This window comes from Charadrius vociferus, unplaced genomic scaffold (genome assembly GCF_000708025.1).
Source record: "Charadrius vociferus isolate BGI_N301 unplaced genomic scaffold, ASM70802v2 scaffold611, whole genome shotgun sequence".
Lineage (NCBI taxonomy): Eukaryota > Metazoa > Chordata > Aves > Charadriiformes > Charadriidae > Charadrius > Charadrius vociferus.
Window position 1 is genome coordinate 2486914 of NW_009646844.1, and position 144179 is coordinate 2631092.

The window sequence follows — 144179 nt, forward strand, 5'->3', positions numbered from 1 at the left end:
CAGTAACTCCCAGCATTGTCTCCTGAAGGGCTATTCTGTATCCTGTGTCTGCGTAGACACCATTCTTGCACTTCTACCCGTTGAACTGCTAAATCTGCCGTACCAGTAAAATTGCACACTTTTGGGGGAGGCTTTCTGTCATTCATCCAGTTCATTTGGAATTTGGAAAAAAAAAAAACCCAAACCAATACTGAGCAGTACCAGACCCAGGACAGATTGCTGAGGAACTCCAGTCAGTACACCCGTCCTCTTTCAGTTGGCCACTTAAAACTATTCCCTGAATACAGTCTTCAAGCCACTCGCATACCACAACTAGCTGCTCTTACTAACGAAGTCCCCTCACAAAACATGAAATGCAGCAGGGAGCCTCTGATTTATGCTTATACGCAATGGCAGATCTGCTGGAGCTGCCTCTACTTCTGCCAGTTTAAGTCTATGCCAATAGCCCATGGCGCAGTTTACCTGTACGATGTTAAGGAGTGGAAGAAATGCGGCAGTCTGGGAAGAGCACACTCCGTCTCTACCAGGCAGAACACTTTTACAGCTTCAGTAATTGATTGCCTATGCAACAATCACACACCGCCAGCTTCATTTTTCAGAAAAAAAACATGAGATTGGAGCAGATGGGAACAGATCAAAACAGATTGCACAGAGCAGCCACAGTCTAATGGTGAATTGGGAATACTGAGCAAATATAAGAAGCCTGTGTGCCTCGTGTCCGAATTGGAAACAGAGCTCTTTCATCGGAGCTTTGAAGTGCTGGTGTAAATGCTCTTATATCTGTTCTGACAGCTAATGGCAAACTATCACCTATGCAATAGCTTTACTTGCTGGGTGAACGCTTCAGTTAGGACCCGGACTGCAGATTTGCACAAAACAGCAGAAGTTGCGCAAAGACGGGTGCAGACGACTTTGTTTGCATCTCCTTGCTTTCTGTGAGCAGAGAGGGTCTCCTCGAGCCACAGCTGCTCCAGCAGCCCACAGCTCGTCCCTCACATGGTCATCAACATTGTGCACCCACAAAGTCAACCATGCTCAGCAATGCCATTCCATCCATAACCATCTTTTCATGAACGTGGAATGAATTTTCTACTTGGGAGCAGATGATACAGAAAGCAGTTTCAGTAAAGAAAAATTAAACATCTTAAATGAAGCTTTCAAGGTAGACCAAAATGTTTTCTGGTACCGTGAGGCAAAACAGGAATCAGGATAAAAACTGTGAAGTAGTCAGCCCATTCAGAGTCTATCATTTCTATTCTTTCCACTGCATTTTTGTCAGACACTGGCTCTACACCCTTTGCCTTGTATTTCTAAGGAGTGAAAATTTCCATATTAAATCTTCATTTTTAGTTTAATTATATTGATGGAGCATTGCAGTGAAAATAGCAATGAGTATAAATCAAGTTGTTCTGTATTTTCACTCTGAATGATCTTATTTAGGGTTGGGGCGGAGGCAGTGGGGTTGCACTTGTAGCACTGACTTTAGTGATTAAATCTAATCAATCAATTCTTTACATGGCAGGCTAAACATACTGTTTTCATCTCTAATTTTATACAGCTAAAACAAATTAATGGTTCTTTGCCACAAAATTATACCAGCTGGAACATTTGGACCTGCCCTTTTTAAGAAGGGATGCACTAAGGATCTGCAATTTCATCAATAGAAATTATCCATTTCCTAGCAAAAAGCAACAAAAACCTTCAAGAAACCCACAGGGGAAAAAAAAAAAGTTACAACAACAGGTTATCACCGAATGTCCCAAGCAGAAATAATTAACACTTTTTTCTCTTTGTGAATAAGGCATAGCTGTAATAAGAGTTATGCTTTCAAACAATCGCTACATTGTGCGGCCAGGAGATACATCCCGATAGTAAAGTGCATTATAGAAAATGCCCCTCCTCGCCCTGCTCTTCCCAAAAGGATTGAATTAGGCACTGAAGCAAACACAAGACTAAGGGGAGGAACACCTCCTCTCAGTCCTTCCCATGGGTTTCTTATGCTCTCTTCAAGCCAGTGCACAAGAATCCCTCATGTGGCATTTCATCATGAAAAGGAAGCTTCCACTCATATGAAATGTATTTTTATTGTTTTGCTTCCACTGACTTGGGGTGGTTTTTTTACGCTTTTCATTGCGCTGTGAGTGCCTCTGCCAAGTATGCAATATAGCTTGTTAATAGAAAACTTGAGGCTAAACCAAGCTCCACTGAACTGGTTTTCCTCATGCTGTTGCCGTTTCTGTTCTCATTTCTTTGTCATACTTCCAAGTCACCACAATCAGCTAGGAGGAACTAGGAGGAGTATTAAATATCAGTTGGGAATGGTGACCCTTACAGAAGTCCAGATGGTAGTTCCTGGCCTCAGTGCATACATCAGGGTTTACTACTTCCACTCTAATTATTTATTTGGACCTACTAAATTTATACAAAAAGTCTGCCAGGCGAATAAGCCTGGGACACTACTGGTGCTCCGACACATTACTTGTCGTCTTACAACAAGCAGTGAAAATCCCAGTCCTATGTTGAAGGTAAGTAACAGTCACCTACAAACCTACCTACCCAAGAGCTACAGCTGCTGCCACCTTTCACGTGCTGCAGGGACAGAGACCTTCCAGATCGGGGCCAACACTTCCAGGCAAGCTCTAGCACCATCCTCCCTTGCCCCCCCAGGGGCAGATGGAAGCCTAAGATGCACCTGTCCTACAGGCAAACATCTTCAGAGGATTTCCAGCATCAGGAAGCCACCAGGTTTCCTTCTACGACCACCTGTCTCGGAACTGGCCCAGAGACCTCCCTACCAGCAGGCACTAGAGAGAGGCAGCTATTTTGGCTCCATGTCCATACATCCATCCTGGTGGTCAGGGAGCGGACAGAGCCAGCGCCACCCCTGCGCCACCCCTGCTCTCTGGCCGGAGGAGCAGAACAGGCTCCCGCAGCAGTACTGCTGCTACAGCGGAGAGCGGCAGAGACCACGCTCACATAGCAGAGCCGTGAGGCTGTGCACAAGAAGCATTAGCTATCCCGCAGCTAGTTTTGTCTTTGAAGAAGAGAACCTTCATATAAAAAGGTAAAAGAAATCCCACAAAATTTGTTTGTTTTGTTTCTAGGGCACGCTATTAAAAAAAGTACAGCGATACCTCCAACTGAATGTTTGAATCCAAACATGTTCAAAGAACTAGGCTAACAGCACTTCTTTCATTCTTTTTCATTTAAATTGAACAAAATGGTTTGCTGCCTACATGCTGTTCACTTCAAAAGACCATTCTTAATCCATTAATAAATAGCAGCCTAAAAGGAATCATACACAAGTAAATTTTTAATGCATTAGCCAAAACAGCAACCAGCAGATGGGCAAGACTGAATTAACTGTGTGAATCCTTCCCACTGGTATCTTTGCAAAGTGTGAAAATTAATAGCAGAAGACTACTATTGGAAGGCAGAAAGTTTTGGGAGGTTTTTTGTTTGGAATAAATGAAGTAAGTTTTGTTGCACTCCAAATATGGTGTTATAAAATATGATTTTTTTTAAAAAAAAAATCACATTGCAGCTGTACAATAAAAATCAAACTGTATCTGTTAGTATTGACTGTATCAAAAGGGTAATGATGATATCTTAATGATAATATAAGGGAAGAAAAAAACCTCTATCTTCACATCATTCCTCTGGTTTCTGGCAGATTTGAATTAGACTATTTTGAGTATCATACCACATTATAAGATGAAGTAAAATGTCTGTATGAAGACTGGCTTAGCAGGTTCATAAATTGATAATTACCTGGAAATGTAGTTTCCACTTTTGGTAAAACTCCTCCCAGCTTTTTGCATCGTCTTCATGGTCTCCCATCACCCATGCAATAGACAGCTAAAATCTGAGTTGGAAAGGAAGGTTCTAATAAAGACAACCGCCTGCAGGAAAACATCCTCACCCACACTTTAGCATGCTTATTTACAAGAAGCTCATTAACTTTCCAGCATAGACCAGCTTCTATCCTAATCACTAATAGCCCTGGCAATTAAGTCTTTGATAGCTATCAAACTCCAGCCACCCTCTGGAGTGCAATTGTAAGAGTTATGGAATGACTCCTTTCAATCCCCTTCTTCTGAAGTATCAGCTTTCCAGAAGATCCCCCATTACCCATAAATCCTTATCCTGAAGGAAAGGAAGTCCGAGATGTGACCCCTCACCCTCTGAATTTTGAGAGCTATGGTGACCTTCAGCAAGTTTGGGTTTTATAACAAAACCAAACAATTCCATTAGCCTAATTTCTGTTACAGAAGTATCACAGATCTGCAATACCCTATTCCACGTGTCGTGCTCTGATTTCATGCAAAAAAAGAGATGTTGCTCTAACTGGGTACATAATCCCCTGAGTCATTACTGCCTGTGCCCAAGAGGCCGCAAACATCAGTTCAACTCTCACTGTTGGTCAAAATAATAATAACCAAAAAAAAGTGCGAGCTTGCGAGTTAGAAGACAAATAGAAAAACAAAACAAATCAGCACATCAACCCTTCGCTCAACCCTCCTCACATACCACACATAGATCCGGCCTCCCTTTCTGAGAGTAAGTGTACTGTGTATTTAGGAAAGTAGAAAGGTAGAGTGGGTGATTGGGGGTACTTCTGTGCAAAGAACAATTAGGTACATCAAGGCTGTCATCTGGAAGAATCATGACATAGCTGCCCTGTAACCAGGTCTGTCAACTTAAGAATGACACAGAAAGATTAAAGACTTAATTGTCTCATGTTATATACAAGAAATAGGCAACACCAAATGAAGTTATCTGATGAAGATATCCGAGTCAAACCAAGGAAAGAGAAAGATTTCAGAGAAGTGACTGAACTGGGGAACTCACCACCCAGGCTGCTGCAGATGCTAACATTTCAATGAGGTCAGTAAGCAATCAGTTAAATAAATAGATTTAAAAAAAAAAAAAATCCATTTAGCCCTAAGTGCAAAGGTGCTATCACCTCTGCCTGAAGACATCTCTGATCCATTCCAGGAAACTGGTAATTTTCTGAAGCATCATTCCTATTCATTTTCTCTGTTTCCTCAGGCACCCGCTACCAGCCACCACCAGACACAACCACTCTTCAGTCTTGGTACATGTGTTCTTAAAAATAGTATGTAACAAAACCTGAAGCAAGTGCTGATGCAATCACACTGATGCCCGTGAGCCTTGTGATCCATGGACCAGAAAGATTCCACCTTTGCGTTAGGGTGTTGCCTTTTCACTCTAAAATTGCAATGATTTTATTCCCCCCCTCTTTTCCTATAGTACAGTACCAAGACCTCTCCCTTATCCTTAAAGGCTTGAGACACAAAGGGGTTTCTCACATGCACTACAGCAGTTTGCATTACCCTCCAAGGTGTGAGGATCTGGACATGCCTTCCCCTAGGAACGGGCCACAACAAGGCAGGACGGCTCAGTGGCCATGTCTGCCCTCCCACCAGAGGCAGCTGCCCCACACCACCTCGCTCTTAGTGGGGGAAACCACGACCACCCCGCAAGAAGCTTCAAAAGGCTCAGCCAGCTAAGCAGCAGAAGTGCCAGGCAAGTCCAGCTGCCAGCCTTGGCCCGGAGGCAGGACAAGGAGCACTCCTATTGTGCAGAGGGGACAATACTATTTAAGAGGACTGCAGCCACTGCTAAATAAAACACGTCTTGACACCAAGAATCTATCCCTTAGACCGCTAAGAAAACACTGCTCCACAGAGATAGCCTACTTAAGTATTAAGTAGCAACTTTCACCTTAATCTTTGTTGTGGTTTAGGCCAAATCAGCTACTGGGGACCCGGGGGACCCCAGATGGGACCGACAGATGCTCCCCTCTACCCCTCTTCAAAGAGAGGAACAGAGGAGGGCAAAGAGACTTAAGAGTTTAGAAGGCACTAAACTACTTTAATGAAATATTGATAGTAAAATAAAAAAGAAATAATGAAATATATCCAAAAGCGTATCGAGCTCCCAAGATGACAATCACGACACCGGCTGGCACTGGGGCAGTCCCAGGCTGGATGGGAACTGGATTCCAGATCTCCGTTCAGGATCGGGATTGCAGCCAGACGAACAGAGTCCTCCTCAGACATTGGCCATTGAAGGAAGAGCCCCCTGACCCTTTGATCCCTCAGCCTTTATACCGAGCATGAGGCAGATAGGATGCAATCCCCTCGTTGGTCAGTTTTGGGTCACCTGTCCTGTCCGCTCCTCCTTGCGGGTGGGACCCCACTATATTTTTCCCCTTCCGGAAACCTCAGACCAGGACAATCCTTAAGGACCACCAGTTTAGAAGGTGAACAGGAACCTTAACTAATTTATTACCAAAGTTGGGCTTTTTTTTCCTCCTTCAAACAGACAACCAGGATCTGTCATAAAACTGAAGTGAATCCCTGGCCCCTCAGCCAAAACCTTTACTGGGCTCTTGCTTCCCTCCTGCTCGTTCTCAGGACTTCACTGATGCAAAACTGTCACCTTCATGACTTTGCTGTGCTTAAGCCCGGTCACTCCCACCCCAGGGCAGACACAGCCGACCTACAGCACTTCCCCGCACCGGGGCTGGAGCTGCCAGTGCCCTGCGAGGGGCTGCGGGAACCCCCCTTCTGCCACTCTGCACAAGACGCGGTTTTGCTTCAGGCAGGCAACTTCATCTGATATATTTTCTTCTTCACAGAATAATTAAAATGTTAATCTAGCCAAAAATCTTACTGTACATACAAAAGCTGTTTGGCTGTCACTGATTGTATTTATTTCTCCTCCAGCCCAATAAGCAAAGTACTTACCCTCTTTTCTTTGTGATCATTATTTGAACTGCATTCCGTTTCAATATAGCTTGAATTTAATTTAGATTTTGCTTAACTGATTTTTATTCTATTATCTTTTGTTCTCTGGGCAAGTATATATTTAATCTTGAGAGTAAAATTGTTATAATTAAATCTGTGTTTTTAAAGGTAGTATAAATTAGAGGGTAGAGATGGAGTAATAGGTAGCAGCTTGCATGGAATTATATAGATGGAATAATAACTCACTTGTATGAGCAGTGCACCATGACAGAGATTAGTTGTTACCAAAAAAAGGTATTTGTTATTCAGATTTTAGTACCCACTGAAGTAGTACATGATGCTTAAACACATTACAAAGGCCTCTGCAGAAATACAAGTCTCATTCAGACTCATATAAGACTCATTCAGAAACGTCAGCTTTTCCACTCGAACTGAAGAAACGTGGGCAGTTCTGAGCACTCATCTCCCTCCCTAAATCCCCGAGATGATGCCTGTGACACAAAGACAGAGAAAGTCCTATAGCCTCTTTTTACCTCACTGTGACACACAAACAAGTTTAATAAACAAAAAACACGGCTTCAGGGAGGGAGGATAGAAATCTCAATAAAATCACCATGACCCATAATTCCCTGTGTCTTGCATTTGGGGCATAAGCTCTTAATAGCTTCAGTTTGGCCTGGAATCCAAAAGGCCACATTTTTACTTTTAAAATCTGCACCTATTTATCTCCTAGGTACAATTATGCAAAGATCTTTGCAGCATAAGAAGATGAACAAACGCCTAATAGATTCACTTCCCCTTTTTAATACAAATGATGTTTACATTTTTAATTCCTTTTTGCATTCTTGACAAGCCAATGAGACAAGTGCACAGGGGCCTGGGAGTACAATGACTGGCAATTTAGCTTCTGAAATGCATAAATCTTACAGCAGTCACACGTGTTTTTCTTTATATAGCACATGTGAATTCCATGTGATTTGTATATTTCACAAGTTAAATTATGTCCCTAATTGGTACTTCATAATAAAATGCCTGAAGGAGATCAGGCTGTTCTGATATGCAAGCAATTTTAGATTTAAATTAAGTTAGGGACTGATTTCCATTTCAAAAGTGGTTTTGAAATTTAACAAGTGAAATAGAGCTGTTTTCAAAGAGGGACACAAAAGATGGGAATGCAAACTTTTTGATCAGGCAGTTGGTATTTAGACAGCAGAAGTACTACATACGTGAAAACGTTTTTCATTTGTGTTGTTGTCCACTTGATTTAAGAGAAAAGAATAGATGGACATTTTAAACACCTCTGCTATCAGAGCACATCAGAGCTCCAACCTCAAAAAGAAAATTAGCTTATAAAAAAAACCCAAACAGTGCTCCTTTTTAATAAAAACTACTAGCACTTCTTCGCAGGGTACTGGAATAAGAGCCCAAGCCATTTTTCTACAGGCAGTAATTGTAATGTCCACTTCTGTTATTTCTTTGGATATTTTAAACAGGTGGGTGGAGTTTCATTTTCTACTATTTTATTTATCTCCAATACTTCTTATTTTATAACCTAAAGCTATATTCTTTCTAAAAATATGAAAGTTGTAAGTTGTGAAATAAAGACTGTAAGGTGGTTTTGCAGTTCTTTGTAGGACATATTGTAATAACCATGAGGTTGAGAAATAACGTTACTCCAAAATTAAATGGAAAACCCTGGTTTCCTTTGAAGGCTATTGTTGCTAGGCAGGGCCATCTCCCTTTTCCCAATCTATACTGGTATAAATTCCCTAGCACAATTGCTCTCTTCACAAATAAAGAACGTTTTAGACCCACAAACTTGGCATGAGAATCAAGCTGGATTTCTTTTATTTTCAAGCTCAAGTCGTTCCTAAAAATACTGAAGAAATCTTAAGGCATCTTACATCTAATGCTGCTGAGAATGAAAAGGCTTAAGAATGGAAGAGTGAAGAAGGATTTGGCCTATCTTGTTCCATTCTGGAAGAATAATAAGAAAAAAAGTCAGCAAGGTTAACTTTTTGAAGGAAAAAAAAAATGTTTTATTGGTAAATAAACTACCTGCCTTCAGATTCTGCCTGCCACAGGAACTTCACAATGGCTGTTTCTTCCAAGGCCCCTTCCAGGATAGAGGTTTACAATTACTGATCTTTTCTGGCCCCTCCATTCTTCTCGGGAAGATCTCATTTCTTTTCATTTACACGACTTTGCTCTGAGCTGCTGCTGCCTCCACCACTATCTCTAACCTAAGCTCAAGAATTTTCCATTCTGTAAAGTATCTCTGATGAAAGCTGCAAAAAGGCACAAATGTGTTCACTGGGGAAATACCACAAAGTCAAGGATGTCTGATCTCCGCTTACAATAGCTGTATAAGAGCAACGCCGCTCAGCCGAGAGACATCTGGATTAAAAAGATAGGGGAGCGAGGGGATAGGAAGGACAGATGGACAGACCTGCCTAGGATAAGATTTACAGAGACTAAAGGATCTGCGGTATAATACAAAGCAAACAAATTCAATTTAATAAAACATCCTGCATGTAAGGTATCACCTAGCGCTTTACAGAGAGATAAAAGACCAAGATAATGCTTCAGAGAATTGGATACTGTGACTCATAAAAGCAAAACAGGAAAATACACAAATAAAGTTGAAGTAGTTCAGATAAAGGAAAACTGCTGAATTTAAAAGCATCTAGAGTACAAGCATATGTTCTTATAGAACAGCTACAACTAGAGAAAAAATGAACCTCAAACGATTAAAGGCTCATTTAAGCATCTAAAGCCCCAGTGTTTATCAAAGCATCTCTGTGCTAGGAGTCTTAGGCTGATAGAAACTCGTTTTAACCTGGTGGAACTGGAACTGCAGGAAAATCTCACCTTTTCAAGGTTTCCCACCCTCCCAATACCTCATTCTGCCTTAGGCAAAACTTGAACTAGAGATTTTAAAAAAAAGATGGACAAGTTTTTCTGAAACATAAAAAATTCCCCGAGTTTGAATCAAATAAGTATTGAATTACATTTCTTCTTATTTAGAGACAATTTTCTCAATTTTATGTTAAAATAAGGGAGAGCAAAGAACAAAAAGCATGAATCAATAAAGTAAACAACAAACATAAGAAGAGATCTGAAGGCACAAACAACTCATGATTTCTGGATGCATGCAAGTAATAGCTCCATCTACCTGCAAAATTTAAGCTAGAAACTGTGACCACACCACAATTCTCATAATAACTACTAGTTACTAGGAACTGAAGTGGTGGAGGGGGCAGGGAGTGCCACAATGCTGCCCTGGGCACAGTACATCAGTACTGGTGTGTGGCGAGTAAGTATTTGGGGAGTCTGTTAAATAGGAACGCAGAGGCCCTAGACATTGGGCATCACAAAAGTGCCAGCAGAAAGAAGCTGATGGACACCTCAGCACACCAGTCGGAAGGGCAGATGGATGACCCTTCAGGGCAGGGAAACGCAGGTGACACAACGGACACAGCCTTGGCTACCTATACTTTCTGCTGGTGACAGTAAAGGGACAGCTGAGGGGAAACAGTGGCAGGATCATAAATACAGGGTAAACGACCAGTTCTTTCTTCCAGATGGGAGATTTTATACTGGAAACAAAGTATGGGGCAGTCATGTAGCTCAGAGTCTGGACGGACAGATCAGTGACTACAAGGTAGCTAAGGCAGTGACGGATGGCAGCACAGCAGGGTGTCACCTGAACAAGCCCTATTATCACTTCTAAAACTAAACCCATGAGAGATGCCAGAAGAGACAGAAGTGTGGCACAAGTCACTGCGATTCTGGAAACTCAACTTCAAGCTAAGGCTCCCAAAAGGCGAGGATGGGGCTGCTCCCATGCCCCAGTGACAACGGTCCCTAGCCTGCCCGTACCCATACCCCTCCCTGGCACGGAGGGCCCAGCCCTGCTGCACCTCGCAAAGGGCCACACGTGCCCCGCTCCTGAGCTACATCACACATACGGCAGCCACTGCCTGGATTGTCATCTCTGCCTCGCCTAAGGCTTCTCACTCGCCCCTTTTCTCTCCCCAGCACACACCTATGTCAAAACCCAATCCAAACAGACGTCCCCCCAAGGCCGGAGTGCCCATGCGTTTATTTTCCTATGATGCTTTTCTTGCTCTAACTCACAGGAACACAGTACGGTAATCAGTTCTGAGTTTCTTCAGAAAACAAGCTCTACGTCAACATAAACTACATCTGCTGAAAAAGGCCATCTCGCACCAGACCCTCTTGCCTTTCTACAGAAACTGCCAGCAGGTATCCCCAGGGGCCCTCTCCTTTCACGTACAAGCCCTTGTCCTGCCTGCTTCGAAGCAACAAGAGATACAGCTGCAGGAACCACAACTCCCAAGCAATTTATGGCCAATTGTTTGTTTTTAAGCTATTTCAATCCAGAAATCAATTTAAAGGTTCAGAATAAATTAAGGGATCTTTCCAGGATCCTTTTCCATGTGAGTATTTCACTTCAACATATGTCTTCTGAATGAGAAGTCAGAATACATTAGATGCCTGATGGAGGAACACTATAGATATTCCTTTCACAAGCACAATATATAGCCACTGTTTCCATCAAAAAGAAGATGACAGGAAAATTAAGGTGTTTCAGATCTTACAGAACTGCTACAGCACAGATTCTGCTATAAGCACCTTCAGGAATATTTTTTGTTATTGAATCTTGAAAAAAAAAAAAACCCACAACACAGCTTCGGAGAAAATGTATGCAACAGATCTATTTTTCTTCTAAGCGGGATAAAAAAATTGCTCATACTTTGCAAGCACAATAGCCTCATGAAACTAAACATACTTTGCATCAGCTCAAGCTGTTGCATATACTAAAATGATCAATGTTGAAAGCTTTTGAAATTATTTCCACAGCTAGATACAGCATGGCTTTTTTAAGGCTTAAAACAATTTCCTCTTACGTTTTTATAGATCAGGAATTATCCATTAAGATTAATATGTTCAAAATACTAAGTGCTTTTCTGGCATTTTCATTTCTAGAATACACAAAAATATTCTGAAGATGCAATTAATTCAAGGACCTAATTAGCTCCAAATAAACAGGAAATTCCTTAAGACATTGCACCATAAGAATTTAAAACATTTGAGAGGCTAGACTGCAGATCCAATTAATTTGGTATTCCATAAAAAACATGAGAACCATATTTATTGAGCAACACCTCCAGCTGTAAAATAATTTTATTTGAGTAAAATAGATATGGTAGATAATCTACAAAGCACACAATAAAGGGGTAACATCCATAATACAGCTAAGCAAACATTTAAATAACAGGAAACCTCAGCGTCAATGAAAGTTAAAATCTTTTAATGTGAAAAGGGGCAAAATAAGAAGGTGAATATTTATAAGAGGTACAAATCAGGAAAATTCACAATTAAACTTCAAAATCACAGCAGGTAATGCTGTCTAATTCAGACAGAAAACCACACAGCTGGTCCACAAATAATGAGAACAGGTAGGTGTTGTAATGCTTCAGCACCTGATCTGAATGATTAACAGCCTGAAAACTAGCTTGCTTTTACATTTTTCTACTCCAGAAATGGAGACTTTCCCAGGATAATTATTAATTCTGATAGATAAGTTTTGGAAGTGAAAGAACGGCCATTACTTTCTACATAAAAATATAGGTTTCAGAGCCCCAAATCTCAGTTATAAAGACTGCAAATTAGCTATGCTGAAATGAAAGCTCCTGCTATACTCTTATGTTTGTACTGAGCTAGTTTGCTCCCTTATGTATGCATGTATACATAAAATTGCATCCTAATGTAAATACTCTGATCTGTGCCCAAAGGTGTGGCGCACTCTCCCAGAACAATTTCACAAGCCTCATGTCCCAAGGCACTCCCAAGCGCAGGAGTAGGAGGTTCCGTCCAGCTTTGGCCAGCCCACAAAATGGGCAGAGGGGATGAAATCAGATCACCTGAGCACACTCCTCAAGGTTCCTCCTTCTTGCTGAGGTGCTCCCCCCTTCCTTCCAAAACATACCTCTGTCACCACCAGCTGCCTGGCGTCACCCAGCCCTGGGACCCCTCGACAGAAGAGCATAGCATCTGCCACAATGGCAGACACATGACAAATATAGGTTGATAAAAGCAGAAGTCCAAACATCATTTTCTAACTCAGGCCAAACTATTACAGCACACTTAGAGAAGGATGATTAGTGAATTTTCTGCTAGGAGGAGACATCTGAAGTGATACTCAAAAGAATCAAGCACGACAAGTTCCCTTGAAGTCAGTGAAAGGGGGCTGGAAACTGTGCCAACAGAGCTGGATTTCAGAATACAGCACATACTTATCTAGGTGCAAAGCAGCACAAGAAATCCAAATTAAATTACAAGAGCAAGAAAATTTAGAGTTAATTGGGGACTGTTGAACATCTTCCTGATGTATTGTAACAGCTCATATGAGATCCTTATTTTTGGTGCAAGGTTTAACAGTACTTCTATTAACCTACTGCAGCCGTTAGTTTTATTCCATTAATTCAAAATAACTGATGTGGGCTTGATTACTGATTGAAAATATTTTTGAAAAGTAGAAGTCATGCTGCAGTACTCACTTTTCCAACAATAAGATAAATTGTTATTCAAATTTTGTATATGGAGCAAAAGATAATCAGTCAATACTCAAGAATGGACTACTTAAATGACTTCAAAATTAAATTACATTGCAGCTCAATGCAATTTTAAATGTCAAAGAAATCAGAGGCTCTCACAGATTTTAATTAAAGCAATCTCCTCTATATTCAGTCCTTCCCTCTTTCCCATCCTGCTTCTACTTACTCCTTTAATGTTTATTCACTGCTCTGCATAAAACAATAAGAACAACCAAATTTACTTCCCCTTTTTATTTATAGTAGCACAGTTCTTAAAAATACAAGGACAACATTCCCTATCCTAAATAAATGACTGGTTTGGACAATATTTCAGAAACCCTGGCATGCCCATAGTGTAATTTTATGGATAAATTGTCACAGAAATAACCAGCTCAAATGCATGCAAAATCTCAGTCACAGAATAAAAAGCAGTTCAATATCCTTTAAACAGTCTCAGGAGAACAAAAAAAAAAAAAAAAAATCACAAAAAATGCAAATGAACTACTGGACAAAGGAGCAGATGAAAGTCAGATAAAAGAGAGGTTTTCCACTGCAGACCTCCATACAGCCATGGTTAAGTGTAATCACTTTTACTAGTCTTTGGCCAGTTTAACTAAGTCATTCAAGTCAAGAGACAGAGGGCATCTACAGAATTGTTGTCTCACAAGGCAGTACCCAAACATCCCCCCCCACCCCGAGTGGCACCCTATTCTAGATGACTCCAAGTGACGTGGTAGTGAACAATTCGAGTTCTTGCCCCCAGCCTCTGAGGGCAGAGCATCCTCAAAGCACGCTGCTAGGCCTGAAAGAGGTGGTGACTGGGCCAAACACGTCAGGAGAAGTGGTCTCCCCATCCAACCCCACACACTGGGTGCAGGGAACCAGAAGGCCCCTGTGGAGCTGTGCTGCACCCTGGAGCAGAGCAAACAGAATCACAGAATCATAGAACGGTTCAGGTTGGAAGGGACCTTGAAGATCATCGAGTTCCACCCCCCCTGCCATGGGCAGGGGCACCTCCCACCAGACCAGGTTGCCCAAGGCCACGTCCAGCCTGGCCTTGAACACCTCCAGGGATGGGGCCTCAACAGCCTCTCTGGGCAACCTGTTCCACTGCCTTACCACCCTTAAAGTGAAAAACTTCTGCCTAATGTTTAATCTAAACCTGCCCTCTTCCAGTTTATAGCCATTCCCCCTCGTCCTGTCACTACATGCCCCAGTAAAAAGTCCTTCCCCAGCTCTCCTGTAGGCCCCCTTTAGGTACTGGAAGGCCGCAATAAGATCTCCCCGGAGCCTTCTGTTCTCCAAAACCTCTGTGCTACCCAATAGTCACAGGGCCAGAAGCACCAGCCTGGCTACCTTCATCAAGATTTATACAACTCGCCTAAGCAGAGCCAGGATTTTGCCTCACTTCTATACCAACTTTTCTTTCCCAACAAAATATCTTTTGATTGCTATATCACAACAATCCTGCCAGCAAGAGAAAAAAAAAATATATATACACACACACATATATAAAAAAAGAAAAAACAATCCCCCTTTTTAAGGCTTCCTCTTACCTTATATCCCAGGAAACTTGAGGCACAGGGGCTAACCAAACCCCCAACGCAGGCAGGCCAAGGCTGAGGGAGAGCAGGAGAGGAACATTCCTCCAGCACACCCCAAACAGGAATAAGGGTCCTGCCCACGCTTAAATGGGACTGCTGGGCCCAGCTGAGGCTCATCAGGGCAATTAAGTGCAATCAGGGCCCCACCAGGAGCTTCCAGGCTTTTCTTTTCAGTTAACATTGGTTTCTCCTGTTGGAAATGTGCCAGCAGAATATTATATGGCTGCTGCTGCCCAAGTCTACTCCCCAGGGCCTGGATGGGTCAGAAGTAATGCATTCTCTGTGACAAATTTCACACCTTGTTCTGTTTACAGATTGCTCTGCCTTAAGAACTTCACAAATTAATTCATTATTCAGAATTATTCTGCTGACCATTTCTAGGGGGTTTTCTTCCTAACCTGTTCTAATTCCCCAGGTGACAGAGACACCTGGGGAATTAGATCAGAATTATGATCAGAAACTTCGTATCTGCACTCTGCAAATATATATTTTAACAGCTGTTGAAGAGAAACCGGATAGCAAGGAGGTCTATCACCAGGATCCTCGTAAACATAAAATTTAGCTCACGGTCAAAAAAATTATAATAAATCGAATTAGAAATTAAGTATTTTTCTATTTTTTTTATATAAAGTGGTCCAGACCACTTTACAGTACATGTAGCCTGCACCATTACCACATATTTGCAGAAAGTGCCCAATTGCATTGCTTCCTTAGTAAGTATTCAGATTTCTGCTGCAGTGTATTTACCTTTTTGACATTGCTGCCACATTCTGAATCCTTTAAAGTGGGAAGTAATCTTTTTTCTTCAATTTGGGAGGTTTTGTTGGTTACTGTTGGTTGAATTATAAGCATTTCTTTGTGTAGTAAAAATTTATGGGTTTTCAGTTTTTGGCTGAGGCGACTTATCTAATTAGGAGCTATCATGTGCCATAGCTTAATCAACCTCTCATTAACATTCCTATCATCATAATTTCACAAAAAGAATTCTTTTTCACATGGAATGATCCAAGGCAAAAAATCAGATGCAAGACTGCATTGCAGTGTTCTCCTCTTTTCACCTGGCACATTAAGAGGAAAGCATTACTAACAGTTGTTACAAAAAACCCTAACATTATTTACAGCCTTGAGCAGGATGCATCACCACCTTGAGATTATAACCACGTTTAAAACCTTTGATAATTTCTATTTTCATTCTGGGTGACTCCAGTCACGACAAGAGGAAGACACTAACTGAACAGACTCTTCCCCATTCATAAAGCCCTTTTTATTCTTTTTGGGCTATAGAAAGCCTGATAAAAAGAGGAGTTTCTACCACTGTTGCTGTAGGGAGCTCCCTTGCTTATCTCCATAGCAATTCTTTTGCAGCAGAAAGAGCTAGAAGACAGAAAAGGTCTCTGATAACAGCTTAATATCCCTTCACATGCAGTCCTCGCTGCTGTGAAATATACCCAGGTGGTTTCACCAACCCCAGAAGTCTGGAAAACAATCCCTGTCTAACAAAATACCAGTAGTGGCCTCCCCCCTGCTCGGCTGGTAGGTTCAGTTTCAGATTGTCCCCTTTTCCCCCGGTCCCCTTCCCCCTCCAGCCTCCCCTGCTGCCTCTGGCCCCCATCATTTGACAGAGGGACGCAGCCCCGTTCCCTGGCACCCTACCTGCTCAAAACAGGGCCTCAATTATAGAAGTGGACTCTCTCGAAGTGGACTAAAACCAAAGGAGTTTGGATAAACCCACAATCTGCTCCTACATTGCAACCTTTAAAAGGAGGGACAGGGCTCCAGGGGAAGGAGCCAAGTCACCGGTCAGAGCCCAGCCCTTCTGCTGCGGAGATGGCACCAGGAAAGCAAGAAAGAACGGATAAAATAAGGAGCTCTGAGTCCTTCTTCAAATATCTTATCTGATGTCCCCTCTAACCTAAACAACTGGAAGAGTGTCATGACCCAGGATCAAACAAAAATCTTCACCTCCACACTGCGTTATTCCCTCTCTTACTCAGCGATCCTTTGTTACCAGTTAGGGTCTGGGATATTTTTTCTAAGTGCAACAAGAGGTAAGTTCTTCAAAGCAAAGGCTTATACAGGGTACAAACATGAGAAAGGCATTTATTTACTCACAGTAGCATTCTGGGGAATGGAGGAAAAGTAAGAAAAAACCCTGAATAAGTAGTTATAAATGTGGCAAAGTTGTCCCCAAGTTTCAAAGGAACCTAATTTTCTTTTGTGGTCCTGAAATAAATCAGCTGACATTTCTTGCTATTACTGACTTTTGGTTAGACCTATGTCTTTATTTAAGCAGTGGATCAGCCAGACACCTGCATGCTGGAAAATCATATGCCAGTATTGATTTTCTTAGTAGTAATAATTCACCACCAGTAGCAGCAGTAACAATGCTTTGAAAGCTGGTTCCATAATGGCATTTTAACATTTCAGGACATTTTGTGCAAATAAAAATGCAGAAACTACAGTCATATGTTTACCTGCTTAACTAGAAGATTTGTCTAATTTCGTTTTAGTTATAAGGATAGTACACTGATATTTTGACTGAGAAGATCCTCCGCCACTGGTACAGAAGGAAAAACTCCATGACTTGAACAAGAGTGAGCAAAAATACTATGGGGAAGGCACACTCTTCTAATTTAATGCAGGAGGCCACAGCTCAAGTGAGAGCCCAGCTTGTGTGGGTTTCTGAACCACACAGCTTGCTCTCTTCAAATACTACCATCAAGAAAAGATGGTTTAAGAAAACAAAAAGTTTGACCTCTCATAGCTTCGAGCACTAGGCAGAATCAGGGCTAGAGTTCAAGGCTAGACTCGGCTCTCATCAAACTGTAGGAGAAGACAGCAAACATCCTGCAGGTTTCACTGGTCCTGCATAATTTCCATCACCTGCAGCTGAGTGCTGCTGAGCGCAATACTCCAACAGCTTCTGAGCTGCCCTGTGACATGGCTGCAAGTCACGCCGGGGTACATCTCAGTCCCGGGACTTGGATGCCGACCTTTCCTCCCCGTACAAAGCTGGACGTTGCCTCAGAACTTATCCTAGTCAAAAGCATTTAAGAAAAAGTAACTGTTCTGGAAAATAAGGTTTAGTGATTAACTTAAATAGGGGCATACTATAGTTTTAGCGTACGGGTTTGTATTTTAGTCCTAGCAAAAATTCAGTTTCAGTATTTACCGCAAATTACCAATTGGTTTTTCTTTTGTAAGTTTCCCCAGCAGTTTCAGGTGGATAAAATTTCCTTAGTTCATGCCTTCAAATATTATTTTCAAGTCATCACTAACAATTACTGTATTTTCTTAAGAAGCATCTTCATGTCAGAGCTGTGTGCAGCAATCTCTAGTAAATGAATATTGAATATGAGGGTAAGTCCATGAAGCCCTAGGGAAGAAACTTTAACACAGAACTCCATACAAAGAGAGGATATTTTCATTAGTATAATAGTAAACATACCATTCATGTGAAACTATAAGACACAGAAAATCTAAGGATTATGAGCAAGTTATTGTGAAATTATGTTTTTAAACACCACCTCCTTTTAAAAGCAGTACAGTCTTTCACAATTATGTGCACCTATTTCACAGAAGTTTATTTCCATGTATTAACTGAGTAGTAGACTTGAAACTATTTCGCTTTATTCATAAATGTAACAAGCAGTAGCCAATGGCTGGAGTTACCAGCCAGTCAAGAAAATAGCTAATCAGAGATATTTCAAATTCAGTAAAAATGAGGGTCCAGTGAACTAAGGGCATTGGTTCTAAGGACACTGGTTCTAAAAAGAGTCCAGTGACCTGAACAAGCTATTTACATTTCTGAAAACACATGTTTCAAACAGGCTGAGCCTTAAAGTTTTTTAATCAAAGCTGCGTTGATTTATTAGATAAACTGCCTCTCACATCTCTTTCTTATCAAGTAGAAAGACTGTATATAATTTATTGAAAGCATGCTAAATAGGAGACTTCCCTCAAAAGCTTTGGTCTGAAAAACATTTTGAAGATCTACCTTCGGTTACCACGCAATGGTACTTTGAAACAGTATCTTCTGAAAAATACAGGGATTAAAACTGACCAAAACTAATGCTCTTTAAAGACCTTACTCTTGTCTTGTCTTTATCTGAAGGGCCTTAATGTAGGTGAAACCTTTTAAAAGCAGCTAGCTTTATTCTCAAACATATATTTATCAAAATGCTTGCGCTGTAACTAATGAAGTTATTAATGACAGCCATGTGCTAATTGCCATAATTACTTAGTTAATAAAGAGCATGAAGAGCTTAGGTAAGTTATCATACAATGGAAACCAGTAGCCATTTTAAACAAAGAGCATTCTGTAAAGCTGCCATCTGTATACCCCGACCCCTGCAAACACGCTGCACTGCAATCTCACAATAGAAGGACTAGAACATATCTATTAGTCCAAAATATTTATTTTCAAAAGTGAATTTTTCCTTTACATCTCAGTAGTGAAGACAGGGGAAAAAAAAAGTAGGGCTGGGAAAATGAGACTGACAGTGAAATAGCGTAGCTGTGGATGAAAGGAACATGAGCTGCAGGGAAGATGTGCAGAACATCGTTTGTATTAGTGTGAGGCAAACACAGAGGATGAAGGAACATGGTAACACGGAAAGATGGAAAAAACCCAAGGGAATGTAAAGACAGACAATAGGGAAATGGAGATGAAACCTCAAGTTCTTTTTGCAGCTCTGGATGTTTCAAACACTAATAAAGCCATCTTAAATATGATCAAGAGGTTTTATACTTTTATACCCAAAATACAGCAGCCAGAATACACTGATCAATCTGACCAGAAAAGTCAAAGGAAAAAAACAACCACTATTTGATAATATTACGTGCTAATGCTTGCTTAGTTTTCATTACAATATTTTTATCTGACAGTAAACAAAGCCAGACCAAGGGAGTTTCCTGACAGAAGCTGGCTGATGACAGGGGTCTGGTTTGGAATTGCATTGTTGGTGCACCGTAAAGTGCCTTACCTTACTGTTGCAATTAGCCCCAATTTGAACATTAGATGTTAGATTTGAACTCATACTGAAAAGAAATCCATAGATATTCAAAGTGGGAATGCACAGTTAAGATGTGTATATATCCTTAATTATGGCATAAAGTGGCACAGTGAAGAGGAGGATGAAATTATCATCCAAGATGTATCTGTTTCTTTTTCCCTAGTGTGCAAACACAAATACTAAGATGCCTTAATTAGAGCCATATGGCTAGTGTATGGAGTCACTGCAGGGTATTGTTAATGCAGTTTGAGTGCCCAGTCTATACTCATTCAGATGTTTTTGAATTGCTCTGAGTAGTTATAGATAACAGTAATCAACTCTGAAAATACTGGTTGAAAAGATCATTGGTTTTTTGATGATAACACACTCTTGTACTGTGTCTAACCACAAATTATCAGCATACCAACTCCATATTTATGTAGACATGCATGCAAAGACTGGCTTTGATCTGGTTACCTCCACAAGAATAGGTCATTTTGGAGAGAAGCCCAGAAAAAAAACCAGCTGTACGTTAAATAACTGACCCAAGTCTGTGTCATTGTGCCATGGTACCATTTGGAGATAGTTCACAAGGGTACTCAGCATCTTATAAAATCAGTCCCTTCTATATTTCAGAAGAGTCACAAGTCAACAAATAATGATGTAAGCAGTACAATACATCCCAAAACAAATTAGAAAACTGATGGAGGGGTTCAGTGGAGAGCCCGTGCATGTAAACATTGATTTCAGATGCAAGGATGGATGAAAATAGGTTAGAGGTAACAAAACTTCATTTCTCAGACAATACTCTATTGGAAATCTTAAAACATGAAGTAGTTCAAATGTACTGAATTCTGCTTTGACTGTGTATTACCTCATCACTCGACACACCAGAAGATGTTTCTTTAGCTTACCGGTAATTAGGACAACAGGCAAACTTAACAAGGTGCTAAACTGAAGGTAGGAAAAATTCTGTGTTGTAAGGCAATGCTTAAAAGTAAATGGTGGTATTAGCGGATAAGAGGCAAATAAAACCAGAGAGTAAATGACTTGTTGACTATTAATCTATTGGTCATCTTGCCTCTTTCAACCTTTTTCTGTCTCAGTGACCATATCCATAACCGGGATCTTGCTGACACAACCACTCCTGCTCATTGCCACTGAAACCACTTGCAAGTCAATGAGGTATGGTCATTTCCATGATGTGATGAGCTGGCATGGGGCATGAAAATTAGGTCTCCGCCTGAACTCCTTGCATGTACTAAATATTAATAGCTGTTAATAACAGATTTCGGGTGTGGTGAGGGGGGAGCATACTTAGGAGCATTTTATAGTCTTTTTTTATTAAAAAAAAAGAAGAAAAAGAAAGAGGAAACATTTTTGTCACTGAAAAAACCAGGGAACAGTTTTTTTACAAAATTAAAATGTTTATAAAGGCCAAAGTGGTACCACGAGCAAAGAACGGTGTAAGCAGGTTCCTGATTCCATCACCTAGAATGTTAAAATATGGGGATAACACTGCAGATAGCAGAATTTTCTTGCTGCTCATTAAATTCAGAAAGATAGGGGAAAAAAAAAACCCAAAACAAACCAAAACAAGAGCACTATTTTCTTTGCATGTTTACTACAAGACACCACAATGAATCAAACACACTGCTGTATCTTCAGTGCCCCATTACTATCAAGAATTGTCTGTTACTTCTATCTTTGTCCTTTTTATTTCCCTTGTGTGTTTCAGATCTATCTCCCATTAACTAGAGTGAGCAAAAAGCTGAGAAGGGAGACAGCAGAAATAATGAAAAGAATGCTTTCTGCTCTGTGGCTGCCTGTAGACTCTGGTGGACTGCACCTGCTCATATCCCCGCTGTTACTGCAACTGCTGTCCAAACTCACTAGGCAGCATATTAAGGAGCTCCTCATATCTGCTTTAAAAAAAAAACAAAAAACAAACAAACCCAACTAAAATTAAGAGAAACTGGAAACTCATCAAAAGATTCCATTCAACAGAATTTCCCGTTTTACACCATTTTATTATCCCTATGCATAAATTCTGCAAACCAAAAGATCTTGTTAACACTCTGACATGCTCTAGAACAGTAAATACAGTGTCATTATAACACTGATTAAGTGAATTTACATTTACTTTCCTACTTCCTTGTTCAGCAATGAGCAATAATGCAGATGGCAGTGGAAAGACAAAGCAGGGGAGAAGCAGGTGTGGAGGAAGCATAGTACTGTCTGTAAAAAAAGATGGCTAATATCTTGATTAGATTAACAGTGTTGCTCCAGATCTGATATCTCTGAAATCTTATGAACCAATTGACATGAAGTTGGATACATGAGCCACCTGCACCAAGTAAAACTGAAGTCTACCAGTTCAGTCAAGCATCTGCTCTTTAGCAGTGGCCAACAGCAACTACCCAGGAAAAAGTAAAAGATGTTGGCGCAAGCCTGAAGTGATCCTTCCTCTGCTCCCCCAAACCTCTGCTGGACTTGAAAAGCTCATAAGCTCAGAGCTCTTCTTGCTGAGAGGAGGCGGCTCTACTTCAACAGCCAGTGATCAATTTTTCTTTCATTAATTTGTTCCAACGGGGCTTTTTATGTTCTATTTTGATCTAAAAGCATAATACTGCAGTATTTGTTACGGAAATTTCCCATTTGTTGATTGATGGAGCAATAATAAATAGGAGTATATCCAGGGAAAAGATAAAAAATAAAGAATATGAAGAATAAAACACTAACACTATTCATTCCAAAAAAAGGGGGTGGGTGGGGAATAGTTTATGAAGAAACACAGTGTTTCTGAAACCTCCTCCAAATCTCAAATATTTGTAAAAAAAATAGCAGACTTCATTCTCCATTAATTCTACATCCATGCACTGAACAACGTTTCTCCTATACAGAATTTCTCCCTACATATGTTTTTTATTATTATTTTTTCTATATATGTAAAATAAGTATCTAGAAACAGCATTAAAAGAACAAAAAGATCCGAAAGAGTGAAGGATAGCCATGGCCTTGATTCCTTAATATTGTGTATGTGAACAAAGCTGGCCTATTTTATTTACTTATTTATTTTTCGTTCCAACTATGCGCCTCCAACAATCTTCAAACCATTAGTCTTTTCCCAAATATTGCAGTCAGAGAAATAAAAGTGTTTCATAAAAACTCAGCGATGCAATTCAAGACTGCTGACTGACAAAACAAATTAATTAATTAATTAATTGCTGGAAGGCAGTATCTAATGATAAAGTAGAATTGCTGGACTTAAAGACAGAAATAAGACTCCAATGAATTCCATCTCCAGCCAATCTTGAGACTAAAAATAGACATAGGATTTCCTGAAATATGTTTCTTTCATAGGTTTAAAGAAATATATCATCACAGTGATATGCCAGTATGCAAAGCCCACAGTGGGCTTTAGTGGGAGAGTATGTTTGTAATCTGTAACTATAAATAAATGGACTTTCCCCAAATCTAGGATCACATCTGGCAAACACAGACCAGAAGACATGACCTGGGTCACCGCCCTGTCAGTACAGTTCAAAGGGCCCGACTCGTTATTCAATAAGGCCTCCCGAAAATTACCGTGTGTCAGAGGAAGACAGTGAGAAACACGCAGCGTGTTGTCGATATCTAGAGTGTTGGCAATATGAGGTAATGTGTTAGATTAAACGGTTCTTGTGCGTAGGAAGTGAACTCTCCAGTGTGCTACGTAGAAGAACGCCCCCGTCCACAGCAGCCTCTCCTCTCAGACAAAAAACTCAGCTGAATTAAAACTGATGATAATTAAGTAATCCAATTCCTCTGCTGGATGGTCAAACAAAACAACCTATCTACTTGTCTACTGAATTGGTTCTACAAGGTTATAAATCATTTTCAAAGCACTATTTCTTCTAAATATCTAAAATGTTTAAAGAGTCACTTGTAATTAAAACATTATAATAAACTATAAAACCGGTTTTTCTGTTCAGATTATTATAACTCAGTATGTAGGAAAAGGGTTTTGGTGGGAGCATCGCTGAACTTTTTTCTTGAATACCCATCTCCATTAAGAGGCTGAGTATCCAATAATAAACATCACCAAGAGACAACTAACAGGCAGAGTTTCCACCTTGGAGTACTTTGAACAATGTGTCAGAGGCATTGCTGCGACAATATAACTGTCAAGAAAACATTGCGACATGCAGGTCTAACTAAATTATATTCTTTTGAATTGATGTGCCATGATAAATGCTGCTGAGGAAAATCGTGGGGACACACACTCGGCAGAAGTTCGTTATAGTTACAAAAGAAATAAAGATCCAAATTCCTCTCAACCCCATCTTTAAATCAATTTTAAAACAAACAGAGCCTTTTTTTCCCTTTTTAGAATACAGCTGGCCTCAGAAAAGAACATGCCACCTTCCCTTGAGAATGCCTCTTTGACAGACTAGCAAAAAGCTAAACAGTATTTCACAGGAAGTTATGCAGAAAAAACCCTCATAAGAACAAAATAATAATGATAATTAAATTTCCCTAGAGTTCTGTAAGCACATTAGTAAAATGACATTAGCTGTGATTCCCATAACAGATATAGAATCACAGGTAGGTCTCCATGCAAGCATGGAGAGCAAAGTATTTTGCCTACAATCTACTCATAGATCCAAGAAGAACATATCAAAAACTTCAACAAGATGCAGGTACCTGGTGTGCAGCATTCCTTCCTTGGCATTGGAAGGCTGCCGTTGTACTTCTCCAGAGCACGCCCCAGGCACCAAAGGAAGCACAGCTGTGGCTTTGGTAGCACTCTGTCAGGTAAAATTAAATGTTCTAGCCCTAAGTTATAAAGAGGACTGTTCTGCAGCTTTACATAAGCAGATCTGCCATGCAAGTTTAATGGGCATGCCACACACCCCGGAAAACACAACCCAGAAAACAGAAGGGCTGGAACTGTGGTGTGGAGCAGGAACTGCCCTGCCGTGGGGAAGGACGCACAGGGACAGCCCGACTACCTGGCATGGCTCGCCTGCGCCCAGCAAACCCAGCTGGGCCAGCGTAAGGCTCAACCCCAGATAAAATAATGTTAGCAGGGTGAAAAGGGAAGCTGCATAATCAATTTGGCAGAAAAATAAATGCCATGCAGTATGCTGGATGTATTTAAGAAAGGCAAAGTTTTTCTCGTAGAGAAACACAACTGCTGCCAAACCAAATTGTTGCTCTTGTCAATGTTCTGAAAATGTGCTGTGCCATTCTGCATTGTGTAGTTGACGTGACAAAGCTCTCTAATTGGGCAAGTTAACATAAACCCCATATAAATGACATATTAACAACGTACAGACCTGATATCACACCTTTAAGTATGATGTTATTCTTCCAGAAAAATTTCTACACATCCCCCCTCCTCTTTTTGAGCACTGTAAGGACAGTCTACATGACAGAAATCCCCTTCTCTTGACCACATCATCATTTTGCTGCCAAAAGAAGTTAATTATCAGTAACACCACTCTTAAGAATTGCCAAAGTGGGAAAAGGCCTCGCTATTTTTAAACCATCACGCCTGTGTTAACTGAACAGAGCGTTTACCTTCTGCCGCATCTGTTGAGCTCTCCCATCTGCACGTGGCACACAGCTTCCACCAAGTTCAGTGAGCCAGTCTCACAACCACCACTCAATAAATTATTCACTTACCCAAAACCGAGCACATCAGGCAGAAACTGATTGTTGAAATGAGTTTCCCTCTGGCGGCAGGAAGTTTTCTGGCAGTTGTGAATTTTCAGGTGGCTCCATTCAGTGACACTGGTTATGTTCATTTAACTCATTAAACTCCACTCTCATTAACTTATTCTCTTCTTCCTGCTCTCTTAATTGTAGGTCTTGTGTTACCGATACCTGAAAACGAAGAGGAAAACAATAACAAGTCCAAAAATCAATGGAAGCATTGGCAGTGCTTCTGTGCATTTACCCTTAATCCTCCCTCTTTGGAGGGATAAAATGTCCTTGTTCAGCAACTGTCTTCCATGTTAATTATATTTTTTAAAACCTATTTTCAAGTTACATAGAAAGTAGTTATTCTCTCTTTGTATCACAGATCGAAAGGATACAAGCTGTGGGCCATTCCAGAGATTAAATTTGATCTACCACACTCTGCCAGGCCGGCAACATTTAAGACAAGAAAGAAGTACAAGGTCTGTTAGTAACAACACTTCAGATTTCGCAGTTTTATCAGCTTTTGCAATTCAAACTAGTTCCATTTAACACAACATCCAGTTTCCAAAAGTTTTCTAGGAGATTTCTTTGTTCAGATTGTTATTACTTTTCTTTTCTAACTACACAACCATCAGTATTTAAAGGCCAAACTCATACCTCTTTTCTATGTCTAGGTCTACAGATTTGCTGTATACGGGGACTTTTGACACAAACATTCGGGGGTTTTTAGTGTCTGTGGGAATATTTACTTCAATTAGTCAGGGCACAAGGTAACCTCTAAGATAGTTTCTATTTCTTGATAACCTAGTATTACTTAATGAAAAGAACTTCATTCTTAGCACAATAACTATATAAAAAGCATAAAATACAATTCAAGCACACAAAAAATGAAACCAATTTTCTATCATTTAGGTACTTCAGATAGGCTTATTTTCTTCTATGAACAGAAGCAGAGAATAGTAGAAGTCTCTCTCTTTATACAAAGACATGGATGGGATTTACAAACGCATGTTGCTTAACTTCTTGATCTCAATGAACTGGCTGAGGAAAGTGAAATTATACATTTACCATTACTGTTCTGTGTTGCAGAGCACTATATAAAGGACAGGCAGTCTTTCTGAATGCACACCTTGGGCTCTGAAACTCAGATCACACAAATCCTCTGGCACGAATGGAAGAACAGAATGGAAATGGCTTTTAAGTAAATTTTCCCAGTTCCGGAACTCTTTTCATTTTATGCCCTTGGAAGTTTGGGAGCAGAAATGATTAGTTTTGTTCAGATTCTGAAACTGGGAGTGGAGAGGGAAGAGGAAGAAACACAAAGTCAATTTGTGATTCAGCAAATGAATGGCTAACAAAACACCACACCCTTGACAGATGAGGCAACCAGACCATGACAGGAGTGATGTCCTGGTCAGACTCAAGCTGGAAGACATTGCTCAAGACTGGGACAAAGAATGACAGTGGACCATACTGATCATCACGTTCACTGCTGTTCAAGAAAGAAAAGCTGGAGCTATTTTAGAGTTTGAATAGCCCCCATTTCTAATATCCAAGCTCTAAACATTTGTGCAGACAGGCTAACTGGCTGGGGGACTGTAGGGAATCTCTACTCCTCTCTCCTTAATAAAAAGTGTCTCTGTTTGAGAAAAAAAACCTTTCCAAACAACACCTACATCCCTGAGAGCAGCTCAGAACAAGGACTGATTTAGATTATTTACAAAACATTCAAACATTGTCTTTTCTCTGTTGTAACAAGACATGAATGTTTTTACGACCCTTGTAATGAGGGAAGGGGCACAGACGGTGCATTCCTCTCTCATGTCCCTTGCTGCTTTCTGTTACAATGGGAGTAACTTTTTGTGAACTAGTGAAATTAAGCCCCTGCCCTATCAACCTAAAGAACATAGGCAGCATTGAGGTACTTTATAATCTCAAGCAGACACACTTCTTACACTTCACAGGTGAACTTAGTCCTATCCTATATACCCACCAAATTCTTAAACAAAACTTGTGGTGCTTCGAAAGAAGAAGTGTTGCCCTGTAACACCAAGATATGGATTATACTGAAGGGAGGGGGGAAGAAAAAAGCTATTTTCAGCAGTTACTACTGCCACGTTCACGTGACCAATGTTTAATTAGGTTGTCATGGTTCTAATCTGATAATTCATTATCTGACAATGCTACCTGTTTTTCTTTTAGAAAGACCAAAGAGCATTCATGTGTGAAAAAAGAACTTCATTACATAGTTTATTTGTCTCTTATTCAGCACTGGTTTTTGGCAGCCCGACTCAGTGTCAGCAACCCCAAGGGTGCTTGTATTTCTCCTTCACACTTTTTGCCTATGTCCGGTAATTCTGCAACTCAAATTTTCTTTCTGCAAGGAAAATACCACTCCTGGGCATGCTGCAAATCTCATGCCCCGGAACTGTACCTTCATGCACTGACAGACGAGGGCTGGCCTTGCTGAATAGCCAATTCAGCAGTACACACACAGTGAATTTCCCATGTCCTGACTCTGAGGGTCTTTAATATTTCATCACGGTTTTCCATTAACATAGAACTCAGACTGCAAGAGCCGCCCAAGGGAAAGGAACACCCACAATTCATATTTTCAGGGCACTTTAAATCCTTCTGGTAGCTTTGAAAACCTTGGGCTTTGTAGTTACTGTTTCTCTGTACTTACCCAAAATGAGAGATGAAATCTTGCTCCGAGTAAAAAGTCAGGGGAAGTTTTGCTATTGATTTCAGTGGCATCAAGATTTCACTCAAGAAATTCAACCAATAAGATTAATGAAGCACTGTCTGCCTTTGACCATAGGCTTCTAACCGCGGTACAGCACAGAAACCACTCGAGGCTGTAGTGCCTCTGCAGAGGGGTTGTGCTTTGAGCTCTGCTGAGACAGCCGCCCTTGCTGTCTGAGCGCTTATGCCATGTTCAAGTGCATCTCTATCTGCTTCCCACACAGGGGTCTGAACTGAGCATCTCCCATGGACAGAGATACCCTCTGTGGATGTGGAAACGGACTAATACACTGTCCAGTCTGCCTGTCACCTAACGCCAGATGACTTTGTTTTCAGCGTTGCTTGTTCTGAAACCCCTTTGCAGATTTCTCTGCTCTGTGCAATCTATGGCACCCACACACAGTATTCTGGATCTCACTCCAAAGTTGGATACCTTCTTCCGTAAATCCCAAAAGGCACCAGAATTTGCATATCTCTGCCTACATATCTTCATGCATATATTTTTAAGACATATGAAATACAGAAAAAACTGCAAATGTTAAAATAACTCCTTATGTTTTATAAAGCCTGAGAGTTCTTCAGCTGTTCTTTGTGACAAACTCTGAGCTGCAAAATTTTTGGATAAACACTGTTTATTTGGTTGCTAAATGCTTAAAAGATGCTCCGACCACTAGACACGCATCCGTGCTAGAGTCAGAAGCGCTGTGCCCTCTACTGCACGTGTCCTCAATGACACGGAGTGACCGTGACAGGGGATGTTCTTGAAGATCAGGCACCCTGTACATTTGCTCTTCATCCCTGAAGTGGTAGATACTTTCCGCTCTAAAGCCTTGATGAGAAGAGATGATCATCCATATATGGATTCCCAATTATCCCCTGCCTCCACGACGATACAACGTGGTCAGGCTCAGATGCCATGGGTAAGCAGGCTTCCTGACGCTCTTCATAGTACAAGTGCTCCTTCACAAAAGACAAACTGAAATACAGTTTTGTTGAGGGCCAAGTCAACCTTCCAACCTAACTACCGAGTGACAGGATGACTTCTGGCCACCCTGCTCAGACAGGGATTCACACACTGCCTCTTGGTTTTCTAGACAGGAAATCTGACGATTCAGATTTTTGCACTGAGAGCACCGTTAATTGAGCACAACTGCAGAAGACAGCTCACTGGATCTCTTCCTTACAGTTACTACCAAGCTAATAATTTTTTTCCCCATAATGAACCAGGAGACAAAACCACAAACTGAAATTCAGCATAATAACAAAACAAATCTCAACTTGATTTTCCTGCTTCTTAAAAATACCATCACTTGCAAATAATCTTACTGTACTTTAGAAGCTGCCAATTTACTTAGTATTTATTAATACAAACACTAACAAGACATAGATGTGTTTTTGAATCTACACTTGGAAAAGTAACAGGCCAAGAGCTTCTGAAATGACAAGAAACGACTGAACCAGTTTAAACAAAATAAGCACACCCTTGAGACAGTCCAGCTGAAACTTTCCATTAAAACGTCTGGGAGTGCTCAGTACCTGGTAATTTCCAGCCAAATTGCCAGAACGAATTAGCAGCTGTGCTTTCACTGTGCATCTCAAACCCATAAAATCCATACAAAAACAGGCACTAAGACAATGAGTAAAAACAACATGAAGAGTTGCACGAGGCAAAAAAAACCTTTAGAGCTAAGAATGTCTGCTATTTTAAGTAGTATTCAGAAAACCTGAGGTTTTAACAAACTGAATGTGATGCACTGGAAAAAATAATCAGGTAAAGCAATATAGGGAAATGTTCAGTATAGTCATCTTCACTTTCTGCCTTCCTGTATGAAGAACGAGCATGGGAAAGAGGACTTTGGAAGACAACGCATCAACCATCTGGAGATAAAAGAGCCCCAGCAACAGCCTTTAGGTCAATTCATCAGAATTGTCTTGCACAATCTATAAACCACAGAGGCAAACGTTTCTTGCAGCATAAACGTCAAAGCCAAACATGTACCAGTGCCAAAGCTCACTGGGTCTAAGATAAATGCAGATTTAGCCTTACTATGGGTCGAATCGCTCTCAGAAATACCCCATCTTGAACAAAATTCCTAGTTAGGGGTTAGAATGTGTGAGATTGCTGTCATTACTTTAGTTTCACAATGAGATGATAAAGTTTTATCCCCAGTTTCCTATTTTGGAAAGTGCCCATTGCCCATCCTTCTATTGGCAGAATAAATGTATGGTCTGTCATGTTAAATCTATTGCAGCTTGCTTTCATCTTGTGCATCCAGATCACCATACATAATTGCACACGTTATTTTACTGCCTTCAGTATTGTTTTATGTGGCCTAGGTGACATTTAACAAAGTCAGCTGCAATTTAAAACGTATGAAGATACCATTATTCATCAGAAACTTGTTTAGCCTTTACATTAAAGAAGAGGCTGAGCAAACTACAAATATGTTTTCTGTTATATACTCTGGGACAACTCCAGTCCACCGCTTTTACCTTTCTGAATTGCCTAACATACTCTTAAATATTCTAATATTCTTATGCATTTTATAGCAAAGGGAAAATTTCACAGACTCTAATACACTTAAATATTTATTCAGGTCACACATCATCCTGCCATTCATTGAACAGCAAGTAGCAATAAAAAACACCACTTACATTATTCATGAGGTGTAAAAAGGGGAGTGGAGCACATGAAACGTACCACCTTGCGCTAGTCTGGTGCCGGGAGTTATCACACAGCTCTCAGTTAAGCAGGTTTTTCTGCTAACAGGTGGTTGCGTATCAGACCTTCAGTTAACAAATGTCATTCCTGAGCGCACACCAACGCCTTGAATGACAACCCTGGTTTCCATCAGCAATATTTCAGGCTTCCTCAAATTCTTGATTGTTTTATGCTACTTTCTTCACAATCTTGGGGCTACAAAGAAACTTACTCAAAAAGCAAGAAGCAATGCCCCAGATCACTTGTCCTCCAATCTCCCCTGCCACACCTAGGCGGTATTTTACCCTGAAAACAAGGGAGGGTTAATACAACTCCCAACTTTGTTATGCAGGTGTTATCCGAAAGTGCTGCTTTTGTTCTTTATACCGAGGATCCACACAGAGTGTAAAGATCTTATTCTTACCATTTAGGAGTGGATATTAGAAGAGAGGTACCTCACCCAGAAGATTACTAGAAATAATGTGTAGGAAACAGAAAACTGCAAGGTAATGCCTCTAACAAAGCACTGGGGTGCAGGATTAACCCGCAGTTTAATGAAGAAACTAAGCGCCTCAAAAGTTCACCACCTCAAACGCCTAAGAAAGTTTTCGATTGCAGCAGTGAAATGAAACACCTTTTCTCTGTGGGTTACGTGTCGCACTATGAGTACAGTGTTCACACAGCAGTTGAGAGAAAGGAAGGAGGTGGTTTGAACATAAACGCAAGGCAAATGTGCTAGAACAGTCATTTCCAGACAAGTTTGGCTCATGTTTTTAATGCCAACATATGATGATAAAAAGATGGGATTATAAAAATTAACCTATTTCCTGAACAGTTACAAAAGACACATCCAGTTGCCCTGAAAGAAATTTGATTAATAGAACAACGTCCTTCAGCATTTCAAAAGCTAAAACTACAACTTAAGCAAGCACAAGCTAGTTGTCTTAACGAAACCAGGGCTACATTTGGGTTTTTTAATCTTTGTAGAGATAAAAGAAATTTCAAACTCCCATCCTATTCTTCTGCATGAGCATCCCAGCTTCTCCCTTGAGCTACTGATAATAAATTACGGTACTTAAGGCTTCCAGAAAGATGAAATGGGAAGTAAATTATCATGCATCATTTGCCTTTTTTAGAGAATCACCTTACAGAGACATAGCAATACCTCTGCAGGATCAGATCAACTTCGGTAAAGTCGACCATGCGGAATTATCTGTTGCTCTCGACTAGCACCGTGCATATCCCTCTCGGAGAGGAAATTCATCTCCTCGTATTTGCTTTTAAAAATGTTTCCAGTCAAAGGCTCTCATGCTGTGGACTGCTGAGCTCTCTACTAGCAAGGGAGAAGGAAGGCACAGTGATATTATATCAGTCTCGAAGCAAACAAACAAAAGCTAAAACCACTGCTGCCCACTGTAAGGCTGGCGAACGCCAATGCTCCACCTGTGATTACATTCGTACTTCACTCTTCCTGCACTTTGGAATGTCATTCTCCTCCAAAAATGGTGCCACTGAAGCCAGAGAAGTCTTGACAGTCAGGTACGAATCAACAAGAGCAAAAGGATTTGAATCTAATCCAAGAGCTCCATAAACCATTTTCAAAGTTTTGGGCCGAGCTTTTGTAGATTGTTTTTTGTTTGCTTTTCTTAGCTTGGTCAAAGAAGTGACAAATTAATTATTTGCATAACTGTTCCTATATAGCAGGCACGGTATTTTAGTTAACCTGACAAAAGGCACCATCTGGCCTGCAGGAATGATTTGTTTCATCACAAGCATTATGAGAATAGTTGAGAGCAAATCCTAATTAATACACAAGGCGAGTCCAATTTAAGAACCACTTCTCAAGACTTTATCAGATATTAATTTAAAGTAAGGATGGCACACTTGGTGCACTTGCTTGAATACCAATAGCCCGTGATGTTTTTCCAATTACACAGAAGTGCTATTAACCAAAGTTTAGGAATAAGTTTTACTAAAAAATTTGAGATAGGATTATTTCCTGTGGGATTTTAACATCATCTAATAGGAGATGCTACAAAACGAATCCCATCTTAATGCATTACCTTTATGTCACCTTTGTTTCAACTGAGTAAGTTTTTGAGGTCTCAAAATGGAAGGCTCATTCAGCATTTCAAAGGCAGGTATCAGTGGAGAATTTCTCCACAAGCAGGTCCTGATATCCAGCCTTGGGCTGACACCACTGTTGTCAGTAAAACCATCATAACTTGGGGAATTTTTACTTGATTTTATTTCTTGCTGATTAATACAAACGCATGATCAGTGACTCAGGTACTGAGACAAAAGAAAATGTAAGCCATTCAACTTATGGCATATGTATGACCAGGCGAAACACTAAAACTCAGCATTTTATGCCCAACACACACCACAAAATTCGTTAGCCTGCCTCAGTGTGTGCCACTTACACTATGGCATGTGGCTTCTTCCTTGAGAATGGCGACACTGTTTGGGATTGACTGAAATAAGGCCTTGAGAAAAAAAAAAGGGCGCTACAGCATGCCTGGCCAGGAGGCTGTTACCAGTTGGCTTTCCTTGCTCAGCATCCCCAGAGTGTTTGAACATAGCTGTCTTACGCTAATGTTAATGCATAGCAACACAGGAAAACTTGGGCTGGAAAGGGACCTCAGGAGGACTCTGGTCCCCCCAACCATAGGGTTGACCAGCTTGGTCAGGTCACACTAAGCTCTTACTGCTTTCCACCATCAAATCAGTATTGCAAAATACGCTGGTAACCAGCTAGTTGGCATTTTGTAACTTTTTGAATGCTGATTTTATTATGGAATGATGAGAAATCGAGCAGTACCAAATGAACAGGAAGATGGGAGGATTTCAATTCCACAACATACCGGAGAGTGAACAGTTTGGGTAATGATACTGAACACCGCGTTGTTCCTGACATTTCTTAAACAGCAACTGGTAAAGCTATTGCTCGGCTCTCATTGTTATTTTCAATCATTTACTTCTCTTAAAGTGTACCCAACATAGGTATTTCATGCAAATGCACATGCAGCACTTCACTTCCCCCTGCCAGTGGTTTTATTAAGCTACTCACGTAACTTATACATTAGTTAGCACTGTGTGCTAATAGACTTTTTCCTAAAATCATATCTGCCATTTCTTTCAGGATTCTTTCTAATAATTTTCAAACTGGCATTAATATTCCTTCCTGCTGCACAGTTATGCTATTTAAGTGAGATTTTAGTTTTATTCTTGGGATCAGTCTTCAGAAGGCAAAAGCTCTTACTAGGTTTTACTGTCAAACAATATGGAACTTAGTTTTCTTTCTTATTACAGGCTTTTAAGATGTAGGCACTTACTGTGCAGTTCACACTGAAATTTTTTGCCTCAAAAAATCAGACTTGAATAGTATGTATTAGTCACACCTCTCTGACACATTATTTCACATTTTTTCTTGATTCCAAAGAGGCTTGTACCTTTGAGAAACAAGCGAGGTTTGCTTATGATATAAGACATTGCAACTAAGTTCACTCTAGATGTAAAATGGGATGGCGAAATGCAGGCTGAACACTCTGAAGAAAAAGCTTAAGTTGGCGGAAGTGCCATTTCAAGCTATTTTTAATTTTACCTCTCCTTGCCTTCAACAAATGCAACATTAGCCCATATAATGGTGTGGGAGTACTTCACAGGAACACAGATCAAATGACAGTCTGCTTTGAACATCTGTTCTTCGGTAAGTCTCACAGAGATGCACTAAAGTCAGTGATTCTAGTTTTGCAGGATTTCAAAAGTTTGTGTGATAGTTCCCTACTGCTTATACAGTAATGCTCTGGTTTTGTGTATAGCAGTGATGTCACCCCTTAATTGCTGATCCAAAATTGAATCAGCATACAAGAAATAGAACACAGTTGCCCAAAGCTTCTATTGTCAGCTTCTTAGCTATATGAAACCATTGTATCTGTCCATATTTCACAGACTGGCTGTTACATCCCTGTGAGTTATTTCCTAGTTTATGCCTACAAAGAAAAATACACAAGACCTACCCTGAAACACCACCAAAATTCAGCCAAAAGTAAATAGTTTCTTCTTTGCTTCAGAAAAGTCCAGATTTTGTAATTTGTCAAGCTTGCACATGAGACAAGATAGTAAATCTGCAAAGAAGGAAGATGGGTCACTTGAAAGTCAGTCTGATTTGAAATGAGTGATGTTGACTTGCATAATATAAAAATAGAAATAGAAAGGCGAAGAGCTTAATCTGAAATTTCAAATGGAAATCCTGTAAATGATGAAATATTAGATATTGTAATGAATTTTCTTCTTCATAGGTATCTGTACAATTAACTTTTTTTTTTAAATTTGTCACTTGTTTTAAAGAAAATGACAGTCCTCTGTCAAAAATACGAAGACATATTCTTTGCTAGTAAGATTAATAGGACTATAGTGATATCCAGGAAGCTGGACAGTCTCTCTTCAACTTCAGGCATCTCACTGGCACTGTGAGGCCAGAGCACCTGCTTTTTTCCACGAAGAGCCCAGGCTCCTAAGTGTGTTCCTCTGAGCTGAGCCCAGTAAGGTGTCTCAGTTAAACCACAGCAATAGTCTCACGGAAGCTCTCAACAGGAAAATCCCCATACACACCGACATACGTAACATTCTGCCCTCCCTGGTCTTTCAGTAAGAGGAACCTTCAACTATAACTAATCCTCAGCTGAGGGGGAGTTTTTGAGGTTGCAATTTTCTAAGTTGCCTATAACAATGCCTATGTCATCTGTCTTAATATCTAATTATGTTCTCTGACACTCCATTAGTCTGTGGTTGGTGCTTTCTGCAGCTGCATTGCAAATCCCTCTCAGGACTACACAGCACTGGAAAACAAACAAAAACCTTACACCGTAAACTGGATTCCCAGATTCCAAAAAATAATTTAAAAAAAATAATAATTTTGCTTTAAAGGAAACTTGTCAAAGTGAAAAACGTGCTTGTGGCCTTTTGCGTCCACCTTCTTGTAAAACAAAGATTTAAAAGCCTTTTTTTTTTACCCACCGTAATTCACATTTAGGCTAACTGTTTTTGCTGGTGGGATGGGGAAGGACGGTGATTCTGAGACTGCCAGTAAAAATAAGCTGACATTTGAACAACTGAGTAGGAAAAAAATTTGAGGCAATCCACCTGGAATTCTTCGATTTCAGTCAACTATCAAGGTCTGCTTGGGGGAGAAGGGAGAAGATGGTTTTTCATCTGGTTCTGCAATCTCTCCTGTAAAAGTGGATGCTGCAGAACTGACTGTAGGCAGAACAAAGGCAGCACCTGCTGGGTAGAGCAGACTCCCAAGGCCACTGGAATGGCCACAAAAACTCCTCTGCCATCCAGAACATCGCAGTCTGAGGAAGCCATGATTGCTGCTGATTTTACTCATGTTTTACTAACAAAGGAAATAGGAGGTTCTGCCAGTGGTGACATTAATCTTACCCTTCCCCTCTGTCAGCCTGCTGTGATAGCACACTGCTGCAGAGGAGCATGTGAAAAATACAATGTACGGTGCGGTTAAGGAGAGACTGGTGGGAATCATCTGATGGTTCCCCTGCATGGGCACATAAAGCCTTGTTTGTCTGAGACCAGAGGGAAACAAAAATCATGTTAGTAAAAAGCATGCACAAGGAAATAAAGGCTGAAGGTTCATTCTCCCTGGAAAAATGGCTTTCCTCTACAGCAGCCTTAAAGGACAGATGTATTTATACCCTCAGCGATTTGTCAACTAGACTTTAAAAGTACTGCAGAATTGCATTCCCCCATACACAAAAATACTGTTCCGCAATAAGCCACTGTCATGATGTAATACGCATGTATGTATTCTGCCTCCTGTTTCTACAGGAGACAAATTTCACGACAGCTTATTTTCTGACTTTACCTAGAGGAAAGCTGATGTGAAAATGCCCTTCCTCTCCATTTCTCCTCTTGGGAGGGGGTGACTCATAGCATAACATTATCTCATTGGAATAATCTTGTTATCAAGAAGCAGCTGATGATATAACCCTTTATAAAGTAACAGAGTTGATCTTTCAGCGCTGTGAAGGATGGGGATGCCTGCCTTCTCCTTCTCTGAAAATTTCGCTTGGCATTCCTCTGCGATTTTCTGTCCCTGCTGTGTTTGGTAACAGTGTATGGGGTTTTTTTCTTTCTTTTTGAAAGAAGTGCAGGTCATCAAAATTATATGAGAGGCAAACAAATAAAACACAAGGCTGAGTCACTAAGACAAGAGGTGTGCTCACAGTCCTCAAGGTTTGGGGCCATATTTGTCACATGCAAAGGGCAGCACTGAAGTGAAAGGAAGTGCAATGCCAGAAAATAAAGACCTAACTTTTGGTTTAGCTTCAATTTATGCTTTGAGAATGGAAACCTCAGAAGTGCTCCACTTTAGAGAGCAATCATGCTGTAACCCTCCTACTGACCTCTGCATGGCGGAGCTGAATAATTCCATGGCTGAAAAGGATGTAATTAGTAATAATGATTAAGAACCATCCAATAATTAGTACTTAAGAAAACCACTTGTCCTTGAGAGCTTTCAGTTAAACAACAGAAAGAGATCGAAGTAAAAATGATCCAAATCAGGAATATGATACTTTGGGACAGAAATGGGCTCTGCTTTTGCATATGGAAAGTCAGGCATGCCCTAGGTTCTAACTGTAATTCCACTGCCTGAGAAGATTAAAGCCAAAGATAAGAGTAAGACTGGAGAACATTCCAGGCCAAGAAATAAATGAGCAAATATCAATTGAGAAGCAACCTTTTGAGGAGAAAACATCTGTATAGCATTTGGAGATGAGACGTAATATATTGTCAGTTCTAACAAAACTTCTTTACCACTTCGAGGTTATTCGAATAGGATAATATCATATTCTTAGGATACAATCTCCAGGCGATCTCGGTTTCCCACCTCTGAATTCTCATACCTAAAAGCCTCACTCATTTGTTTGACTCTTAGCTGTGTGCTACCAGGCACTGCCACAACTTTGGGTCACCAAAGGGAACGCTCACTAAACTAAAGCTCCAACAGAGACCTTCACGTCTGTTTTTCGTAACTCTAGCCTCTCTCCTCTGATCATTATACTGACTTCTTAGAGCTTGAGTTGCTCACTGGCTTCTACCTGCAATTTCTCTGTGGCTCTACTCTGCCCAATTTATTGACTTTCAGTGACTCCCAAGGCTTTCTGGAACTGTTCTTTTATTGGTTTATACCACATGCTATTGCTCCTTAGAAGACTGAGAATATCTTCCGAGCAACTCATAAAGGCATAAGGCTGCCCATCTTCCTATGCCCACTTTCTCAAGATGTCTTTTAATATAAAACTCTAAGGCAAAAATCAGAGCAGTGCAGGAATCTTTAGCACCGCTAAGGGTGCGAATCCCCCCTATTTCATTTTACAAGCATATTGTGAAAGCACTATCAAGCCCACTAGTTTTCAGTGCACTTTCTCTACAAATGTTTTTGTTCGCATAGTCCCCTTTTCAGTTAATGCACTCGGCAGGCCAAGGTCCATGTGCTCACCCAAGCGACATGCTCAGCACTGCCTGGTGCATTCAAAATTCACAGACCAGTGAGAGTCCTGTACACTTCATGTCTGAAGTGATTTCTGGAGTAAGTGCTTCACAAATTGTGCTGAAACTTTTTAATAAAACAGCCAGAGTATTCACATAATTAAGCCTGATGTCACTTCCAGAAGGTTTCCAAGCCAGAGAGATTGGTTTTATAGCAGGCGCTCACACAGTGTTCCCAACCTCATTCTCCCTTGTTCAGGATGTATGTTCATACCTGTCCAGAAACTCATTGCTTGCTTTTAACCTAAATGCATTTTTCTTCTTCACCATTTTCCAAGTCTGTAAATCTGTTCATTACCTTATACAATTTATTGCCTTCCTTAAACACTGCATTGTTTAGCAGCTCTCAGTACTATTGCTGGTTTCAGACCTCATTTTAATACTTCACCTCTGTCTCAGAGCTTCAGGGTCACTGCAGCCAAAACACAAACTCCCCCTTCATCCATGATGCATCACCCCACACTTCAGTCATCTTTACTGTTTCTGAGATGTTCCCTCCTAACCAACCATCTACTTTCATGGCTGAAAACAGGCCCCTAGTGCTGAGCACCATGGTTCCCATCTCAAGCGATTCACATTTTCTTTCCAGCTTTTAATTCCTTCTTGAAAGAAAAAGGAAAAAAGCCCTTCACCTTATTGCCTTTATTGGCAACATCATACATCTTCAACTGTCAACATAAATTACCTGACAAAATAAAATTCTTGTTTTATTTCCTCTGAGGAAAGCTGCGGCGTGTTCCAGGAGATGAACTGTACTTAGCTTCAAAGGCTGTCACATGTGAGACTCCCCTTCTTCGACAGCACAGGATGTTTCACGGATTACACTTGCTCCTCGTCAGTGCCAATTAGGAATCATTTTCCATGCATTTAGTTTTACATTGACGCAACTAACAGAATCAGGTGTGTTAGCAGGATCTCTGCATATATGGCTGACCAAAACCTACTTATTCAGTTTTCTATTCAGTTTATTCCTTTTATATTACTACTTGATTTTTTGGGGGGTGGGGATGGGGACACAGAGAAGGGAGGACAAAAGAACCTCCTGACCAGATTCACACCATCTTTTACGCCTAGTGTAATAAACAAGTTACTGGGGTCACCTAAGGGCAAAATTATGAACCATTAAATTGTAATTGATCTGTCCTGATTTTCATCAACGGATAGTTTTAACCTTAACAACCTTGATGATACAAACTTCAGGGACTACGAAGTTCCCCAGCCAGGCCCCACATGCAACCTTGCTTACCTCCACGCCACAAATAGTGTTACAGTTTCATCCTTCCTCCTGCCCTTATAAAATAAGTTGCTTCCAACTCAGCCATCGCCTGCCAACAGTAACTCGGCAGTGCCTTTTCTGCCTCTGTTAGGGAAGGTGCCATCCTTATGCGGGGCACACATGCAGACCAGATTCAGCACAGCAAGAGCACTCGAGGGGATATACACAATGTAGAAGGAACCACTCAAAGTAACAGTTGCGAAATGTGGGTCCTAATCCTGCAAAGGCGTGCAGGACTGTACGCACAGCAAAGGAGTGTTGGACAGACCCTTTCAATGGGGGCCTTGAGCAGCAAGTGAGCAAGAGAAAAGTGATGTTTAAGTGCCCACCTGCTAGTGCATGTGTTCAGTTGATTGATACAAGGCTTCCTTCACCACTGGAAGTGTGAAATCAATTTCATATAAATTGGAACACACACAAAAATCTTATCACTGCCTGAAGATATATTTCCATTAGTGCGTTCTCTGTTTTCTTCAATCAGCTTAGTATTTACGGGGTGGCTGAAAAAGGATCCTATATATTATTTATTAACATTGATTTTAAGCAAGTCATTCAATTCATAACCACGAATTACCTAAGAAAATAGAGTGTTTATCTTATTTTTTTCTCTCTAAAGAAAATTAAGCATTTAATTATTAATGGGTTTTTACTGTTGAATTCAGTAAACAGGTCCTTAAAAATAAGAAAGGGGGACAGAGATAACTACCATGCTACAGTTATACAATGGCATTAATAATTCCAGTTAATTTAAGGAAGTACTGCTTCCGATTTAGAAAGTAAGTTGCATCTGATAAAAGAAAATAGCTCTCTATTCCAATATTTTCTAAATTTACATTTGAAAAAGGCTCGTTTTCACCAGAGGCCTTTATCTCCTGTCTAGACCAGTTCTGCTCTGCTGACCACTCATTACAGTAACAGGCCGCAACGAAAAATCCTGTGGAGGACACAGATCAATTACTCAATGACATTCACTTACTGATATTGATGAGGCTGTGCGTTGTTTGACTTCCCCTTTGATTCCTTCTGTCGTGAGGAAATGGTTCCACCCCTCCTGTAGGGCAGAGGAAAATGGAATTAATGAAAATGAAATGACTTCGAGGTTTATAAAAATCCTATCTAACTTGAATGGAAAATGGCCAATTAAACACATTAAAGAGCAAACCCCAATAAAACAGCATGGGCTCTGATCGTTGCTCTCACCACGCAATCCTGTGCTGAGATGGTTTTGCGTTCTATCATACAAACTAATGGCCAGATCAACAACATCCAGGAATGCGACTCTGGAAAAGTACTAGCTTTCAAGCATCTTTTACATAATACTTTTTTCCTTCAATCTCTTACAAATTCACAGACACCCAATTCCAATTTCCTGGATTTTTGGTTACCCCCCAGTTTTTGTCTATCCTTGCTATCTTCTGATGATAGATCTGTTACACAGAGCCAAGAGTACACACAGCTGTTCTGCTAACGCATTCTTCTGATGAATATGTTGCTTTATCAGTCCTTAAAATGTCAGCTTTTTCATTACTGCAATATTTTTTTATTCCATTAAAAAACTTAGAACTATTAATTTTTTATGGGTTATCAGTTACGATCCATTTATATCCAGGCAAAGTGCAACAGTTTATAAAATTGTGTGTTGTGTGATATGTGACTGATGAGATGCTGTAACTTATTAAGCAAAAATATTTCCCTTAGTCCGCTCTTCAGAAATTATTCTTACAGCCGAGAAAGTCTTATTGTCAGGCCAAAGCCTAACTGCCTACATCTGCATCCTGGCTTGTTCTTATGGCTGTGGCTGAAAAAGCGACCAACAAGGAGATGTTGCCTGCCAGAAAGAGGATAGCTTGCAGTCTTAGCACTCCTGCTGACCTCCCAAGCCAAGGCAACTAGGAGCGCACACAGGGACTGGAGGCGCTTGCACGCCTCCAGGGCGACCCATATGCAGTTTTTCCTCATATTGTACATCACTAGCTCACAAACACAACTAGAGCCAAGAGGGGGTTTTAGATGTAGCCCGACTCTGCTGCACTTTTTACCTTAAAGCCTTTCACACGTGCCTGGAAATTTGTTTTTAAACAGCCAGTTTCTGGAGCTTAACTTACTCAGAAAATGTGGTAAGTATCATCACTGCAGTTATCTGCTCAGGTCTATCTGAGCCTGCTCTGTTTTCCTGCGCTGCCCTTTTTCATGCTGTGTTCTCCATCACAAAGCCCCACGCCCTACTAAGCACTCAGCACACTGTGCATCAGCACCCGCCTCTCACAAATGGCCCTAACGTCTGCTAGCTTCTGCAATAAAAAAATGCATCTCTAGAAACTACATGTTTTGAGTCAGTATACAGTTTATTCTTTAGTGTTGTTTCAATCAAACATATACCTGCTGAGAGTAGCAACAGAAGGACTGAAGAGTGCCAGTGGGAAAGATGTGTTTTGCCATCTGACTGTACAGCTATTAGGAACTGGCCGGACCATTGTAGTACAGGTAATACCTCTGGAAAGAAGGGATATGTGCCACTTTTGGAATGGTGTTGCGTTAAGGGGCAAAGTAGTTTTGGCAGAAAATAAACCCCCTTGCGTTCTAACACTCCTCACCGAGGTGGGAGGCTAGGGGCGGCTAGGTTTAAATTCTGAGTGACGCCCAATTCACCACTATCATCAGTCCAGGCGCATCTAATATATTAAACTGTCACGATTCTGGATACACTAATAGCGGACCGCACCTTCAGCCCAGTTGTGCTCATGAACTCGCACGGCCACTCTTTGGTCACGTTCAGTGAGAAACCCAAACGACTCGCTGCCTACGCAGTGCGGTTTGTTTAAGCAACAGATAGACAAGTTCTTTTGGACTGCCGGTGATTGATAGTGACTGCCTGCAAAGCACGCGCGAATACTAAAGAAGTTAGTAATATAGCTTGGCTACAAATGCGCTAAGTTATAAAACAACTCTATAGAGATTTCCAAGTTTCCCGGGGCAGTGCTTGGTATGGCCAAGTGTTCGAATCTTACCCACAAGAGTCCTTATGGAGGGGAGGAGAGGCTCAGCCCGGCGACTAATCCCAGAAGCCAAAGGCAGTCTTCGATGGAGTCCTCCTCGACTTGTTCACGATGGTGTCTTCCCTAATATTCCCCCTTTCTTGGGCTATTTTTATACTATTTTTTACCTTCAAGGTGGAGTTTGAGTGACTCTAGTCATAAATACGTTTATTATGATTGGTATAAAATTCTCTCGCCTTTCATTTAAAGGTATAGTTTACGAAAAATTCAGGCCACAGACTCAAGGAGGAGTGGTCGCACCTTGAAGGCGGGCAGCCTTTGGAATGGAGGTGTGTTTTGGTATTATAATGACATTATAATGAACAAAGTTCGCACAAAGGGCAGCATTTCGTCAAAATGTGACAAGCTGTTGGCTCAGGGTAGTAAGTATGCAGCTTACCAGTTCCATAGGACCATCTCATTCCCATGTTTGCTGGATTATCACAGGGTTTGGCCGTGGAATCTGCACCCCGCTCCACTCCCTGTGCTGCTTTGCAAGCAATATTGTACAGGGAATCGCAGATGTAGTGGATTCTTCACATACCAGCTGCGGCTGTATTCTACCCTTGAAACCTTTTGATTTTATACCCTTCTTTCATGTGTGAACAATGCTGTATTATTGATCATTTTAGTGATTACTCCACAAATGGCAGATATGCAAGGGGGAAATTACAACTAAATCCCAAAGACAGACCAGAATACAGAAGAAAACTCAGGGATTACTTTGAAGTTACTAATCTGGCGCTCTGGAGTTTCTAATTCGGGTCAAGGGTGTTTTTAGAAGGAGATGATGTAGCTCTGATTCCTTACCTAAGGGAGCATGGACACGGAAGAAATCACACATCTATCTTAGGGACCCATGGGTGCTCCTGGATTTAATCTAGAAATGGAAAATACCAAGAAATTTACCAACCTATTGAAGGTGGTCAAAACCATATCACATTGGCTGGTGCCCACTCTGTCTTCTTCTCAGGTCCATTTCATATTTTTGGGCCATCTATGACTCCACAGACTTCTAATTTAAAAAATAAGGCTGATTTTTGATTGTACGGTGAATGATTCACATAGAAATCCTTCTTCTGGAAAACTTCTTCTGAAGCAAACCCAAATTCTAGAGCCATTAGGTAAAGAAGCTGGTCCTTGCTGTCTCTGTCAATGAAATACAAAAATCAAAAAACAGGCGCATCAAAAAATCATTGCATCAATAATAAAATTTCTAAATCATTTTTCTTTCTATTAGCATCTTGTTAACTACCACACTTTGTCATTGCTTCTGAAAGCTACTGCATTGCAAATAATCCAGAGTATTCTTAACCAAACAAGAGAAAAAGAGAACAACGACAGTAAATTCATTTCATTTGTTTCCCACCCAGTTTCATCAACCAGTACTACATATTACCTGCAATTCTGTTGCTCTCATAAAACCCTTTTATTCATGACTTTGGGGATATATTTTAGAAGGTTAGTAAGTTTAGAAAATGACAGGTTGCGCATGTAATTTTTCTAACTTATCAATAATTCTCTTTTGTTCACACAGACAAAAAAAAAAAGTAAAAAAAATACAGTGAGTGTGTTACTGAACTCGAGAAATAATAGCCTGCAGATTTGAGCAACATTTTAATTTGCAGTGACAACAATCCCATCATTCTAAACAAGTAATTTGCAGTCCGATCACACCTCCTGCTGGCCTGGACAACACGTACCACAGATATTCTAGCATACAATGTCTTAAGCGTCCTAATCAGTCTATCTCTTTTACCCCTTCTTTCCCTGCAGAGCAACAAGCACTCTGCCTGGCCAAGAGCAGCAGCGAGCTCTGCCCTCCTTCCTGCCACGCACATAGCCACGCTCTGCCCATCGGAGAAACGCTCCAGCCTTTGCCTTGGGAAGCATCTCTTCTCTCCCTCTTTTCGCTGTCCACATCGTTACCTCACCTGCAGGGAGACCGTGTATGAGCCTTCCTGGACTTTATAAAGCCTGCCACTGGGAAAACAAGTGCCCCGTCTCCTCCCTAGCACCCGCAGCAAGTCTCTTAACAGAGGCAGGCCAGCGGCCCTTTCGGCGTCTGTGACCGCATGCCCCACACAGCCATTGGCGTAGGATGTTGGTTTAAAACGACATAGGATAACCCCAAGGAGAGGTAAATCTGTTCCGTACATTCCCTTCTCTTTCCACAGTAAATTTGCATTTGGGTACAACCGCCTTGATTAGAGGTGTGAAATGCATTTTAACACGTCCATTAATTAGTTTTCCATAACTTTTGTTTTTATGAAATTGTAGAGCACGGATGTTTTTTCCCAGCTAAATACGAAGATGCATACAAGTATTTTCATATAACACATGGACAGATTTACTTAATAGCCCTATAGATATGGGTTACAACGTACCTTAAATATCACTAAAAATATAACAGAACAGTACAGAAGTTTTACTGCTGAAGTGTTGCAGTGTCTCATGGGAACACTTCAAACGAGAACGAACTACAATATTCACACTTGGTATTCACAGCCTGTTCATTAAACATTTCTAGAAATGTGCCCCCCCCCTTAATTAAAAAGAAAGCTGAAAGAGTAGGAGGAACAAAAATGTTCTCGACTTCAATGACACTATTGGAAAATAATTATTTCAAAACTGCTTATCTGTTAAAAAGCTGGCAAGTTACCAGGATCTTGATTGCTGTAAGCAATTTTATAACTGCTCTACACAGATAAATTAAACAGAGAAATTAATTTCAGTCTCGTAATAAGTCTCATCTCATTACCAAAACGACGTCTGTGCTGCAACAGAGCCTTGTGCAAAGGACTGCTGGTAGAGGATTTTGTGTGCAGAAATTTAACAACTGCCTAGAAAAAGCCCACCTCAAAACTCTGAATGCCATTTAACACTTCTTTCCAAACGTAACTCTTCCTAATTGTGAAACAGGAAGTGAAACATTGTGAAATAAAGTTAAACTCTTCTCAGTTTTACTTGCATTTTATCCACTGGATTTGAGGAATGCTACCTGACTGCCCGGAGCCACCATTTATTCTGTTTGGTAGGAACACACCCCTGGGAGCAGTAGCAATAGTAGCGTTCCTTTGAAGAACCATCTTGACTATGCCACCTTCCCCCCCACCCCCAATCCAGTGCACCTAAAAACATGTTAATTATATGTCAGGCTTCTTTGTCTACAGACACGGTAACAATATTATTGAATAACGAAGATGGTCTGTGGGTAAAAAAAGTGGTCTCCTTCCTTTCTGCTACCATGCTGTCCTTTCTGGGACTCATCTTCCCACAGGATGTTTCTATTACATCCCTAACTCCTCCACCAAGTCTTTGAAAACACTGGAAAATACAACATGACCAAGATCCAAAATTAAAACTTGACAGTAGATTCAGCAATAAGCTCTGGATGCTTCGAGCCAATTTATGGCCACTGTGCTCTGCAAAAAAAAAAAGGCACAAAACAATAACAGAGTGCATAACAGCTCATAAATCCTACCGCGCCAGCACTCGTGCTTGTAGCTCTCAGATGGCACTGCTCGAGCAGCGGCATTATGAATAGCCTGATTTTTTTCTTCTACCATTCTTATTGGTGTTCTTGTTATGGCACATCAACCAGGGTATAAAAAAAATAAGAGCGTGATATATCCTGATGAAAATCCTGATACGGATTTCAGCTTCGCTAACGCATAACTTCGCTATACAGCATCTCATCTTTGGGAGCCACAATGCCATTTTCTGCTACTAGTCATCTCATCCAACAACTGCAGAGAGCAGATTTACTGGCACAGAAAGCATTTTTTCATGAGGTACTCCTCACACATTCGCTGGTGTACTTGACCACGCAAATCAATATCTCTTTACGGAGAACACGCTGTGAGCAGTAAGAAAACAGACCGTTTTCTTCAATCCAGCACATCCTTGCAACTGGAACTTCATTTCACTATTTTTCGCCAATTACAGAATTATTCTGACATCAATTTCGCTTCCTTGGCATAAAATCATCTACAGATTTACAGAAAGTGTATGCATTTAATACAGCTGATACTTTATTTATTCTTGAACTTTTCCACAGAAAATGAAGATAAAAATCCTCTCCTGAGATTTCTTTGGTTGTTATTAAATGTATCGGATTTTTGACCTACGTTTCTTGACCTATCTCATCAAAGATGTTTTTCATTGTTCCTCTTCTTGTTTCCACAGCAACCTTCCCATGACTCTCATTAAGTTTTTATCTTTTTTTCTTATAATCCTGTAAGGAAACAGGGATTTTGATTTTTTTTGTGGTTTGGTTGTGTTTTTTTTTTTTGGTGGGGGAGGTTTGGTTCTTTGTCGTTTGTTTTGGGGTTTTTTTGTTGTTTGTTTTTTTTTTTAACAAATGCAGAGGTACTTTTATATATGTCTTTTAAAACAAAGCAAGGGATTCTGGGACAATGGTCATCTCCATCCCTCTCACAGTAATTAGATGATTCTGCAAAATTTCATTGAAATCAGCAGTGCCTTTGTGAGTCTCAAACTTCACCAGGTTCCACAACACCACAAGCTTACTGCAGTCCAAGGTGGGGAAGGAATCTTTTCTGAACTCCATTTAAATACTTCATGTGGGAGCATCAGTCAACAGTACTGAAGGAAGGCACCCATTCCTTTTAAAATTTTTGAATAAACACTAAATAGAGCAAATATCTGTCTCCAGGGATTAATACAACCCAGTTCACACATAGGGAGAAACACTGAGGCATCACAGATGAAAATTTTAATGGTGATCCACCTAAAGAGTGCCCACCCACACCCAGGTTATAGAAGACATTATTTTAAAGGAAAAAGGAGACTAAAGCCATGAGCTAGGTCCCTTTCTGCTGTTATTGCCATCCATTTCTTCCCTTTCCTTGTTATTGCTTCCAGTGTATTTCATAAAATGCACTAGAAATTACTTTATATATCCATCCATATATGCTTAGATGTCTGTATGCTTTAACTGCCAGAAGTGCATCAAAATAATGGAATCTCTCATTTCAAACAGAATGGAAAAACCATATCAGGTTCTGTGCAACTGCTTCCAGAAGAGATGAAAATAGACCTTGCCCCCACCTGGGATTCCCACTGAGGTCAAAGAGAAGAATTGTGTTTAGGAGCTGTTGTAGTATATAAGTTAATGCAGAGTGCCAAGTTTTTATGTTTTTTCTTTCAGCAAAACACAAGTGAAGCCGAGATGTGCAATATTTTCTGAGGCCAATGGATAACAAACAAAATTTCAGTTAGACTTTACTGCAAAAGCTATTAGATTTAAAAGTCATGTTCCAGTTCATATAAATGAATATTAAAAGATAGGCAGTTTACACCCCCATTGTTTCTGTACATTGTTTATACTTAATTGTCTTCAATTCCGGTAATAGATTTTGAGCGGAGAAAGTGATGGTTCCCAACACTCTGCATTTTACACAGTGTGACTACTGGCTTTCAAAGCTCAGCTGAGTAGGAAAACACATCTGAGAGCATTAAGCTCCAGTTCCAGCCCAGACCTTTGCTAATAATAGTTTTTCTTTCTCTCCTTCACCAAAAGCGAATGCAGCATTCACTGTCTCCTTCTAATTTATTGGAAAACATATGCCTGAACCTTTTCAAAAAGATTCTTTTTAGGGCCTGGTTTTTTACTGAACAGGTTGTTAATGGGACCTGTTTGGGGTTTTCCTACTGGGTCTGCGACACCTCAAAGTAAAGTAACTTTTCAGTTTCCAGACCTCCTCATGTTTTATGCCGCTTGCATGAAGGGGTACATTTGCTATAGCAGCTGTTCTTTCCATATTCAATGGATTCTAAGCTTTTTAAATAGTTACCTGTAAAAACAGAACAAACCTTAAGGTACAACAGTCAAAGGACTATTAATTTCACCAGCTTGGAATATAAAAATCCTCATCTTAAAAAAACATCCTCCTACACTATATGCAACAGAAGTACAGCTGAATGAGAACTTTTCTTGAAAGGTTTTTTTTGCAAATGCACCAATTTATCTAAGCACTTTTCTAGTGAGGCATGACCTTTTAGAAAAGTTACCAATTTTAATAAAAAAAACTTGCACTGACAAAGATTTCTCAGCTCCAAATTGAGTTTTCAGTCCAAATCAGATAAAAAATGTGGCTGCACCCATTCAGAGCCCACGTTGACACTTCACTATACAACTGGACCAGGGAAGCGAGAGCTACACCTTATGCCAGGTGTGATGGGGCCCCGATTGGAACAGAGATTTAGTTTTTGGCAGGACGGGCTCATGCTTCCAGGTGGAGGTTAAATCAGCTCTGGCTTTCTGGCATGCAGCAAACCACACATTTTTTTCCTGTGGTCCTTACAAAGTTTTTTTTCTTTTGCACCTCTGAGGTTTGGCTAGGTCTGCTCTCTGCTCAATGCTGGTACTGCATAGGGCATGTCTATCTTAGAACTTGAGCTTTTAGTCTTACTTTAACATCAGATCTAGACCTTGTAGCTTAAGGCTAAATAAATGAGTCTTAAAACCATTATTGTCTTTCACTAGTGCCAGATCACATCAGTACAAGGCACTTAATTTGCTCTGGCTTTTAGTTTTAAATCAATCGTTCCAGAAGTTGATACGTATTATTCTTGTAACTTTTTTGAGTTAATAATGAAAGACACGATGACAATTGCATCTAAAATAAAAGAGCTTAAACATTCTAAAGCCATCTGATCTCATTATGCAAATGAGATAACATGTTAATAACAACACGTAACATTTCAGTAATATGACTTGACTTTGTACTGAAGTCATTTCAACTTCATTAATTATGTGGAAGGTGGAAGAGTCAATTTAGGTCATAGTCAGGTAGCACACCCATATGGAAATATGCCATATGGCATATCTGTGACAACAGCATTCAAATAAAATCTTAAACGTATGTATGAGCTGCCCTTGTAATTTCCAGTGTGAAGTGAAGGACGTACTTGGGAGTTCATCATCTGTGCCACTGTACGATTTTTTAAAAAATCAGCCAGCCTGGCCCCACATGCTCTGCTCGGGCAGATGAGCTGGTGCACAAAGGAGCTGCTCGCTCACAGCTGGAAGGAGAGACGGCCCTCCCGTCCCACTGTCCACTCAGCTCTCCAGCTTGCCTCAGCCAGGACACAGGAGTGAGAGTGATTTCTTGCTGAGCACGTACAAACCATGCCAGAGGCGCCTGTGGGCCTGCCCAGAACTTGCTGATGAGATAAAGCAGGCGGGGTATCCATGACCAATAACCCCTTGTCTGCTGGATTGTTCCTCATTCAAGAGACTGCAGGATAGCAGCTGAACTGCATCTTCAGTTCCGATGGTGTTGCCCTTCTTCCCTGCCATGCCTCACATTTGCTCAGCATTTACCTAGTTGTTACAGTATGCGCAGAGAACGCAATATGCTAAATGCATATCCTGAGACTGATAATTTTCATTCATAGGCAAGTCTGCCACTGTCATCTTAGACTTCTGACAAGACGACTTTACAGGGTCTGCTACTTAGCTTCTTCAAAGAAAACACTGAAGCTTACGGTTCTGGGTTACATCCCAAATATCTGTTAGCATCACAAGGCTTAGAGGCTTAGTAATAGATATGATACGGGCAAGCTACATTCTGACCAGTCAAGCATTAGGTCCCTTGCTTAGTAGCTGGCCTTTCACAGGCGCTAATTTTCTAACTTGGTCGAATGGCTTATGGGTAGGCAGAAGAAATGTGGTGATGAATCTGTGTTCAAAAAGGGCAGCGTTCTGTGACTGCAAAATACAGACCATCAAAGAGCCTGGCATACTTATACCTTCTCCACAGTGAGGCGGTATAGCTGAGCAATCATTATTTAGAATAAAAGTTGGGAAACAACTGAATGAGAACAAAACCAAGAATCTTGAAGTTTGGGGTGAAATGAGATCTGCTCTTTTTTCCAGAAGCAGGTTTGTGTCGTGAGGTTAAAGATGGCATATTGGCTGTGCACAACCATTTCTGCTTAGCTGTCCCTTCTTGCTCGAGGCAGGGTAAGTTTCTTATGGAATGTAAAAGCATATGGAACTGGTTTCCTCAAGATTTAGCAATTAATCATATGGGAAATCATTGGAAATCCACAAGAAGGAAGGAAAAATAATCACTAGACACTGGATTTAACTTAATTTGTTTCCATTGTAATAGTCTCAAATTAAGTTTTTCCTATAATCAAAACAAGAATTATGATGCAAGTTTTCTAAAAGCTTCCTTGAAAGAATATTCTCATATGTAAAATGAAAAAACATATTTTGATTTAAGGAAAAAAGTTCTCTATCTGCTTGTGTTCATACAAATCCCAAAATAGGCATTCAGATCAAAGTAGCATTTGAACTTTGACTTTAAAAAGCTGCAAGAGCTTTTCATAAGCAAGGGCTGAAACTCAAAAGTGTCAATCATTTTTGCAGTATTATGATAATTTTTTGGTTGAAATGCAGTAATAATTTCTTACACTACAGAAAAATATTTTCAATATAGATATAAGATTAAAATGTTAAAATATGGGGATAAATTTGGCTCTTGACTATACACGAGCAGCCTTTCTGAAGACTGCACAGATGCAAATCGGCTGAATTTTACCTTTGATCTCATTTTTCAGATAAGATTTCTGCCATATTTTGAAACACTAAAAGTAATGATGGAAGTCATGTGATGCACTCTGCATTCAACACAAATGCAGTTAAAAGCGAGAAACAAAATCAATGACTTGGATGATCAAAGACTGTACACACTGATCCTGTACCTTTGTGTCAGCACAAACAATTATAACCACAAATCCTGCTCTACTATGTATGTGTTTCCCATTAAAGTATATGCTCTCTGTGCAGAAATACACAGAACTGAATTCCCCACCAGCCTCTACTCATTCTGCTATAGTTGCACCTGGTTACGCCAGTGGTGAATTTGGTTTTTTGGTTCGTTATCTTTCAGAATGTTGTCAAAGGGAGAATTTTTGCTCTTAATGAAGTTGGGTCCTTCAGTCAGCTTTTCTTTGCCCAGGCTTTGTCTTTTTCCAGAGTCCCATACAAGATCAGCAAGAACGCTTCACCCAGCAGCGCTTGCTGGGATTACATGATGGCCTTGCCAATTTTTGTGACCTTTCTGAGAAAGTAGCAGATAGTTGCTACTCAAAGGACACGGGAATAACCTTCATGGGAATAACAGTGATAGGTAAGCTTTAAGAACTGTAAAGGCATGTTTGAGTGTGGCACCCTACCCAGGATAATACAACTTTTTTAAACATTAACGTTTTCTTTCTTAAGCACATTCCACATTGATCCCACAAAGTGGCTGATTGGAGCTGTCTCACAGTAAAATAGGAAATAAGGAAGAACATGGGTGTTTGCTCCACCTGGGCAACCTAAAAGCATAGTGAAAAATATCTTGGCTTACTTGCCTGAGAGATGGTATCGGTCAGTAGAAGTAACTACTTTCCAGGCCAGCATAATGGCAGCAGCATTAGCTCACCACTCTTTAAATGACACTAGGAAATTACAGCTGGATTGATGTCAGCAACAAATCACAAAACTGATGATGATGAGTCCAAGGCGGAGCTATCAATACCAGCTTTTCTGAGGCCTTCAGGGATTCACAGAAGGGAGAGACCCCAGGGCAAGCAGTAGGTACCCCCAACTTCCCTACTGACCTTGAAACAGCAGCTGCTGCAAAGCACTGCTCAGCCCTCAGCCGCAGCACACTTCTGCACTGGCGATGGGTGCATCGACCTCAGGGGTCCCTATTTGAGGGGCACTTGTTCTACACCAGGACTTCATCTCTAACTCCTGATGGAGGTGAGCTAACAAGCTGTGGGTCCCTCTTAGGTAAAGCTGAAGAATGCACATCGCACATGGCGCCACTACACATAGGAACTGAACAAAGAACAGGAGCACGCAGCTTCAGCACAGACTCTCAAAAGGTTTCATGTTGCCTAGGGTTGTAAAAGCCACAAGTTAGTCTCAAAAACAGTACCGTAACTAGCAGTTAGAAACTGATTGTTCACAGACAACAGCTGCTTCTGGGACCTTAATAACTAATTTGTTACCCCCCACCTTTTAGGAGCACAATTAAAAAGTTATGTCAACTTACAATGAAAAGCGTATTTCAGTATTCACCAGCTTTATTTGTCTTTTCAAAATATTCCTCTTCTAAAACAATTTTGATGTTACCTCAGGAGATTTCTGACTTACTTCCCATCTTATTTAGCATTTGCACTTTGGTACAACCTTAAAGTCATAGTCAGGATTAGGGCCCATTCCATGAAACACCACATGTGCTAATCCTTTTTTAAAGCTAGTTATTACTCAGTCTCTGTGGGAGACAGCCCTTGGCAAGCTTTTCAAGGACAAAGTACCTCCAACACGGAATTTAGAACTCTAACACTGATATTTCTTTTTTACATTGTTAGAATTACATGTTATAATTGTATACGATGCATAAATTCAATACGCATTGAGTCTTCATAAAACAGTTTCTCCTTTTTTTGCATTGATTACAGATTTATGCTATGAACCAATTCTGAACTGGTCCAGCTGAGACCAGTGTAAACATCTGTGCCTGTTGAATTTGCCTGTCATCAAACAGACAGACAATTAAAGTCGGCAATAATTTATGGAAGACAATACCTGCTTCATTTCTCAGCACAGGTGTAATTTGAATAGGGCAAGAACTCCTTTCCAACCAAATACAAATACTGAAGAATTACTGTAACTGCTGCTCTGTATGAGCAGTGAACAGGGCAGCAGTTGCGCAGGAATAATATGTGGGACTCTGTCACACAGAGGGGCACAATAAGAAATCACGGGCAGTCTTCTCTTCGCATTTCCAAGCACATCCTGTTTATCAAGCAACATCCTGGATTTTGCTTTTCCTGAATTATCTCATTGTTAGTCACAACTCAGGAGAAAATATCAAAACGCCACACTGAGTGATACAAAGCCAACTTGAAGTTTTAGTACAAGGATAAATAGCATCATCTACTAAGGAGAAAGCTGAGCAAAGAAGAATCAGTCACCAAAGCCTACGGGCAGAGCACACCACTGAACACAGCTGTTGTACCATGGCATAAATATTGCTCGACCTGACCAAAATACTTACATAAAGATGTAGAGCTGATGAGTCATAACTCAGACATCATTAAGAAAATGTATTTCAATTGTTACTTTTGTTGCACAATAAAAATCCCTCCTGGATGCCAGCATCTTAGTTACCGAGCTTACAGCTTCTGATGCAAGTGTGAAAGTTCCAAGTGAAGCTAGATTTACAGTATCACAAATGTTCTGACAAATAAAAACATCTTTTACACTGGTATAGAAACCTACTCAATAACTCTTAGGTTTCCCAGAGAAGATAGTCTCTTTACTACTGACTGTGAAAGAAAAAAAGTAGACACATTCTCAATAAAATCTTCCATGAGTTTGTATAATTTCTTACTGTGTCAGATTTCCAAAGAAAAAGCATTATGAAATGAAGTAAGTGTCCATAAACTTTTGTCTGCTAAACTGTTGTGCTACCACATGGTTTAGCCAGGCCACTTGAAATTCTTCATCTTCCTTCTCTCTCTTACTCTATATCCCAGAGCACACAAAACCAGAAATACATATTTAGCTTTAGAACGATCCAGAAATAACAGAATTAAAAGCTTTGGCATTTTGAGTAGGCAGAAAAACGTGGTTTAGGCCACTCTTAGAGTCCTCTCAAATTTCTGCGCAAGTCACTTATCTGTTAAAGTCAATAGGTAGTTCACAATTATTATTTGTGTAAGTTACATACATTCTGCTCCATGTTGTCCATGCTACAAAGCCACGGTGCCACCCCAGGAGAGCTTTGTTTCAACAAATATTTGACTGAGCTGGTGGAATAAATAGCCAAAGGGACAAAAGAGAGCAAATTCACATAAATTGTTAACAACATAAAAAAATAAATTCCAGTAGTTGTACCAACTGTTGATAAATTTTACAGGGCTGAACAATTCAACAAGATTTATAGCCCTTCGTTTAAGAGAATGTGCACAACTCATTTACAGCCTCACGACCTGTGGCGCTTCCCAAATTCATGCCACTAATAATGCCTACCCTGCAATGTGTGCAATAATATCACATACGTGTAAATATATTATAAACATATAGATAACACACGTCAGCTCTATCTCCTTTTATACTCTGTGATCAAGTCCTCAAATCACTATCTGGAGTACACAATGCAGAAAACTAGGCTTCTGTTCCTGTTTTGGTTTAGCACAATCTCCTTTCCCATCTCGCGCATAGGGCTGGATGGCCTCCTGCTGCCTGTCTGCGTTCCCTTGCTGCAGCTCAGTGCTGCGCCAAGTGCTACACTTCATCTCTTTGCTCCGATTTGTTAGGATTCCCTTTGGTGCTTTGGAGTTTGCAAGCTCCAGCAATAGCCCGGAGAAAGACTTACCAGCACCTGAAAAATATCTCCCTTTGGGGAAGGAGTTTTCAGCTTCGTCAGAGAGGAATCCCTCCTGCCAACAGGTGCTCCTGATGGAGCCCAGCAAGCGTACAATTTTTCTGACTGTGAACTGCAATCAGACTGACAATTACGTGTTTGCTCATGTCCTTGATAAAAGCTTATTTAGCCACAACATTAGGCTGATTGGTTTTTTCCCTGCTGTCTTCTTACATATAGTTTTAAGTTACACATTAAGACTTCCGCCCCAACAAAATATACGTAATAACCAGGTTTCAGAGCTCCTGAGAAGTTTGATGCATTTCTGAAAATACCAGTTCTCAGAAGGGATCTACTTGTTATCCGCTACACCCAGTGAAGTTTATAGAGTCCTGATGGGGTTTTGTAGTGGGAAAGGAGATCATTATCATTCTTCTCCACTGCATATATCTGCAGTATAGATATCTTCCGTAGGGGAAGCACCTAATGCACAGCATCAGGAATCACTGCCCTTCGGCAGCAGGCAATATTTACCTATCAGCAGGCACAGCGGCGGCAGCACATGTGCATTGACAAGACTGCTGCCTGCATCTGGCTACGCGGCTCTCCCAGAGACAGCAGCTAACCCTGCACAAGGCACAGCTCCAGCACACTTCCCAAAGGCTTCTCCCACATGCTGGCCCTGTTGGATGCAGCACGACTCCCCGCCAGAATTGGTCAGGAAAGACCTTGTCCCTGCACTTTTTTGAGCACACACATGACTATTAGAAGGAGCGTTACTGGGACATTTGGTCGGCCTCATGAGTTTCCACACCTCATTTGCTATGAGGGCGTCAGACGGTTTGTAGCCTCCCACGGGAAAACTGGCAATATTCTGTGCCACATGGGATTGAACTCCCCCATTTACTCTTCTGGGCTGCTGCTACCATCTCTTCCCTTCTCTGCTTTCCCCATGTTCCTGAAGCACCTGTGCCTTCTCTCCCGGGACTCCTCGTCCTTCCTCTGCTTCTGTGCTGTTTCTGTTGTCTCTTACCAAATAATGAGAACCTGCAACTACCTCTTCTTTTCTGCCCTCCTACCACCCCTCATTTTGCTGTCATTTGAGACTTTAGAGAAGGTAGCACTCAAATGACTCTCTGGCAGTGCCATATAAAATTTATTCAGTGTAGGCAGAAAAAGTGCATAAAGTATGCTGTAAAGATGCCCAGGGTAAAAATCATTCTTAGGATGCTAAAACATTATTAAAGCAAAGCAGGTATTTCTTGCAGGTCCTTTACCATTGGGATCTTACAGTGACAGTAAGTAAAGAGTTTAGAAAAAGAAACATTATAAAACCTTGCTACGGTTGCGTTAAATGCTAGACTCAGAAGGAAATAAATTTAAGAAAGTATGTAAGAAAAAAAAACCTCAAGTCCCAGAGCTCATATGCAAACATCACTCAGCACTGAGGGTTATATTGTTCAAATTTGTAGGTTCACTATTCTTGCTTCCTCTCCTGCCATACTAGCAAATCATCAGTAATCATTAGCAAATTATGGAAACTTATGGTCGGAGGGAAAACCAGAGATACGAAGTACAGATGTTTCTCCAGTGAATCCTATATATTTACACTACTCTTTGAACACGGCTGAGCACTAACAGCATACAGTCAGTGCCCTCTTTAGGGAACCTCTGCCAAAACACCACAAAAAAGCCCTAAACTCATACTACTTGCAACAGACCCTCCAAAAACAAACGAGTATCAAAACATTTCCTCCAAGACTTAACAAATCTCATATGCCAAGAAGGGGCACTCAAAAAAAAAGTCACGAAACAGTGCCATCTCACGAGTTACATCCAACATAAATATTACAGCAGGTCCCCAAGCCTCCACTCCACCATCCCCATTCAAATGAGAGCATCACCGCACCACAGTTATTCACTATATACTATAGTAATTAATCCGTTAGCATTCTACCCTGCCTATCTACTCGGAAAGTCATGGCAAATACAATTGCTAGTCCTCTGCGCTCACCAAAAAAACCTTTCACTTCTTGTTTATGAACTGGCTTTAAACAATACCAAAGTTTTATTTTTGTAAGTAAGTTTTACAGTCATTTTTACTCAGCTGAAGTCAAGCAATCCACAGGCTGAATTATAATTATGTAGAAGCAGGGGGTTAAAAACTACAGTTCAGGGTAAAAGCACTGCAGGTGTGCAGTTTAATGAGTTCTTAATTGAGTAGTGGGAGAGCATAAAAAGGAAGTGCAGAGGGTGATTACAGGGCTCTTTCAGAGAAGGGAGCAGAGCAAGCACTGAACTCTATAATCAAGAATAAAGAAAAATGAGTTCACCTCTAATTTTCTCTGTACTACAGCCTTTGTTATTCACGCTTAGAATGCAAGATTAGAATTTATACCATTGAATTAACTGACAAGATTAACGTTTTTTGAGATGTAGTTGTTTTAAGGCTAAGACCACGAAAAAATGAGGACGGACATAAAAAATAATTTGGATCTGAAAAATATATTGCCTGCGCTCCTGTTTTGCAAACCAGTCAGATTTCTCTCTGGTTCTGCCTGTTCTCTGCTATTGACTAGACTGCACAGGATAAATCTGCAGAGGAACAAACGGAAGGAGACACCACATGGGCAGCTAATGAATTTACTACCCTCTTTCCTCAATCCTCTTCCTCCACTCTCCAAGAACCAAACACCACAAAACCCCCCAAACCTCTTCTCTCTTCTCAGGGAAAGCCGCCTACAAAGGGGCAGTGCAGCAGTGCTGCTGCTTAGGTAGGCACTGCAGGAAAGCACTCGCGCACTACAGTGGGAATGCTCCTGAGAATGCTAAGGAGATGTAAATACATTAAGGAGACGTAATTTTATACATATGATGAGTTTTATAAATGCTAAGGAAAAATTGTATAGTGCACCCATCTGCACTATATAGTTGAGATCTCCTGGACATTCCCTTTGCTACCAAGCATAAATCTGACAAGCGATCAGAGCAGCTTCAACCTTCCGTTGGGCAGAAGACAGTTAGTGAAAACCCAGCACAGCATCCCTTAGCACAGCTCTAGACTTTAGTCACTTGACAGATGTTTGGGATTTTTTGAGAAATAAGAAAGTGAAGTAAAATCAGGCATCTAAGTAGTTCTATACAGTTCAAGTGCCACCTGAAATGTCCCTTTTTTTTTTTTTTTCTTCAAATTTAGTATTTAGAACTACGAAATTCATGAGAGAGAACAATCTGCCTCGATCTTTGGGGAAAAAAAAATTTTTTTATATAAAGATTTCTTCCCTATCAGCTCAGTTTGATGAGAAAACTCTTATAATTGCATAGCAACAGCAAGTTCTTGGAATCATTTTGTATACTACATTGGCTTTTTTTATCTAAGGATTTTATCTAAGGATTTTTCAAATTCTTTTACATCAAGCTTTAAGACTTCAGAGTTTGTTGCTGTTGTTGTTTTTCCGCATAAATGTACTTTTAACTGCACATTGCCGACAGGGAACAGTTAGCTACCTTTCACAAAGCCACAGAAGGCTTGAATTCACCAAGCTGGTTGCAAAGTTACTGAGATTTGTCCCCAGGATTGTGGTCTCTGCCTCCACACCAGTTTCTGACCCTGGAAGGTGACAGAGGGAAGAGGGATGACAAGACTAATAACCGTTGAGGCCCTCTGGAACAATTATCATCTTCTATTCCAATTTCCCTTATAACTTACATTACAGAATATCACCCATTATTTCCTACATCAAGCTTATAATGCTTAATTCAAATATCATTGCAAGAATCCAGCGCATTCATCTCCAAGAACCAGGAAATATAGCTGTTTAATGGCATGAAGCCTGATCTAGAGCCCACTTATGTCAAAAGGGAGACTTTCAGCACACTAATGGTCTTTGCTTAAGGGCCATCAGCTCAAATAAATCAGGAGGCAATTTTAGCTCTAATCAGACAGATCTCGAGAAGTTCATGTAAACACCCTCACCAAGTTCCCTTTGGCCATTCCTAAAAATTGGCAGCAGGGATGACCGTGCTGTCAGCACTTTATAGGTGAGTAACTTCCTCATAGCTGTGTAACGTGCAGGCAAGAAAACACGCTAAAACTTAGTGGCACGAAGCACCGCGCTACAAAGACATTGAGACTTACGTAATGCCAGAGAAGATCTGGGCAGTGCAGGTATGCTCACCGGTCCAAATTACCATAATACATCTGACACTCTCCTCTTGGGGCTAGGCAGAACACCTCATCCAAGTGCTGTAATTGAGCTGCTTTACATTATTTTATTGCATACAGAACACAGATGCTAATAAAGAATTTGCCTAACATAAGCAAGGAGTGTTATGCTGCAGTCATCAAACCACACATGCTAATTGGAATTCAATAGATTCATTTAGGAAGAGAGGGATTGATTCTTTCTAATGATTTAGGTTTGGTAGCTGCCAACTGGCCTTGCATTATCCAGATACCAAGTCTCTGGTAGCTGTTACTTCTCCTTTGCCCTATGCTACAGTACACTCAGCTTATGGCAGCATTCTACTTCCTTGCACAAACCTGCAAGTTCACAGAATCACAGAATGGTCAGGGTTGGAAGGAACCTCTGGAGATCATCTAGTCCAACCCCCCTGCCAGAGCAGGGTCACCTATAACAGGTTGCACAAGGACGGCGTCCAGGCAGGTGTTGAATGTCTCCAGAGTGGGAGACTCCACAACCTCTCTGGGCAGCCTGTTCCAGTGCTCCACTACCCTCAAAGTAAAGAAGTTCCTTCTCATGTTAAGATGGAACTTCCTATGTTTAAGTTTATGCCCATTACCCCTCGTCCTATCACTGGGCGCCACTGAAAAAAGACTGCTCCCATCCCCCTGGCATCCTCCCGTTAAGTATTTGTAAGTATTAATAAGATCCCCCCTCAATCTTCTTTTCTCTAGAATTTATTTATCTTCTTTTCTCTAGAATTCATTTATCTATATCCAAATGGCAAATATTTAAAGAAAGGTTTTACTCACATGTTGGAGAAGAACAAGGTGCAGGAGTCCTTCCCACGTTAGTCACAAGCAAACAAGCACATTTGTCCAAGAGGTGCCCGTTTGCACCAGAACTTCACCAGCTTCTGAACCTACCTCCAGTTTGTGCACATCGGTACTTTATTTTAACTGAAGGTCTGGTTCTTTAATCTATTATCTATCACCATTAGTGATCATTTTGCATGTGAAGCAACATGTATTCTTTTAAAATAATTTGCTGATGTTAAAATCTACAAGCCGTGGCGTTAAATGGAAACGGTAAGCTGTGTGTTTAAAAACTCTGAAGAGTAAAAAACCTTCACTCAAAGGGATCCTGTCACCCACATCAGGATTCTATTTAAACAGTACAGCCCAATGGAAGCTCATGAAACTACCAGGATGAAAACACATTGCTGACTTGATAAACAGCGCTCTCGGGAAGTATTTGCTTTACTTTATATTTGCATGTTCTACCCAAAATGCAGTTATAAACTCTGTCAGTTCCCCTTGCTTTTGGACCTTGCAAACGCAAGTACTCCTCACACCACACACCGTATCTACTCATTTAACATTTATCAACAGTAGTAATAATTACCACACTGTTTAAAGCCAAGATACATTTAAATCTCTCCACTGCATAATTTTTCCAGCCACCAAGACTTTAATGGTTACTTCGAAAACCCAGTACTCGCACATCATTTTTCCATTAAGCAACAAGCATTTTTCATAGCTTTGTGATCAAATTATTTTGTACAGCTACACTTTCAGGATCCTCCACAGTCCATTCTATTTTCTAACTGCAGATACAACAGTAAGAGAAAATTCCTTACCTATTTTTTGGGAGAGCTGCACTACTTTGCATATAGAGTGTATTCTTTAAAAAGAACAGTCAGTGGGATAAGTAAAATCCTGATAAGAAACACTATGCAGTCTTTTATAGAACTAGGAAACTAAAGTTGAAATCACATGGTCTTTGTAAGGAAGACCACGCTGTTGCTCAGAAGTGAAGTTACCACCTTTCTAGGAAAAAACTTGTATAGATCTCAATGTTACAAAAATCTATCATATTTACCCCAAACAGTAAACCTAACAAGTTCAAACACTTTTCAACCTGGAAGAGTTTTATTTCTTCTTCCTGGGCAGACAGATAAAACTATACAGCTTTCAAACCGTGCTGTTTGCTGTTCATTTTACCCAGATGTATAGTCTTATTAAATAAGACAGACACTAGAACAGTCGGCTCACAGATCAGTGAAATTATTACAATACAAACCACCCAGATAAAACTCATGGCAAGAAAAGACAACTCAAGGTAACTTTTCAGGAGGTGAAGGAAATGCATGAGGGTGTTTCATGTTAATTGCGTTTGCTGTTTTTTCTCTTGATACTTTGTAATTATTTCAACTTCAGCTCTGGCAAGTGAATTCTCACATCCTGGGAATACTGCTGCAACTACCTGCCAATAGCACCAGCAGACAAGATTTCTAAGGTTCTGCCTCCCAAAGTTATTTTCTTAAGGGAATTTTACTTCTTCATTTACTATGCAATTTCTGAAGCTTTATTAAACAAGATCTAAAAACTAATACTGTACGGTCTTTTTAGAGTATGAGTTTATATTTCATTATTAAATCAATACTAAGATTAAAATGAAGAGCCTCCAAGCTTTTTGGTTTTCTCACATCCAATTAATAGATTATAAACTCCAGGCTCAGAGTTCTGGTCTCAAAGGAAGAAAAAAAAAATAGATCTGCTATATATAGTTTATGGATCGTCGGTAAACTTCATCCTGCCCTTCCTTCCAGCTAAGTGCACACCCTCAACCTGTGTATCTCCAAACCCAGTACTTTTCAAATTGCTAATGTGCCAAGTTGATTTCAAAATGCATTGTTGACAATTGCTAAAAATTATGTTAAACTGTGAATTTGCAACATTTACAAACTTCAAATGACACCCATTCAGAGAAAAGAGAGAGTGAAATAAAGTGATTTTTTTTTTTTTTTAAGTGATAAAAAGCCCAAGGCCAAGGAAGGTTTAGAGGAATAAAGCACAACTTGCCGTGAAGATAATTACAGGTAACTGGCCAAAGTTTCAGATGGACCAGCTGGTTTCCATCCAGATTAGACATTTGGGATCCTCATTGATGGCTGAAAGAAACAAGCTGCCATAAGGTGACCTGTTATTACAGTTACTACACTAACAAAACCAAACCCAAACAAGCAACAAAAGAGAGAGATGGGCCTTTAAACATAAAACACTACTTAACAAAGGAGAGCCGTGCAAATGCTGAACCAAAACAATATCTAAGTGAAATCTACAAGTTGGTCTAACTGCAAGTTTGCCCTCAAAACTGATTAAACTGTTGGAATTAAGAGAACAAAATCACTGATCTACTGAATTTACAAGAATGAATCTGTAGAAACTGCAGTGTGTTTAGTTATAAATCCCAATTAAAAAATTCAATAAATTTAATCCTCACCGTGACAACAGCTAGTTATTTGGAAAATCAGTTATTACCTAGTGAATAAACCACAACTTTGGAGTCAAATATGGCTTACACATTCTCGTCTTAGACTGGTGAGTGAGCCTTTCTTTCTAAGTGCAGGAAAACATAGTATGCACTAAATCCACCCGGAGCAGCAGAAGTGTTTGAGATGTCTGTTACGTACACAAATATGCCTCCTACCATACTTCAAAACACGTGGTAATGCTTCCCTTTTATGAGATCACATTTAGGGCTTTCTACACTTGATGAGGCACTTTTTCTCTGGCAGCTACTTCATAAGCACATACAAGGAGAGGAACACATATCTCTACCTGCTAATACAGGCCAAGAAGGACTTGGCTCTTCCTCAGCTAATAGACCACAGGAGGGGACTGGTGGTATCCAGCCCTCCCAGGGCTCCATCACCCAGCTCTCTTGAGTAGGTAATGGGCACCAGCTGCCGCTCCAGGCCCAGCAGATCCCCAGGAGATGGGGAAAAGTAGAGAAAAGCTACTTGCCTGTGGTTCCTTGGTGCCACGACCACCTTGGCACGGCAAAGCCCACGGGGAGGTACGGGAACTTCACTTGAGCCAGAGTGAATAAGTAAGCTCATCCTTAGTAAGTGTTGGCTTGGAAAAAGCTACCTGAGCTTCAAAATTAAGAAAACAACGGGAGTTCAGCATTTTGTAAAGCTCGGAGGCTATAGGCTTGCAGCCTCTTCAGTATATCAGAAAGCTGAAATCATGTGATTGCTTCTGAAGGTGCTGGTATAACTTTGTCTCTGTGAAAGGTCATGAAATGACATTACATCTCCAGTTTATAGAAAGTTTGAGCCAAAATCCTATTAAAATAACTGACTGAGAAAGAATCAGCAATAGCTGGCCGCTCAATATCCATCCATCAGAAAAAATGAAGAAAACCCCACAAACCAAATCACCTTATGACTACACACCAGCACAACCTCTACAAAAAGACAAACTATATTTATATTTAGGAATTGAGTTGTAAATCAAATTGATCTCTCTGAGAAGATGAAATTTGGGAGAATAAGTTATTTTAAAATTCCTTTAGATGTAGCACACTTAAGAAATAAAAACCATAAGCAGAATTTAAGGTCCCTCTCCTTGTACATGCTGTCTTTCTTTCTCTGTGTCAGGTGGTGTATCTCGATGCTAAAAAAAACAATTCTACATAATACATCAGGTTTTATATAGCTTCTTTTCATTTTTGTCCTCGGATATTATCATTGCCTATTTCATTACGTCATATCAATGGAGTTCTTATGTGGCAAGGCCTGATGTAGAACACCATTTATCAGGTAAAAAATACAAATAAAGCCCCTTACCTGTAATTTAAAGGTAATACCAGTAAAGTTATATCATCTACTCTGATACTGGAAAACAGACACAATTTTGGTTTTGCTTTTGTTTCAGTTTATTATCTCACTATGTATAGACATATCTAAAAAGAGACAGAGAGAGATATCTACAGATATACAAAAAAGACAGATTTCTATCCTTCCATCCCTACAGGAGACTATGTAGAAGTTGCGCAGAAAATAGCTTCTTAAAGTAAATGGGAATTAACGTCCTTTACCTTATTTTGATTATGGCACATCTCGAAAAACCAACCTGCACCACAGACATTCCCATGGAAATTTTTATATTCAAAAACTAGCCGACGCGACAATGACTACACTTGCACACTTTTTACATTTCCACAAGTCAAACCAATTCGTATTACAAAAATAAAATCAACTAGTGCTGAATTTTCCATATTAACTCCAGTTTATAAAAAGGCTACTTTACATCTAGTTTTGTGCAGTTACAAAACAATTTTTTCGTTTATTTTTTTCAGACATGTTAATTAATTTTAGCCTTAGTGCTGTCACTTAAGATTTCATATTGCTGGGGTCTATATCTATTTTTTCAGTATCACATTCACAGGAGGAAAATTGACAAAACCCACAAAAACGTTAGAATGATAAAGGTTGTCAGGGTAACAAATTATGCACACAGGCAAAAGGGTAAAATATAATTATGCAGATGGCAAAATAAAAGAAGGTAATTTACAACTGATGCAGAAAATTACTGGCACAATAAGCATATCCCATAAATCAGTTAGTTAACAACCTAATTTATAACTTTCTGAAAAACTGCAAAGATAAAATAAGAGACCTAGAAAGGAATTTAAGTGCCTCGTGTCTTTTCTTTCAGTAGTGCACCTACTAAGGACAACATTAATAGATCAGCAACACATTAAATAATTGATGCCACATTATTACCCCCCTCCCCTCTGCACTAATGAGCAATTACTTCTTGTGATGACTGACTCTCTTCAACAGGGAAAATAGGAAAGTTTTTGCAGTACAGAAATGGCACAAGCTTATAGGTCTCAGATGATCAGCTGGAAAACCTATCCATTTTTAAAAACATCAACCTATCCATTTTTAAAAACATCAACAAACACTACTCAGGCCAGAATGAGAGAGGCACTTCAGTGCATTCTCACAAGTCCATTGGAAAGCACAAGGGGAACCGAGACCTCTCTTCTCCCCACAAACGAAAAGGCACATCTGAGTATGGGGTTTTTTTGAAAAGCTATACAAAATTAACTGTGGAGGACACCACCACCCCCCTTTTTTTTTAATAATGAGATACTTTGTGGGATAAAAATTCAAAAAAACGGCTAGCTCAGAAGGAATGAGAAAGGTCATGGTGGTTTCTGGGCCCCGAACGTCTCAAATTACTCCAGCACAACATAAAAAGTAAACATCTCTCCAAGTCCTACTGATTTAATGAGGACTCAGTCACAGGCCTAAATGTTTCTTCTATATTAAAGGGGAAAGGGAAAAGACATGGATGATTTTTATGAATAAGGTCCCATAACAAGGGGTGACATGTATTGGAGGAGGAGGACGACGAGGAGTAAAGGTACCGAGCTAAAGAACAAATGCAAGAACACACAGCGCACACGTCAAAGAGACTACATGACAGCAAGGTGTTCAGGAAAGATGTTTAAATTTCCAGAAAAAAAGCGATCATTTGTGGCACACTGATAACACGAAGAGCAGGTAGGCCTACTGCAGCAGTAGCTTTCTTAGGCAAAACCCCTCCTCCTCGTGGTACAGCTAGGGACTTGGGCATGCAGCAGTGTGACTAGGATGGTAAAGCTGTAGCGTCTGCTCTAAGTAGAGAAGCAGCAGCCTTAAGAGTCTGTATTAAGGTTTCAGAAACAGTCTTGACAGAAATGAATAACAGGTAACTGCAAGGTCATTTTATTTGTGACATTAAGTCATTAAACTGATGATGTGTCCATCTGCTCTGCTTTGCAAATTGGCCTTCTGTGTTTATCAGCAATCATAAACCGGGTTATATTATGACACAGGCTAGGAAATACATGTGCAAACAGTCATGAGCATGGACCTGAGAGCATTACAGCTACTCAGCATCATAAATGCTAATGACTTTGAATCATACAATTAGCCTACTGCAAATAAGCACCTTTTGAGCAAACAGGGTACAAGACCTACATCAAGAAAAACTGAATTTTCATTGTAAATCTACACAAAACCAAAAGGACTTTGATCTACCAAAACAGGGAGAGCTGCCAGTGAAGAGAGAGCTCGGTGTAGTAACTATTCATCACCACCACCACAGCATTACTTTCCACCTGCCCAGTGGATTTCGTTAAAGACAGAGATAGCAGTCATTTGGATCTGCTTCTCCTTCCTTCGCCAGGTCCTAACCGCACTCTTCTCTGTGCAGCAAAATGCAGCAATACAAAGGCGCTGCAAAGCACGCTCTTAGCCCGCTCCGGTACAGGATCCTCTACCAGGAGCTTCTCCGCTGCAGAGCCTACTCTCGCGCCCCAAACCACGCTCTGCTGAACTCCGGTCAGCATCACCTTTGTTTACGCAGATACAAAAGTGCTGGGATATGCTGGCACCGCGTCAGGAAGCCAAATCCATTCCTGATATCATTACAGGGATGAATTTGGTGCAGGTGCTTAAGATTAAAATGAATACAATGTTCAAGTAGCTAGAACTCTTCTGCACATTGAGGAAAGAGAAGCCCCCCAACAGCCATTTTACGGTTTGTAGGTTATGATACAATAGTTGAATTATTTACAAGTGAGCACTTGTACTGTAATGGTATTTTTGTTAGCTATGTATTCATGTCAAGGGAAGCAAAAATAGTATAGTCCTAATGGATACATTTCTATTCATACATTCTACGTTTTTCTTATTCTGCCCTCAGGCTATCATTATATATGGTAATGAAGGAAATTAAAATTATTCCTCTTGCCTCTCTTCTTTATTAATCTTTAATGATTTTTAATTTGAATGCTTTAATCAAATGCTTTCATAAAAAGGATAAAGCAGTAATTCTTAAAAAGTCTTTTGCCTGTTTTTTTCTCCAGTCATACAACAAGTTTAAAAAAAAAACCATATAGGAATTCTGTTTCTGGTGCACACTTTCCTATTTGATCAGTATTCAGAGAAGCAACTAAGGGCATAAACCTGCACTCATCACCAGCACAAGGCGTGATTCAATAGAGCACATATGCATGTTTCTCTATATGCAAATAATTATGTCGCTTCATGTTCAACAAAGCATTTAAGCAAAAGCTGTTTACTGTAAGCTCTGCTCACTGTCATGAGTAATCTTTTTTTTAATTTAAATGAGACTAATAAAGGTAGAAAAGACGCTGCTTAAGAGTGGTTTAGGAGGAGAACCCAAGCTTGAGGAGCTTTTCTTTGCAACGAGCCAAGAGAAAAGTGGAGGTAAAGATTAAGTTTGGAAGTCCGTCACCTGCAGCCGGCCTGGGAGAGGGCAGAAGAGCTTGGGAGTTCAGCGCAGGCTGAGTTAACCCTTCAACCCAGAAATCACTGCCTGCTGAAGTCATTGCTGGGCACCAGAAGCAAAGCCTTCCACAGTCACTCTAGACATCTGCTGTCACAATCCTCACAAACGGAACACCTACAATCCTCCAGCCCTGTACACTGAGGCCTGTCACCACTGTCCCTTCTCATACTAGTCTTTGGGGTGGGCATAAGCATCTGCCTTGGTTACTTCAGATCCATCTGGGAAGCAAACAATTGAAAAAGTAAACCACTCCCCACCGCCCCAGCTTAGGAGCTAAGGTACTTCCGAACATTCCACCTGTCTTCATTAAATACATAGCCCTGAACCATTCCTAGTACAGCCCAGGCGCCGACCGCAGTCACAGTGGCATATATACCCCAAGTTACTTCTTCTTCTGGAAAGGGTGACATCTGGGTGATGCACACAGAACATTAGAGCATAAAGACCATTAGGTACTTCTAGTGTGTCACGTACACTGCACTTCCTACTGGCACTTGGAACAAAACAATTACCCAGTCGTTTGGAATTTCTTTTTTTCAATATTTCAAAAATTTTGCATCAAGGCAAAATTTTTGAATGATTCTCATCCAGCCACAAATAAGCTAACTGCCCTTTGCCTGGACACAGGAGCCGTGAAGTGCGAGGGCAGCTCTTTGAGTCCAAATCAGAGCAGGCAGGGGGAGGGCACTCCATCTTCCAACTTCAAAGGAGGAGGTACCCATAACAGAGGGTGGTTTTAACCGGCAGATTAACTGCCTGCAACAAATCTCTGTCGAGATGTTTATTTACAAAAATTCAGATGTTCTGATTCATCCATCTTGTCAACTGGAACTGTTCCATTATGTATAAACATCCACATATTTGTTTATACACAGATCTGCAGAGAAAGAGAAATAGCCTGCAGGCTGGGTCTGTTTTCTGAAATAGAGGAAAGCAGGTTCAAGTCTGCACTCTGATAAACAGCAGGATTTTGACTCGTGGGTCACTTTCCGCACTGGACTGCTGGCTATTCCGATGTTGGCTAGGGTTACTCTCTTTGAACAGAAAAGCTATTAAAAGCCTCAAGTTCAATTAACTAGATTTCCTTTATTTACCTCGAATGAAAAAAATACCATTAAAAAACCCTGACCCAATTATTTCATACATAAAAGAAGCCTTTGTAGCAGGTGTAATATTCCTAAGAGGTGGTTAATGAGAAATATAAATCAGAGCGTAACTGGAATGAGTCTTTGATGTTGGTTAGCTTACCTGTTGTGACACTAAAGAAAAAGATCACAAGGGAGAGAGGGAGCATACACTGCATCTCTGCTGGGGGCTGTTACAATTGGATAAGCCGCGGTCTCCTGAGCTGTTATACTTCAGCTCACACTGAAGCTCTCCGAACCTCCCCCACAACCCCACACCAGGACACCCACAACCCACGGAGTCAGGTCCCCCCAGCACTGCCCACAAAGGACCCACCTCCTGTTGACTACGGGGAGCTTTGATTTCGGTAGGTTTACTTCAGCACAAACCCTGTCAGGTCACACACGCCTTACAGTAAGCTAAACAACACTCACAGCTGAGGTGGAAAAAAATACATTAAAAAGGAAGGTGTCTGAAAAATATAAAGTAGGTTTTTATTTTTTCCAGCTCACTGAACTCAACTGAACCAAGGAGACGTAAATAAATTCCTAACAAAAGTAACTTAATCACAAGAGTTGCTTTGATTAGACAGTCTTTAAAAATGCATAGTGGCAGAGGGGGGTTGTGTGTGAATGCCATTTGATTAGGATAAGCACAGCGCTATTGTACACCACCACCACAGTTAAGCGGAGATTCAAGGAAAGCTCCTTCTCCCCTGCAAAAAAGCAGAGGGAACTTCTCTTGCCTTGGGCTCTCCGACTTGCTTAAACTTCATTTTCCCTCCTCACATCTTTCTATTGCTTGACTGGCACAGTGAGAGTTCTCCCTCCCATTTCGATTTATTGTAGCCACAGGAACGGAGCCAAGTATAAATTCACATCTTTGTGCATATAGCAGGTAACCACAGCAGGAAATCTCATCTCCACAATAAAACCTTCCCAAACCCAAAATATAAAATGGCCAACTACTTCACATGCAACATCCTGGTAATGAGAGAAAGAGATAAATGACTGAAAATTGTAACAGACAAGAAATTGTACATCCTTTTTTCTTTTTTTTTTTCATTTTGATGTATTCGACGTATACCCATTTGGAAAGGTTATAAAAAACTGTCCAAAACATAGTTTCACATTGCTTTTTCAGAAGAACTATTTTTCAAATGCAAATGCATCAGAAATGCTAAAAGGGTTTTCTTGCTACTGGCTTAAAAGTGATTTTCATACCTGAGTACATTACTACTGTTTAACGAGGGAACAAATGCACTTTAGCGAGTGACTATCCAATTCCCTGTGTGACAGCAAGTAAAAACGAATCAAGCTGCCAGCCCCTAGGAGACCTGGTAGGGCTGCAGTGCTCCGAGAGAGTTCCTGAACATTGCCCATAAATTACCAACATTTGTGCCATGCCTTTATGCACCCACTGCAAAATCACTGAAATCTGTGCATTATTCCTATTTGGACTTGATCTTGACTGAAATTTAGCTGAGTTTGGGGGGGTCGTACTTGCTAAAAACATGAACATAATTTATTTGAATCTTACTAACACCCACAGGAGAACTGAGATTTAAATTTAAAAATAACAACAAAAATTGGCAGCAGGGGGTGGGTGGGGAGGGGTGGCAAGGGGCAGGAAGGGGAGAAAAAGGAGAATAAAGAAAAGAAAGGAGCTTCATAGTCCAGGTCATGAGGAAAAACTTGCCGTTGAAGTGTCTCTGCTTGCAACACCCACAACTCCCTTGTCCATACTCAGTTTAGGAGCTATACACAGAATTATCCCTTCAACACTGTACTGGGGCATCATAGCCAGTGCTATCCAACAAAAAGGGCTTATAAAAAGCATGTTTTCATTTTTCATTGCAACAGGAACGTGCTTTGATCTGTTTTCCAATGCATTCAAATGATTCTTGTACAGAGGTCTCTTTCCTGTGGTGCAACATAAGAAACAGCTGTTCGAAACAGAGAATAGCAGAATTAAAATCTCCCTTTATGTACAGGGTTTCCAGCAGTTTTGCAAGTTTCCAACACAGTTCAAGCTCAGTCTAGGCACCATTGCTCTGCAGAAGCAGGGAATGCCTATACCAGTTTAAGCTTTGATCCTCCTGCTGGATTTGATAACAAGAGTTGATTACTGCCTGACTGCTTTTATAGATAAAATCACAGAATCATAGAATCATTTAGATTGGAAGAGACCTTTAAGATCACCAAGTTCAACCGTTAACCTAGCACTGCCAAGTCCACCACTAAACCACGTCCCTCAGCACCACATCTACACGTCTTTTAAATACCTCCAGGGAGGTATTAGTCAACCACTCCCTGGGCAGCCTGTTCCACTGCTTGACAAACCTTTCAGTGAAGGAATCTTTCCTAATATCCCATCTAAACCTCCCCTGGCACAACTTGAGGCCATTTCTTCTTGTCCTATCGATTGTTACTTAGGAGAAGAGACCAACCCCCACCTCTCTCCAACCTCCTTTCAGGTAGTTGGAAAGAGCGATAAGGTCTCCCCCCAGCCTCCTTTTCTCCAGGCTGAACACCCCCAGTTCCCTCAGCCGCTCCTCATAACACTTGTGCTCCAGACCCCTCACCAGCTTCGGTGCCCTTCTCTGGACACACTCCAACACCTCAATGTCCTTCTTGTAGTGAGGGGCCCAAAACTGAATACAGTACTCAAGGTGGGGCCTCACCAGTGCTGAGTATAGCGGGACAATCTCTTCCCCAGTCCTGCTGGCCACACTATTCCTGATACAAGCCAGGATGCTGTTGGCCTTGTTGGCCACCTGGGCACACTGCTGGCTCATATTCAGCCGGCTGCCAACCAACACCCCCAGGTCCTTTTCTGCCAGGCAGCTTTCCAGCCACTCTTCCCCAGCCAGTAGCGCTGCATGGGGTTGTTGTCACCCAAGTGCAGGACCTGGCACTTGGCCTTGTTGAACTTCATACAAATGGGCCTCGGCCCATCGATCCAGCCTGTCTAGATCCCTCTGTAGAGGCATCCTTCCCTCAGGCAGATCAACACTCCCACCCAACTTGGTGTTGTCCGCAAACTTACTAAGGGTGTACTCGATCCCCTTGTCCAGATCATTTACAAAGATATCCGAGAGAACCAGCCCCAGTACCGAGCCCCGGGGAACACCACTTGTGACCGGCCGCCAACTGGATTTAACTCCTTCCACCACAACTCTTCGTGCCCGGCCATCCTGCCAGATTTTACCCAGCAAAGAGTACGCCCATCCAAGCCGTGAGCAGCCAGTTTCTCCAGGAGAATGATGTGGAAAATGGTGTCAAAGGCTTTACTAAAGTCTAAGCCGACAATATCCACAGCCTTTCCCTCATCAACTAAGCAGGTCACCTTGTCATAGAAGGAGATCAGGTTAGTGAAGCAGGACCTGCCTTTCATAAACCCATGCTGACTGGGCCTGATCACCAGGTTGTCCTCTACGTGTTGCGTGATGGTGCTCAAGATGATCTATTCTGTAACCTTCCCCAGCACTGAGGTCAGACTGAAAGGCCTGTAGTTCCCCGGATCCTGCTTCCGCACCTTCTTGCAGATGGGTGTCATGTTTGCTAACTTTCACATTTGTGAACTCCAATGGTTTATCCAATTTCAGCAACAAGAAAGGTGGTGCCAAGGCACCACAGTGTTTTCACTGGAAAAGAACAGGCTTTACCTCAGAGCCCCAGAAGAAACAGGGCTTTAACAATTTTCCAGCCTTGGCTAGACCCAAGCCTAAAATCGCATCCCTGGTAATACTTTGTACCAGATGAATTCAGAGACTGTATTAGTAATGGGAGACAAGGGACAACCTGCTCTCCACACCAGTTATAGATGAGATTTGTTTTAGATCGAAAGCCTGAAATTTTAATGCCACTTTCATAAAAACTAGCAACTTTTTGATGCAGCATATCAGCCGTTTCAAAAGAACGTAAAGGTGCAAAGCAGAACACTTTATGAATGACCAGGATCAAGCTTACACGCATAACGCCAGTTTCATCCTCTAGCACAGGTGATTTATGCTACAGTCTTGACAGATATAGTTGTGCCATCATGATTTTTGTGAAAATCTACTTCATCCTTTACATAGGTTAAACCAGATTCAACTAATGAGCACCTAGTCAATTTCCTGGTTTACTTCGTTTATTAATTCTGTACAATTTAAATCCTGCTCTAGAAGTCTTAGTTTCTTCTGGGTGCTTTTCATGGTAGGACTTAAGATAATCATCCAACGTAATTTTTGCAGAAACTACTCCTAAATGCAACTACTCTTCACCAGCTTCAATACAAAGTCATCTGGTTTAATTCATGGCTGTTTAACCTCAAGGCTGTTTCATTTGACCCAGCTGATTTTGCAACGAAGCAGAAAAGATCACTGCGTGATCCATTCCACTAGGATGAGATGACACAGCTTTCAGCATATGGAAAATAAGAAGCTGATAAGGAAATGAGGGAAAGGAAGGCAGTATCTTAAGTACTGCAGCTGTTCCTAAACTGTACAAATATATTCCATGCCGGTTGCACTCAAGCTTTCTGTTCCAACTGCTCCTCAAATTTATTCTACCTTCGCAGCAGCAGTCTCAAGAATGGGAATAATCTGGGACACCTACGACCATTCCCCCTAGCTCTCCCCAGAGTACCCATCATTCAAACCTTTATATTTTTAATGCAAACATGGCTCTGATTTATGCCACAACAAGTGTCCAGAAAGTGAGAGTGGTTTAGCAAAAGACTTATGAGAAAGCTGGGTTAAGCAACTAAACTCACCATTGTTGAAGAACTTCGCAGCAAAGGCCAGGCCAGGCAGGCATTTCCTTGTGCAGCATCCAGCTGGCTATGTGCTCACACACACCTCTTCCTGCATCTTCTCGCTCAGTAGCCGCTATTCCTTTCTGCAATAAATAAGGCAAACAAGCAAACACCTTATTTCAAAATTAAATTACAGCCTTACTGAACACACGTTCTTCGTTCCTCTGTTAACTGGTCAGAGCGCTATACACCAAACAAATCACAGATTCTCTGACAACTGTGGAAGCCACTACAACCTTAAACACTGTCTCAGGTAGTGTCCTCCTATTTACCTGCTCGCTCCCATCTGCCTAAACAAGGGAAAATGTAATTTACACAAATGGTTTAGCTGCAGCTTTTTTCAAAATTTTCGGTGCTTGACTTCACAACGTCAAAGGTGATTCTATTAACGCACATGTTTTTAAGGATGTGTCCACTTACACATAAAACATTCATTGTTAGGATGTTGCTATTAGTGCAATACCTAGCTCCAAATGTCTACAGATTACAACTTGTATTTTCAGGCCAACTCTTATAATAAAACAACATAATATTTTGTGAGGCACAATTAAAACTCAACACATTTAACAAATGTGATCACTCTATAATCACAATCTGATTATATAGAAATATTAATGACATATAAAAAATTAGATCCAGTATTTTTAATGCTCTCTAATAAATCAGTTGGCAACAGCTTTTTATTGTTGTCTAGTAAAGTTAGCATTTCTTTTTAAAAATGAAGGCTCCTGCTTTATTTTGTGTCCAATATACTTGAAATTAGAAACCACACACTGGGTAAACAGCAGAAACAAAAGGTGCGTCGGTGAGTGCAAAGCCCAAGGCTGCTGCCACACAGCTTTTTCTGAGCTGTGTTTGAAATGAGGGTCCTGCAGCTGCAGGGAGATGCTGCAGGAGCTCCTGGCGTACCAAAGCTGGTGCAGGAGGGCAGGAGGTGACATGGATGAGTGCCCAGAGGGAAGCAGTTGGCAGAAATCATCTTGAAGAGCGAGCCGCATCACCAATTACGGAATTACATTTTGGGTCAGTAATTACAGGATGCAAATTTTTGCTTTTAAGATTATTTCAGCTGAAAGCCAAGAAGGCCTTAGCACTGCTACACCTTTCATCTGATAATTAAGGTCATTCTGCTCCTGGACCTCATCTTCACTGCATGTTTTGAGTGGCGTGTTAACAGAGCTAAGTGAAGTGTCCTGATGAGGTTTTAGTCAACAGGCAATACTGTCCAGAGGCAGTATGGAATCCAGGCAAAGGCTCGCTATAACCAGAGGATTAGCAACAGCCAAAACAATGCATGGGTCATCCCGAACCCATCTGTTTTGGTGTCCGACAGACTGCTGAGACACCAAAGCAGCTTCCCTATCGCAGCAGTTTCCTGGTTCCACAGAGTCAGATGTGCACTCATGGATAACACTTGTTTATTTGCAGATGCACCTGAAGTACGTGAATTTCTCTGCTACAACGTTATTCCTTATTCTACCACACAAAGCTTCCAAGTGAACGTATTTCCCCGAGGCCACTGAAATAATTCTTTGAGGGTCTCCAAGTAAAACAAATTAAGTCATTGAGAAATTCAGTGAGCTAAGCATGAATATCATAGGCCAACTTAAAATACATTCACTGTTCCTATTGGAAAGAAATGGAGTCGTAATTGAAACTTTTTCATTTACTGTCCTGAGAGAGTGAGATAACTGTACGGGTGGGTGACTGGTTTACACTAAATGCAAAAGACTCAAGCCCACGCACTGTGGCAACCATATACCCATTTGGAAAGATAGGTTTGATTTGAAAAGGGACTCCTACTTGCAGGCTAAAACTTCCAGTGGAGATTTTCTTGATTCACACATACCTTTCTTGAGAACCTCTGTAATCAATACACAGGAACATTATCATAAGTGTGATTTTGGGGATTGTTGCCAATTCCATAGTGTTAATTTGCAAGTTGTTACAGAGATCAAGTCAAACCCATTTCTAGTCTACCTCTGAACACAGAGCCTTTATATGTTCCCCTCTTTTCCTCTAGCAAGAAAGGAAAAAGAAGTGACATTTATATCACAGCCATCACAAAATGAGGGCTGTTGGCTTTGCCAGAGATTTAAAAAGGCAGCAGTGCAACCGCCGCCAAACTGCATTCACAACAGCAGACCTCAAAGCGGCAGGGTAACAACACAGCCCTATGGTAGCGCACGGCTCTACAATTAAGAGACAGCTGAAGAACTTGGCAAGCATCTCTCTACATCCTACCTTGCTGTGGGACAAGGCAGCACTCAAAGTCAACACACAGAGACCTACTGCGAAGGCAGACTAAGACTCTCACAAATACAGCTGAGAGAAATGACAAGCTGGTATTGCAAAATTTAAGATAATTTGACTGTGTTTCCTAGCTACAAGGAAACATCCTTCACATGAGTTCATTTCAACTTCCATTAAAGAAAGAAAACCACATGGTCTTGAGCAAAAGGAGGAAGGGGACTCAACAGTTTAACAGAATGGCAATGTTTAAAGAGGAAAAAAACCCACCATATATTCAAGACAGTAGCAGTTCACTTAGACTTGCCTGTTCAACAAAGAGTTATCTAGCAGCCTAGACGTTTGTCTGAGGCAGTAATTTGCCTGGCTATTCCAGGAGGCCTCCAGGAGTTCTTCAAGCTTTTTACGGACATCTTAGATTCTTCCACCCCTAGAGAATATAATTACCACTTCTCCTACCCTGCTCTTCAACTGCAACCTCAAATTTGCACAGGAACAAAGAAGTCTGTAAATAAGTGCTCTGAAGGCCTACCTCCATGCATCATGAATAACGCATTTCAGCACCCACACATGGAAAGAGCAGGGCATCCAAAGCTGCACCGCAGCCACGGCACTCCAGAGGCAAAAGAACAGGTGCCAACACAGCACCCCTTTCTCTCCCAGGGTCATACAGGACCACTCTGAGCTCTGCAGCATCCCTGGTCACAGTTTTAGGCCATTATGCCCAAAGCAGAGAAAAGTGTGATTCCAAAGAAACACCTCTATATATACAATACATCTATAATATAAAATACACGTGAGATAAAACTGTAGGGTAAAAATAGGCCTCCATGAACAAGAAAGGAAATAGTTTCTCATGAGAAAAGACTACAAGTTGCATATAAGGAGTGTTAAGGTGAGGAGGAACTCATATTCACGTGGGAAAGAGAACATGCAAGAAACAGTTTTAAGTGAGATGGTAATCTGGGACAAACACTAATGATGCACAATTTATCATGCAGCAAACCCACCACAGAGGGCAGGAGCATGTGAGGGGACCAGAAAACACTGGCTGAGCCATACGGTAACAGAGCAGCACTGTAGGGTGGCTAGAGCTCCCTTCTTCCAACGTAACACTTTACAATGCTATTTGAAGAGTAGGCAGCTCCTCACACCACCAGATTACCTATAGTGTCTTGCTGAAGCAACTGGAGACATAGCCACATCATCCTCATTCAAGCATTCACCCGCCAGAAAAGCTGTGTCAGGTGAGCTATGAGCAGCAGCTCATGCCTGTAGTGATTTGTAACAAGTGGGACACGAATAGCCTTGGCACAGACTGTAGGAGGCTCTTCATTAAAAGTCTTGTAGTTGGATTTAGGAAACGGTTCACATCTGTTCTTGCACTACACACATTCATGAATTCTCTCTCAGCCGGGGCACAGCAAATTTGCTCACAATGTCTGAATTTAACTATTAAGTAGCAGGATTTATTTCAGGCATCCGTGGGCCAGGAGAGGACCAGACAAGCCAGGACCGAGCAGAAGGCAGAGGAAGGATCCTTCATGCTTCCAAAAAAGCCTTTTTTAAGATGCCAAGTGCACAGTGAGAGATTTTCACCAGCGTCCCTGCATGTGAGAGAAGTGTCAAGCACAGCCTCTCCTTCTGGCTGCAATTAAGAGCTCACATTGTGGTTTGATTTTCACAGGTGTGAAAGCAGAAGACAACCAGCCATGACGGTCACTGTGCTTTGGCATCTGCTCCCAGGTTGATCTTCGTGGCTTCTCAAGGACTTGCTGAGCACAAACCCCGACAAACACCAGCTTGAGGAAAGGAGCAGAGGTAACATCCTCAGCTGCTTCCCCTTACAAATACTGTTCCTGGTGCAAGGGCAACTTTCCCAGTCTGCAACCCCATCGCAAGAGGCTCCCAGGCAGGGCATTTTCTGGGGAACAAGCTCCTGCGTGACACCTTGCTGATGAGGTCTGAGGCACAAGAGAAGTTACCTAGGACTACAGAGCAACCTGCTGACAGAGTCAGGTGAGTGCAGCCATCCCCACCACCCGCCTGCTAACCATTTCCAAGCCAGCCTTCCTTTTCTGCCTGGTAGCAGTCAAGGGGAAAGAGACGTTTGTGCAGACTTTGTAGGGTAAAGTCTTAATCCAAAATACAGGTAGCTCAAGGATAAGTGTGGGAGATTTGGGAATAGGGGAGTCATTTGTTCTTCACAGACAATTATTGGCCATGAATCATTTACAAGGAGGATAACGAGACACTGGAGAGAGAGATACTGAATTAAAAACTATGGTCCTGATCTTTATCCCTTTCCATTTTTCCCCTTAATAAAACTGCATGGGATTTTCCTAGACAGAAGCCCTTGCTGCTAATTAAATCATCTTTAAACACTTGGATGTAAGACTAAAACACCTGGAGAACTAACACACAGGAGGAGATGGCAAGGAGAAAAGCAATCTTGTACCAAGACTGTGTTATTTAATTTTGCTGCAACTACAGAATTGATTACAACATAAAAAATACAGTTTCAGGAAAATATTAGTTTTGTTCGTGTGCATTTTTATGGGACTTCAAGACCAAAATATCTTGTTTCAAGCAGTCTGAATCAAATAAAATTTTTCCTGCTTGGTGGGATGACATGAATAAGTTTTGCTTTGAGTTAGTTCAACTGTGACCTGCGGTTTCTCAAGAGCCGCAGGTTGGAACGGCCACATTCCCCTGTCTCACCCACAGGATGAGCTCCTGAACAAACCTCAGTGCTTTTTCTCCCTCCTTTTCCTTTTCCCTAACAAGTTTTCTCACGGTCAGGATATTCCTGGAGTTCACCAAAAACTTCACACAGTATTTTTTTTTCCTTGCTGAGCCATCGGTCTGTATCATGGAAGATGGGATCTGTTGGCAAGCAGTGATCAAGTTCACCCATATGGCGGCCAACAGAGGCGGCAGCTTGGCTGAAGTAGCTCTAATTTAGCCATAAGCAAAGCCAAAGAAGTCAATACACTAACTTTTCTAATCAAGCTTTCAAATGTTTTAACTATTTGATAAGACTGAGGAAGAAAACAATGCGCAGTATCTCAGGTTTTGGCAGAATGGAAATTCTGGCTTTTGCATGCTTCTACACTTTGCTACCAATGGTCTGAATTACAAAATAAGGTATGGTTATCTCCATCCAAAGCAATCAGTACCCACTTGATCCAATATATTGGTCTGCTACTTGTCATCTTGTTAGTCTTACTTGTTGCAATCCAGAATCTTCCAAAGTACTCATCTGTAAATGTATGCTGAATGGCAAAAAAGTAAATTATATCCTCCATTTTTCCATACATTTTGAGCATTAGAGAGACAAATCTTTTCAAACTATTGTCATGAAGGCTGGTTGAACACAAACTTTCTTAAGAGCTTTAGTTTGCCACACTTTTTATCGGTCATGCTTTTCAGGCATCTTATTCTGGGGCCAGGGTGAAAACAAAGACCTGCATGCTTAAACCCCCATCCCCAAAATGCCTTACTTCCGGTAAGTGACTTACTGGACCCAGCCCAGAGGGCATGAAAGCCAACACAAAGACTGGGCCGCTCCCACCAGCATTGTATCAGAGTTTCACTGCAGCTGCCTGCCTATACATAGGCAATAAATGAGATTCTTACTATACAAAGCAAAAATAAATAGACAATAGAAAACAAAACCCAGTCCACTTAAAGCGGGGGGGAGTGGAGGGGTGGGAAATATCAATCATGTTTTTCTCCCAAAGTACACTGGGCTTTTAATCGTTTCCATTTGTGGAGAATGCACTAAGTAAGGCTACTACATAGATGCTGTGCTGCATAGCTCACAGCAAGCACGCAAGGGAGAAAGTAGTGGTTCTGAGCTAGCAAACAAAGATAAGTCAGCAATGGATAACTGCACTGATTCTGTCTGCTAATAAGCATGACAACGTGCAACCCAAACCATGAAAACTTCATTCTTCTCTAATAATTTTAAAAGAGAGTAATGGAATTTTTTTTCAGTTTTAATATGACTTCTAGTACGCTGAGATGTCGGACATGCGCAACAAGTTCCAGCTCAGTGTGAATTTTTACAGCAAGCCCAGAAAATATGGGTTTATTGCCTAAATGCTGACACAATCATAAATGTAACTGAGAGAACAGCACTGCTGTACTTTCTGATACAATCCTATCAATATGATTAGTAGATAAAGGTTCCAGCAAGAATTTTACTTTTTATATTCCTTCACCTTTTCTAACTCAGACTTCTCAGGGGTTTCCTGCCACTTACCTAGTTTTTGTGAAACAGACCAACGAAACATACCTCTTTGCTCATGGTGTGCTATTAACAATAGATGATAAAATATCAAGTATTCTGTGCTGCAGCCAACTTACTCAGAAGCTAAAATCATTGGGTAACAGTTATTTCAGGGACAGCCTCGCACACATGCTGAGATTAAATTAAAAAGTGAATTTATTCGAACTTGAAAGAAATCTCAAATGAGAAAAGATGCAGGAGATTCTGGCTCAGTTACACATGCTTGAGCTACTAACCTGAAGCTAATGAACAAAAATCATCTCCAGAATTTCTCTCATGCAGAGAGTCTGAACAGAATAAAAATACTTCTTTGGAACATACATAACAGAAACAGCATGCTCATAGGAGGATATCAGCCATATTTCTAAATGTGCTCAGATGGGTCTAACACCAACTTCTGAAAGGCTATGGAAGTTGTCCAATTTCACAGCTCTTCCCTCCCAAGATTACTACGCAGCTGCTGGGCCAGCCACGGCAAGGAGTCATTGGAGGCAGAGGCAAGCTCTAGGGCTGGCAGCCACGGACAGACAATAGCCACGGTCAGCAGCTGATTGTCAGACCGCTGACGACCTACCACTTCCCAAGCAGGACTGCAAGATACTGCTTTGGATCGGCTGCCCTAGAACAAGGTCAAGACTTTATGTCCAGTCTGTGGAGTCATGGAGATGTGCTAACACAATCTCTGAAGCCTGATCTGATCTGAACTGCAGTGCTCCAAAGTTGGCTGAAACAACACCTGAAAACACCAACTTTTTTATCAACAGTCCTTAAACTGGTACGGTTATTCTCCAAATAGGTCAGGGGGTATGCTTTCCTTACTTTGACCTGCCACTTTTGGAAGACGCAGACTAAATCCAAAACAAGCCCCAAAAATGTCAAGGAGACACATCGCTACTAGGAAGATTGTTAGTGGCCAGGTCAGAGCAGTGTCTGCAACAGGAGCTGGCACTGCTGCTACCCTGCTAAACTGCGAGAGAAACACATCAGGGGCTGCTCCTTTTCCATCCCTAAACTCACTAACTTCCCACCCCAGGAAGAGGGGACCATCCGATCGCTAACAGTGCCCAAAATCTTCTGCAATATAAGCAACCAATCACTCGGCAGCGGGCTGAGGCCAGGAGCTTATTTCAGATAAGCTAAACATCATTGCAGCAGAGTCTGATTAGAATAAACATACTCTAATAACATCTATGCTGTATAACAGACCTCTTTTTTTTTTTTAAAGACACAGCACTTAAATTCTGTGTGTGTGAAAGCAAATGGGAATCATTATTTGACTAAAGGCAGCAGAAATGAGACAGATAATCAGCAGGCCATGGGCAGAGCCAAAAATGGAGTCCAGGTTTCTCAAGTGTGGTTTCTGTTAGGCTGCACTGTCTACAAGTGAAGGATTAACAATATCATAATGCCAATTTTTGTAAGTCAATGATGATGCCCTTTGTGGCTCTTAACCATTGGGGCTACTATCGAGTAACCGCATTTGTCGTAACTGTTCCAGTCATTCTTGCATTCAACTTTATGGCACGCTAGCACATTTCTGACCAAAAAAATAACCTTCCTTGAAAGGGAGCAGATAAAGAAAAATCCAGCTTTCAGTTATACCCAGCTACTGTTATAAACCGATTCTGTCACAGTGACAGTTCACCGCAGTTCCAACTTTTTCCATTGTTTTCTACTATATACTGCAGCAAAAACACCCATTATTGTCATTTTGATACAATAACCAGGTTCGTTATCGTGCAGCTATGCAGAATTCATTATAGATTACCTGCAATTGCTTTTGCAGGATGAAGGCCAGCTAGTGGCAAGTGAAACCGTATCTCAGCAGAGAGGTGAAGCAGTACTTCCCAGAGGATACAGCACAGCACCCCCAGCTCTCACAGGGACTTTGCGGCAAGATGCCCAAAGCCAAGCAGGTCCAAAATGCCATTTTTCCAAGACTGAAGGATTTCTTTTGAAACCGCCAGTGTTCCACAAACTTGTGTTCCAAATACACTGACAGCATCAATTTCACCAAGGAGTAGCAGGTCCTGGGGAAACACTTTACTTGAAAACACTGGGTTTCAATACTTTTAAAAATCTTTTTACTTCCCCTGCCCCAAAGAAGTTGAGAAACTTTCTAGCAGTGATCCAGCTACAAAGTAACAAACTTTTTCTTTTATGCATATACATATATATTCATCCCAACTAAATTCTCTATGCTTCACCAGTTTGTGTATGTTTGCTTCATAAGCAGCAATTTCCTCGGCCTTTATCCCCTTTGACTGCCTAGCAAGAGGAAAACTGGCATCGTGTCACTTTACCCTGAGCACCGAGTTCTGGGGAAGCTGCCCGTGTACCCGCACACACTCCCTCCCCACTTGTAGGTTCTGGACAGAGACGGAGATCAAAGCTGTGCTGTTCCTGCACACTTGCGCAGGACTCGCCTGAGCTGAATCAATCCTACACCACAAAGGCCAGCACCGGGTGAGGGTGAAGTGAAGAAAGACTCAAAACCAATCTAAGGTTTCCTCTTCCTTAAGCTTTAAAAAACAAATTAGTCTCCTGTAATAATCCTCTAGCAATTCAAGTGCCGGGAGCTTCTCTCCCTTTTCTTTGCTTCATTTAGAATGCACATTTGTCTTATGCTGTATTTACACCGGACTTAATTGCAAATCAAATCAGCTTATCTACTGTGCAAGATAAACACATGCCCTGTAAACACAAGTCTCTTGAACTGGTTAAGGAGGGAATTTTTGAGACCTTTCTTCATCTTCCTGCTCTTGACTCAGTCTTAAGGTGCCATTTAGAAGCACTGATTGTGACTGATAAGTACTCAGTGGTATTTAGCTCGCAATTTCCCCTTATACTCAATGATTGATTGATGTATTTATTTATTTATTTTTAACCTTGGGAAACCTTTCCCCTTTGATTGCTCCCTGCAGATAAGTGTCTGCCTGCCCTGCTACTCTGACCCCATGGCAAAACTGGTTCAGTTGCCACCTTCTTAGTGCTGCCAGCACACGTCCATCAGACCAAATTATTACATTTCTTTCTTACGCAATTGTTAGTTTTCAGCTGTCAGAACAGTCTAGGCAAAGTCATTTGAAGACACTTTGAACTTAAGGACTTGAACTCTTTACTCCATGGCTTCCACCGCAGGTTTCACGCTTATGAAGACATGTTGATGATACCAGCACCCCAAGGTCTAAGGTTTCCACAAATGGTCAAGTTTTGCTGCTAGGACAATTCTTTATTCTCGTATTTTCTGTCTTGTTTTGGTATCTGTGGGGTAAATGAATGGAATCATTCATTCAGATTTCTTCACTTTGGTGTAAACTTCTTGTCTTTAGATTTCTCATTGCTGTTGCCTTGCTTTCTCTCTGCCTCCTTTGAGGATTCCTAAGTGCTAGAAAATTGCAGGCTTGTCCCTCGTTATACCAGTTTTAGTCTGTTTTTTCCATCAAGGTGACATCACTTGCATATTGTGCAGAGCACAAATAACAAATCTAATTGAGAGCAACAATGCCATCCCATCAAAGTTTAAGGGCTTCTGACAAAGATAAGAGAAGGCATTCTGGGCTTACCTTAAGTGTGTATAGTCACTAAAATAACACCACTGAGGATTGTTTTCTTGCTTTTCTTTTACACTTTTGCTCAGAGGACTTGCATGCCTGTCATGATGCTTTACCAGCACTGTCCTTTTGTAGCACATCTGCCTGCCTCCTGAAGCCTGTGGAGCTCCAGCAGCCTCCCTTTTTATGCTCTGTGTGATTTTTGTGCAATCCTCTTTATCTCAAGGTCTGCCTTTTGCTTTGTCTCCATGTGAAATCTGTGCAGCCTTCTGCAAGTACTTATTCTGCTTTAGACTTGAGTCAGTTCAGGAGGATGAAGACGTGGCTGAGAGGAGCAATTCAGCCTGTGGTAGAGAGATTTTGTACTAAAGAGTCTCTTTCACAGGGACCAGGATTGCGGTTACTCACATCTCTGGCATTGGCTACAGATGTGACTGCCAGGTTACGCTGCCACTTTATCAAGCTGGTCCCTGGTGAGCCCTCCATCCCTCCACATTATTTGCCAAACACACTATTCTCTGTAGGATACTGATCTGCCACCTTTAAGAATGCCTTCTGTTGCTGCAGTGGTTTTTCTTCCAAGTACAGATATTTCTTCTTCTAGCCCCTTTATTCCCCACTTGCTGGTCTGCTAATCATTGTGTCTATACAGATTTTCTTGACACTCCTCCTACCTCTCTTCCCTGCCTAGAGACTCACGTGCCAAGGCGCCCATGGTTCAGAACCAGTGATATATGATATCACCAATGATATATATCAAATCATGGCTAATGATATATATCAAATGATATAATGATATATATCAAATCATGGCTAATATCTAGCTGTTCAAATCAACAACAACAAAAAGATCATTACAGAAAGAAAAAATAAAAGTATGTTTTAAATATCTGAAACGAGGAATTGCACTTACTTGGTAAAGAATGTATGAGGCAGTAAAACCCTTCTGCACTTATAAATTTTGAGGCCAAGGACTTCTGTTTGAGTTCAAGACCTTTTTTTTTTTTTTTTTTTTTTTTTTTTTTTTTTTTTTTTTTTGCTATGCCTCGTTCTCTCCCTCACTTTTTTTGGTTCTCTCCATCTCCAAGGTTTGGCAATGCCAAGATATCATTTTGCTCAAGTAAGTACTTAAGTTTATAATAATTTTTCAACTTCAGTTTATCAGCATTTTCCAACTTACATTTACTGCTCAGTTACCAACTAAACCTAAAGTTTGCTCAAATTTAGCTGGAAATGAAACATGGAACAAAGAAAGTGGAAAAATGGGACAGAAATCTCATTACAGTTGCTGGGCCTGAATACAAAAGCTATTTCTGGACTGAAAATAAACAGAGGACCTAAAACAGAGACAACAAAAAAGCTGGCAGAGAATAAGGAGAGCCATTAGTCTCTCAGCTTACTTTTTAGAGTGTCAAGTGACAAACATCTATGGCAGCAGCCCTGTGGCCCACCAGGTGCCCTGAGCACCGTCACCGAGCTCATGCCGGGGAGTGAGCCCCAAGAGGACAGCGGGGATGGTGGTGACCAGGGGAACAGCCAGAAGCAGCACTTGTGGCTTGGTTTTGTGGCATATGTATCCTGCTAACAACACACTCGCCTAACACAATAAAATGAACTATTTGCGGTGGCTTTCTCGTCTATTTTTTATGTTCAAATTCAATGTGTGATTTTGGTTTTAACTTTACAATAAATGATCAACAATAAAAGAGTGAGAAAATACCATAAGATAACGATCTGTGGACAGTAGTCTTCTTGTACAGCTGACCATACCGTCTGTAAACCCAGCTAAGATTTCAATGTGTTTCCTTACCACAACTGTGCAGTTTGCAAAAGGCTACTTTAATTTCAAATACAGAACCATGCACTTCTGCCATATTTATGAGAAGTATTCTTGTCATAATGCATCTCTACGTTTATATTTAGCACCACAAACTGTAAAAAATAATTATAGCAAAAATTTTAAGCCTGCATGTCTGCTTGAAATCTGATCTCTGCAATAGAAATAGTTCCTTGACAAGGCAAAGGGAATATTCTTCAATATTCTCTGCTCGCCTATTTTTAGCTCTTTAAAATGTTTTCTTGTGGGGTTATGCTTGGGAAGATGTGGGTACAACTCAAACAGCAGATATTCAGTAGCTGAAAAGAAACAATGAAATAAAATTAGAGAATATATATAATGAATAAAACCTGTATTCTGCTAAATATCTCTTCCCTGTTGAGAAGCCTAATGATCCTAACCCATGTCATTGTAACTAGGACTTTTTTTCCAACTTGCTTTATTTATATCTACACTAGCTGAATGGCACTACATCAGGATAACTCACAGGCTCACTGCCATGAGTGGATTAACTTTCCTAATTACTGATCAATTTTTCTTTCAGCTCATTTCTCATTCTAGTACCCAGTGATTTCCCTAATTCACACAATATGGCCTTTAAATGTCAAATCACAAGTATGTGGGGAAAAAAAAAAAAAAAGGCATTTGATAAATCTGAAAGCTATCCATAAAAACACTGGGCAGAAAGTTAACTGATTCACCAAATTGCCCTCCTCCCCTCCATTGCAGGGAACAAGCCATGAGGACTCATGTTCTAGATACATATTTTTCAAGATAAAACAACCCAGAGAGATATATCAAAATGGGCTTCCAAAATAAAGGAAAAGGAACTGCAGCCCCTAAAGCTGCCACAGGGGGCTGCTGCTTCATTCCAGCTTTATCCCTCTTGCCCCCTTGGCTACATGGGATTTACTGGCACAGCAGGTGCTGGCCCCAGTCATGCACCCCTCCCCTCACCCAGGAGGTCACCAGTGTGCAGCGGGGTGGCTCCTCACTTGGAAGGGGCAGATGGCTGCCTAGTGACAACACACTTTAAATTTTATAATGATTTCTTTCGAACGAATAGCTTGCATATGCATAATAAGGTATTCTAGCTCTGATATGCATGATGAATTAGGATTCATCTCTTAGCTGATGAATTGGGCCAAGTGAGAGCTTGCCCTGTAGTAAAGCCTGTAGTAGCCAGCTAGAGCTGGCTATATTCTTTACTGCTGTTCTCCAAAATCAATCAAGATGTCACCACACTCTTGGAGCTAGCAATTACAAGCTAAATTCACATTGTTCAGCAGTAGTGAGCTGGGTGAGAAAAGGCAGAGTCTGTCCATCACTATGCGTGGTGTAACACAGGCCCTTGATCATCACAGCCATTCAGGTAAGAAGCTGAAGGGCACCACTTACCTCTGAGCAGCTGGAGAAGCTGAAGTCACGTCAGTGGCCAGAAATGATTGAAGAGAGAAATACTCTCCTTTTCATTCAGCTTTGGCTATAGCCTAGTGTTCTGATTTCAGAGGAGGAATGCTTTGGTGGCCATAACTGGGTGCCCTACAAACCTTCAAGTTTTATTTTGTGTGGATAGCCAAGTGGAGCATCTTCTCCAGCATCTTACTCTTCTGAACCGATTTACATAAACTGCTGTGAAGGGGGGGAAATCAAAATAAACCAAACCACAAAAAAAAAAAAAAGAACAAAAGAAAAATCCCAAACCAAAATCCCCCAAACCGCCAAAATCCCTCAGCATGAAGAATATTGACAACTTTATCCTTGTTAAAGTCAGCATATAATACAGGCTTCCGTTAATACTTAAAAAAACCCAAACCAACAAAACAAAGCATATGTCTTCAGCTCAACAAATAAAGCACATACTGTACATTTTGAAAGGCTACACTGAACATCCACTAGCATCACCAAAAATCATTGTCCCAGAACACTAAATTTTCAGTAGAAAAACCATCTATGTCAGAAATGTTTTAAACCTACATTAGAGAACAGGAGCTACCACTTGTTGTCAGTTATTGCTCAGACATTTTCCAAGGTTTTTGTCTGTATTCATTATATCTCAGTTTACTCAAACTTGATGCTTGCATTTTTGCTTTGTCAGTATAAGTGTTCCTATTTTTTAGGATATTAATGATCTCTGGCTGGTGATTTCTTTTAGAACTATGATTTCCTCTGTTGTTTTTATGAGAAAAATTTCATTAGCGTTTTCTGAGAACAGTAAGGTCATTTTGATGGTTTGTGTTTTCTTTAAAAATTGTAAGGGGAGATGAGAGATGTGAAAAGACATCTGGTTAAAATCAACCATGCAGCATTGTAAGCAAAAGAACATCTCACCCGAGAAAAAAGAAATTGCCATAGACAAACTTTCACTTAACTTGGTTAACTATAAAGCATGAATAAGATTGCTAAACAGGGCCTCCTTTAGGAATTAAAAAACAAAATAAAGACTAGGAAACCAACTACTTGGGGAAAAAAACCCCACAGTTGCAGTCCTTCTTCCTGGCATACAGAGAAGCTATCAGAAAAGATTAAAACCAGAATTGTCATGGCTGTGTGAGAAACTAGGCATGATGGCAGCTGTCCTGTTCACATTTTGCTGGCTCTCGGGAGCACAACCAACTCCTACAACACAGACGTATATACACACACATCTATCATAGAATGGTTTAGGTTGGAAGGGACCTTGAAGATCATCGAGTTCCAACCCCCCTGCCATGGGCAGGGATACCTCCCACTAGACCAGGTTGCCCAAAGCCTCAACAACTTCTCTGCGCAACCTGTTCCAGTGCCCCACCATGCTCAAAGTGAAAATTTTCTTCCCAATGTTTAATCTAAACCTGCCCTCTTCCAGTTTAAAGCCATTCCCTCTTGTCCTATCACTACATGCCCTAGTAAAAAGTCCTTCCCCAAGGAAGGACTACCTATACTGCCAGCACGCCTAGTTAGTCACACAGCAGCAATAGTCCTGGTTTTAATCTATTTGGATAGCCTCTTTGCAGGCAGGGAAGAAGGAGCAGCTATCCTGTGATTTAAGAGTGCAGGGAGTTATTAGCTCCAGTAAAACTGCCCACTGGTCAGTGGAGAAATACTTTGCTCAGCTACTTTCCACAGAGGTAATACCAGAGTACCCGGTCTCTGCGCCCCACCAGCTCTCTCAGCAAGCCTCTGATGCAAGAAAAGGCAGGAGCAGCACAGCAGAACCATGAAAAGGTGTCACGCAGGGCGTTCGCCCGTCCCACCCTGCAGCCTTGCTTTCGCACACCCCGGCAGGACTGCCTGGGCAGCTCTCCACAGCTGAAAGAGCCGGATGCCCCTGTAAAGCAGATGTTAAATATCTTACTGCAAAGAATCAATACCCTGAGAGGTTAAAAGAAAGGACAGAAAAATCACTGCTTAGAGCCAGTAAGACATTAGGTCCAAACTCAATTTATTTTTGAAATTAGATTTCTTAAATCCAGCAAGTCTGCATTTTGGCCAGCTCTTATACCCTGGCCTTTTCTTTTTACCTATAGACTCTATCTTACAGCAGCCAGCCAAGAAAAGCAGCAGACGGCAATGCTGTCTGACTTCAGTTTATAAGCACTATAGTTTCCAATAACTCATTTATTGATCACAGAAGTGGTAAATGTCTGTCTATCCTTGAGAAGAGAGAACAACAACACAGAAATCCTCAGGAAATGATTAATGATAAAATACAGTCATCTAGCTAAAGCTATAGGAACTCAGAATATTTACATGCAGTCACAAGATGAATGTACCCTTCTTTATGAGACTCTTTTAGCTTGGCTGTAACACTGTGACCTGTGAATCCCAACTTTGATAAATTAACATCCAGATCACAATCCACAGCAGAAAGGATTTGAAACAGCAGCAAGGGGCCAGGTCCTGAACATCAATCAGCCCAGTTTCTTGGGCTTTGGGAGCCAGTATGTACTAGGCAGAAATCCTGCCCTTAGTAAATGACTCTTGAGTTAAATATAGCATACGCCATTGCCTGACACCCAACGAGCTGTTCACACGTCTAGGTAAAGCACTACTATTTCTACCATGCAGCTTTTTACAGATACCTCGCACGCGTGAAATTACAGAAGTCGTAGGGCAGATGAAGAATAGAAGAGAGATTTACAAATTACGGACTTATCTTTTAGTATAGACAGAGCACTCCAGGGAAATCTCCTCCTCAGCAGAAGAGCAAGGTAATTTCACACATAATAGAGAATGTGAAGACAGAAGGGCTCTGAGTCCTCCTTTCTTCAAAAGCAGCACAACAGTGCAGTGCAGAGCAGGGAGGCATTGCCTCTGCATAGCTGCTGCCTGGGCTTCCGAGATACCTGCTGGAACTCCTGAAGGAGCTCCGATTTCACATTTATATCATAAAATGAATAACTGGAAGGGGCTGAACACAGAATCTCTTCAGTAATTTCTTCCTCCTTTCCCCCCAACACTTCAGCTTGCAAGAAAGCTTAATAAGAGCAAGTATTTCCCTAATTTTTATTTTTTTTCCCATTCTGTCATTTTCAGGTCCCTTCTGATGTTTGTACCTTTATGATTTTGTCCGTTTTCCATTTCTACGCATCCCTATCATGTGCTGAATGGAACCTTTCAATTTTTTTTCCAGGTCATAAAATAACCTGTTTCTCCAATCATAAAAGACGATTGAACCTGACCTCAATTGGCCCTACCATCCTCCTAACCTGACTCACCATGATCAAGTCCCTTGGATAAAGTTCTACATAAAACCATCTACAGTGTGATACCAGCTAATATGAATAATGTGACTGAAATCCTTTTTTGCTGAACGGCGGAAGGTGACAAGGTTTTTCCCTTTTGCAACTACCCACGCTGTCACTTCATGCTAGTGGAGTTATGTCAGCATATTGCATCACTGAAATATACTTGCAAATACTTTTGACTTCAAGACCTTCCTTATTCTCCCACTCCCGAGATGTTTTTTGGGGGTTTTGGAAGGTTTGGGGGCAGGGGTGTGGGAAGAGTTCTTTTGTGATGTTTTGTTGGGGTGTTGTTTGGTTTTTTGTGTTGCTGCATCCCCTAGACCTGCCAGAAACCTCTGAACAAATGTATTTATTCATGAAGTTCAACAAGGCCAAGAGCAAGATCCTTGCGGCAATCCCAAGCACAAATACAGGCTGGGTAGAGAATGGACTGGGAGCAGCCCTGAGGAGAGGGACTTGGGGGTGTTGGTCAATGAGAACCTCAACATGAGCCAGCAATGTGTGCTCACAGCCCAGAAAGCCAACCTCATCCTCGGCTGCATCAAAAGAAGCGTGGCCAGCAGGTCAAGGGAAGCAATTCTGCCCTTCTACTCTGCTCTGGTGAGACCCCACCTGGAGTACTGCATCCAGCTCTGGAGTCCCCAGCATAAGAAGGACATGGACCTGCTGGAGCGAGTCCACAGGAGGGCCACAAAGATGATCAGAGGGCTGGAGCACCTCTCCTATGAGGACAGGCTGAGAGAGTTGGGGTTGTTCAACCTGCAGAAGAGAAAGCTTTGGGGAGACCTTATAGCATCTTTCCAGTATCTGAAGGAGGCCCACAGGAAATCTGGGGAGGGACTTTTTACAAGGTCATGTAGTCATAAGATGAGGAGTAATGGCTTCAAACTGGAAGAAGGTCGATTTAGATTAGATATTAGGAAGAAATTTTTCACTTTGAGGGTGGTGAGACGCTGGAACAGGTTGCCCAGAGAAGCTGTGGCTGCCCCATCCCTGGAGGTGTTCAAGACCAGGTTGGATGGGGCTTTGAGCAACCTGGTCTAGTGGGAGGTGTCCCTGGCCATGGTAGGGGGGTTGGAACTAGGTGATCTTTAAGGTCCCCTCCAACTCAAACCATTTTATGATGCTATAATTTGTTGATGAACTATTAAAAAAATGAGGAACTTACATAAGTGTGACATTACTACTAAACAAAACTTTCTTCTCCACAAATGAAACCTTTTCATCATAGTTCATCAGTGTACCATACGGATCTTATGTATTTGTTCAGGCCCCTTCTACTTGTTTTTAATCTTTAGTCAGGCAGAACTACCTTTTATGATTTGACATTTGTACTAAGGGATGGTAGAATCTTACTTCACTTTAAAATAATCATCCTTTGTCTCATTTGCTGCTTACGCAATGCAAAATTGCATCCAATACACAGTGTCACATTGTTGAGTGTTATCTGGAATTGTACATTTTGCTACCTCAGCATCTCCAGTAAAAACACGTTCCCTAAATCATATTTATATATACGAGTTACAGTGCAATGAAGGAGGAAAGTGTCTGTACTTTAAAAATTATCTTTGGAACTTTGTTGGAAAGGATACTCAGAGTGTAACATTCCTACATACCTCTATGATTCAGTAATGTAGCCAGGCCATAAATTAATTCTTAATGGTATTTTGCTAAATTGAAAAAAAGACAGTTCCATTACTACAGCCCATAACCTAAATCTCTTGATACAAAATGACTTCACATTCAGTTATAAAGAACTGAAAGACAACAGTTAAGCTTTAAAATGGGAATATATTTGGAAGATATCCCATTAAAATAGTAGCATTGACAGTGCTGAAAGGAATCAACTTGACAAACCTTTCCGTAGTCAACCAGCGGTACCTATGTATCTTATCTGGTCTTTGGAATTTTACTAATGGTAAATACCATTACATTTTGTAATTTAAAATATATTTGTACCAAGATATGAAGCACTGCAGAAACTAGATTAGCATAAGAGGATTTCTTCATATATATCCTTTACTGGAATTAAAAGGAAGCAGATACAATATATGAAAGCATGCGCTTGAAATTTTGCTAAATTACCACCACCGTTAATCTACCTCTTTTGCACCTTTTGACGTTAGATATAAACATACTTCTTGAGGGAGAGGGGGCAGGGTAGGGGAAGAAACTATGCAGAGAGCAGTTGTACTCATATTGGTCTGGCCTTTCCTCCTAGAAGTAGTGCACTGACTGCTGAGAGCTAGTCATTACTGAGTAACTGCCAATATTTTCAACACGTCTATAGATTTTAGAGCCAAGCCTGAAACACCTTGGGTCTGGCCAAAGGTTTTAAATTTCCATAGATCAATTAGAATCAAATACCGTAGTCTGAAAATTTAAAGGGGTCCAAAAAAAAAAAAAGTCTTTGTACAATTTTGAAAGCCTGTGTGCAAAGTTACAGGGGAAAATGGAGCCCAAGTGTTGTAAAGAAAGACAGAAGCGCTGTGAAGTGCTTTGAAGTTATAGAAGGCATACACTCAACTTCTGAAACAGCACACTTTTTTTCAATGCATCATGGAATTAATTAATAACAAATGCACTCCCTTGGAGTTGCTTAATAAAATGTCCAATTTAATAAAGTTTCTCCTATCTTAAGCTCCAACAACATGCAATTGCGGAACTGCAATGCCTAGTGCTAAGTGAAGGCACTGACATACAAAGCGTACGAGAAACCTGGGGGAAAGAAGACAGTAAGCAAGACATTGTAATACCAAAAATTTAAAAATAAACCCAAAACCAAACAAAAAAAACCCACCCAAAACCAGAAAAGACACAAAAATGAGCTACCTGTACTATAGTGTTGTATGCTAAGGAGAGGTCAGGGTCGAATGAAATTAACACACTAATCATCTCAGCAAGTAACCCAAAATCCACGTACCTTGAAATGACTTGCCTAAAACAGAGGAATATAGCATTTGGTCTATATTACCTTTCAGCCGAACAGGGCAGCTACGCTAACCGCAATATGCCAGGAAAGATCAGAAAGAGTAGTAAACAAATTCGCAATAGGGAGGCTTCAGTTACTGTCACAGACTGGGCAAATACCACACTGCAACGGGAAGCAGAGAGGACATTTGCTCAGATGCTGCCAGTAACTGTGTAAAGATGCTTGCTGGGAGCTCACAGGCAAGATGTAAAACCCTACTCGGTCCTAGGTAGGTACAGGTCAATCAGAATCCTACAACTAGAAACAGTGTCTGCAGAAGTGACCACAAGGTAGTCAGAGGCAATCTCCTGCAGGAGTAACAAAAATGAAGAAAAAAAATCAAAAGGAAAAAAGAATTCCCCTAGGGATACTCAACTTCAGGAAGGCAGACTATATAAATATTAGGAAACTTATTAAAAAGCAGCTAAAGATGATATTTTAGAGATGTGAAAGGTGAGAGACAGTGGTGAAGACTGCTGAAGGGCAGCACGGTGTAGTCACTGGACCAGTGCAGACTGCCCATTGAAAGGAGCTGGAGAACAAGCAGAAGGAAGCCAGAGTAGCTGAACAGCACAGCGAGGGGTTATTAGAAGCAAGATGACAGGCTTAAAAAGCTGAAAATGAATCCAAATGAAAAAAATTCAGGAGATTCTAATCTCTGGCACATTAAATGCAAAACCACAGTGAGACAGGCAAAAACTCAGCTCAGCAAAAAGGAACCAAAACTAATACTAAATCCTTCTCCAGCTGAAGCACCAAAGTCTCCTTAAGGCCAACCAATGACCAGGGCAGAAAAAGCACTCAGAGGACAGGGCTGCCACAGGGAAGCTGACCAACTTCTCTGCATTAATGTTCATTGTAGAAGAAACTGGAGAGATGCGTCTGGAATTTAAGCAACTGCAAGATCAGATGCAGAATATGTGGACAAAGCGAACAACAAAAGCACTAGCAGTAAAAGGTATTCACCTGAGTATTCAGCTCACCTACAAAATCTGAGTTTCTAAGTAGGTAGCCCACTAGCTTTAATCACCTTGGTATGTACCAGAAGGTGGGAGATGTCTATACTAGAAATAAAAATAGGGGCTGAGGTAGAATCAAGGGAATTATAAGCCTCATATCTGTACTGAGAAAATCAGCAGAAACTGTGATACAAGTTAGAACCAAGAAGGTCTTGGCTCCGCACGCAGTGGGTAAAAAAGCTGTAGTACTTACTGAGAAAATAGTTGGTAGATGCTAAAGGCTTACGAAGGCTCAAGTTTATGGAAAATACTCCTGTTGAGGTTAGTAAGTAGATCAGAACCACATCCAGCTCAGGAAGTCCACAGAGATGCATGTAGCCAAAGGCTCGTTATGCTTTCACTCTTCCTTGCATATCTACTTATGGCCACTATTGCAGACGGGACACTGAGCAAAATAGATCTTGTTTTGACCCATTAGGGACAAGCCTTTCTTTTGGCGTTAAAAGAGCTGAGCTGGCAATGAGATGTACAAGTCAAATCCAGAAAGCACAGAGGACACCCAGAGCTTCCTTTGGCAATACTTACTGCTGGGCTCTCAGTGCTGTGCTGAGCCCTCGTGGTCAACGTGGGACTGAAACAACAGCTAGTCGTTTCTCCAGCATCAGCCCTAAATCACACTGGTCTAAGTTTCACCTGAGATGGCATAAAAATATCACAGCCCTGACATTTACACATAAATGAAGCTCTGCGTTTATCTCTTGCTTTCCCCCTTTTGAAAAGAGACCTGTTAAAATGTTTTGCAGTCCATCAGAGAGTAGATCCCATAACCTTAGCATACTGAACTAAATCTTGAGGAAAAAAAAGTGCAATGTCATTAAATTTTTAAAATAAACTTTCATTTAAAAATGCAGTGTGAAAACCTGGCTACGTGTTAGAACACAATTTGTATGCAAATAAGGAAAAGGGATATAAGATCCTTAAACTAGTATTCACAATTAGAGTTAGGAAGATCATCGTAATTCTAATTAAAATACAACATCATGAGCACAAGTAAACCAATTCTCTGTATTACTACTCTTCTATTTATTTAGGAAGTCTTTATGAATAAAAATGAAGGCAAATAATAATTGAACATGGAATTGGCCATAAGGAGTAGAAACAAACTTAAAGCTGAAGAAATCAGCTCACTGCTCCTGTGATGTTAATGAGAATTACACCCTCTCAACAGATTGGGTCTTACACGGCCCGGACCGATGGTTGTGGGGGTGAGGGGGTGGTGGTGTTTGTTTAGGAGGGTTTGGGGTGGGGGCACAGAATGGAGTAGAGGGGACAGGTTGTAATCAAATTGTTCCACTTTTCTGTGTCAACTCTAGGTAATCAACATATTTAAAGATTCTTCAAAAGCCTGTTTATGGCCCAGACCTTCAACCAGAATGGCCATTCATAGAACTAAGTCACGAATCAAGGTAGACCAGGTCCCATTTTATGGAAAGTTTTTGCCATACACAGGGTGACACTACTAACTATGGTTGCACTGAATGGTCCCACGAATTAACATTTTCCACCCCTATACAAAATTACTGCCAGTTCAGGATCAGAAAAGAGGAATTACAAGGCAAGGGACAAGCGTTATACATTGCTCTGGTGCAGAATAGAAAGGAGGTTGCCTCCCTGCCTTGAATTCTTAACAATTTACAGGAAGACAGGCCTTCTCTATTTCAAAGATATTATTAACTAAAATAATCAAATATTACACACAATGATTTGCATCATGAATTACTAGACATAATTATATTTAACAAGTTTCCAGATGAAGTGCGGAGTCAAACTCGCGGCCAAAAAATAAAACCAAAATAAAAATCAGAAAGCTCGAAAGGAGCAACAGTTACCTCTTCTAGTTAGTACAGATTCACATGTTCCACTTGTGCCCTGATGGCTTTTTCCCAGGCCTTGTACATGATCGGGTGACAACAGATCAGACAGTGAAGACAGAATGGCTGCATCACACCAGAGGAATAATCACTGTTGATTGCGGTGAACAACTTGATGTTAAAGAGTCACCTAAAGCTTTTAATTAAAAATTAATTGTCAAGGTTAGCCTTTTCCCAACAGCAAAGCACTTGGAGTCACCTCTGCCATATTTCTTTCCCTTTCATTTCTAGTAAGGCAGAAACAGAAACGGTAAGTGGAGTTTCACATGGGTAGTATCAAAGTGCAAAGACTAAAGAAAATACTGCACCCAAAGGAGGAAGGAGCTATATAGAATTTAAAGTGAGCTTAATTTTGAAAGAAGAGGCAAAAAACAGCAGAGGAAAGCAGAATACATTATTGCTATACAACAGTGACTAGGGTTGTTTTTAATGCAGTCACAAACAAAAAAAAACAAAACCAAACAAACCCCTCAGAAATCGCCTAGCTCCAAGGTTAGCTCAGTTGATGCTATAAACCATAAAATAAACGTATATGCATAACCACACAGAGATATTAACACAAACATATATACAGGGCAATCTAGAAAGATCTCATCAGAATTTTTCTTGGTCAAAATAAGAATATATTATCTCCTACAGGAAGGCAGGAGTTCCAACAACACACATCTCAGTGTCAGAAAATGGGCACAAATATTCCTTTTAATTTAAAAACTCTTGAAGTCCCAACTAAAAAAAGATTTTTTTAAAATTTTATTTTATTTTCTGCAAGCATGAACACCAAATCCATTGCAATGCCATAGAATACATCCTGCGATCTCCAGGCACTTCATAAAAATGCACAGCTGATTAACCCCTCGATACAGGCAGTAAAGCTGGCTCTCGTTTAATAGACAAGGCAATTGCCACAGAGGAAGGTACGGGGCAGACTTTATGTTTGAATACCTAAGTGACTTCATATGTCATTAACCCCAGCGACGCGCATCATCGCCAGCAACGGCTGCTCGGGACCTCTGTGGAGCCCAGGTGCATCAGGGCTGGTCCCAGCGCTGGGACAAGGGAGGCTGTGGTTTAAGCGACCTCTTCAAGGTTACATAAATCTGGCTTCCAGGTCCGCTTTAGTCACAAGATCCATCTTGCTACACTATTTGGAATATAAATAAAATACATGTCAATTATCCTAATGGTTTCACTGGTTGTCTTGCCAAATGCATTTGATGGCCATGAAGTCCTAAGGGGGACTTTTTTCTTTTCTGTGTAATGTGGATGAATAAAAACCTTGTCTTTATATCAGAAGTTCTCTTAATATAGGGATTGACAGGGTGGCCCTACACAGAAGAAGCTATGAAGAATGGTTACTAACAGGACTAAATAAGTCAAGAAAATATTTCGGGGAACAATGCAGAAGCGGCAAAGCCTACAGAAGGTACATTATTATCAGCAGGCACCTGTTCTAAGCAGCTCTGTATATTGATCCCATAAAAAGGATCAGAGCATTCAGGGTTTTTTTCAGAAACAGTAAATTTAAAGCTGCCCTACCAAATGTGGTAGATGATTGAAGAACTGTTTACTGCTTTCTTGACTCCCAGCTTTGTATCCACAAAACTGATTTTTAGTATAGCCCTGCATAAACAAAAATGAACTCTAAATTAACAACAATGGCTTTTTTAAGTGCTTTAGAGAAATCATTTTGGTGAACTGCTTTGCAGCCACTAGAAGCGGTGTCAAATATTCAAATGTTACCTGTTTTATTTTTTCTGTAGATGGAACAAGTAGTTCTAGGAACATCATTTTGAAGACTACTTGTACTCTATGTGACCTTGTCTTTGAGGCTTTACTGGCAGATAATTTTATGCCACCTAGCTAAGTCTTATTATATCGTAATTATGCTGTCACATAGGATCTCAAACGAAATTAATGAAACATTACTAACCCAAGACAAGAGCTGTGGGAACCAACAGAACTCTCCCTGTGAGCATTTGCTTTTACTATTAAGCCCTATCACTTAAACTCCTATACCAGGTATCTAAAGAAATAAATAAAAATCAGGCAAATTAAGTTCAATATACAAATGTTTTGATTAAATGCTGTCTTCAGTTTCAGATTTTTCACTAAAAGCTCATCACAGTTCTCTGTAGCCAAGAAAGAAATTAATTGAAACTGGTAGAAAAGATATAAATAGAGAAGATAAATTAGAAAGGGAAAGAACGAAAGCACAGTTCTGCCTGCCTGATTGGTCTCAGACAAATTGGAGCAAAAATTTCTCAAATACAATTAAGTTCTTCCTCAAGACTTACGAGAATAAAAGCTGTTAAATGTAATTATCTGTAGAAATATGAGAGCACAAAATATTGATAGTATGATTTGATCGCTAACAAGAGGAAGATGCAGAAACTGCAAAGCAAGGATGGTCTTTTCAGGACTCTGTTCCCATGAGTCAGAGCCGTTATTAAGAGGTGATTATTTTGGCTCCTTTGAGTCTTGCCACGACTCTGCACTCACAGACCAAAGTCTCGGTATCAATACTAACGCCCCATCAGTTCTGCCTCACTGAGAAGGACCTACTGTATTTTCCTATGTTGACTGTGAAAAGATGTGAATAACTTGAGAAGTAATAACCATGAAAACCTTCCATGTAAACAAAATAGACATCTTTATTTTGTGCACGCTTAGTTTTGAGCAAAGGGAAGAGTAACAGCTTTTCCATCACGTCACCCCTACATTCACTTAAACCTCATTAAACATGTCTACTCAGGGGTAGAGAACAGTTAGAAAGTGGCTCAAGCCACAGCCAGTCAAGACTGAACCACTAAATCAGGGAACGATCTGGTTGGTAGCGGGTAGCAGCCAACCACATCACCCATATCCCCTCTCGATCAAACCCATGTCTGACGTCTTGGTCTCTCAGATGCCAAAGGACAGAGAAGCAGAGAGCGCATGATTCTCCATGCATATATTCAAATACACACTGAGTTTCAGGCTTGGCTCATCTAAGTTCCTTACGTGCAGACGCATGACTCCCACTTCTCCCAGCAGATGCAGCATGTTGCTCCATCACACTATGTAACAGAGCAACTCAGCAGCTGCTGCCAGCCACACCAGGATTTCATCTGTCTTGGATAATGGTTAACAACAAATGTGAAAGAAAAGGGAGGAAAGCTAGAAAGTTAGTGCAGCTTCATCTCAGACTAAGTAGATGGTAAGTCTGAGCAATTCGAGCCACTTTCCCTTGTGATGTTGCATTCAGTATCTCAGGATCGTTTGGTGGTAAAGGAAATAATTCCCTTTAAATGCACAACATGAAAATTACTTGAAAAATAGTCAGCCTCAAAACATTTCCTGAAGGAACTGTTTGTAAACTGTACCCTGTGCAAATGTTGGTAAATGTTTTAGCAAATGAGTATTATGAAAAATTTAATTGTTCTCTAAAGAGTTGCTGAATTTTAAGATTAAATTCAAGTCACTCAAGCGTGAAATGCAGGAATTATAAATTTAGCGTAAGGATTGTAGCTCCACAGCATCTTCACCACGGAAGAGATGCGCTAACAGCCACTGTGGCTCCACCTTCCAGAAGAAGAGAAAGTGAATAATAGCCCTACTGGAGGGGGGTGTGTGTACAGAAATCATCAAGGCTACCATTGAGGACCTCTCAAGGTCACCAGCTGCTCTCTGCTACATATCAAGAGCTCAGTACACATACCTCGAATCTCTCCACTTGTACCAGATGTTAAACAGTAACGCATCTTTGCTCTGATAAGATCTCTGATTTTATAACCTAGGCTTTCCAAACATGGGCCGTATTTGTCCCTGATGTGATTGTTAATTGAAACAGATTAACTTCAACCAGTTAAATTTGACCAATTTAATAGCTGTCTACATAGAAACACAGTATTAACCTTAACTGAAATCAATGACGCTGGTTTGCAAAACCTGTTTGATTTTGGACATCATCTCTTACAGTGTGTCAGGCCTCACTGTTTCTTTGGCAGGCAGTTTTTTGACCATCAGACAGGAATGCACTTGTGAGCCTTTACATCACAGACACTGTTCATAAATACACATCAACATGATGTAACACCAGCTGATGATATTACCAGCCTTTTAAAGCTGTAAATTCCCATTCAATGTCTTTTTTTCACTTTATACCTACAGACGCATTTGTCAGACTGAGCGCTTATTAACGAGTATTTGACCACCGACCAGTCAGCAGCATTTGTTTCCACCAGTGCAAGAAACAGTGGCCAGAGATGACTACAAGTGCTTACATGTGCCTGAGAATTATGTGCTTCATGGGCAACTCTTCAAGTAGAAAAGTTGTGCTCCTCCTTTCACTCTGGCCTGAGCCCAAACATATAATGTGGTTTTCAGTTATTGTTTTATACGTATAGACATATGTATTTTTCAACACAGGTTAATAACTGCTGAAACACGGCAGGATTCATAATACTTACCATACAGTCCATACTTCCTGACCTCATCAAGTTTCAGAAGTACTCAGCACCTCACAGGAACTTTGCAACCAGCTTCAAACGGCATATGTAGTTCTCAAGCTGGCCATAAAATACACTTCATTTAGGACCGAATGATACTGAAAGTGTCCCAGCACTGGTGTGACACAGATGCAAACTAACAGAGATGCATAACGAATTGTCTGTAATGCAATCCTCATTCAGCAACGACGCTGAGTAAAATGAATCCTTCAGTGGTACTTCTGCATCACCATTATCCCATTTAACATTCAGCCAGATAGGATTTCTTACAACCTCTCTTTGAACACGCAACATTAAAAAAAAAAAAAAAGAACACAACAAAAAAGGTGGAGCACATTTGAAGCTTTCCCTTTTCAGCAAGCTGTAACATGAAGCATCTTCAGCTCTGCTAAACAGTACACATTTAGTTAAAAGGGAAAAAAATTACTATGACTAGATCTACAGCTAAACTGTTTTTAACATCTCAGAACCACACAGTGGACCTCCACCAGCTGGCAAAATGGCTGTATTTAAAGGCCAGTAAACTTACAGGCATCAGAAGGTAAGAGACATCTTCTAAAGCTATGAAAAGCAAAATCATACAATGCAAGATACACATACTTTTCCAAATTATCTTTGTGCTTAAAACTTTAAGTGCAGGTAGCAACTGCTGTAAGGGTCTGGTCTGACACCAATCAAAGGAGTGCACTTGAAATAACTGAGTAAATGATCAACAGGTAAGGAGTAAGCGACCTCTTTTCCTACCTTAAGATGTTAGTTCAGAAAACATAGTTCACTAATATTTACTGAGGTGTACTGCCATTATCCTAGCAGTTGGTAGGAAGATTACAAATTCATTTCTGCTACGCCTGTTGCTCCTAAGATGTAAGTTTAAACATGTAACATGACAGGAAGACTACATTTCCTACCTTGCAAGGTTTTGTTCAGTATCTTTAAGATAAAGTCCATTTTATTTGTTGAATCTAATGAGATCTGCAAAATGTAGTCAGAAGTGAAAGTTAACTTGTGTGGTTGCTAAGCAACAGGCTTGTACATAAGCTGACTGATCATTTCATATAGGACTTTTCCTCTTAAATATCATGACGTTTTCAGCGAATTACCCAGCTGAAGGTAAAACCTCTCCTGTTTTCCTCTCCCGGTTTTGCAACTCAAATTATTTAATGACATTTAGAATACGTGAGATTCTAAAGAGTTTTATGATTTCTGCTCTAAATATTTAAAAGAATCTGGCAGCTCTCCCAAACGGCAGCATCCATTTCAGCCTGTAGGGCACACTTCCAGCCAGCATCTAATAACAGGGCTCCGCTGAAGCCACTGATCTAGATTGAAGGGACACTCTCAGGTAACTCCTAAGGAAATCATAGAATAAACATAGCCTGCCCTTTCAAAAGGCTGCTTCACCCTTAGGGCACAGTTGCCTGTGCAATAGCTAAAGCAAGGATTTTGGTTTTAATCATAAGACCTTCCATGATCCTAGGAGCCTGGCAGCAGTGAGCAAGAACTGCGATCAGCCACATGGTCAACTCCAGAAGGATAAAGCTCCTCTAACTTCAGAGGGATATGCCATAGGGATAGTCAAAGTGCTATGCTGCATCGGGGATAAAGACACTCAGTCACGGAAGGACAGGGCTTCATTATTTTGCTTTACTCACCTCCACAGGAAGAACCAACTGAAGAATATTCTAAGTTAGTTAGTTTTGTCCAAGTCACCCGACAATCCTGCTCTAAGCCACAGTACATCACATAAAACATTAGATGAAACTTTCTCCGCATTTTTAACACCCTAACCCCACCACCCCCTAAAATAAAATAAAATAAAATTAGTTCGCTTAACTTTATTCCAGAATATTTCCAAGTCTCAAACATATAAGTTGAAGGTATTTGCACATTGCTTTAAGGTGACTACAAATAAGCAGCCGTGTAACATCAAATCAATCTTCTTTCTTTCCTGGAAAGAGCTCTCCGAGAGCTCGGTTTGGTAACCGGCCTGCAGGACGCCCCCTGCTCCTCAGCGCTATCCCAACACGATGTTCTCATAAACAACAAAGGGATATTATCAATGTCACCATGAGAACGCAGCTGCACAACCAACTGGAAGACTACTCTCTGCAAGTGTTAATGAAGCTCAGTTCAGGTGCAACCACATCTGCATCCAGTGCTATTTAATATTTCCATTAGTGATTTGGACAATGGCAGTAACGAAAATACTGTCATTTTGTGGAAGACATCACACAGAAAGGATTTGCAGGTACCCGGTAGACAAACCTGGAGCACTCCTTGCCCTCCCATCTGGATCAAGACAATTCCCATTACCAAATTTCTCAATTTCCCTGCCTCCCCTCCTTTCCATGGCAGAGGGAAAAGAAGCAGCAGCAGGACAGGTATCCTTCTACTTCCACAGCAGCCCATTCTCGAGTGCTTTTTTGGTATAAATCCCTCTGCTAGAAATCCCTCCGAGTGCTGCAGAAGAGGTGAACCGTGCACACTGCAGCAGGAGCAAGAGCCACCCCTGTAGCACGCTCTCCCCACCCTCTTCCAAAACTGAGATTTCCAGCTCAATGGATTCACCTGAATAACCAGTATCAGACTGCTAGGCAGCCAGAAAACCCCAGTCTGGGAACCAGGGGTGCAGACTGCATGCTCCAAGATGAGCACCCACTTACGGGATGACCAGATAAGTCACACCTTTAGAGCTGATGCTGCATTCAGAAGAAGCCACGTTGACTCCAGCTCTCAGACAGTATTACACCACTCTGTGGGACATCCCAGAGCAAAGCAGAAAAAAAATTCAGCATCTCCAACAGCCTATAGGATTGCGATATTCCAGCAGTTTCTCAAAAACATGTAAATACATTCTGAATTGTTTTCCCACTCAAATTCCCATTTCCTCTTCAAAGTGCAATATACGAGTAGAAATATTTCTATATCTAAAACTAACAGAGTAATAAAGGGTAGAAAAAGCTTTCAAGAATAATTAGATTGGAAAACAGAAAATAATTAAACCAAAGGCTTGACGTGGATTAACTGAAATTCCTTTCCATGTTTAGTCACGATTTTAAACACAGAAACGGAGCCTAGTTTAATTTCTAGATGCAGACCTGGCTCAGCTTGGCAAGAATTCAAAGTCTGAATTTTGCAGCTAGCACCAACTGCTCGGGGAAGTAGGGAAAAGGATAACTAACTTGAGATTGGCATGCACATTTTGTAGCCCTCTTCTGGTTGAAATTATTCCGTCACTTTAAAAAAACAACCTTCTTGAAATAGATTAATTTTGCAAGTATAATTGCACTCAGTAATTATCCCTTTCTGAGTCCCATGGTAATTCCCTTTCTTCATAAATTGCAATAGCAGAGACTACATAAAAGCAGTAGAATGTGCACACAGTTTACCCACCAAAAAAGCCATAAATAACAAAGGGACTATTCATTGCAACATTGGTGCTCTGCAGTTGTAGCGTTTGGAGACAGAGGGTTTTAGTTTTGTTTTTTTAAGAAAAGGTAAATAAATCTGCACCAAACTATACTCTTCAATTTTACCCAATTTAAGGACAGTTCCATATTTTTGTCAGATTACTTTTTTTTTTTCTCTGACAGAATCTTTTGTCCTTCATCAGCTTGGGTTGGATTTCTGCACTCCTAATTTCTTTGAGGAAAGTCAACAGCCTGACACGAGACTCACCTTTTCTCTCATTATATAATGAAAAGAAATTATGAGTCCTTTCTCTTTCGGCTGTAAGTAGCTGCAGGTAATAAGCGAGACATCAGTTCAATACCATTATGTCAAACAAATGACACCTGGCTACACTGCGCTATAATTGTTGACGTTTTCCTACAACATTAAATCTAGAAGCTTCACTCAAGCTACTCTTTGCTTACTTAAAGCAGATAAAGACATTGCACAGTATTACACAGTAATGGTAAATCATTTAAAAAAAACCTTTGCCCATCTACGCTCACTACTGTACATACCCCTACTAAGGTAATCAGGTGAGAACAAGCAACAGGCAAAGCAACATAGTGAGGTCCTAGGAGTGTTTTCTACATTGACTACTACAACTAAACAACCACTTAGTAAGACAACATTTGAATATTTACTCAGCCACAGAAAATAAAGAGTATTGTAAAACACTGGATGGCATGACCATCATTCACTTCTTGTAGAGGACGTTTACTAGACGTGCTACACTGAAAAAGGAAACCTAATTGATTACGACACATGGGTGTCATGGCTCACTTGCCAACGTATAAGATGGACAGGAATATGAGTAGTCACTTGAATTAGAGTTAAAAGTTTAGGACATAATATTAGCTTGAGTACATCAACAGCAGGAAAAATACCTCATAGCTAAGTAGAAACTTTGTGTTTTCCTATTCGATGAAATCACTTCTACACAACGCACCTTCCCTTTATCTATGCAAAGGAGCAGACATTTGGAGAGCTCCACACACACCCCCTCTCCCCAACCACCACTCGGGTTTTACATGCTGTGACTCAGTTCAGGGCCACTGAAAAGAGCTATAGAAACATGTGCCTGGCACACAAGCTTGCACAGGCTGTAGAGCCAAGGGATTTATGCAGGGCCAGCAGGTGAGCGGGGCAGGAGGGCCTCCCTCCACATTGCAGACACAAGAAGGGAGGATCAGCCATCTGACAGGGAAGCACAGGTTTGCTTCAAATTCAATTTGCCCATTTTCACACTGTATCAGCAATGATAAAAGGTTAATCATACTACAATATGTACTCCAAAATCCTTATTTTCCATTTATTTACTGCTTGCGTTATTTACAGGGGCTTAGCACTTGCAGAATATTTCCATTGCCTAAGAGGCACAAAGAGCAGAATAACCATGTCCATTAACTCTGTCAAAAATCCCAATCAGACCACGCTTTGTGTCCCTGTAGAAAGCATACAAATGAGGCTGGGAGACTGGAAAAAGCAAGTAAAGAAGGACCAATAGTGAGGCAAAACCATCCTCTGCGATCCAACTTCTTGTGTGTTTAATACGAGTAAACCAGTTGCAACCCAGAGTCCACCTCCCAGAGATGAGGAAAAAAAAAAAAGAATCAGGAATTTTGGGCTCAGAAGTATAGAAAAACTGAAGATTTTTTCAGGCACTTATCTCTACATTTCCCCTTAACTTCTACGGACTGGTAGTTATTTCAGTGTAGGTGGGTTGACTTCAAAAACTTTTTTCACAAAAACGATTATACACTGCTACTTTATTGTATTTAAATCCCTGTGAATTGAGTTAGGAATATCTCCATAAAATTACAGCATTAAATTTTTATACTTCATATTTTAAAAAAAAATAAAGACAGCAGGTCCTAAGATCACTTGACTGTGACAAATTGTCTCTTTCTGCTCACTTGAAATTGGCCTGTGAGACTTATCAAATCCCCAGCTTTGTTACTGCTAGAAGAATTGATTTAAAAGTGCACACTGTCATTATATACTTACAGAGTGGTATATTTTAGGATTATGCTAGTGCTCGATATATAATTGGTTCTGTCTTTGTGCCGCATCTTAAGTTTTCTGAGTAGAGAGAACAGAAAGATTTAAACTGCACAAAAAATGTGAGTAATCTTTATAAAATAACAGTCGAAGGCCTGAATACAACTCCTAATTAAATGAATGTGACCTCTTCAAATTGTCAATCAAAATTAATTTCCTATGAAATACAACAGGAGTGGCTTTTTTGAAATGTCACTGGTGCCTATGGGTTTGTAGGGATCACAGCACAGCACTGTGGACCTCTGCTAGTAAATAAATGCATCCCAAGTTTGGGACATCAGAAAAACAGGTCGCTTGCTGTCAGAAAACAACTATGAAACCACAGCAGGACTAGCACAAGGTATTACTGTATTTGTGCCCAAGATGAGGGCAACCAAGCCCTCCCCCTGAAGGCTGCCCCGGCAGCAGCGAGGCTCCTGCACTAACAGAGGACTCCTGGGTACCTTTCAGTCCCACAGTAGGGATACTTTCCTCAAACACAGCACTAGCTGGCTTAAAGCGAGGCATCGTATCCAACCTCTTCATGTGTTACAGGTACAAAATGCAACATGAACTCCCCACCCGCCTGCTCAGTAGAAACAGGAGTTTCAGGCTTTAAAGTGAAGCACAAAAACCTTGCCTGGAGCAGGGGCCTGCCTTAGAGAAGTTACCTCCTTCATTCCTTGTACAACTACTGCAAAAGCGTCTGGTTGAAGCACTTACGTCTCAACAAGCTTTTAAGTGAAGAAAAGTGTCACTTGTTCCTACATCGCTTGTCATTTTTCTGTGCAGGTGGCTGCTGTGCCAGTGTCTGCCCAGGAGGCTGTTACACGGGGGTATGGAGGTATGGATTGAAACCATCTCTGTATAACAGCCGGCACACCCCTGCTGGTTCTATTTGAGTGTACTATTTACGTGCGGCATCCTCCAGAGAGATAGGAGAAATCCTCATTCGAGCCACAGATTCAACTGCAGAAAGACACAGACATACTCGGATCCCCTGCTCAAACTCCCCCAAAATATTTCTATTGATAGCTTTGATTGGTCTTAAAAATATAGATTGTGCAAGAAGGCATATTGACACTCTGTTTAAAGAAAAAAAAGTTTATAGTCTTGGGAAATAAGGTAAGATTTGGAGGACTAGTAAAGCATGCCTGTCTGCAGACTAGTTTTATCTAGAAAAAATTCTTCATCAAAAAAATCTTTATCAAGTGGATGAAGTAATAATAATATTTCTGTTGAAGTAACTCAATCCTTTTTCTAAAAGGAATATAAATGAGTTACAAAAGACAAAACATGGTTTTGAACACAGATCTTGAAGACTTTCTTATTTCAAGAAATGGTTCGAGGGTTAAGATGAAGTTTTAATAAGTTGATTTTTCTCCACAGAAACAACTACTTGATTGTAAGCTAACAAACACTTTCAAATATGTAGTAGGATGCAGAATATCCTTACAGCCAATACATGGACTCTGTAAAGATTTATCGAGACTGCAGTAGGTCTAAATTGTGAAATACAGTAATCAAACTAAAAAGAAATTCTGGCATATTTAGTACTCTTTATGTTGCAGGTTACTGTTACATTACAACTGTGCTCCAAAGGGAATCTCAAGAAGTACCACAGACTATAAAAACAGAGCGAAAAACAGTTTGCTTGGTGGTCTTAGTACTTCTTGTTGAAGCTTCCCAAGAGCTTCTAAGTGCTGGAACAGGCATCTAAATTTGATAGACATGCATTACGTCCGACTTACCCTGGCTTTTAACTCTCCCTGGAGGCCAAGCCCTTTTGCTTCCTGCCCCGCTCTCCTTTCCCCATGAGTTGCACACGCCACCCTGGGGACTGGAAGACACAGCAATCATAAAGGGCAGTACTGAGATAGTTCTTTCCACAGGAGAGTCCCTCATCTCTAAAATCCCGGACTCGTAGGCTGGAAACCTTAGCAGCACGGAGCTTTCAAAGACAAGCATTGAGCCCTATAATTAATAACTGTAATTAATTATAATATTGCTTCCCAGAAATGTTTAAATAACTAACTACTATAATTAAAGCCTTATTAAGTATTTCGTTCTGACTTTAACCACCATCAACACACACAATAAAATGACATCCCTATCTCTATCTCTCCTGAGATTGCAAGGAAGCAGCATTCCAGAGGAATACTGAATAGCGTAGTAACATTGGTCTGCATTTTCTTTTTCCTACCTGTTATCTGACAGACAACAGTGTAAACAGTCATTTTCCATGGCACTTCGGCTGCAACAACAATGTATGTGCAACGCTAGTGTAATGGAGGAGTCCTTCTGCCAAACCAGAGTGAAAAACCAAGCTAATCAGTTTATTGCGTTTTGACAGTACCCGGCATGTTTGCTCAGTATTGTAAGGAAAACTATTTACTAGTCCAGTGTGTGCTGCTACATAGAAACCTTTCTGTGTGGAGAAGCATAACAAAAACACAGTGCAGAGGAGCTTTTGTGAAAAGGATGTCTAGAACAAAGAGCAAGCGACACCTGCTAGAGCCAAGTTGTTTCTGTGTACTTTCCCCCTTTCCTTCCTGAGAAATGCTCAGCTTTTCTGCTGAGCTTCTAAGATGATATCTGATGAGAAGCGCACAGTAAATTATCACATGCTTAAAACAATACCTGTCAAGGTTAAATATAACGCAGACCTATTTCATTTTGTAAACAAACACCCCAACAGATTCCCAAAGCTACTTCTGTTCAGCACTGCATTGGCAGATCACACGAATGTGCTTTTCTGGATGCTATAAAACTGCCAGTCTCCTGAATTTATTTAATTCAGGTTTTACACTGCTACATCATTCCCCCCACCACCACCACCTTTTCCGTGCTCTTTAACATACTTTAAGATGCCACTCAGTTTCATTATCGCTTTGAGGGGTCTAAATACAATTTGTGAGCAATGAATGTTGAACGACTGATACTCCCTGGCTACAGTAATTGGCAGTGGTGCAAGTCAGACCAGAAATTCAGAATTACCTATTGACAGCTAGGAATTTTTTTTGCTAGTTTGCACACACATATTTTCCCAATAGGAACAGCTGGAATCTCATCAGTTGCCAAGTAATGCTGCTCAGTTCCCACTGTGAATGCAAAACTTCATTTACAGTTGTTTGTTAATCTTTCTATCACTCCTCTCTCAAACACAGATCTTGGCTAGTTACTTCTGAAAACTTTGTTTTGCTATTATTCTTGTTTTGACATTTGGAACACATGCTTTATATGTTATACATCCATTACAGTTTATTAGGAATGTGTGAATTATCCATGTAATACTACCAGTGCAAAAGTCCATTTAAAAAGTCTCAGTTTTGGAAGGGTGTCAGTCACCGCCAACATGATAAATCTTCAACGATCCCCTCACTCATCACCTGACTTTAAGATTTTTTTTTTCCACACTCAGTAAATTTCCTAGCGAGTAATGAGTCATAAGCAATTTGTTAACCTTAATTATTGAAGTAACATTGAAAAGTCTAATATTGTTACATTTGATTTGACAAAAACGTCCTACATTTCTGACCCATGTAATAAAAGAGATCATAGTCTCCGATAGGTTTTCCAGACAGTTTTCCTAGTAAACACAGCTGTTTATTTCAGACTATTTCCTTTCAGTTTACGTCTTGTTTTTAAAGACCTTTAATTCCTTTCTCCTTTCTATAGCCTCCCCAGTTCACAGGAAAACTAGACCTGACATCTTCCTCCCGGATTAACCTCTGTCAAGCAGTTCTAAACACAATACACTTCTACAAAAAAACAGTATAAGCCATTCAAAGACAAAATACTACAAAACAAACAAACACACATTTGCTGAAGAGAACATATTAAGGCTCTTGGAGGCAGTCTGTGTCAAGTAAATAGAGCGATTTGTCTCTGAGTTACTGTTTTTGTTACTCTGCAGCAAGATTTCCAAGAACTAGTGTTTGCCAAGTGAACGTATTCTCCTTCCAAATCCTGTGCCAAGTGCCTAAATTAGCATCAGTTATAATCACTTTGCAACAAAGAGTGAGTGGGACAAGAACAGAGGAGTGGCCACACAGTATCACCCCCCTAAAACCCTACCTCCTATCATCATCTGTGAACTCAAAATACGTTCCCAAAGCCATTAATTAAGCGGGTAAATCAATCTGGAGGCAAATAGGGAGCCTGCAGTGACAAAGAAAGCGTAGGGCTGTCACAGCCTGTAGTGTGAAGTGGGAGAAAGTTGAAATCACTATCTGCCTTATGAAACACCCGCTGAACCATGAGGCAAGGTGCTGGCACTACAGCAACTGGACGGACTGGGTGAGAACACAGTTGTAAAATGGTTAGAAAAAATTAGAAGTAACTAGATTGAGATGGAGCAGACTCTTGTCCCATACCTTCAGAACCACTGAATTACATTCCATTTCAGGATAAATAATATTCAAAATTAATCTCAGAGGTAGTAAATACTTCTGCCAGCAAAAACAAAACGAGCAAAACTGTTGCATCCTATTATTTTGTTTTCATTTAAATAAGAAAACACTTTTCAAAATTTTTAAATCAGAAATTGTTGAGCTCATCCAAAGTATGTCCCCCTCCCAAATCAAATATTCACACAGTTCTGCCCGGTCCTCCGAAGCCATCCCTCTAACCCAGAACAAACCGTTCATTTATTTGTATCAGTTGTATCCTAAGCTCAGATGGCAGGCTTGACACACTCACTGTAATGTAGAAGATAAAATCCTGTGATAGGTCTCCTATCACACAAAAACAAGTGTTCGATTTCATGCATGCAGTTCTGGCAAGCTGGAGGAGGCGAAGGGAAAAGCAATCACGGGCAAAAACCCTTTGAATATTTCTGTATTGACTGTTATCATACCACTTGTAACCGCGTTAGTTACTGTGCGATTAGAAAGGTACACAGAGAGCTCTGGATGATAATTCTTCCACTCCTGCGGAAGGGAAACGTGGGGAAAACACTTTCCCTGTAAAGTGTAGGTTGTGCAGATATGGCTCAGGCTCTGTCTTTTGTCTCACCCAGTAGCCCATGAAGAGAAAGACCCTGTCAGACTGATGTTACATCTAAACCTACACACCGAACAAGATTTTTAAATCAAGAAATCTGGTACTTGCAATAGGGCCTGGTGAATGATTTCAAAGGTATGATAATAAAAGGGGGCTGGAGAAGCAGTGTCTATTCTTTCCATGGATTTGGTACCATGAAAGAAAGTTAATTATATTAAAAATATATTAACTATTGAGAGAGAGATAATGAGCTGACCAGTGGCATAAAAATAAGATATTGCAGCAGAAATGTTCTCTCCACAAGAAGAAGAAAGGAGGGGAAAAACCTCACCATAGTATAATGAATGGATCAATCAACACAGAAGAGATGGGCAGTGGGGGGGAGAGGGGAATAAAAGGAAAATAAGGACTCCCGCAGGAATAAAAAAGTCCGAAGTGATAAATACTTCTGATACTTATTGTCCCTATTATTCCTGTATTTATGTGTTTGGCAGAATGCCATGCAAGAAAAGCATATTGTGCAGCAAGATCTACATACAAGGAGAGGAAAGAAAGAAGTGGGGAAAAAAAATCCTCCAAAACAAAAAGACACAACACTAAGGATGCCATGAGAGACAAAAGAACTGTTGGTGGGAAAAAAGATCAAAAAGTTGTCTTTGAAAAAAACCAAAAATAACCCCTCCCCACAAACACCAAACCATGCTGTTTCTGTTGAAACTGCAACAGCAACATTTCAATTATTCTCAGAAGGAAACAGAATACCAGGATAAAATTGAACTGCAGCCAGCCTTAGAAATTTGACAATATCCTCGTGGGGCGAGATTAAAGCGATGTTATCACACATCATACGATCTATATATCCTCATTCTTCATTTAAAAAAAATATTTCGGGAAGCCACCAGAAGTGAGCACTGATGATCATTAAGTGAAGCTATTTGGAATTTCCAGCCAAAATTCTTAGTGCGTCAGCTGGAACCTTGTGAACTGCTTGAAATACCTAGCAGGGGTGCTGGCTCCATGAGCTCACCTGTAACCTAGTTTCTGCGATGGGCAATTTTGTGAGAGCCACAGTTTTCTGAAGGTATCCATCGCAGGAACACACAAGAAATTTCTTAACAAGATTTACTCATCTGACTTTGCCTCAGCCACTGAAAAACATCAAACCCAGCCATTGAAAGTATCAAAGAAACAGCTGCAGAATTAAAATTAGGTAAAGCTTTATGAGCTCGTGCTCATTTCTCAGTGGATCACCACACACAAACACCGTTCATACAAAATGAAGTTCTTCTCCAAACTGTACTGCCACTTAAAAAGGACATGAATCTTTATTAAAAAAGGAACAGCAAACATGAACATGGTCAGATTAAATTAGGGTTTTTTCAACATCTTATGAATATCCTTAGGCATGATTTACCCATCTATTGCTTAACAATATAAAAGGACAGCTTGGAAACTCCTCACCCTAAATACAGACATCAGCACTGGTGAGGTGACGTTCAGATGTTACTTTAAATTCCGCTGCATCTCATGAGGCAAATCAATAATTTTTAAGGGTCACTGTATGAATAAATTAGACTTGACAAATTCTTCCATCACACTGCTATTTCCTACAATTAATGACAATTCTGATAAAAAGTGGCGTGGCTTTATTGCGAAAAATAATTTCAATTTCAGTCCAAGCAAGGTGCATTACTAACCTACCAAAACTAATTAATTTTGCTCCAAGCAGTCTTTACAGAGATGCCTGTTTTGAACAATTTTCAGTTTAATGAACCAGCTCTGAGCAGAGGAAATGCAGCATTAATGAAAGAAAATCTACTTGCTTTTTGTTTTGTTTTGGCAAGTTTTTGTTTTGGCCTTAAGATGGGTTGTCTCAAGCTAATTCAATTCTGGTGGTTGCATGCCTCTTGAGCTGTGAAGGGTGCTGCCAGGAGTGTCTACTTGGTTGTGCTCTTTCCCCCTAAAGGAAAAGGAAACCAACCAATTCAGTTATCTTACAGCCAGTAAGACCATCTAATAAATGACTCTAGGTATTAGCCCCACACACTAATAGAATCGGGGAGAAAACAACAAGAATGTCTGAGAAAATATGAAAACAGAAAGGGTGGCAACCATTCCTCTTCAAGTATACCTACATCAGTTAAACAGCATCCTCTCTCTCACGTGAAGGAAATGTTACAGAAATTCTGCGCCAGGTGCTACCAAGATCTACCTTTACACTGAAACCTCACAGCTAGTTTTACCCTTGCCCTCTTAGAGGGAGGCAGTGTGACAGCTTTGGACCAAATCAGACCAGCTGAGCTCTTTCTATCAATATTGACTGAGTCTTCCATGAGTCCTGTAAGAAATATTTGAAACTTCAATAGACCTAGATCAAACTACTCGTGGTCTGGACTGCGGTCTTCCATTTGAGTATGAGGGTACTGATGCAGCCAGATACCTCCATCTAGGTATTGCTGGGTACTGAATGACACGTCGTGATACTCCTGATAATGAAGGTCTGAAAAACAGAGGTGTTATCTCAGTGGTACCACAAGAGTTTACAGTAGTAGGCTCTATCTTTTGTGTAGAAAACCAGAGGATTCTATCTAGTAATGCAAGTGGACATCACTTTTAATGGGGATGCCCCAGACATCAGGGACCAGCATGATCAAAGCCTTAAAATTAATCTCTGTGCTCAGGAGAGGTCTTAATCTCAAAAAGAAATCCTCAATCTATTCAAGCTGAAGTAATTGCAACAAGGAAGAAGAGCTCTAATATACTAAAGTGAAAATTCACAGAAGACTAACTTTTTCCCTCTTGAGTGCACTTTCAAAAAGACATTATTCCTGAAGCTCAAGAGAAGTACTTGTAATCTGATGAAAATGAAGTATGCAAACTCTTCATACTTTCTTTCAACATCTTTGCAGTGCCAGAGTCAATACCATAGATTTAGTGTTTGGAGGTATCTCTGGCTAAAATTATACAGCAGGTGTATATAACGAAGAGCTAAAGCCACAGCCTGGATAAATTACCTCTCCTCTAACTTTCCCTCCTTAGACAGAGACAGCAGGAAATGCCTTTTGGGCTTTGCCACCTCAGCAAGCACGCTGCAGTGATAGACAGAAACACAGAGGGTATATTATGAAGTAGTGATGTCCTGTCACATACAGAGATGGTAGCCCAGCCGCAACCCCAGACTCACAGCAACTCCTTGGTGATTCTCCACTTTCCACTAGAATTACAAGTAAATGCAAGAGTGAAAAATAAACAGGGTGGTAATAACCCTTCTCTATGTATTGGTACCAGCCCAGTCGTTGCCCCCTCTCAACTCATTTCTACTTCGTACAACTTCACTGACTGACTGCAGCATCAGGCTAGTAATTTACTTTGTGATTTCTACTGCAGCAGCGAAGTAACCCATTTAGAGCCAAACCTAGCAACTATTAATTACTAACCTTAATAACTATTTTCAAACTGCCTTCTGAAGGAAATAAAGGTATGCAGTCGCTCCATCATACCCATCACACCCCTGCCCCTTCCCCACTACATTTTTCAACCAATTTCAATCCAATTTGAGATACTGATGGAAGCTTGCATGGATTAACCCACCTGTGCAGCAGCACCTGCTTTTTGTTGGATTTGGGGTTTATTCTTTTTTTTCCTCCAGGAAATCACCCAATAGTTTCCGCATGTTCCTTTATACTGCTGCTGATGATTGAAGGAATATCTGGGTGATTACACCCAAATCCATCTGCAATGGCAACACATTAATCTCTGTCCAGTGTCATTAAAGAAGACAAGGGAGAAGACACCCTATAATGATCTCACAAAAGTAAAGTTTTCCAAGTGCCTAAGAGCTAACACCATATCTCTGCATACTGCAGCCTCACCCTCACTCTGCAGGGCAGAAACAGCCAGTCAGGATACTCTGAAACCAGCCCTTCTGTCTCCCCTGCCTCCCTGTCCCCCCCCCCCCCCCCCTTTTTTTTTTTTTCATGCATATTTTCTTTACTAAATCTTGTCTGCCTAAGCAGCAAGTTCAGTCCACCACAAACCATGTCACAAAAGCTTTAAGCATTAGGACCCAACTGCACTCCATGTTCTCCATCATGCAGAACAGCACATGTGCACACATCCAGAGAAAACACCACTGGAAACCACAGAAAAATGAAAACTGTTGTTTCGTAGCCTCTCTATACGATAAGCTACTGAAAGAGCTACTTCCTGAATTACTTATCTTTAACAGCAGCGAGACTGAGGGCATGCAAAAGTTGGAAGAATCAATGCAGGAGACCTGTTCTGTAGAGGAACATATTTGGTTTCCAATGGTTGGCCCAAAGCAACATTAATTTCCAAGCCCTGGTTTCTACCCTTTGCAGAAGAGGTAGCAGGATACAGCCCCAGACCGCAGTTGGCATGGAAAGGCAGACAGAGAGTGAGGGCAGAAAAGCAGGTAAATTATTTCATTTCTTCATGGCTGCACTGTGCTGCAGATATTCTGCATGGTTTGTCTTGGGGGTATGGCTACTCGCCTCTCTCAGAGGAAGAAATAAGTGCTCAGCTCTGAACTCATCCAAATACCTAAGCTGCCTTCACTTGAAAATCCTGCAGGGAACTATCTGGAATAGACTCAGTGGCCTTTTTCCAAGTCCTGCCTTGTTCCTCCACATGTTAGAAAATGAACCATAAGGCCACTAGGTTCTTTAGAGCCCTTGGCTCTCACTTAATGGATGAACGCACAGTTTAAGATACTGATCATCAGCCCTCACTAAGATTTGTGAAACTGTTCTTGCTCTGATCCTTCTGGCAGACCTTTTTTTTTTTTTCCTTTTTTAACCTCTCCATTAAAGCTTCATACTTCCCTCTTGCTCCATCACTGAATTACACTTGCTTTCTGTAATGAGGAAGTGTCATGGCTAGCAGTGGCAGGTCAGGCAACGGGTGCAATATCAGTTTTAAACTGCTCTGAAGTCATTACCACAAAGAGAAATGCACTGAGGTGGTGGAATCTGAATAACCGGTGGCTTGGGCGAGCATGTTACGTTTGTCTGCCCCAGGCCCCTGGTCCTGTTCCCCATGATTGTTATTTTAACTCGCAGCAGTTCCTCTGGTTTGGTGCTTTTGAAATTATGGATTCTGTTTAGAGGTTACCAAAATCCTGCTAGGAATATACACAACATGTCTAGTTTTTATAAAAATCCTTCGCTATTTAAGAGTGTTGATTCAGGGCGGTTGTGGGAGTTCCTTTCAGAATACACAAATGCATGTTTCTGCAGAAATAAATTACTATCTAATGATTTCATCATCCAAACTGCTACACCTAAATGAGTGGTTACATGTATTCTGAATTCAGATAGATTTCTATTTATAGAGCATTTATTTATGTCTGAGATGCATTTAAATATAAATTGCAGTACCTAATGCCAAGTTTTATAACATGTCATTCACAATCCATTAAGTATTTTATTACATGTATTGTGGAAGAGAGAAATTTATAGCTCCCATTTATAGTATTAATAAGGAATGATGAAACCACACTAAAGATGTATAGCTTTTTGGTTTATGTGGAGTTTTACTGTTAAAGCATAGTTACAAGTCATGTTTTAATGTTTTATTATAATAAAAGACATGATCTGAGTGCTGTAAAGCATATAAAAATTAAAAGAAGCACTACTAAAACTATATAGGCTTTCATATTCAGGCACAAACAAATACAGACTTTGCATATTCTTAGTTGCTTTCTAAGTTGTAGTGGCATGTGGAAACAAATATTGATTTGTTCATTTAAAAGCACTTACCAGGTGCTTCATCACAGAGCATGTCAAAAAAATACTTTACTTTGTTTGGAAATTGGGGGGAAAAAAAACCCACACAGAGAAAATTTATTCCTTGCATCATTTTTAAACTTCATAGGTCATCCCTGACTTAATATGTTTCTTTCCCACACCTTCTGACTGTAGAAGTCTTGAATCAGCAGGGAAATAAAGACTTTCCTCTTTATGTTTTTTCTTAACTTACCTCTCAAAATCTCATTTCCTATTACTGGCTAGGAAAAATGAGATGTTTGGGAAAAACACTTTCCCTATTTCTACTGTTTCTACTGTTACCCTGTCCTCAGGAGAGGCTATCTCCACACTTGCTCAGTTCTCCCACTTACCAAACAAGCAAAGAAGAGAGGAAGACAATCTTCTTTGCAAATATATGCAGGAAAAGGTTATTGCTTTAAAATAAAAATAAAAAAAATTAAAAACCATCCAAAGCCAATTACCACTTTCAAAAAAAATATTGCCATAGGTTTTAAGGACTCCCACACACACACACACTTTTAACCAAAATCCTGGGAAGAGGGAGGATAGAAGAGAAAGGAAAAGGATATTTTTTGCTCAGTTCAAGTTTTGATCTGAATAGTTATTGCTCTTCTCCCAAGTAGCACTGAATCCTACGGTCTATGTCTTGCTAGCCCTTTCCAGAAGCTTTCACGCTCATGAGTCCTCAGACAATCCCTGTTCAGCTGGTGTTACTTGAAACATGTACCTGAACAAAATTTCAAGCAAAGCATAGCTGAACAGGTCTTTACAGAAGTCTCCGATATTAGATTACTGTCTCATGCTTAATTCCTGGGTGGTTGTGTATGGGAAATGGGTACCAAACCATTAACCCATGGCATTACCTATCAGTCTTTCCATTTTCTACCCCTGTAATACTTGAGCGTCTCCCACTAGGACAGAAGGCTGGAAGACAGCATTGCCCTGAAGGAAAACACTTCATCCCATACCACAGAGGAAAAACAGAAGCAGAATTAACTTGCTCAAAGTAAACAAAGTCCCTGTGACAAAGCAGTAAGACAATGCTGATCTCTGAAGCACTATTCTTTAACAAATGTATAGAAATCTATCACTGCTTATTTATAGATTTAAGAGGAAAGGCAACCCTGAAAGATCATGAGACATAAATCCTAGGATTTCAAATGTTAGGGTTTTAAGAATCTTTAAAGGTGATAAAGCAATTTTCCTAATGAAAATAATTTGAAGATATACCTCCAATTAAAACAGAAGTTTGTGATATGAAAACATTGGACGTTTAAGCACACATCTGTGAATTTCAAAAAAAAAAATTCTTTTTTTTTAAAGCATGAATCTTCTTTCATTAAGTAAAAGTGGGTAAACAAAGGCACAGGGAGGCTAAGCAAGTTACCGATCTTACAGCAAAGTAAATAAAACAGAAAAAGCACCAAAGTCCCAGTTCTTAGTCATACACACTAACCAAGAATCCAACCCCTAGCCTTCCTCCAGCTTACCTACCAGTTTTATTTTGACGTGTATACTCGTGATAACAATGCTTTTTCAATTTTGCAGATAAATTCAGAAGGTAGAGAACTTTATCAAGATAATTTTCTTTTCTAACTTGTCATGTGCATCCTACATTTATGTAGTAACAGACAGCATTTATTTTAAGTAAATACAAAAAATATTGCTTACAAAGAGATTGTTGTATGGAAATACATCAGTGCCTTTGTATTGGTATCATTATGATAGTTATTTCAGCTTACCCCACTAATTCTACTTTCCTTATCAAATCCCTATCAAATTCCATTTGTTACCCCCAGTTTTTAACATTTGCACTGGGTTGGTATTTTAAACTCCTTTGTCCAGTCTGCTTCCTCTCTGTCACAAGATGTCCTCGATCTCTTCTGATTTATTTCCTCTAATCCTAAACTCCTGAAATGTCTGAGAAGTCTAGGCTATCCAGCCACATGCTCACACCGATCTGCCTAGGAAAGGGCTAAACCACAATTTAATCCTTTTCTGGTATGCATCTAACACGTAGGCTGCTTCCTAAATAACTTAGCATACAAGAAGAAAAAGCAATTACAAAAGCAGAAGAGCATACAAAATAACATCCAAATGGCAAAAAGCAAATAGCTTGGTTCACTGGCTACACCTCAATTTCCCGCGTGCACCCTTCCAAACTTGGATGTTACAAAGCACTAAAATGAAAGCTGTGGAAGTGAGCTGCTTTCCTCTCTAGGTCCATGAAAGGTGCACCATGCTCTGGCAGTGATTTGTTTTCTCCCCTTCATTCCCCTCTGGCAGTGAGTACGGTCTATGCAGTAGAGATTGCACAACCTGCATCATCCCAAACAGCTGCAGCTTTGTTTGCGCTTCAGGCCATTGCCTATAATCGCAAAGGCTTAATTAAACATCACCCCTATGCACTTCAGTAAATTCATAAAATACAGTGTACTATCTACATGCTTCCAGTTAAGCAGTGGTTGCAAAAGGTAATAAGAGAAAACCTACATTAACCTCTTTGCCCTTGCTGATCTAGCAGCACCGTACTTTTCAACTTGGTCAAGCCCACCGTCTCTCCCCAGGAGGAAAAGGGGTGAAAAGCCTGAACTTCTTCCAGAAGACACCCACAGGAGTCAGTGGTGGAGACTTCTTGGGGTAATGTTTTTATCATCCTTTTGCAGCCAAAAAGTGCCAGAAGATAAGCTATTGAAATTCACAGTGCAACTCCTACTTCATGAAGCTAGTTTCTTTTCCACACTGAAAACATCATGTCAGGCACAGAAAAGAAAATGGATCCAAAGGATCAAGCCCTAAACTGGCAATCCTACTTGAGTCAGAGCTCAGGGAAGAACCAGGCAGGAATGATTTCTCAAGAGGTGGGCATTAAACCCGCACAGCAGCAACAGCACTGAGAGATCATTCAAATATCAGAGCAAAAGGGTTGTAGTTACAAGTATCTTTCTTCCGCAGCTATTGCCATGGTCATGTTCAATGTTTTCTCTAACTTAAATAAGAGAAAAAAACAGTGTTATCAGGAACTACATCAGTGAAATGGAGGAAAAAAAAAACAAAACACAGATTCAGAGAGCAAGACAGAAAAATTCAGTAGAGGGAAATGACAGATGTTCACGCTTGCTACACCTCACAGAGGACCTTCATTCCAGTGTAATTATTGTCAATGTACAGAATAAAGTAGGAGTCGGGTCAAAAAGTTCTTTCTCTTTCCACCACTGGTGTCAGGACAAGAGGCAAATCTTGCACAAACAGCAACCGTATGGATTTTACAAGACTCTCACTCTAACATTGCATAGTTTTCTTATTTTTCGGCTCTAAAGGGAGAAAGTATTCATCCACTCCCTTGGGTTTATCAGGACACAAATGAAACTGTTCATTCTTTCTGAGGAACCTAAAATCTTCTTTTAATCTAAGAATTCTGCTTCAAGAAATTACTCTCCGGAAGTCTCCAGGAGCACAAACAAACTGTAATGGGGATCACGGAGAGCCTCCTGGGAATATCCTCTATACAACAACGGGCTCTCAATCAATCCTGCTGATAAAGGAAGAGATCTAACATAAGGGATAGTAAGAAGAAAGATAAAAACTGAAGTAATAGCTGCTATATAGCAATTTTCTGCCTTGGTGAGCCCTGGAAAACCAAGCGTAAGTAACTGCAGAAGGCAGTCTCACCAGCATTTCAGATGCAATATATTCAGAGCTTTGATTATAACCCTGCAGGTTTTTGCATGTGACGAGTCTCATTATTGTGCTCAGAAATGCGTACCTAGGTACTGGTCCTACTCTACAGGAATAGAAATTTGCAGGATTACTGTTAAGACAGCTGGACATACAAGACAGCATCTGCGTTAACAGTTTTAATTTCATATTCATTATTTAAAAAGGTGCTAACATCCAGCAACAGAAGTGGGAATAATGGCTTCATCTGACTTTTCAGAGCATGTCCGACACGAGCAGTGCAAGGATGGGAGTTCCACGCTCCCCTTTGGGACCTGGCAGGAAGGTGTCACAAGCCAAAGGCTGGCTAGCTGTTCTGTGCACTAGAAAAGACTCCCCCATTTTAACCCCTCTTCTGCATCATTTTAGTTCTACTTTTCCCAATTAAACTATTTAATTTTGGGGCCGTGTTAATGAGATCCTTTCCTGCAGCTCTCTCAGGGGTCTGTCCTATACTTTAAGGATTCCCCTTGCAGGTCATTACCCTCAGAGTTGCACATGAATGAGATTTCTTGTGCTTGCGGAAGCCTACTTGTTCCCTTGAGTGCAAGTGGCCTAATTCCCAACTTAAAAAAAAACCAACAACCTAACACCTAAGCCCAAACATTGCAGCATCTCGTGGGAGGCAGTCATTTACTCATACACTGGGCAAGCTCCTTCATTTTCCTCCTCCATAACAGGGGGGGCATAAGTCAAGTGGGCAATCCCAAAGTTAGGTGCCGTTTGTTGCTCACAACACCGTTTATAATACACAACATTTCTTGGCCCTTTGTAAGCTCTTTCATTTATACTTTTTAAAATACATAAACACTTAAATCCCAGCCTCCTGATCCCTCCACAGCATCAACAGAACTCCTTCAGTTCCTTCAAGCAGCTGCACATTGGTGGAAGGTATTTACTGGTACCTAAATGCTCTTGATTGTTTGCCTTCTACAAGAAGGTTGTGTCATGACCAGAGGCACTAAGTAAAACCTAATTCCGTCCACGAAAATCTCAACCCCCTTCTCATACCTTCCAACTCCCACCATTACTGCTTTTCTGGGTTTACCGATGGGGCCAGGGATCACACTTCAGACCAGACAAACACCTGGTTGGCCAGAAGTCCGGGTCCCCAAGAAAACCATGTTAAACAAATATTAAAAGTTAGAGGGGGAAAGAAAAAAAAAAAAAGAATAAAAAAGAACATTAACATTGCTTTTCCTGGAATGTTTAAAGTGTTGGTTTCTAATCAAAGCTGCTTAGAAACTCCTAAAGGCCTCTCCACTAAATTTAAGTCCCCCCCAAAAAGATTTCAGCTTTTGCCCTTGCAGCAAGTACTTTTTGTTCTGCTTATTCTGCTTTTATTGATGAAAAATGTACAGTCAACTATCAAAAAATTACAACCCAAAGTATATTACTTGTGTCTCCAGAGACACAGTTCAGAGCTCTCTCTTATCTCCTCCTGGTTTCATTGCTTTCTGGATGCACGTTTAAGCCTGTCCCTGAGTTAGACTACTGACACTGGTGTTATCTGTACTTTCTGAAGAGCTGTTCTGATATCTGTCCAGACTGCATCGATTAAGGGATGTCTGGACTTGAACATGATTACATTAAGGCAGATAATAGTCTTAATGAGGAACAGATTTTATTGCTTTGGACATTTCTTTCCCTTCCCTATCTCCTTCCTTACAAGGCAGGATGTGCATTTCATTTATTGAAAAGTAACAATTTTAATTTTTAATTGAAATATGGTGTAAAGCTATAGAAAAGTGTTAAAGGGTTAAAAAGACACTTGCTAAAATTAGATTGAGTCTCCATTTTAAGTAATGGATAATTAGTACGGATATAGATGACAGTTTTGTTTTCTGCCTCTTCAAAAAGCAAATAAAATCACAGAAGGTACATGAAGAAAATAAGTAAATAGGAACGTTATCAAAATACCGATCTTTTAGTTAAACCAGTTTAGGAGCCTATGGCACTTGTATCTAAGGAGGAGACAAAAATCACCGGTCTTAGGATATTATCTGAAAAATTACCACTTGACAGCGTATTAGCTATTTTGCTCTTTAATCTGGCATTATGCATATTACCTTTTGCGAAACATCATTTGCATATGCAAACGAAATGTTTAAGCTCAGAGACAGAAAAAACTACATCTCCAATTTAAAAATGTAGGGAATTATTCATTGGCCAATGTAGAGGAGGCATAGAAGGAAAGGAAAGAACCGTGTAATTGCTTCCTAAGTCACAGCTTCTAAATAAAACAAAAGAAATCCCAAACCAATAGTGAATCAATGAGATTCAGGCACTGGAAGCACTGAAGTAATTTTTGGAACTGTGTAAGCCTATGGCTTGTAAGTTCCCACTCGTTCCATATTTCAGAACAGCTGTGTATGTGCATACAGAATACTTTTTCCGAAAATATGCGCTGATCAAGTTCATAATTATATGAAATGAACAAATACTCTTCTAGAACTTTTTCTTCACAAAAAATTAGAAAACATAATATTTCAACTTTACGGACCATAAAGAAAAAAAAAAACCAAAACATACTTTTGCTTTCAGACAAACAGAATTAATTCTTTACTGACAATAGACTGAAAATACTGTGTATTATGCAAATTAGTGTAACAATGCCCATAGCTGAAATAAGCCAAATGGTGGGAGAAAAACTGTCCTTTGTTACAAACTGAAAAGGCATTGTACATCCATTTGACCTATGTTTAATCTTTACCATAGACAAATATTCCAAAGAAATAAGTCTTAACAGCACTTTAGTTGCCTAAGAAACTATCAAGCTTCTCAGCTACATGCTGCTATTTTTATACAACTTTGGTTTCCATGTGTTGACTACTACTGGGGTTTTTTTTGGGGAAAAAAAAAAAAAAGCACTCAGATCATATGAAAGGAAATTTTGTTTGAGAATAGTTTTTAAAAGATTCTTGAGAATGCTTGTTTCTTGTTTAGGGACCAGGATGATAAATAACAACAGATTATTTTCTAAAGCTCTAGTTGCAGACATCTTTGTTCGGTTTCTGCTGTATACAATTATTGTAGATTTTGAAAAGATGACACTGAGGTCATATGGGGTTAATCTGATACGTTATATGTCATTCCACTATACAGATACCCTGACCTGGAAGCAGAGAGCCAGTGTTTGATACCTGGAACAACAACTCTATTAGTACAATTATCAAACATTGTTTGGGGTTTTTTGGGGGGACAGTCAAATGTTTCTTTTCTTGAAACTTGTTGAAGTTTACAAATGTGTCAACTTCTTGCCATTTAAGGCACGAGGAATGCTGTTTAGCTTATGGACTGGCTTGAATTTCTCCTGCAAAGCTTGCAGTGCCCACCTCACCGGGCTGAGGGAACCATGGACGAGCAGGTAGCTGCTGCAGCACACGCTGCTCTGACACAGCCAGGGATCAGCCCCACCAGTGCCACCCCCTCAGCCACCACAGAGTGATGCTGAGGGCTTGGCCAGCACAGGATCTGTTAACCTGTGGAAGAGCTGGGAAAGCTTAATGGAGACCATAGAGAAGAAGCAAAAAGGAAATTGCAAAGCCAGAATTAACTTTTCTGACTAAGCACTCAAAATTGTTCCTGATGAAAGAAGCTGTACTATAAGTAGTCACATCAGTATTTTTGACTCAGTTTTCATAAAATCTTAATTTGAAAACTTCTTTTTAAAGCAGGAAAGCCTATCCACAACTATGCACATAAGAATTTGCTGTATAGCACTACAAGGCTTTGGTTGGTTGCTTTTTTACAAGCCCTGTAATTTGTGAGACTTCACAAATATATCCAGAATTGGTGACTTGACTACTTAAACATCCCCTTCCTTTCCCTCCCAAGTTGAGAGTCACAACTGCAATGCCTGCAGCTCAAGCAAGGAGATTGGTGCATGAAAAACAAGCTTTTCTCTCTTTACTCTGGTCAAATCACACCACAGAAATCCCAGATCTTCTCTACATAGCAACTGACTGTTCCTTTGTCAGGCAATCCCCCTTCCTTTACACAACTGCTCCCCTTAGATAAACATCACCACGCCATATGATAGCACAGCTTAGAGGGCAGAAGCTCGAGCCTCTTTCCTTCTGCCTCTGCAGATGATATCCAGGTCACAAACAAGCGCGCCAAGGACTAGCAGAGCGCACAGCGAGTGCGTTGCCTGGCCGCCCACGATCGCCAAGACAAACCAGGGGCTTCAAGTTGCACTATTATAATTAAGGTACTTTCCGACTACTTCCACTACAACATGGCATTTCAAGTGCGCATTCCACACATCAAACAACATTTGAACAAGATTCTCTGCTTGGACCTATGTTAGAGACATCTCCAGCTTGGGAAAAACAGGCTTAGCTTATTGATCACAGCAGCATGTAAGAAATGGTCTGGGTTTTGTTTCACATCAGTTGAGGGTTATTGCAGGATGTTAAACTGCACTGTACTTCAAACACATTCTGAAATTAGTAACAACCTGGAATCGTTCCTTTAAGTTTCCAAGATATACTTGCTTAATTAAACGTATTTTCTTCTGCATTGCTAGATAATTGCGAAGAAGTAAGCTTATATTGCATGTCTGAATTTTTAATAATTAGAGAATATAAATTACTTAGGAAATACAACTATGCAGTTTGCACAGAACGAGATTTCATGGGGTACATTTTACTCCCTGTCAGGTCTCAGCCAGGTTCCCTAGCAAATCTAAAAACTGGGTAATACAAAGGGAGTGAATTGATGCAGGGAGTCTCTGGACCACAACACAATTCACCAAACTCCAAACAAACTTCCTTCAGTGCCGTTCTGCACAGTTAGAGTGACATCCTTTGTATCCTTTTTTAAGCAGTTCACTTGCACACTAGGAAGTTTAGCCCAGATTTCAGTCCCCACTCCACCCCATGCAAAATTACTACGTTAAAAAGAAGGTGTCTTGCAGGGTTCCTCAGGGCAGTCCCATGGGCAACGTTTATAGCACTAGCACCCACGTAATCCTGCTGGCATTAAGAGACAATAAAACAGCTTGCAGCAGAGCTCAAGTGCTTCAGATTCTCAGTGCTTCATGTCACGTATCTTTTCCACATTTCTCACCATAGTATTAAAGATCCTTCTTCTGCAAGCCAGTCCTGCACTCCAGACCATGATAATCAGTAAAATTCACAACAGACACTGGCTCATTCCTTTCAACTGTAGTTGCCCATGGCCCTCCAGTGCAGTTTGGAAATAAGCAAATATTTCAGGCATGTTTTTAAGTCGCCACCCACGAGTAACCAACAAGGAGGATTATACCTTGCAAGCCTTCTCAGAGATCATCTGTTGTCTCAGGTTTGGAGCAACCCTACCAACTTCAGCAAGCCTGACAGCAGTAGGGCAGAGGACATCCGATGTGTCTGAAGGATCACATGGATGCATCTCACTCTCTGCGTGCACTTCCAGCAACTCCTCTCTGGGCATACAAAAGGGCCATTTTTAGGGACAGCTGGATGACTAGAAGTGAAGTAATCACTGTCCTAAAACAACCTGACCTGCACAGCTATAGGTCTTTGTAAGCAGCTGGATCTGGTACAAGAAATTTGGTTCATACCCTTCACCCAGACCCACAGACTCCTGCACCTCATGCATGAGTTCTGGAGCCTCTTCTCCACCAGCTCTAGAAGGGAGACAGATTTCTGAATATGAGCACAATGAAGACAATGCTTTTTTAAAAGCGACCAAAAAAACCCCACACATTCCTTTACTGAGAAAAAAGGACTTGAAAAGATAAATACTTTATCCCCTAAAATGCATAAAAAGACCGTTTTCTCTGCCACCAGCTCAAATTTAAGTTTCAAGGTGTGACAAATGAAGAATGCACACAACCTTTATTTTTAATAAAGTACTTTTCACCAAAAAAAAAAAAGTCTTTAGTCACTGAAATATGGAACGACTCTGGCAAAAGAGCATGAGTCAGTTCATTGCTGTCAAACTTCAGAATGCCTTTATGTTATGTTTTAGCAACAGTAATTAGAATCATATCCTTCTTCCACAGTAACTGGACAGACTGCAACACAATGGTCATCATATGAGACTTGTCTGAAATTCAGACTACCTTCACATTTGTGAGCTCCTTCCCTCACTTCCAGAGGGAATGAAAAAGAGTCATGACAGATGCAAACCATGGGAGCCTCAAATCATTGAGATGGGCCAAATGCCATGGGTACCCAAGTTGTTTAGCCTCTCTGCATATAGCCTATATACCTAACTACAGAAAAATCAAGGCTGTCTTGTGCCTGGAAAGGAGAAATAATTAACAAGCAGATCCTGAGAAAGCCTCCAGCTTTCTGAGTAATCCTGTATCATACTGGAATGTTAGCAACAATCAGCAGTTAAATAAAGGAAGCAGTACAGTGCATGAACAGGGTTGCTTTTACCTGAACTGGTAAAATACTATGACTCAGGGAGACTCTCTGGCCTAAAGTCAGGCCTTTGGAGTACAATTACAGCAAGTGACAAGACAGCTGTATCTGCAATATCCTGATTTGAGAGAAACATGATGCCTTGTGCAGATAAAATGAGATAGGTAAATGTTTCTCCTTTGGGCATAGAGAGGTGAGCCTGAAAAGGCCAAAGGCACAGGTAAACTCTGAGCTCTGACAAGGGCCATGCGTCCTGCTGGTGGAAACAGCACTTGTGACGAGGGTCCTGCAACCTGGGACTGGGGAGCTGCCGGTGGGCTGCTGTCAGACCCTCACCCCATAGCCCAGAGCCTGGGGAGCTTCATCAGCAGCCACTCCTGGTCTTTTTTGCCAGTGATCATGGAGGGAGCAGGCAGCAGCCAAATAAACAGCAGCAGCCAAATAAACAGCAGCAGCAGTCCCCTCTGAGGCATCGCATCCGCAGGGGGGACTCTTTCCATCACACTGCCACCTCACCTATCAGGGAGGCAGGAATGGTGCTCCTCTGGCACAAGCAGAAACTAAGTGGCCGTTCCAGCCAGAAAGATCGGGAACCACCAATCTGTGGTAAGGATTAAGCTCTCCAATCATACTACTGCACTTATCTATACCAGCAGATCCATGAATGCCTGTTGCAGTTTATTTTGCAGTAATAGGAAATCCTTCAAATAGATAATGAAAACAGAATTTGATTAAGACAGATTTTTAAGGCTCCAGTGGTATTTGTCTTTTTAAGATGGTTTACATTCAATCTCATCTCCATTATTACTCAGATATCTATCTTAAGGTCAGCAGCTAGCAAAAACTACCCAAAAATCAAAACAAACCTTTGGTTAAATTTTATTTACTTGTTATAAATAATGAAGTATAGAGAGCCCTGCTAAGTTTGTTAGGGCTTCCACTTATGAATGAAGCATCTCTCTGGAGACAAGAGTGATCAGATTCTTGACGTGATCCCCACCAGAGGGGTCCTGTTACTAACTTCAGGGATGGTCTAAAAGGGAAGAGTGCCAGCTGCAGTTCCAGAGGCCAGTTACATGGGCAACACAGACAGACCAAAGTTTGCTGCCTATCAAAACTTTCAAGAAACAATGGAGTACCTTCCTCAGCCCACTCTCCGTCACCTTCAGCACAGATGCACTGAACAGACAGCACAAACAGCCCCAGTAGAGTCAACAAATGAAAAAACAGAGCAGGGTGTAAATTTTGGTGTTTTCTAAGTAAACATTACAATTTGCTGAACATTCTCTTGTCCAAAGCAGTTAAAGAGACAGTTGTTGATCACGGATGAGTTTAGGCTTCCTCTCCAATCCACAGGTCATATAAAAGTCTGGCTGCTACCAGCCTCACTCCGTATCATACAGCATGTGGACCTAAACTTGTGCATAAAGTATTGCTATGTATCTAGAAAGCAATTCTTGCACCTGGTTCTTTTGACACCCATTGTATCATATTGCTATCAGCACAACATTCACTGAAAAACATACAGATCCCAAGTGATGTTTTTCCTCCTACAGAAGCATTTTGAACAAAGAAATGGAAAGAGAGCCTTCTAAAAGATGCACTGAAAAGCATCCAAAATTCAAGGCGATGCTTCCACTAACCCTTGTTTTATATTATTTAATCCCTTTCAGCAAGAAGGATAAATTGCAACAGAAGTCACGCTTCGGTTATCTTGAAGGCTAGTTGTTTAAGATTATTAGAACAGTAAGGCTATAAATATACATCCTATGAAGGTAAGTATCAGCAAGATAGATGGACAAGTGTTTTTCTCTAAGGCTTACCACTTGTTCAAATGCACAAATCAGTATCTGCTTTCCAAATTCCAAGGCAAGTGCATCTTTGGACCCAGCATTTTACTGACAAAGAGAAAGCTTTGACAAAAAAAAGACTGCACGCTGAAGAGTACATAATTGCCTAACACTTACTGTTTTGCTAATTTCCAGCTACTCAATGCTTCAGTATTCAAGTTTCCATTAAAAGCAGCAGATTTCAAGTCCTTTTGGTTGAAGGGAAGAACAGAAAGCAAACCGATCCCACATCACATTGACTATATATCAGTGTCGGCTGCAGCAGCAAACCAAAGGTGCTTGCCATGAAACACCAGTAACGCGCAGAGAGCCATGGCAGAGCAAGGATCCACATTGCAGACAGCTGCTCACCACCTGCATCCTCACAGAGCCACCTTAATTAAAATCTCTCGCCTCCACGATTTCAACTGTTGAGTTTACACAGACTGTTTGCTTCTTTTACTAACTAAAGACCTTCTCAGGGGTTATCATCACCCGAAGGAAAAACTCCTTGAAAATTTACATGTTTTTTACATGAGAAGCTGCTCACAGCAAGAATATTTAAGTGACTCAAGTCGATGTATTAAAACTAGATGTACAAGAGCACATAATTGGAGGCTCCTATTGACACAAAACCGGGTTAGCACATCAAAATTAAAGGGGAAACTTGAGGGCCTGAAATTTTCCTGTCTCTTCTCCAGAAGGAGGAAGCATTTGGGACTGGAGGACAGTGGGAGGAAAGAAATACAATGTGCTTTTGCAACTGTTAAAGAAAAAAAAAAAGAAAGAAAATATTTCTGCATGCATTTTGAGGGAGGCTTTAGCCCAGCCACTAACTGCTGCCTGTTCCCCAGCAGAAGCCCATGAGCTAATGGAGGCGATGAAGCCAGGGCCTTGCCAGGCTGGACCCAGGGCATCAGGCTTCAGCTGAGATGGGGCTTGGGAACGAGACATGACCTTTTCATTGACCAAGGTGAAGGGGGTCTAGCAGCCTTGAACCCTCCATGAAAGCACATGCTTGTTGGCTTTGCAAAACTCGAGACTGCGTGAATCGGCCTGTATCAGACCCAGCTTTCTTGTGCAGCTTCCTTCAGCTCTGAGGTAGCCCCTTTCCCTTCCTCATTTGTACCACGCAGTGAATACTCCCCTGGCTTTGAAGCTCAAAAGGCTTTACGTTTGTAGCGAGGCCCTGTAGTGGGGGGCACCGCTAACAAACACCACAACTGAGGAGCACTTGCACATATCCAGGCCAAGGAGTTTTAGCATGTGCTGCCCTTCAGCCTCCAAACTCCAAATCACTCTCTCAGTTTAGAGATCCCTACCAGCTGCAGGAAACTAAAGATCAGTGTTGAAGCTTTCCCATGTTAACTTGGACTATGAGTGTATATCGTAACTAGACTGATAATTGGAATTCCTAAGACAATTAAAGCATTATTTGAAATAACAATAAACTCTTGACTTCAAAAATAGTTATTCTTCTATGGCCACCAGAAATGCGACTGATGCATTCTTTGCTAAAGCTTCTTCACAGAATATTCGTACCTTTTCCACACTTCAAAAAAAATTTAAATGTTTAATTCATAATTTGAAATAGCTTGAGTAAGTATCAGACTGCCAAAATATACAAGATAAAAAGCCCATCATAGGTTAAATGTCAGATGGCTGATCCCTTTTTACAGTTGTATTTCCTGTTATTCGCTCAACACGGAAAATACATACAAGGACATTGTACGCATTCATTTTCTGAACTTCACTCATTTAGTCTAGCAGTAGCTTAAGTTGTAGAAGGTTCAGTTGTATCCATACATGGCCAAAGCTAACCACCACTATCTTATTTCTTTAATTCCTTTCTTGGATCCCACAGCAGTAGCTGGTAGGAATCGATAGGCTACACACACAGGCCTCTTCAAACCCCTTAGCTGAAACACTACTACTTTTTTTAAAATGTTGGCACTAACAAATTATATCAAAGTAATTGAAAAGCAACTAAAATGGTGTTGCCCTGATGATATCTCTGCTTTTGTCAAAAGCTACAGCAAAATAAAAATGTGTCAGTTGACTATATACTGTTTTACTTCTTGCACCTCCAGAGATATTTTTGACAACACAACAAATTTAGTAGAAGATCAATGTCAGTTTCTCGCAACTAAAGGAGAAAAATAGGCTTACTCTTACTCGTCATGAGGTCACCATTCCTTCCTTTGAAAACCACTGGGATGTGCTGGAAGTTAAAACCTACTCTGGAACAGGAGCACAAACAACTCCTCAGTGAGTACAAGAGAAGGTGTGTACAATCCCAAAATTCAGAAACGGGCCTTCAGGAAATATTGCTCAGCCTCAAAACTGAATGTCAAGATCTTCACTCTTCCCCTGTTCCCACCTGGGGCACATCAGCTCCACAGCTCTGTCGGCCCCACTAGTCTGCCCTTTCTCCAGCAGGGTCCTTCTCAAGCTAACTCCCTGCTTTAGTGTGCAGTTCAGGTCATAATTTTACTGGAACCCAAGTACACTTGTAGAACAAAACGGCAACAGCAGAACCACAACCTCAGGCCCTGCAGCCACTAAATTTTACAAGTGGCAGTAATACAGCGGGACATTTTTCCTAATATTTTACGGACAAATTTCAGCATCTACCACTGGAATAATTACAAGAACATCTAAACATTAATTACATCTGTATCTATCAGCATATTTATGCCAACACTGTAACCATGTGGTATCTAAGCATCTTACAGAATTTACAACCAGAAGAGAGCATTAGTATCATCTAGTCTGGCTTGCTGAATAATACAGGTCATAAAACTATACAATAATTTCTACATCAAGCTTGGTGCCGCTAGAGCCTTGTCTCCCTATTAAAAAAAGCTAACGATTTAATATCGAGCAAAGAACAATTCAACACATCCTTAACTGCTTTTTGCCTTAACTGGGAAAATGCCTACCCTACTACAGGCAGATTTCAGCAATTTCATCACCCAATCAACACACTTCAAAAACTTCAGTAAGTACTGTATTTATACACGCGCTTGAAGATTAAGCTTGACAAGCAAACTAGACTAAATAACTGGACGGCATAGCGAACAACTTAGGAAGCTCAACATAGATTCTTTTCTTCAGAAGAAACAAGGTCCTTTCCCAAGTTTTAGCACCAAAGGCAAACAATGAGAAGTTGCCCTTTCCATGGCAGCTGAGAAGGATAAAGCAACAAATAAAGGACTGGAGAGCACAATGCCACAGTGAAAATGGAAGATGAAGTGCATGCAAATAAGGACCTGTCAGCTGTTATGGCTTTTAGTGCTGTAGTGAAGTGCCCATAGAGCTGGAGTGCCTCTAGAACCTGCCTCGCACGCAAGGCACCTGGCATCTTATCGCAAAATGCATCTCAAGTGAGACATACCAAATTGTATGAGAGAACAAGAACTTACTACAGCTTTTGGCTAGGAATCCAAAATCAGAACTGGGATTTATATTTGTCAGTGTGAAGTGATACACGCCAAGGTGTTATAAAACCAAAACACAGCTGTTATTTGTCTGGACCACTTTTTATACTGCCAAGAAAAGCTCTACTGTTCTATAATCAAAAAGCAGACATCCCAGAGCTCATTGGGCTTGTAAGTACCAGTATAAATTGTGACACTTTCCACTAAGGATCATGTTGGATATGATTTACTAAATTTATTAAAATAAGGAGGGAAGAAACTGATTTAGTTACCACTCTGAAAAGCAGAATTATTAGCATTTAAGGTAATTATTGGAGTGAGAAAGTAGGAAACGTCTGCCTGTCCTGCTCATGCAGAGGACCTGAGCAGGAGTTTCCCTCTCAAAGGTCTTCCTCCAAATCTGACACGTCTCATGTAAGGGGTAGAACTGACTGAATGCAAAACAACTTCTCTCTGTTCTCTCTCGTCCTTTCCCTTTCACTGAGCATGTCAAGATCTCTGGATGGTGAGGACTACTGCAACTCTTGATTAGTGCGTTGCTTTTTCAGCTGAACAGGAAAACAGACATTTGGGACTTTTCCATGCAATCAGACTTTGGTGAGCTAGGGTGCTGTAATTCGTAAATTCATGGATGATACGCAAGTTGCCCAGCGACTTCACTGCTTTCAGTTCCAAGTCACTACACCAAGAACATAAATTTCAGCTTCATACGCTGAAGTGGCTGATTTTAATGATGTCTTTTGAAGAAGTCCATATCTATCTGTATCTGCAGACTTTGCAATACCTTCTGCTGCATGCTTGTTGCAGTACTAATAATTACGTTCTTGAGGGTGATTTCTTTCTACTTACTGATCAACATTGTAAGGAATTATTTGGTCCCATTGAGAATATTCTGATCATAAGGAATTAAAGAATTACTGTTTAAATAAACATTTTCCAAGAATAATTAGTTGTGTCATAGGAAAATGGTAAAGCACTAAAAAGTAATGACATTTAAAATGTACAGTTCCTCTCCTTCAGGATTTCCTTGAAATGATCTTGCACACCAGCCTATTTTTTGTGGGGAATCTTTTGATCAGTACAAGATGGCAGTTTACATATACATATCTGTACACTTGCAGCCATTATTAAAGCATACAGAATCACTGATCTAGCAAGAAGTGACAGTTGCATTTCATAAGCTCCAAGGTACACTTTGTGGGGACAGTCTCCAAGCTCATGTTTGATTATTTGTACATGACACATGCTGAATACATATTGGTTGATGGAAGCAGGCCGAGTCAATTCCACCAATTTTAGCAGAGGAGCTGATGGCATTTGTCACCTTCAGCTGTAGTGCAATTAGGGGCATAAACATAGCCCTTGTTTTCTTACGATCTGAAAGTCACAAAATTTTAGACAGTGTATGAAGTTCCTAGGCTTGTAGAAGTTTTAACTTGTCGATAACACTCCTTGTATAGGTGTCAGCTCCCATTTGATAGACTGGACAAAAACCAGAATTATTAAGCTCAAGTCAAAGTACAAGAATACCTCTATTGTTAGCAACAATTGCTAGCCATTTGCACTACTGTTTGATGCATGCAGTAGATTCAGAACAACACATCTGCTTCATTGCAGGATAATTTGAGATATTGTACTTCCCCATAGTGGTCCCAAAGGGGAACACATCACAAATTGTATAGAAATTTAATCATATAGCTTATTTAGCTTGCTTTCTATATTTCTCTTCCTTCTTGGCCTAAGAATTGATGATGCCTGATTTGTTGCCAGATACCATCCCCTATCACTGTGGGGACTTGTGATTCACAGCCGTATTTTTAAAATTAATCCTTTTGTTGGATACATCCATTGCATCTCAGCAAGTTGTACTGAAATCTGGCAAATTCAATTACACCGTCAGTTCTACAGATTTCTGAATCTTCACGTAGCACTGCAGACCACATTCATTTCATGAGCTCTTCAAATGTTATGCTGACATTATTAATCTCTGCACAAGATTCATTTCATTTACAACACAGTCAGGTTTTGAGATGATTTCAGTGGTGCTGAGTCTGTGCACACAGTCTGTCTCTACCTAGAGAGATCCTGTTTACATTTTGTTACTGCCAGTGACCTATAAAGCCAGTGGGCTACCACCTAAGCAAGCATAGAGACATGAATAATTCAAACTTCAGAAGATTCAGGCACAAATTTAGTCTCACTTCAGGACACAAAAATCAATGGGTTACAACTCTTAAGAGTTGCCCAGATCAGCAGTCATATTGCAGTTTCACATGCTGTCAAGAAGTTGAATGTAAATACAGTACCACTGATTCAAATCTCATTGAAAATGATGCATTGAACACAGAAGAAAGAAAAAAAAACAAACCACGACAGACAAAAAACCCAAAACATTTGGAGGTCTTATACTAAAAAGGTCAGAGCAGCAGTAACTGAGAAGGGAAAGAATTCAAGTCAATGAAACTGCTCAGCCTACCAAAACATTAAATTAGGTATTGTAAACCGTGTAACAATCCCCCTCCTCACATCGATAATAGGAGTGATAGCAGAAAACCAAGAAAACTGACATTACTGCACTAGCTGTATATTTCAGTCACCATCTTGGGAAAATCCATCCCCCTGGAAAGACTTATATTTTAAAAGACTTTACTACACTATATTGATAAAACAGCCTGACTCAAGTTTTTCTGCCTTTAATGACAGTGGCTAACTTACCAGTTCATAGACTACTCTAAACAGCAAAAGTCTGCAATTGCTGGAGACAAACCCTGGGAAAGCAGCTCTCCCCACTTCAGTGGCTTTGCCCATACTACCACTTATTATCATTACTGTCCAATTTGGGTGATCAGGGAAGGGGGCAGCATTCAAAGTTACAGCATTAAGCTGGGGAACAATATAGCTGCTGTAAAACAAAATGAAATCTGTGGGGGTACCAAAGACTTGAGCTAAATTAGCAGCACTTTAGTAAGCAACTTGTAACACCCGTGCACGCACACACACACACACAAATCAAGAGAGATCCCAACTATATAATGGAGCCTTTTCTGCAGAAACAGGATTCCATCTTCTTTTGTTTTGCAAAAGAAGTGTTTGACTAGGACTGCACAATTGCTCCTTACATGAACACATCTAGTCAAATAATACTTTGTTATCCTACAACTGCCAAGTGCTTGTTTGATTCAACTGTCAGGTGCCTTCTCACTACTGATTTATTAGCAGTAATTAGCCAGGTATTTGCAAAAAAAAATTGCTAGCAACCATAGTGCAGTTTCCAAACTCATTTTGCAATGCTGGAGCGCTAACGTGCCGGGTCCTGCTGCTTTTCCTATTAAACATTAATAGAGAGGGGCTGTGAGGCTGATTGGAGCTCTGGCAAAAACCAACACAGATGCTGGTAACATTGCACACACCATGTAAATCCCTGTTTTCTTTGCCTGAAATGTAATGCTGACCTTCCTAAGAAGACCTGTCCATATAAAAAGGCAGTCATTTATAAATCTCTCTGGAGTGCACCAAACAAAACTTCAGCTAGTATTAAAAGCAGCTTGCCCTGACAAAAAGTTTTATGCTTGCTTTTTAATATGTCTCATACACCAGAAGAAATTTTTTTTTCTTTGCCATTAAAAAAATCCAAAAATGATTGTAGCTTGTGTAATGAGGTAGAGAGCACAGGGATGCAAAGCAACTCCGATGCAGAAAAAAGTGGACTTTTTCTCCTTTGGTCTGTTGTTTAAAATGAATTAAACATGATCTAACCTTCACTGGCTTTTCAAACTGTATTTGGCCTTTTTTTTTTTTTTCCCCCAAAGCTATGAGTAACTAAATTTTTGAAAGTATGAAATGTTACAAAAAGAGGGCAGGGGGCTAGGGGGGGAGCAGGAGAAAAAGGGAAGGAAAAAAAACAGGCCACATAAGATAATAGCTGGAAGGTGGGTGATTCAATATGATTTCAGACAAGATTTTCCATCATCCCTATAGTCTTGTCTGCAATAGTTTGAGTATACAAAGTGCAGACTGAAAGGATCCCACACTTCATGCAGTGTTACAGCAGTCTCGCACCAGACACCACAGGGATCATTTGACCTCATATTGCAAAACAAACTCTCTTTTTCACATTAAATTTTGTTCCAGCTGAGATCTTAATTCTGGAATAAATGCATCGGATACTCTCATTTGCCCATAATTTCCATGCACTTCTGGCCTCTCAGCTAGTAAAGTTAAGGAAAAAAACAAACAAAAAAAGACATAAAGCATCATCTACTTCCCTAGTATTTCACCTCCTTTGTACAAAACCATGCTATTATCAGTGAAAATTATTAGATCTACAAAAAATAACCTTTATTTTTGTATCTATAATAACCGATACTCTCCACTACGTTCCTTAAGCCATTACCCAAGATGATGGAAGCAGAAACACTCTGGAAAAAGGAAAAGGCAGATGTTATATATCCCAGGATGAGCAAGGCAGATGGATCATCAACCTGGGTTTGGCAGGGAGAGCCTTGAGTCACAACTCATCAGACCTGCCAGAGACCGGCAGACTCCCACAGAGCTATTCCCCATCTCCGTGTCCAACTCCCTGGCATGCCCCATATAAAGGGCACAGAGCTGGACCTGGGCTGTTTGCACATACTTGTGCCAAAGAAAATAAGCATTCCCAGAGTAGTCAGGGTAAGAGGAAGTGCTTTGGACCACAGGGACATGGTTCATACAACCTCCAGCAAGTTCACAAGAGCCCAAACTCTCACCCTTCCAACATTTCTCCTGAAAGGACGGATGCAGGAGCCACCATGCTTTTCTCTGCCTGCTGAAACAAAGCTCCTCCTTCCCTTTCTGGGAGGCTGTGCACAGGAGGACTCACACCTACAACACCCAGCCGGTACCAGGCTCTCCAAGACAGATCCCAGCCAGATGTTAATTATCATCGGCGGGCACAAGGCCATACAGGCAATGTGCGTATTCGGACTATACCCTATCGCTACAGTTTACTCCCATCTGTGAAACACTACTTTCTTGTTATGGGAGACTTTGGGTCAAAGGAAAGCAGTCCTGAACCAACCAGGCTGGTTTAGGTTTTCTTCTTTGCAAAGATGGTGATAGAGATAAAGGATCTCATACTGCATGGGGTTTTTTTTTCTTTTTTTTTTCCCTGTATTTATGGAAAATGAGTTTTTCAAAAAGTACCATTAAGCAAAGTTAATATGACAAAACAGAACACAGAAAGTGAATTTAACTTAAAAATCTTTAACGGAGTGATTTAACTAATTCAGAGGGCTTCTTGAGCACTCAGATTTCCAATAAGTTTTAGAAATTTGATATGCTTTTGTTAAACCCCATTTTCATTCCACCTAAATCAATTTTAGAGAGCCACTAATAGTTTTAAATTCGAAATAAGAACTTGCTTCACAAACTCAGACTCTCTTAAATAAGAGTTTTCATCATAGTATATTTATTTAAGATTTTCAGAAATTGTAATAAATGCAACTCTAACAAATACTCCCTGGTATTCCTCCTTTTTTCCTTTACTTTTTTTTCCCAGTGTATGAAGGCAAAGTAAAAATCATATTATGTCAAGCAAAACAACGTTTTCACAACTTGCACACTAGAAAAAGTTCCTCAATTGCTTTACTTCAATTCTTCCCTTGGTGTTTCCACTGGGGAAAAAAAACAACAAAAAAACCCAAAAAAAACCAGAGGAAGTAGAACGCAAAATACACGGACTTGACACACTTAGCTCTTTAAACTGCAAAGGTGTTCAGAAACTACAGCTCAAAAATGAATAAGCGAACTACATTGCTCCTTTTTAAATGTCTGGAAATTCACCTTTCATGACAAGATCTTTGATATCAAATAATACAGGGCTGTATCACAGCATGTAAAACCATTGTTCTGTTACAGAGGAAATTCTCAATATCTTCAGCTAAATAAACAGCTGCTCTGTATCACCACAATAGTTAGTTTCTTAAATAAATATTTTTATGTCCTAAATGTTCTGTTTCAATTCTTCCATAAGAATTAAAAAAAAAAAGAAGATTATATTAAAGAGAAGCTGATAATTATATAAACATAACAGAAGTCCACACCGTCTCACTAATTTCACCTGCCCACTCTTTATGAACAGATTTGAATATTATAAAGGAACATCTGTCTTACCTGAAATCAGTGTACGAAATTTAGCTGCGGTGGCATTTCATACACCTATAAATTATAGATTACTTGTCATGATTAAGTTCAATTGTTTACCCAACTTTACCCTGCTATCACTTTGCATTTGTGTACAAGCTGATTTTGCTGCTAGTTGATATGCATCTCATTTGCCATGGTTCAGAATGATGGCTCCAACCTCTTAATGGTGCCACAAGCTTGGATTATAAGAAAACACTTCCAAAACCAGCTTCTGAGGTAGATTTCTGCCACTTTAAAAGCACTGTACCAAAACAGCATAGTAAACCGTTTTTGCAGTAAGATAAAAGGAATTTGAACAGTCACTTAAAAAATGGAAATAAGCAGTCTTTAAGTACTCCAATATTGCTCACAGCAACCTCAATTCCTCCCCCTCACAACCACGTGCTTGGCATATTACTACTTAAGCAAAACAGAGGTAAGGCTCCTGTTTCATGAGTTTCTCTCATCTACCTCGCCACCCTGTTTAAGAACAGCAAGAGCACTGCAGGTTTCTGAGGCTCTACTTTTCTTTTCTAGAGTCTTTCTTTCATGTCCACTTCCAACTGCAAAAGCTAACCTCTTGATCAAAATTCCCAGCATAGCTATTGAGCAAGCGATGGCTGTTTGGTACTAGGACACGACATTTTTGAGATGAGTTAATCGCTGGTACACTGGGACAACTGTAGCAATCTCCAGTCTGTATGAAAAACAAACGAGTTTGGGTTTAGGGTTTGCTTGGGGGGGGAGGGTGTCTTCAGAAAAACTCATTGTGTACACTTGAAAAAAAAGTCACCAGGTGGGATGTTATGAAGAAGTTGGGTGAAAGAACACGATGTTTAATTACCCTCTCATTTCTGAAAGACAGCATCCATCCCTTCCACATTTCTGAAATTTTGGACACACAGAAATTCGAGTGTCTTCCCGATTCTACATGGAAACCTTGCTAGAGCTGCTTCCACTGTCAGGCAGCTGGGTAAAGCTGAACCAGTTCTGTGGGAGTACGGAGTTTGGAACTCAAAAACCCAACAACTTCCATGGCTAAACCAAGCAGCTTTTATGAAGAGGTATGGAATATAACAAAACCGGAAACAGCAATCAAAGACATTTTTAAGATTTGACGTCAAAAACCTCTGCTAAACTTCTTCATTCTGCCAGAGAAGTTTTTCACCCATCATGGGCCTGAGTAGACAGCAAAACCAAGATGTAATATTGTCTTTCTCTTGAAATATAAAATGCAAATGGTGTGCCTTATGCAAGATATTAATTCTTCTCTATCAATAGAAAACTTCAGAGACCGCAGTAAACATACCTTCCAAGTCACAGACTGAAATGTTGAGTAATGTGCAAAACGTGAAAGGAAAAGATTGTTTACTTCTCTGTTCCAAAACAAGAACAAAGACTCATGTAAAACTAGCAGGAACAAAGTTATTTCCAGAATACATAGTTCTACCAATCTAGTGTTTGTAGATGTACAGCGGTTCGAAAAGGAAGTGAAAAAATTCAAAGATGGCACCTTCACCTCAGAGAGGTCCTAAGCCCACAGCCCTGGGCGCTCAAAGAGCGTGCCAAAGAAAGACACTGCCTGCCTTTCCTCTTCTAGCCAGGCACAACTGCTAATGTCTGACTTGGAAAAGAAATCTTCCTTTCATGCTTCAAAACACAAGTTTCCAAAAAGTGGTGATTTTTTCCTTTATAAAAAGCAACAAGAATACATGGATCACAGCCAAACTATTACTTACTATCATTTTATTAAAGGTCATAGGAAAACTAGATAAAAGTTAATGAAGAGCTTGCAGCTGAATCCAGCGTACTGTACTCACTGCAGCCTGGATTCAGGCCAGGCTCTGGGCAGACACAGTATTAGCAGATGGTCTCCTAATGTCAACAGATGATAAGCAAGCACCGCTCTCGCTCTTCCAGACCTCTCTAAACCTTTTGACACTGTTAATCAAGCAATGCTGTTGCCCACTCTAAAAGGTTCGCAGGAGTCAGGGGTGATTTGCTAGAATGGCTGTAAGTCCATCACTGAGAAATGCCCTATATGACCATACATTAACAAGACACTTAACAGCGTGGGCAACGTTACCTAACAGAAGCTGAATCCAAGTGAAAAAAGAATGCTGTATTGGAGAGCAGTAGAAGAAATTCACATCAATAATGCATTTTGTTTCAATGACACAAATTCGTTGAGAAAAGGAGCTCTTGAACTTACTGTTGAAATTAAGCTCTCACAAAACAGTAACACTTAAAAACAATATTGACAGTGCTGCTTGCACTAACTGGAAATATCCTCTTGGCGAACAACAACCTGGCCTCAGCTATGACTTCTTGGTTTCTTTTATTCAGGAATCCAGCATTTCTGGCTGCATCATTCAGCCTCTGAAAACTCCAGAAGGAACAACATATTCCTGCTCTCTACTTTGGCTTCCTACAGAACATTAGAGTAGGCTCAATTTTGTGTCCTTAAGGCATTCAGTGGCCTGGTTCCTGGCTTCAAAACATCTTACAAATGAGCTCCTCGGGCATGAAAGCCATCAAAGTATGGTGAAGAGAAAGAACTTCTATCCAGGGCACAGTTTCCTTAGAGGTCAGTGCCAAACAAAAGACCAGCCCTACCCATTTCAAAAAGGCTGCAAATACATTTGTTTAAAAAGACAAAAAATACGAAGCAATAAAAAACAAACCCTGACAAGACAGGAATTAGTTACAATGAAGGTGAAATGACTTAGTCATACTATTTGGCACAAAACTCACAGGGATAAGTATATTGTGACAAAAGCAGGGAAAGAAACCATATAAAGCATCCCGTAAAAGAAAAGAAAGAAAAGAAATCCCACACTGTCTCAGCATCCCTGTAAGTATCAAGTGTAAGATATTGCAAGGATCATGGTAGAAGGCAAAGTCATAAAACAGGAAGACAAACTTACACCATTAGATTTTTGTACTTCAAATGGTATGTTTCATGAAGACCTATAAATCTGCCACAAATTTTATGTTTACTGATTACTGTCTCAAAAACATATGCACAAAGGTTTCAAGGTTCAATGCTACATATACTGAGAGAAAGAGGAACAAATACTAAATCACATTGAAAAATAGTTAGGTCTTCCTTATTTTCCTCTATAAGTGCTATAAATTAATTTAAGAGATTATATTTTCTTGCTTCTTTATGTCAACAACTTTTATGTCACCTTTTATTGGCTGCTCTTGGCATTGACCAGCAATTGAACACTACATAACTTCTGTTTACCTGTAGATTTTCAGTTTCTTTTTTCCCTGGTTACTATTGACTCCAGTCTCATTTGTGGTGACAGATAATTTGCCATTAATCGTGCACTTTGAGTATTCTCTGAGTTCAGCTGTCTCACAGAGATCAAGTTAAGGAGAATTTAATGACATGAACACGCTGAAAAGGACAGAACAAAAAAGCCAGCAAAATAGTCTACTGTCATTTTCTCTAGGAGGTGAAGGAAAATACCTGAGATTAGCAAAAGGATGGACATGAAGCAAACATGGTGGGGAAAGGGAGGGGAGATGTCTAGAATTGATTCTGTTCTAAGTGTTCAAGTGATCCGTGTCTATGGTAATAGTGGAAAACATACACTTAAAACGAATTCTAATATTGTTCAGTAAATGGCTTGTATTTTCTTGTGGTGATATTACAACCTTTTTGAGAAGCATCCCAATAAACACATGAACGTATCGGACATTACTTTCAGAAAGCATCTAGATCTCAGAAAACACAGACTTGCACATCCTCAAGTCTTCCCTTCCTGGATGGATTCAGTTCAGGCATTTCCCCCAGCTCAACATTAATGCTCCCCAACTCGGCTGTGCATCCCACACAACACTCATTTTCACGCATGGTCACACACAGATTGCTGGGTGAAGAGTTCTGCTGTTGGCACAGAAGACACACACGCTCCTGTCAGTTGGGTGAAGTGCTTAAATCTGACAAAAACAGAACCTCTGCTGAGTGCATACCCAGGTCACTTCTCTGGACGAAACATTTTGTCCTTTCACTACAGTCCTATTCATCTGTAAACCTTCAAATATCCTTTGCAACTTGTATAACTTCCTCCTCCCAATAATTCTATGGCCCGCAGGCAAGATGGCAAAGTTCTTCATTTCATATTAGTTGACTATGAATATCAAAACACAAGCAATACCTATTAAGACATTTTGCTTTGCAAAAATCTTTCAGAATGTCAGCCCAAACCAAGCTCCACTGATGCTGCTTTACAATCAAGCCTCTTGTACTTATTCACCTTGCTACTTTTTATTTAAGTGCCATAAAATGCTTTTTTAGGGTCCTGAAGGGAAGCATAAAGCAAGGGATTCCTGCACGGATGAGAGTGCACACAGGAGGCAGCACACAGTCTGTGCTACAGCTGAGCTTCAAAGCATTTGCCACTCTGGGCAAGACCTACTCTTACTTTGGTTCATACAGTGGTGTTGCCCATACCACCAGTGTATGACAAAACAAACTTGCTTCCAAGTACTACCTCTCAAAATCTGTTCTTTTCTTGCAATATTTTCTTCCTTTTGCCTTACATATCTAATCCATGCGCCTCCAGACTGCTCTGTGTGGAAATACAACTGCCAAGGACCTGGTTATGCCTCAACAGGGATTACAGGTAGGAAGAACATGACAACAGAAAACACAGGAGGAAAGGGGCTTTTTTTGAAGGAAGAAGAGGTGGAGAGGGCTGGGTTTATACTACAAAGGAAGACTCAAGGTAGAATAACTCCTTTTTTATACAATACTTTTCTCCCTTCTCTGCTTTTTGCCCATACTGTAACAAGAAGGGAGATTAATTTCACCTTGAGATATCTGACAACATGCTAAAAGAGAAAGACCCAGGGCACGCTGGATTCAGATTCAGACACTTAAACCATAATCAAAAGAAAGGATTGTTCTTGCTTCAGGCTGTGAATTAATTCCTCTTTTCTGTCACTTAAATTATTGTTTGTTTGTTTGTTTTTTTTAAATTGCAGATACACATGGATATTATCTAAAACTAAATAGATAAGGATTGGCTCCAAAGGCCATTCCTGAAAGATGTTTGTCAATTTCATATAAAATAATTCTGGTCGCCAATGACACAAACAAAAAATATGCACACTGAGGACACAGGAAAAAGAATACGTTACCTTAGGCTTGAAAAAAGAAACAGCTGACTTTTCCACTTTAGACACCTTACTTGACCTCTGCAGAAGTCTGGCAAGATTGCCCTGTCTTTCTAAGCTCCAGTCTAGAAAGTGGAATAGTCATTGACCTTTCTTACTGGGAAGTGTACAGCCCATTTCTGCAACTAGTTTTAAAACTAAGGGGCACCTATACGTGTATACACACACACAGAGGGGGACGGGACACACAATGCATTTTATCTGGGTAGCTTTTAAAATTTTGCCACTCCATTAGGCTGTAATAGCTTTGTTTACATTAACTGTCAACTGAGCCAAGCCTTCTGCCTCTTGGTAACAAACTTTTCTAAAGTTGGAAAACATTATAATGAGCTATAGCACATCACATCAAAAGCCTACACAGTGCTAAATTAACATAATGTGATAAGATACAATGTGACACAACATCTTCATAAACTTAAGCATGTCAGAAAATAAAATATCTTACTATCAGCTTATTCTGAATCTAATCCATATTTAATCAG